This window comes from Phoca vitulina, unplaced genomic scaffold (genome assembly GCF_004348235.1).
Source record: "Phoca vitulina isolate PV1807 unplaced genomic scaffold, GSC_HSeal_1.0 scaffold61, whole genome shotgun sequence".
Lineage (NCBI taxonomy): Eukaryota > Metazoa > Chordata > Mammalia > Carnivora > Phocidae > Phoca > Phoca vitulina.
In genome coordinates, this window is record NW_022589764.1 from 5,662,376 (window position 1) to 5,806,554 (window position 144,179).

General features: G+C 42.0%; 3 protein-coding genes across 4 annotated transcripts in view; 1 reads left to right on the forward strand and 2 right to left on the reverse strand.

Moving 5' to 3' along the window:
• Positions 1-1,861, reverse strand: part of ADAMTS17 (ADAM metallopeptidase with thrombospondin type 1 motif 17) — a 348,017-nt gene extending 346,156 nt beyond the window's left edge. The window contains exons 1-2 of the mRNA XM_032391277.1: positions 1,707-1,861; positions 855-1,225 (exon numbers count right to left, since the gene is read on the reverse strand). Coding sequence (XP_032247168.1) covers positions 855-1,225; positions 1,707-1,785 — 450 coding nt within the window. The 5' untranslated portion in view covers positions 1,786-1,861. The remainder of the gene's footprint in view (positions 1-854; positions 1,226-1,706) is intronic.
• A 41,019-nt stretch (positions 1,862-42,880) lies between these two features.
• Positions 42,881-119,429, reverse strand: CERS3 (ceramide synthase 3). Its single transcript, XM_032391321.1, has 10 exons — positions 119,257-119,429; positions 107,644-107,761; positions 102,529-102,647; positions 95,581-95,638; positions 94,561-94,611; positions 90,495-90,587; positions 87,285-87,413; positions 83,747-83,853; positions 72,004-72,157; positions 42,881-43,506 (listed from the first exon to the last, which is right to left on the reverse strand). The coding sequence occupies exons 1-10, from the start codon at positions 119,427-119,429 to the stop codon at positions 43,351-43,353; spliced, it is 1,158 nt and encodes a 385-aa protein (XP_032247212.1). The 3' UTR covers positions 42,881-43,350.
• Positions 52,717-53,441, forward strand: LOC116623836 (protein C1orf194-like). 2 transcript variants are annotated; one of them, XM_032391323.1, is made up of 3 exons: positions 52,717-52,795; positions 52,913-53,003; positions 53,204-53,441. In XM_032391323.1, the coding sequence occupies exons 1-3, from the start codon at positions 52,717-52,719 to the stop codon at positions 53,439-53,441; spliced, it is 408 nt and encodes a 135-aa protein (XP_032247214.1). The 2 variants fall into 2 exon arrangements, with proteins under 2 accessions (XP_032247214.1, XP_032247213.1); XM_032391322.1 differs by having other exon boundaries at positions 52,717-53,003.
• Positions 119,430-144,179: the final 24,750 nt, after the last annotated feature.

Here is a 144,179-nt window from a genome sequence, read left to right on the forward strand (position 1 = left end):
CTGGGCACCAGCGTACAGGGATCAAGTGTGAGCACAAGCAGGGCAGACGTGCACCAGAACAGCCCCCTGCCCCTATGAGCGCTGTTACAGGTGCTTCTAATGCAGCCGGGCAGGGTCCCCGGGGTGGGGTAGCTACTGCCCCAGCAAGGGAGCTTCTGGGGACAGGAACAGGGTCTTATCACCAACGTAAGCACCCCCCAGGCCTGGCTGAGCATGGCTGCCAGACACACACCTGCTCGTGGTATAAGGGAAGAAGGGTATGAACACCCCCTCTCTTGGTTCTCACGGTTCAACTGAGGTTAGCGGCCTGTCAGGGGACCCCATCAAACTGTCCTTTTCCGGGTACAGAAAGACTCGAGAGGACAGAAGGGAAGTGAATGCTCACTACGCTACCCCCACATCCAAGAACAGATGATACACACACCTATAGGTGTTCCCCGTGACACGCACACATACACACCTGTGCAGGTGCAAATAAATATGGGTGAAGCGCGCCTCTCGGTCTAGGGGCCCGACAGGTTTCGCCCCCGCCGGACCTGGGCTCCCCTGGGCGGCTGCTGCGTATCCCCCTATGCAACCCCGGAACGGCACAGTCCCCGTGTACTGCAGAGGTTCGGTACAGCAGGGGGAAGGCACTGGACAATCAGATGCTTCCACTCTCACCCTCTTTGCTCAGAGACCCTCTGGAAGGTCGGGGCGGGAAGAGGGGAGGTTCCCTGCGGACGGCGGGAGAGCACCCCTGGAAGCTGAACTTCCCGCCCAGGCGCCGCCACCCCCAGCCCAACCTGCCCCGGGGACCACCCCCGGCGCCGCGACAGATCGACGGGCAGACCCGGAGGGGGCGCGCGCAGTACCAGGCCGCCGCCGGCGCCGCAGGCGCTGATTGAGACGAGGGAACCCGGGTGGCCGAGCACGCGGCCCGAGTAGAAGCACAGCTCGGCGGGCCGTCCGCGGCGCCCGGCCGCGCCCGCCTCCTCCACCTCGAAGCCGCGGGACAGGAAGCGCAGGTCGTGGCGAAGCTGCAGGTACAGGTCGCGCCCGAAGGCCGGCAGGTGCAGCAGCAGGGCGCGCTCGCCCGGCCGCACGCGCGGGGCGGCGGGGGGCGCGCGGGGGCGCCGGCGCTTTCGGGGCCCGGGGGCGCCGGGCAGCGGCGGCAGGTGCACGTCGTCGGGACGCACCCGCCGCGGCAGCACCACCTCCACGTCGGCCGCCGCGTCGCCGACAGCTGCGGGGAGAGAGGAGACGCGTCAGCGCGGCGGGGCCCGCCCGGCCGCCCTCCCTCCGGCCGCCCGCCGCGCACGGGGTCCAGCGCTGGGCACGCCGCGCCAGCGCGGGGACAGCGCGGCCCCGAGCGGGCGCTCCCCTCCTTTCCCTCGCCGCGGCACCTCCGTGCCGGCCAGCGCCTCCGCCCGGGCCCCGCGCCACCCGGGGAAGGGCTCCAGCGCGGCCGCCCGAGCACCTCCGGGGACGGCGGCGCGGCATCGGCGCCCGGAGACCCGGCGGCGGCGCGGCCGCCCGGGAGCCGCCTGGAGCCCGGTCGTCCGGCCGCGGCCCGCACCCCCTCGGCCCCGAGCGCTGTCAGCGGTCCGCCGCCGGACCCGGGCCGCGCAGGCAGGCGGGAGCCGCCAGGACGCCTCGGGAGGGCAGGAGGAAGGTGGCCGCGAGAGGCACGGGCGAGGAAGGGGCGGTGGGCGAGGGAGCGCTACCTGTGCCCGGGTCCAGTCCCCAAACCAGCAGCAGCAGCAAGGGCAGGACGAGAGGAGGCAGCAGGGCGCCGTCACACATGGTACTGGGGAGGAGCAGCCCCCCGGACGGTCGCGGCGGAGCAGGAGCGCGCGAGGCGGCGGCGCCAGCCGGAGTGAAGCCCTCCAGCCTTTGGAAAAAGTAATTAGCGCTGCGGACAAACCCAACGTGGTAAATCCCAAGCCCCGCCTTCTCCTCGGAAAACAGGAGGCGATTGGGCTCTCGCTTTCCCCTGCCCCGCCTCCCCCTCCCCCATTGGCTAGGACGGGTCTAAACCAGGGTGCGTAGTTAGGTTGTAAGCACTTTCTTACACGTGGTTTCTGGGCAGTGGCGGGGATGGGACACCAGGTGGCGCCAGAGAGCCCCTGGAGCTGCGCTCTCCAGGAGGACCTGGGAGGACACCTGACAGGTCTTCAGAGTTTGTCGTCCTTGTCACAATCCTCTCTGACCCTGCTGCCCAGCATCCCCAAAAGATAGGCCAGAAATCGTCCTGGACAACCGGTTTCATCCATAAAAGCATATTCTCTCTGCATCTAGAGTAAAACTAGTTTGGGTTGTTTGTGGCTGGACACTTTCTGGCACACCTGAGATTGCACCTGATGGCTACGTACAATGCGGGAGTGTTTAGCCAAAGCCTTCGCACCTCCTGTCGTCTTTATCCTCACAGAAGCCAGGAGTACAGGCATGATCACACCCTCTTACAGATTGAGAAACTGAGGGAGAGAGAGCTGAAGGAGCTTGCTAATTACCCGGTGAGTTTCTGTCAAAACAGGAGCTAGAATTCCTGGTCCTGACTTCTAGCCTGGTGCTGCTTACCACGAACAGCAAGCAAGAGGCTTCAAGAGCAGGCAGGTGTTTTTTGGGGGGGCGGGGTGCTAGGAAACTTGCACAAAGTGGCAAAGTCTGGACTTCCAGTTGAGTTCATGCTTTTCCCACCAGAATATAACTGAAATTTGCAAGAAAGGTGATCCCTTCAGCTTGTGAGGAGCATCTTGTAGAAAACAAAACAAAACAGAATTAACTGAAGCATAACCATTCTCAGGTCTCTCCCCCTCCCTTCCTTGTCCTGTTTTCTGTTTCTATTTTATCAAAGCAGAGAGGTTGCCATACTCCTACTGGACTCTGCTTGGGGCTTTCAGAATCTAAAATGTATCACGGGATTCCGTGTCATCAGAAGGAATCCAGAGGTGAAAACTGTCCAGCTTCCATGACATTTCATTAACCCTGGGAGTGGACTGCATCACTGGTTCTCAATAAAGCCCACCACTTTTACTACAGCAAACTTGCTGCTTGATGGATCCTCCAGGGAGTGGCTGATGGAATCCTTTTCTGCTCTGTCTATCCCTGCCCTCCACAGGGGCTGGCCACTGCCGGGCACTCAGCAGTCCATCCCCTACTCCAGGGGAAGCCACTTGCTGCTAGGTACCACGCACATCCACACGCGTCCAAAAAAGGCTTGGCGCTTTTTCCCTCCCCCTTGACAGCAGCGTCAGCCAACTGCTGATGGCACAAGAAATCATGGGGAGTTTTTGGTGCAGCTTTGTAGCAAAAGAGCCACCTCACAGACCTGTCCCCTGAAAGCCAGGGAGCAGCCACCACTCTGCTTCGCAAGAACAATTACTTCTGCCACTGGAAGTAGTCCTTGTCAACCTATCAGATGATGCTCCAATGCATGAGTCCATAGGAGCATGCAAACTAAAGCACCAGCAAGATACTGTCTCATCCGCCAGGCTGTCCAAAACTAAAGAGCTGGGAAATATCAAGAATTGGAGAGGACATTCTCCTGCCCCTGGGTGGAAGTGTAAATTGGCATGGCCGCTTTGAAGAACAATCGAGCAAACTGTAGTCAAATCTAAAATGTACACAACTCTGGGATTCCATGTCTCGTTAACTACCACCAAGAAACACTGGCGCACGTTTAAGAATGTTCACCACAGCGCCTTCTTAAGAGCAGACCTATTGAAAACCTGAATGTCCATCATTAGATAAATGGCTGCTAGAACACAAGGCATCGGTTTAAGCTCATATTTATAACACCGTGGAGAGAACTCCAAGACTGGTTATCATATATTTAAAAAAAAAATCAAGTTGTGGAAGAATGCACATGAATGATAATACTTCCGTAAATACACACAGTATTAAATCATTTGTATGGTAAAATCCCAGGGAAAAGTCTGGAAGGATACACACTGAACTTTTTTAAGGTTTGGTGTTCTTTTTATATTAAATTGCATGAAAAGATGCCATTCAGGGTCCAGGCAGGATAATTGCTATCATTCAAGGTATTTCAAGCAGGGGAATTTAACACGGAGAATTGAGTACAAAAGTGAGGAAGAGTTAAAAAGGGGAAATTCAGTGATTATATGCTGCACCCGCCCCTGCCCCTGTGGTGCATTCCAGCCCCAGGGGCCTCTGCTTCCTGCTGCACCACTGACCACACCGTCACGGTTGGTTCTGGATCTACCAGATGCATGAACTAGACCGGGGCTCCGTGCCCATTGCCACACCAGCAACTTCCAGCACCTGTTGCACTGGATACTTATCTCTGTTCCTTGCCATCTGATCTCCTGCCAGGGCCTCTTTTTGGCAGAATCTAACAGGAAGCCAAAGAAATGTAGGGGAGACATGTCAGGGAGTCACAGCATGTAGGTTGCAGACTTTCAGTCTCAATGATGAAAAGCAGCCCTTAGAAGTGAGCATGTGGAGCTGAGAGACAGACCCCCTAAAGGTCTCAATCTGGCCTAGATGAGTCTGAATTCCCTCTGCCCTTCACCATTGAGTTCATCAGTCACCATTAAAGGTTTCAGCCTCCCTTCCAAAATGATCTAGTGTTTCAATACAATCCCTTTCAAAATTCCATTGGCATTTTGCACAGAAATAGCAAAAACCCAAAATTCATATGGAAACACAAAAGACCCCAAAGAACCAAAGCAATGTTGAGAAAGAAGAACAAAGATGGAGGTATCCCACTGCCTGGTTTCAAGCTATATTACAAAGCTATAGCGATCAGAACAGTAGGGTACTGGCATTAAAACAGACACATAGACCAATGGAACAGAATCAAAAGCCCAGAAATAAACCCAGGTGTATATGGTCAACTAATATTTGACAAGGCAACCCAGAATACTCAAGGAGAAAGGACAGTCTCTCTGATAAATGGTGATAGGAAAACTGGATATTCGCATGCAAAAGAATGAAATGAGACCCCTATCTTACACCACTCACAGAAATCAACTTGAGTTGGATTAAAGACTTAAATGTAAAACTTGAAACCATAAAACTCATAGAAGAAAGCACAGGAAACAGCTCCTTGGCATTGTTCTCGGCATTGATGTTTTTGGATGACACCAAAAACACAAGGAACAAAAACCAAGAATCAACAAGTGGGACTACATCAAATCTAAAAGCTGCTTCCGCACAGCAAAAGCAACCTTCAACAAAATGGAAAGGCAACTCCAGAATGGGAGAAAATATCTGCAAACCATATATCTAAGAAGGGGGTGATATCCAAAATATATAGGGAAATCCTACAACTTAATAAAAAATAGGGGCACCTGGGTGGCTCAGTTGATTAAGCAACTGCCTTCGGCTCAGGTCATGATCCTGGAGTCCCGGGATCGAGTCCCGCATCGGGCTCCCTGCTCAGCGGGGAGTCTGCTTCTCCCTCTGACCCTCCCCCCTCTCATGCTTTCTCTATCTCATTCTCTCTCTCTCAAATAAATAAATAAAATCTTAAAAAAAAAACAACTTAATAAAAAATAATAATCTGGGGCGCCTGGGTGGCTCAGTAGGTTAAGTGTCTGACTCTTGATTTTGGCTCAGGTCATGATCTCCGGGTCATGAGATTGAACCCCGCATCAAGTTCCACGCTCAGCACGGAGTCAGCTTGGGATTCTCTCCCTCTCTCTCTACACCACCCCCCACTGCTTGTGCATGTGTCCTATCTCTCTCTCGGTCTCTCTCAAATAAATAAATAAAATCTTTAAAAATAATAATAATAATCCAACTTAAAAATGGGCAAAGGGGGGCACCTGGGTGGCTCAGTCATTAAGCGTCTGCCTTCGGCTCAGGTCGCGGTCCCAGGGTCCTGGGATCGAGCCCCGCATCAGGCTCCCTGCTCAGCGGGAAGCCTGCTTCTCCCTCTCCCACTCCCCCTGCTTGTGTGCCCTCTCTCGCTGTGCCTCTCTCTCTGTAAAAATAAATAAAATCTTGAAAAAAAAAATGGGCAAAGGGCCCAAATAGATATTGTTCCAAAGAAGACATACAAATGGCCAACAGGTGCATGAAAAGATGCTCAACATCACTCATCATCAGGGAAAAGCAAAGCAGAACCGAAGATACCACCTCACACCCGTTAGGATAGCTATTATCAAAAGGACAAGAGATCACAAACGTTGGCAAGGATGTGGAGAAAGGGGAGCCCCCATGCACTGTTGGAGGGAGTGTAAACTGGGTCAGCCACTAAGGAGAACAGTGTGTGGGTTCTTCAAAAACTTTAAAATAGAACTACCCTACGATCCAGCAATTCCATTTCCACGGAGACATCTGAAAGAAGACATGACACCAGGTGAAATAAGTCAGTCACAAAAAGACAAATACTATACAATTCCACATATATGAGGTACCTAGAATAGTCAAATTCATAGACACACAAGGTAGAATGGTGATTCCCATGGGCCAGGGAAGGGGAAATGAGAGGTGGTTTAACGTGTATCAAGTTTCCATTTGGAAAGATGAAAAAGTTCTGGAGATGGAGAGTGGTGATGGTTGCACAACAGTGTGAATGTACTTAATGCCGCTGAACTATACACTGAAAATGGCTAAAATGGTAAGTTTTATGTTATGTGTATTTTCCCACAATAAAGGAATGCCTAAAAAAAAAAAAGAAATTGGCTATGGTCTCAATTCATCTTAACACACACAAATAGCCTTGTCTTAATTTTGTGGAAGGGCGGGGCTTAATCCCATTTCATGGATGGAGCAGAGGGCTCAGGGTGAGGTTAAAACAAGACCAGTGAGCAGACAAAAACCCTACAGTTGGCAGTGATGATCTGAATGGGACGTAAGGGAAGCCATGCTCCGGGTCTGGGGGTCGAAACAATTTGTTGTGCTCATAGTTGACAAAACTCAACTTTTCAGCCTATCCACTTGTTTTTTGTGAACAGCTCTATTCTGGTGGGCAGTGGTCTTTTCTGATCATTTTGTCCAGCAATGGACCCCCAGCAGGTCGGGTATATTGCGTCTCTTGGCCTCTCTCTTCCAACGCTTCACAGCGGACGCTTGGGTTTGGATGTTGGTGGCCATCAGAGACCATCACTGTTATTGTGAGTGAAAGCAAGACAGACTCCTCCAGGACCCACCATTTCAAAGCCCATACTTAGAAATAGAGGGCCCGAGACCCAGACTGTGCAGAGCATAAAGAGACCTGTAGGCATTGAAGGCAAACATGATCCTCTTGAATTTTCCACTCAGGGCTTTCTTGAGCTGGTAATTGGTGAATCCAGAGGCCAAGACTCATGTGCAAATTTGATCTGTTTGTAGGTGGAAGGATGCCCCTGTACCCTAAAGATCAGTAGGCATTGGTGGGCTGTTGAGAGAGGGTGAGTGAGGGGATTCCACACCACAAGCCTCCTCGTTGAGACTCAATTCACTTGGCTCTCCAGGTGAGGAGCCCTCCTTCTTGGCCACCCATGAGATGCCACATCCTCTCCAGCAGGGGGCGTCCAGCATCAGTCTTGTCTTCCTAAGCCAGAATTGGTGTGAAATGCAGCCATCCCTGCTCCAAAGGCAAGGTTTTTCTGATTTATATTTCACCCTTTCCCTGGTGAGCCTGGATTCTGGCCTGAAATGCAGCTGCTTGGCCAGCATCCTAGTCCTCTGAGTGAACCTTGCTCACCTCTCCCTGTGGGGTCTGCACGCTCCTCCCTGTACCTCCCTGGACCACAGGGTGCTGGCCACATTTGCTTCACCAGGAATGGGTGCTCTTGCCACAAGAGACCATACCTACCTGACTCCGGGAATGGCCCCTGTCTGGAAATTCCTGCTGTGCCCCATTCCTGCTCACCCAAACAGGCCTTCGGGGCGATAATGCAGAACAAGACCAAGTTCCTACTAATTTGAAAAGTGATTTTTTTTTTTTTTAAGTCTAGCTATTATTGTTCAATCAAGGTTGCTACTGGCCATCCCCATCCCCAATATCTTGGCTCCACCCACACCCCAGGTTGTGCCCATGTGGTCTCAGCCTGCCCAGAGCTGAGTGTCCACCAAAGCTTTCATTGTTGAAAAGACAACTCTATCTTCATGTCCTTCTGAAGGTCACCAGAGGCCCCCTCTGAGTAGGAGGCAGCACTTGCAGCCCCCATGTGTCTGAATTAGCAGGATGAGGGCCTTTACTCTCTGACATGAGCACAGGGCTTCATCACAACTAATTCCTCTCCCCAGCGAACGAGAGAGAAAAGCAGCATATTTTCTGTTGTTCTGTAATACACCTTTCTCAGCATTTGCCCCTTGAGGGACCAGAGAGGTTCTCTCCCAGTTCTTCCTCCGCTCAAGGAAAGCAGCTTGTCCGAAATGCGAGGCTAAAATGTGATGCCAGTACAGGATGGGAAACAGAAGTGACCCAAATTTATATGTGATTTTGGTAAATACAAATGATGATGGTTCGGATTGGTGTGGTGATGATAGAGTACTCAACAGGTGACAGCGCTCCGCAAACTCAGACAAAACCTAAGTTGGATTCTGTGATGGTTTTAAAATACCCCTGACCCTTGAACAACACGGGTTTGAACTGTGCAGATCCACTCATGTGCAGATTTTTTTATATATATAAATACACTACAATACTCTATATGTATTTTTTCCTCCTTATGACTTTCTTATTAACTATTTCTTTTCTCGGGCTTACTTTATAGTAAGAATACATACAACATGCAAAATATGTGTTGATTGACTGCTTATGTTATCGATCAGGCTTCTGGTCAACAGTAGGCTATTAGTAGTTAGGTTTTGGGGGAGTCAAAAGTTACATGCAGATGTTCAACTTACACAGGGGTCAGCACCTCTAACCCTCATGTTGTTCACGGGTCAACTGTATACCTGTTAATTACGACCCTCTTCCCTCCCACGGGTGGAACCTAACTCCCCCCCTCGAAAGTGTGCTACACTCACTGACTTGCTTCTAACAAACAGAATGTATGGCGAGTGATGGAGTGAGGCTTTGTGATTACTGGGGCTAGGTCATAAAAAGAATACACTCTCTGCCTGTTGTTCTCTCTCTCTCTCTCTCTCGTTCTTTCTCTCTCTCACTCTCTTTCATCACTTACTTTGGTGGAAACCAGCGACTAGGTCATGAGGTTACTCAAGCAGCCTTGTGGAAAACCCAACGAAAAGGAAACCAACTTGCTAGAATCAACTAACTAGCCATGTGAGTGAATCGCTTTGAAAGCAGATTTTCAGGGCGCCTGGGTGGCTTAGTTGGTTAAGTGTCTGACTCTTGATCTCAGCTCAGGTCTTGATCTCGGGGTCCTCAGTTCAAGCCCTGTGTTTAAAAAAAAAAAAAAAAGGCAGATTCTCCATCCTTAGTCAAGCCTTCAGAAGACTTCAGGCTCCAGCCTTAGAACCAGCCCCAAACATTATGAGCAGAGACAAGCCATCCCCCCGTACCCTGGCTGAATCCATGACCCACAAAAACCAAGAGAAAATAAATTATAATTAGTTTTTTAAGCAACCAAGGTTTTTTTTGGGGGGGGGGCAGGGGAGGAGTGGATAATTCGTTACACAGCAATAGTTAACTGATACAGACTCATAACGCATACTAAAATTAACTCCAAGATAAATTAAAGATTTGTATGGAAACATTCCTTCAATGGTGGCATGCAGGAGGTGGCTATTAGTTCAGTCTACTCAGAAGCCACCTGCAGGCTGAGCAAGGTGACTACATTCACCTGAGCAGCCAGAGAGCTGGTTTGTCCCCATCCATGGCTCCTTCACTAAGCCTTGGCCCAGGTCCAGGGATGAGACTGACTGGCTTGCCTGGCAAGCAGTGAGTGTGGGTGCTTGAATCCATGCCTACATGTGTTTGGCACCATCAAAAATAAACGGGGAGTCTCAGTTCCCAGAAGGTAAGCAGAAACACTAAAAAAAAAAAAAAAAAAAAGTCACACAAGAAGGACATAGAATCATAACACATGCTTGGCTCTGCACAGAACAACTTGTACATAGTCATCATAATGTAAACACTGTGAGATGATTTTCAACTGTTCAAATCAACCAGTGAGAAATGCCAGGATAAATCATTCTGGCTAAGAACCAACTGTAAAAATTATCACCCTGGAAAATGTACAAAGAATAAACACCAAAGGAAGAGAGGTGGGAGGTTAAAAAAAAAATGACGAAAAGTATAAAGGGTAAGTATCCTCCCCTTCCAAAGTGGAGAAATCAAATAGCCTATGGCTAATAAAATAAGTAGAGGGATATATATGTTTTTTTGAATTACCCAGGCAACCAATAAAAGAAGTAAAAATCTCTTCTGTTGGGATAGGAATGTGATAAAAGTGAGGTGAATCCTTATCCACTGTAGCAATAAATCAACTGATATATCTAATCTTGAGATCTAAAAAGCACTGGTATAAGAATAGTTTTTTAATGAAATGAAGGAAGCCGTCAGAAAAACTAATAGAAATAGTTAAAAGGGAATGAGTCTGCAGTTAGAGTTGGAGCAGGCGTCATTGTTTCACACTTCAAGAACTTTCTTATCATTTGCTTTCTTTGCTGAGTGTAGTATTTTGGATTTTTTAAAAAATTATTTATGTATTTATTTGAGAGAGAGAGAGCAAGCGAGCAAGGGGAGGTGCAGAGGGAGAGATAATCTCCATCGGACTTCATGCTGAGGGCAGAGCCCCATGCAGGGCTTGATCTCACAACCCTGAGACCATGACCTGAGCCAAAACCAAGAGTCAGATGCTTAACCCACTGAGCCACCCAAGGACCCCTGTGAAATGTAGTATTTTGAAAAAATGCAATCTTTAAAAAAATTCCAATGTGTTTCCACCTTTAATATACTTAACATATTGCTTTTGTGTTTTCAAGTAGGGTGCATTTGTATAACGTAATATACACAAACAAACTACTTAACTTTAAATTAACCCCGTGAGGGGAAAAATAACATTATCTCCCATTATCAGATAGGCAAAGTGAATTGAGAAATGCTAATGACTTGCCCAACATGACTTAGTAAATTATTTCCTTAAGGGTTATAACTTCTTAAAACATTGACCATTTCTGGGTCAGTCAGTTAAACATCAGACTCTTGGTTTCAGCTCAGGTCATGATCTTGGGTCGTGGAATGAGCCCCACATCAGGCTCCACACAGCTGGGAGTCTGCTTGGGATTCTCTCTCTCTCCTCTCCCTCTGCCCCTCCACCCACCCATGCATGCACTCTCTCTCTCTCAAATTAATTAATTAATTAAAAAAAAAAAAACCACTGACCATTTCTTACAAGTGTCCATGAGATAAAGAGTCCCACTTTATGGATGAAAATGTAATAGCAACAAAGATACATAATTCTTTTACCCTGGATCCCAAGGAGCTAGTCGACGGCCATGGCTCCTAATTCTTCCCTGCATTGTTGCTTGCTCTGGGGGAACTGGTGACCATCAACACAGCATCTGGAAGCTGGAAACAAGAAGAAGCAAGTGAGGTGCAAAGGCCTCATCATAACCCTTTCTGTGAATATTATTAACCACATTCTATAGGTGGGGCCACTAGGGAGAAATAAGCATTGTGCTCATTAAGGGCACACAGCGGGTCAATGGTAGCTTGGGGATTAGAATCAGTATTGGGGCACTGGAGTCAAGCCTCTGTCATTAAGGGGAGAAACTGGAAGAAAAAAAGGAAGTTCACTTGCCTGTGAATGGATCATATGGCTGTACTAAATCTGCCTCTAACTGAATGGTTTAAGGCAATGTTTTTGTCTCCTCAGATCCTCCATGTTCTCATCTGTAAAAGGAGACGGTGAGCTAGATTATCTCCCTTTGGAACTTGAACTTGATTTTAGCCTAGCTGATGAAATCAGGTAAAGAATAAATTAAAATATTCCACTGGGAAAGAAGAAATAAAATTGCCTTTATTCACAGAGAATATGATCATCTTTGTAGGAAATCTTAAGAAATCTATTTTTTGAAGTTATTGGGACTAATAAGTTCAGCAAGGATACAAGATACAAGATCAATATAAAAATTTCAATTGTATTTCTATACATTAGCAATGAACAGTCAGAAATTAAAATTTAAAAATACCACTTATAACCACACAAAAAATATGAAATACTTAGGGATAGGTCTGAAAAAAAGATGCCGAAGATATGTATGCTCAAACTACAAAACATCACAGAGCAAAATTTTAAAAGACCTAAATAACTGGGAGATGTACAATATTCATAAGACTCAATATTGCTAAAATATCACTTCTCTCCAAATTGGTATACACATTTGATGCATCCTCAAACAAATTCCCAGCAGACTTTTGGAGGAACTGATAAGCTGAGTTTAAAATTCCTATGGAAAGGCAAAAGTCCTAGAAAACAACTCTGAAAAAGAACAATTTGGTGGACTATCTGATTTCAAGATTTATTGTAAATTTATACCAATCAGGACGGCATGGTATTTGCATCAAGTCAGACAAAAGAAATCAATGGGACAGAAAATAGAACCCAGATATAGAACTGCACATATGCAGACAACTGACTTTTGGAAAAGGTGCAAAGGTGAAGAAAGCATAGTCTTTTTTTAAAATGCGGCTAGAAAATTTGTTTATCCATAGGAAAAAAATTAACACGTATACCTTGCATCATGTAGAAAATTAATTCAAAATGGAATAGAAACCTAAATGTAAAACTTAAAACTTCCAGAAGAAAATGTAGGAGAAAACCTTTGTGACTTTAAGGTAGGCAAAGATTTCTCAAGATATGACACCAAAAGAATGATCCATTGAAGGGCATAATGATAGACTGGACTTCACTGTAACTGAACACATTTGCTCTATACAAAACACTGTTATCAAATGAAAAGACAAGGCACAGGTCAGGAGAACATATTTGCAAAGTATATATCTGATAGGATACTTATACCCAAAATATACATAGAACTCTCAAAACTCAATAATAACGCTATTCAAAAATGGTAAAAAGATTTGAATAGACATTTCTCCAAAGAAGTTTCACAAATGGCCAGTAAGCACATAAAAAGATGCTCAACATCATTAATCACTAGGGAAATGCAAATCAAAATCACAATGAAATACCACCTCACACCCATTAGGATGGCTACTTTCAAAAACAATGGAAAATATGAAGTGTTGATGTGGAGAAACTGAAACCCTCATACATTGCTGGTGGAAATGGAAAATGTTACAGCCTCTGTATAAAAATACGGCAGTTCCTCAAAATGTCAATCACAGAATTACCATATAGGTCAGCATATGAGGTTGGAGAGTTGTGTAATGGGTATAGAGTTTCTGTGTAGAACAGATGATAAAAAAAAAGTTTTGAAAATAGTGGTAATGGTTGATCAACACTGTGAATGTACTTACTGCTACTGAACTATACACTTAAAAGTGGCTAAAATGGGGCTCCTGGGTGGCTCAGTCGTTAAGCGTCTGCCTTCGGCTTGGGTCATGATCCCAGGGTCCTGGGATCAAGCCCTGGATCAGGCTCCCTGCTCGGCGGGAAGCCTGCTTCTCCCTCTCCCACTCCCCCTGCTTGTGTTCCCTCTCTTGCTGTGTCTCTCTGTCAAATAAATAAAATCTTTAAAAAAAAAATAGTGGCTAAAATGATTTTATGTTACATATATTTTACCATAATAAGAAACTCAATAATAAGATGACACACACCCAATTAAAAAAAAAAAAAAAAAAAAAGGGCAGGGGCTCCTGGGTGGCTCTGTCGGTTAGGCAGCTGACTCTTGGTTTTGGCTCAGGTCATGATCTCAGGGTCCTGGGACCGAGCCCTGCATCGGGCTCTGCACTCAATGGGGAGTCTGCTTGTGGGTTCTCTCTCTCCCTCTCCCTCTGCTCCTCCCCTTGCTCTTTCTCTCTCTCTCTCTCTCTCAAATAAATAAATAAATCTTTGAAAAAAGAAAAAAACGGCAAACTTTTATTCAACATAGTATTGGAAGTCCTTGCCACAGCAATCAAACAAGAAAAAGAAATAAGAGGCATCCATATTGGTAAAGAAGTTTTTAAACTGTCACTATTTGCAGATGACTTGACACTATACGGAGAAAGCCTACAGACTCCACCAACAAACTACTAGTAGTAATAAATGAATTCAGTAAAGTTGCAGGATACAAAACTGATACCGCAAAATTGGTAGCATTTCTATATTCTAATAATGAAGTAGCAGAAAGAGAAATTAAGAAAACAATTCCATTTACAATTGAACCAAAAGAATAATTTAGCTCGGAATAAACTTAACCAAGGAGGTGAAAGACCTGTACTCTCAAAAACCGTAAAATATTAATGAAAGAAATTGAAGATGACACAAACAAATGGAAATATATTTCATGCTCATGAATTGGAAGAATTAACATTGTGAAAATGCCCATACTACCTGGAGCAATCTACAGATTCAATGCAATCCCTAACAAAATACCAACAGCATTTTTCACAGAACTAGAACAAACAATACTGAATCCTTATGGGAGATCCCAAATAGCCAAAGCAATTCTGAGTAAGAAGAACAAAGCTGGAGACATCACAATTCCAGATTGCAAGATACACAGTAGGGCACTGACACAAAAATGGACACATAGATCAATAAAGCAGAACAGAGAGCCCAGAAATAAACTTATCTTATATGGTCAATTAATCTATGACAAAGGAGACAAGAATATACAATGGGGAAAAAACAGTCTCTTCAATAAATGGTGCTGGGAAAACTGGACAGCTACATGCAAAAGAATCAAACTAAACCACTTTCTTACACCATACAAAAATATAAACACAAAGCAGACTAAAGACCTAAATGTGAGACCTAAAACCATAAGCATCCTAGAAGAGAACACAGGCAGTAATTTCTCTGACATTGGCCATAACAACATTTGTCTAAGATCTGTCTCCTAAGACAAGGGAAACAAAAGCAAAAATAAACTACTGGGACCACATCAAAATAAAAAGCTTTTGCCCAGCAAAGAAAACCATCAACAGAACAACAACAACAAAAAACCTACAACCTACTGAAGATATTTGAAAATGCTATCTCTAATAAGGGGTTAATACCAAAAATATGTAAGGAACTTATACAACTCAACACCAAAACAAACAGACAAATAATCCTATTAAAAAAAATGGGCAGAGGAGGGGCGCCTGCGTGGTTCAGTCAAATATCCGACTCTTGATTTCAGCTCAGGTCATCATCTAGTGCTTGAGATTCTCTCTCTCTCTCCCTCTCTCTCTCCCTTTGCCTTTCTCCTCGCTTTCTAAAAAAAAAAAAACAAAATTAAATTTAAATAAATAAATAAATAATGAGGAGAGGACCTGTATAGACATTTTTCCAAAGAAGACATACAGATGGCAGGGGCGCCTGGGTGGCTCAGTTGGTTAAGCGACTGCCTTCAGCTCAGGTCATGATCCTGGAGTCCCTGGATCGAGTCCTGCATCGGGCTCCCTGCTCGGCGAGGAGCCTGCTTCTCCCTCTAACCCTATCCCCTCTCGTGTACTCTCTCTCTCTCTCATTCTCGCTCTCTCAAATAAATAAATAAATCTTTAAAAAAAAAAAGACATACAGATGGCAAACAGACATCTGAAAAGATGCTTAACAGCACTAATCATCAGGGCAATGCAAATCAAAACGACAATTAGGTATCACCTCACACCTGTCAGAATGGCTAAAATCAAAAAGGTAAGAAATAACAAATATTGGTGAAGATATGGAGAATAAGGAACCCTCATGCACTTTGGTAGGAATGTAAATGGTACAGCCACTGTGGAAAGCAGGATGGAGGTTCCCCAAAAAATTAAAAATAGAAATACCATATGATCTACCCGTTATTTACCCCCCAAAATGAAAACACTAATTTGAAAAGATATATACATCCCTATGTTCACTGCAGCCCTATTAACAATAGCCAAGATATGGAAGCAACCCAAGTGTTCACTGATAGATGAATGGATAAAGAACAATGGAATATTACAACACAGTCATAGTAAAGGCATGAGATTGTGCATTTCCGACAACATGGATGGACCTAGGAGGTATTATGCTAAGTGAAGTAAGTCAGACTGAGAAAGACAATTACCACATTTATTCACTTATATGTGGAATCTAAAAAAAGAAAATGAATATATAAACAAAAAGCAGAATCAGGCCTACAAATACAGAGAACAAACTGATGGTGGCTGGAAGGAAAGAGGGTGGTAGAGTGTACAAAATGAATGAAGGGGAGTGGGAGATACAGACTTCCAGTTAAAGAATGATTAAATCACATAAATAAAAGGCACAGTATAGGAAATATAGTCAATGATATTTTAATAACGTATAGTGACAGAGGGTAGTTACACTCGTGAGCAGAGCATAACTTGCAGAGAAGTTGAATCACTATGTTGTATATATACCTGAAACTATTATACTCAATTAAAAAAATTTTTTTAAATGAACAAAAGATTTGAGTGGACATACTGCCAGAGAAGAGATACAGATGAATAATAAAATCTGAAATATGTTCAATTTCATTAGTCTTAGGGAAATGAAAATTAAAAACCACAACAAAATAACAAGGATGTATCTATGAGAATGGGTTAAAAAAAAATGATACCAAGCATTGGTGAGGATGTGGAGGAACTGGAATTTTCATGCCCTACTATGAGAACATAAAATGGTACAACCACTTTGGAAAACATTTTGGCAATTCCTTTAAAAGTTAAACATATGCCTACCCAGGCATTCTACTCTTAGGAATGAAAGCATATCTGTAAATGAATGATCATGACAGTTTTACTGTAATAGGCAAAAACTAGAAAGAACCCAAATGCCCATCAACAGGCGAACAGATAAGTAAATTGTAGGATACACAACATACAGTGGTAGGTACACACAATATACAATGAAATACTACGTGGCAATAAAGAAGAATGAACTATTGATACATGCGACAATATCCATGAATCTCAGAATAACTGAGTAACAAAACCAGAGGGTAGCATCCAGGATCCCGTTTATTAAAATTCTAGAAAATGCAAACTAATCTATGGTGACAGATCAATTGTTGTCTGGGGAAGAGACAGGTGCAGGGAGCCACACAGAGAAGAAAATATAAAGGGATAGGAGGAATCTTTGGGGAGTGATGACTATATTAAGTATACTGATTGCGTTGGTGGTTCCAGCGAGGCACGCCTACGTCAAAGCTTACGGAAGGTATGGGTGAGGGGCGCCTGGGAGGCTCAGTCCGTTAAGTGTTGGACTCTTGATTTTGCCCAGGTCATAATCTCAGGGTCTTGAGATCCAGCCCCTCTGGCCTCCCCTGTTCAGCAGAGAGACAGCTTGGGATTCTCTCTCTCCCTCTGCCCCTCCCCCACTAAAATCTATCAATCTTTTTTATTTTTTTAAAGATTTTATTTATTTATTTGACAGAGACAGACACAGTGAGAGAGGGAACACAAGCAATGGGAGTGAGAGAGGGAGAAGCAGGCTTCCTGCGGAGCATGGAGCCCGATGTGGGGCTCGATCCCAGGACCCCGGGATCATGACCTGAGCCGAAGGCAGACGCTTAACGACTGAGCCACCCAGGCGCCCCAATCAATCTTTTTTAAAAAGGTACACGTGAAATACGGGCAGACTGTGGTATGTCAACAATATCTCACTAAAGTTTCAAAAGCAATGTTGAATTTAAAATGCAAATAATGGATGGGGCGCCTCGGTGGCTCAGTCGTTAAGCGTCTGCCTTCGGCTCAAGTCATGATCCCAGGGTCCTGAGATCGAGCCCCACATCGGGCTCCCTGCTCAGCGGGAAGCCTGCTTCTCCCTCTCCCACTCCCCCTGCTTGTGTTCCCTTTCTCACTATCTCTCTCTCTCTGTCAAATAAATAAATAAAATCTTAAAAATAAATAAATAAATAAAATGCAAATAATGGGATAAAAGTTTGACGATACTTTTAGGTCATTAAAGCTCAAAACCACACTGTATGAAGACAGAAAGTGGACTGGAAAGACATACAGATTGGACTCCTAATGGGGAGCGGGAGATGAAGGATTAAGAAGTAAATAATAGAAGAGAAGAAGAAAAGGGGCTTTCGGTGGCCCTATGACGATCGCGTGCAGAGTATGATTAAGTCGAATCTGCGCAAAGAAAGTCCTGGGGGCGGGGGGGTGGGAGGAGGGAAGGGGCGGGGGGTAGGGTGCAAGGGAAAACTGGAGGGAGGAAGGGAGAGAAAGAATTGAAGGCAGGGAGGAAGAAAAATAAAGGGGGAAGCAGGGGGGCGGGAGGGGGGGACAGTTAGTCACCCCGAGCTGAAAAAGAAATGGAGTTTGTAGAAATGCCTCTCTGCAAGCTGGGCTCGGCAAACACGCCCTTGGCCAAGGGCCAGACAAGGCCTGGGCTATATCTAAGGGTGAACTTACATGGTTATCAAATTCCCCTTCCCTGGATCCTCTGGAAGTTGTTGCCAAGAACGGGGGGGGGAGGGGGGAATCCATCCCTTTGTCTCTCTTTTTTCCCCTTGGACCTGATTTCGTGGTTTCCTCCGTCTCATTTCTCCCCCGGGACCCTCCGGCCCCAGCTGCGGAGGGGGTGTGAGACGCGGGAGTGGGGCGCAGGGCGGGACCAGGGCAGGCGCGCTGCGCCGGGGTCCCCAAGGCCGCAGAAGAGCCCCGAAGGCGGGGATGCAACCCCAGCCTCGGCCCAAAGCCGCTTCCGGAGGGGCCGCGGCGGGTGCGCCGCCGCTGCCCGGCGCGGGGAGCAGAGGCAGGGGCGCGGGTCCCCGGCGCGGCGGCGACGTCCCCAGCGGCGGGAGCTGGTCCCCACCCGCGTCCGCCGGCCGCCCCGCCCTCTCAGCCTCGCCCGGGGCCGCGGAGCAGGAAGTTCACAGGCGCGACGAGCAGCCTCCGCAGAAGCGTTTGCCCGGCTTTCCACCGCCCGGCCCGGGGCGCGGCCGTTGGGGTCGCCGGGCAGGGGTGTGTGTGAGCGCGCGCGGGGGCGGAGGGAGGCCTTGAATTTGGCGGGCGCGGCGGCTTGCTCCCGAGGAGGCCTGGGCATCTCCCATCCTTTGCAGTCTGGAAATATTTTTATTGTGATAATACACAGTTCCCAAAGCGAAAGTCAAACGGGCGGCCAAAGGCACCCCGGGGATCTTCCGGGTGGACAGACGGACAGGGCCACCGTGCCGCGGACAGAATGCCGCGCAGGGGAGAAGGGCTGGTAGGGGGCGGGGTTTAGAAGAGAGGAGAGGTGGAGGGGGAAGCGGGGAGGGTAGGCTGGGAAAGAGCGGGACGTCCGGGAGGCGGGGTGGAGCGGACGGAGGAGAGGGCCGGGCTGAGGGGGAGTTGGGAGGAGCCAGGAGAGGGGGAAGGGGAAAGGGGATCTCCTCCCCCCTCCATCGGAGACCTGCTCGCCCTCCTGGCTCTCCCCTTCTTCTCCCCACCGCCTTACCCCATCTCTTTCTCTTTCTGGCCCTCTGGCTCTTTCTCCTTCGCTCTCTCTTCCCCCGCCGCCCCCTGCCCCCGCCTCCCACCCCAATCCCTCTCTCTTGCCCACCCCTCCCCTCTGTCTCTCATTCATTCTTGGTTTGCTCTGTTCTCTCCCCGCCCCCAGGTCTCTTACTGCACCACCACCACCATCACCCTCCCCCCCACCAAGGCTTTCTTTGACTCCCAGTGAGAGCCCCACACGCTAGGTGCCAATCATGGGGGCCTGAGGAGGCTGAGCTGGCCTCTGAGGAGACAACAGACTCTTCCTCCCACCCACCTCCCCCCCTCCCCCCGCCCTGAACCCCAGCCAGACATTTTCCCCTAAGGGTTCTAATCAGAGTGACCACATTGACCACTGTGTTCTTGGATGTCCATCCCGGATTCGAAGCCCATAATTTGACTTGGTTTATTAAATTGCTACAGATTTTTTTTTTCCTTTTAGAGATAGGTGTAATAAGGTCATTGTCATGGCCCATTTAATAGAATAGGGGATCAAAAATACCCATCATTTACCTGTGTATCTATTTTGTCACGCTAAGCTAGGTTCCATTGCTGGGAGGGGGAAGAGCCAATCTTCCCTGTCATTATTTACCTTGCCCAAATCCCAACCTCTGTTTAGACTTGACAACTCTGCTGCATTTACAATTCTCCCAATTTATTATTTTTAAAAAGCTGAGCTCCAACGGATTAAGAGGAATTCACCAAAGCCCAAGATAGTAGGGAGTGGAGCTTGGAGTGTTCTGACTCCAAATCTCAACTCACTCATTCTTGCCTACTTTATTTTTAAACTGTAGAATATATCCCATATATAGAAGTATCCAGAAAAGGTATATGTACGTTTAACAAATAATAAAATGAATACCCATGAACCTATCACAGGCTAAGGAATAGAACGCTACCGATTCCTTAGAAGCCACAGCCCCCATGCTCCTAGATTCCTGCACCTCCTTCCCCACCAATAGGCAACCGCTCTCTGGACTTCACCATTCCTTTTGTACTCCTTCTACCTAAGTACGTATCCCCACCTAATATGCTGTTGAATTTTAGAAAACCAAATAGCAGAATAGCCCCTGTTAGGGACAGGCTCTCTGGAGAGAAGGAGCTGAACAGAGTCCCCAGGTCATAGCTTGGTTCTGCCTTCCCTGAGAGTTTCCCAAGGGCCTGTTCTCAGAAAGTATCATGGCAAGATCATGAGCAGGTCCTGGAAACACAGGTTATAAGGAATGACTGGGTACTGTTCTTTCCTCAGTAGTTCGTAAAGGAGGGCTTGAGATGCTTAATAATTTTGGCTTCTAGACTGGCCATGGCTGCTGGAAGACAATACTCACAGGTCTTCTGCATTTCTGCAAATCTTAAAACATGGATCACTTTTGTTCCAGACTGTCTTTTCAAGGACATTTGTAACAACAACAGCAAAAAAAAACACACCTATTTTGGAAGATGGAGATAGGGTCTCTGTATCAAATAGATTTGTTGGCTGTCCTGGATAATACAGATAATATCTCCCTCTGGGGCCAAGATCAAGCAGGTTTGCTGGCAGCCCCTTTGCAATGGTTGATTTAATGTGTCACCTTGACTGGCCATGGGGTCACCAGATTAAACACTATTTCTGGGTGTGTCTGTGAGGATGTTTCTGGATGGATTCACGTGTAAGTCGATTGCTGTCCCTCATGTGAATGGGCATCATCCAATCCACTGAAGGCCTGGCTAGAACAAAAGGTGGAGGAAGGGGAAATCTGCCTGGCCTTTTTCCTGCCTCACAACTTGAACTAGAGATGGAACTGCTCTCAACAATATTCATCCAAGTTATCCTGATTCTAGAGTAAGACCCTAAAATAAGACCCTCCTCACTTTCATTTCCAGAAGTATCTGAGAGTGCCACGTCTTGTGCTAATTGATTCAAATACTGTACCCGATGACCAAGCCAATCCCATAGTGGTATGTGGTTTATTTCTAGAAGAAAAGATAAGCGGTAGAGGGGAAGGGAGATCAGAAGAACAAAGGTGTGCCTAGGTTGATGCATTGGATCATTTCTAGCAATTTTGCATATAAATTGAATTCTTGCTAATTAAATTGTGCTTTAAGTGCAGGGGAACTATGGCTATTTCACGGAAAGCTGCAAAGAAAGTTTTCATAGGAAGTTTGGAGGTTGTCCAGATTTTCCCCTTCAGCCTGGTTTCCGAAAGCAGGATCTTCAAATAGAACTCACCTATTACTGAGAATAAATAAACTTGAAAATTCATTTTCAAGTAAAAACGTATAGGAATGCAGGTTATTTTGATGTTACAAGTTTTACAGGATAAAACGGGAACGTCCTGCTTGGTTTTCAAGCCCAGCCCTGCCGTACCGAACTGGGTCACTTTTGACCATGGACTCTTATCTCCAAGGTTTGGCTTTTCTTTCTTCTTAAAAGCAAGAGAGTTCTGTCGTCAATGGCAGCTGTATAAATTCAAATCTCCCAACACATCTTCAAAAAAGTAATCCAGAACAACATGAAGAACAACCTTAACTTCACAAAACCCACATCCTCGAAAAATCTAGAAGACAGAAAAGGTCCAAGTTCAAGTGTCAGGTAAGTAGAAGAATTAACACTAAATCCCAGTGAGCAATCATGCTCTCACCAGAAGCCTCTGAGGACAGCAAGTATCACAACAGGCCTAAGATTGATCTCAAATTATTTCCAGAAAGAGAATGATCCTGAGACAAGTCTGGCAGACCAGAGCACTTACTACAACATGACTGTCTTGGAAGGACATCACTTCTAGAGACACTTGGCACACATTTTCATGAGAATCTCCTAGGTGCCAGGCCCTAGGGAGTCCCCGGAGTAGCTCATGTCAGTGGGTCCCCTGGTGTTGCTGGGTTCTGACTACACCATATCCCTGGGAGCAAAATGGAAGAAGCAACCCTCCCGAGAACAGGCTGACCCTGGGATCCATAATATCTTGAGTTTCTCAATGAAATTCCTTCTCAAGTTAAAATGAGAGGCGGTTTTGGCAAAATGTAAGTGGAACCTAACCAGGTTCCTCTGGTCTAAAATAGAATTTGGGGCGTTTGCCAACTCGAAAACATCTGGGCTTATCACAGCCTTTTCTTTCTCAAAAATCCCTCAAGGCTGCCCATGGGTGAAAACTTACTTTGTCCAGCTCTGCCTGGGTCTCGGTAGCAGAGAGAACTTTCTGTTGTAGCCCATCCTAGGACAGGCAGGAGGGTTGGAGACTTTGTCACCAAGGTAACCAGTTAGCTGTGTCCTACAGACGGCTGTCAAGTTAAGGGCTGTCTATCCAGAGACAGGAAGGCTGCTTGGAAGATGTGACTTTGGAATCAGGCCACATTGGTTGGTCTGTCAGGAAACCTGGAGGCTCTCAAAGCAAGCAGCTTGGGAAGAAGGTGCTCTTCCTTGATGTGGCTGTTCATGTTCTTATCATGTTCCTGAGAATGTGACATAGTGACAGAATCTACTGGACAACTGGTCATTTTCTCAAGAACACTTGCTTATCACGTTCTTTTAAAAATCTTCACTAAAGTGTAACCCACATATGAAAAAATGGGCAAAACATAAATGGAAGACTCAATGAACCATTATAAAGTGAAAACCCACATAATCAACCTACAGAAAAACAAGAAGAACATTGTCATCAGAAGCCCCATTGGCACCTGCCATCACTGCTATCTTAACTTTTAATGCTATGGTTTAATTTTGCTGATTCTTGAATTTTGTGTAGATGGATTGCACACCATTTGTATCTAATTTCTTTGACTTAAATCACATGTTCGCTAAATTCGTCCATGCACACATCAGATTATGTACAGCAGTAGTTCATTTTCATTGCTATTGATTCTTTCATTGTCTAAAATTACCCCAATTTGTTTCTAACAGCTTTATTGAGATATCATTCATGTACCGCAAAATGGACTCTCTCAATGTGTACATTTCAATTTCTTAGGTCATTCACAGGGCTGTGTAGTCATCACCACAATCTAAGATTAGAACAATTCATCTTTATCCTGTCACCATTAGCTGTCACTTTCTATTCCCCCACCCTGAGGATCTACATTTATTTATGTATGTATGTATGTATTTAACAGAGAGAGCACAAGCAGAGGGAGCGGCAGGTTCCCTGCTAAACTGAGAGCCCAATGCAGGGCTCGATCCCAGAACCCTGGGATCATGATCTGAGCTCAATCCCAGGACCCTGGGATCATGATCTGAGCCGAAGGCAGACACTTAACTGACTGAGCCACCCAGGCGCCCCCCTGAGGATCTACTTTTTTTTTTTTTGGTCTCAGTGGGTTCATCTGTTATGGGCATTTCATGTAAATAGAATGAGCCTTTTGTTGTGACAAGCTTCTTTAACATAGCATAACATTTTCAAAGTTCTCCCATGTTGTAGAATGCATCAATACTTTATTTCTTTTTATTGCCAAATAATACGCTGTTCTGTGGCTGCACCCGTTTTATTTCACGTTTTGGCTATCATGAGTAATGCTGCTATCAACATTTGTATACAAGTTTTTGTGTGTCCATGGACTGGAAAACAATATATTTAACATGTCAATTGCTGTATAAAAGAGCTGATCTACAGATTCAGTATAATATCTATCAAAATCTTAGCTGACTTTTTACAGAAATCAACAAGGTGATCCTAAAAGTCACATGGAAATATAAAGGATCCAAATAGCAAAACAATTTTGAAAAGGAACAAGGTTGGAGGAATCACACTCCTGATTTCAAAACTTAGTACATATCTATAGTAATCAAGACTCTAAGGATTGACACATAGATCAATGGAGTAGAATTGAGAGGCCAGAAATAAATTCAGAAATAACTCTAATTTTTGCCAGTATAGGTGCATGCATAATTGTACATCAATAGTGGTTTTAATGTCCACTTCCCTAGTGACTAAAACTGTACAAGATTTTAGATTTTCTTGGTCTTTAAGATATTTTCTTTTGTAAAGTGCCAATTCAAGTCTTTTGCCCATTTTCTGTTAACTTACTTTCTCTGATTGAGTTTTAGACCCTCATCACATAATCTGGATATGAATTTTTGGCCAGATATATTATTACAAATATGTTCTCCCTCTCTTTCAGTGTGCTTTTCACTTGTTCAATGGTGTTTGTTTTTTTTTTAAGATTTTATTTATTTATTTGAGAGAGAGAGAGAGAGCGAGAGAGAGAGAGAGCGCAAGAGGGGGTAGGGTTAGAGGGAGACGCAGACTCCCCGCCGAGCAGGGAGCCCAATGTGGGACTTGATCCCGGGACTCCGGGATCATGACCTGAGCCGAAGGCAGTCGCTTAACCAACTGAGCCACCCAGGCGCCCTCAATGGTGTTTTTTGAAGAACAGATATTTTAAGACTTAGTACAGTCCAATTTACCAATTTTTGCCTTTATTGTTAGTGTTTTCATGTCCCACTTAAGAAACATTTGTTTATTGCCAAATATTGGAGGGGCACCTGGGTGGCTCAGTTGGTTGAGCATCTGCCTTCAGCTCATGATCCCAGGGTCCTGCTTCTCCCTCTGCCTCTCCTCCTGCTTGTGTGTGTTCTCTCTCAAATAAATAAATAAAATCTTAAAAAAAAATATTGAAGATATTGGCCTATGTTTCCTTCCAAAAATCTAGATTACATCCTAAAAAGCTAGCAACCATTCTAAAATCTAGAAATCTTTCCAAAATCTATGTTTTCTTCTGAAATTATTTTATCGTTAACATTTAGATTCATTATCTGTAGGACTAATTTTGCACATAGTGCAGAAATGGGAAAAAGATACATTTTCTATATGTGTTTCCAATTGCACCAGTATTATTTATTGAAAATAATTGTGCCAGGTATTAATTTATTTATTACCTCTAAGCTCCAATTTCACCTTTCAGTGCCTTCTCTGACAGAGTTCCTTCAACAGTTCTCCACTACCTGAGCACCATGTTACCCTTTCTTGGTAGAGAGCGCTGGAGGGACACTGCGAGGGGAGGGGCTGCTGTTTCCAATGGCTGCACACTCAGTGAGCAGCGTGAGTGTCAGGACACCCGGTGGTGTTTGCCTAAGCCACATGTCCAGTATGTGCGCTCCCAGCCCGGCCTGGTGCTCGCCTTACCGTGGCATCCTTGGACACAGACACCACGCACTCTCGACCTCTCACTTCGGCCAGTATCCCCACTCCCTCTGCACACTTACAGGCTTGGCCTCCAGCTGCAGCTCCCCTGTAACCCAAGGGTTGCTTCCTGCTTACCCAACAAGTGGTCCACCTCTGGTTGGGGCAAACCAGAGAATTCTGGCATCCAGGGAGCTCCAACCATGCCTTCTCTGAAGAAGTCTGAACCCCTGCCCAAGAATGGAATCCCTCTTCCAAGTTCGTTCCTCCTTGAGTGCTCTTGCTCAGCCCTCGGGTCCCCTTATATCTTATATTTTCTCTTGTATCATAGCTTCATCATTTATAAAGAATTAAACTTCCCTCTTGAAGTCCCTGTGTGGTTTCTGTGTCCTGATTGGACACAAACTGATAAAATAAGCATCATTTCCTGTTGCAGTTTGGGGCAGCTTCCTAGACGCATGTGGGCGTGGCCCGACTCTATTCTGTCTCGTGTGTCTTTGTCTGACCTTGAGCCAGTAACCACAATAATGTTATGAGGGTTTCGGTACTGAGGTCTCAGAATTTTTTTGTTATATTTATTCTCAGGTGTTTGAGTTTTCATGCCATAATAAATGGTTTACAGTTTTAAATTTTGATTTTCTATCTTTTTGTTCCTGATGTATAAAATACAGACAGTCCTTGGGGCGCCTGGGTGGCTCAGTCGGTTGGGCATCTGCCTTCGGCTCAGGTCATGATCCTGGAATCCCAGGATCGAGCCCCGCGTCGGGCTCCCTGCTCAGCTAGGAGTCTGCTTCTGCCTCCCCTCCCCCCTTCCTGCTGTCTCACTTGCTCTCTCTCTCCCTCAGGTAAATAAATAAGATCTTTAAAAAAAATACAGACAGTCCTCGACTTACAATGGTTCAACTTAACATTTTTTATATGCTCAGGAGAAACAGTATTTCACATTTTGAATTTTAATCTCCTCCTGAGCTAGTAATATGCGGCACAATACTCTTGTGATGCTGGGCATGGGCGGTGAGCCCCAGCTCCCAGCCAGGCACGCCATCACGAGGGTAAACAATCCATATACTCACCACCAGTCTGTCCCCAGAGAGCCATTCAATTTTCACTTTCAGTACGATATTCAATAAATTACATGAGATATCTGACACTTGATTATGAAGTAGGCTTGTGCTTTTGATTTTTAAAAATTTTTTATTTAAATTCAATTTAATTAACATATAGGGTATTATTAGTTTCAGAGGTAGAATTTAGTGATTCATCAGTTGCATGCAACACCCAGTGCTCATTACTTCAAGCGTCCTCCTTAATGCCCATCACTCAGTTACCCCATCCCCCCGCCCTCTCCCCTCCAGCAACCTTCAGTTTGTTTCCTTGAGTTAAGAGTCTCTTATGGTTTGTCTCCCTCTCTGTTTTTGTCTTATTTTATTTTTCCTTCCTTTTCCCTGTGTTCATCTGTTTTGTTTCTTAAACTCCACACATGAGTGAAATCATATAGTACTTGTCTTTCTCTGACTGACTTATTTCGCTTAGCATAATACCCTCTAGTTCCATCCAGGTCATTGCAAATGGCAAGATTTCATTCTTTTTGATGGCTGAGTAATATTCCATTATGTATATACCCTACATCTTCTTTATCCATTCATCCTTCGATGGACATCTGGGCTCTTTCCATATTTTGGCTATTGTGGACGTTACTGCCATAAACATCTGGGTGCATGTGCCCCTTCAAATCACTATGTTTGTATCCTTTAGATAAATACCTAGTATTGCAATTGCTGGGTCACAGGGTAGCTCTATTTTTAACTTTTTGAGGAATTTCCATGCTGTTTTCCAGAGTGGCTGCACTAGTTTGCCTTCCCACCAACAGTGTAAGAGGGTTCCCCTTTCTCCCCATCCTTGCCAACATCTGTTGTTTCCTGATTTGTTAATTTTTTTGTGCTGGATGATTTTCCTCAACTGTAGGCTACTGTAAGTGTTCTGAGCACATTTAAGGGGAGCCAGGCTAAGCTATGATCTAAACTAATGCATTTTCAACTTATGATGCATTTACGCATTATGTTCCATCATTAAGTCAAGGAAGATCTGCACAACTGACTTTTGTAGGTTAACTTTATGTTTAGAAACCTTAGTAAATTCACTTACTAATTCTAATAGCTTATAAGTAGACCCTTTGAACTTTCTATGTATATAATAATATCATTTGAGAATAATGATTATTTTCTTTCTTCCCATTTCTTCTGCCTTTTTCTTTTTCTTTTTCTTTTTTTTAAAGATGTTATTTATTTATTTGACAGAGAGATAGAGAGAGAGCACAAGTAGGCAGAGAGGCAGGCAGAGGGAGAGGGAGAAGCAGACTCTCCACCGAGCAGGGAGCCCGACGTGGGGCTCGATCCCAGGACCCTGGGATCATGACCTGAGCCGAAGGCAGCCGCTTAACCGACTGAGCCACCCAGGTGCCCCTGCCTTTTTATTTTTCATCATAACTTATTCACTAGTGAGGACCTCCAGGATGATGCTGAATAGGAGTAGCTGGTAGAGGGCATTCTTGGCTTACCCTGGGTCCCAGCGAGAACATTTTCAGCACTTCACCAATAAGCATGCTGTTTGGTAAAGCTTTTTTTATGGATGTACCTTATCCAGGTTAAGGAAACTTAATTCCCAATTTTCGAAGAGCTTTTTAAAACATTCATCAACAGGTATTAAATTTTGTCAAGTGCTTTTTCTATATCTAATAAGATAGTATTTCCCCATCTGTTTTTTGTTTGTTTGTTTTTTCTTTTCATAATCTACCCCACCTCCTGGAGCCTTTTAAACTTCTTTTTTTTTCCCTCATTGCTGTCCCTCCATGAAATTTAAATACTACAGATCCATTGTATATCTGCTTGTGTACTGTATGCATCTCAGCTTCATATTTAAAAAAAGAAAACCTTTTCACTCGACACAAACCAATTTTCATCCCTTTGAGAGCAATATCATCTCTATTGAGAACGCATATGGTAAGAATATCGTATTATTTGTTTCTCATTTTTTTCTGTTGATGTGAAAAACTGCATTAATTCAATTTGGAGTGTTAAACCATGATTGCATTCCTGGAATAAGCCCGCTTAGTCATGATGTTTTATTTTCTTTATATATCATTGGATTAGATTTGCTAATATTTTGGTAAGGATTTTTCATCTATGTTCCTCAAAGAGATGGTCTGTAGTTTTCCTTTCTTACAACATCCATATCAGGCTTTCAGATAAAGATCATGCTGGTCTCATAAGAGTGCTACAATATTTTCTCTTTTTCTATTATCTGGAAGAGTTTATGTGTGATTAGTGTTATTCCTTAAATAATTAGGAAAAGTCATCAAGAAAGCCATCTGGGCTTGGGATTTTCACTGTAAGAAGGTTTACAAGGACAAATTAGGTTTGTAAAGAGGATTTTAATCTTATTATTCTTTGCAAAGGACCAACTTGTAGCTTTGTTGATTTTTCTTTTTTTTTTTTAAGATTTTATTTATTTGTTTGACAGAGAGAGTGAGAGAGAGAGAGAGTGAGCAGGGAGAGCGCCAGAGGAAGGAGGGAGAAGCAGCTGAGCTGGGAGCCCGCTGCGGGACTTGATCCCAGGACCCTGGGATCATGACCTGAGCTGAAGGCAGAGGCTTAACCGACTGAGCCACCCAGCCGTCCCTGCTCTGTTGATTTTTCTAATGCACATTTATTTGCTGCTTCATTAATACTTGGCTTGTCTTTATTATTTCTTTCTTTTTTCTTACTGAAGTTTGATTTCTTTGTTTATAGCTCTTCGTTTATAGCTCTTTTGATGACATCTAATATCACTGATTTTTTTTTTTCCTTTTGACCTTTCATGTATATGCATGTAAAGCCAAAATTTCCTCCTGGCTCTGATGTGGCCACTGCCCACATGTTTTGATCCGTTATCTCTTCTTTATCATTCATTCTAAAACAGTTTCACATTTTTGTTTCTAACTTTTGACACATGGATTATTTATGAGCAGGGTCTTTAATTCCCAGCCAGTTGAGAATTTTCTAACTATCTGGTTTCTGGCTTACTATACTGTAGATGGGAACACATTCTGTCCTGTTGAAAAGAAATGTATTGAGGCTTTCTTTCTGTTGTCATTTTAAACTCTGTCAATATCTGCCTTATTACTTTTGGATAGTTTTATGGAACATTTGGCCCTTAAACCACACAGGTTTGAATTGTATGGGTCCACTTATATGTGGATTTTTTTTTTTTAAATAACTACAGTACAGGACTGCAAATGTCTTCTCTCCTCTTTATGATGTTCTTAATAGCATTTTCTTTTCTCTAGCTCACTTTATTGTAAGAATACAGGACATAATGCATATAACGTGCAAAATACATGGTAATTGACTTTATGTTATCTGTAAGGCCTCCTGTCAATAGGAGGCTAGGAGCAGTTAAGTTTTGGGGAGTCAAAAATTATATGCAGACTTTTGACTTCACAGGGGTCAGCGCTCCTAACCCCTGCATTGTTCAAGAGTCAACTATAAATTATGTCCCATGCTTTAAGTTCCATCTTTCTACGTCTTTGCATTTCTTTTTTCTTTTTCCTTTTTTTCTCATTTATTTTTTAATTTAAATTCAATTAATTAACATATAGTGTATTATCAGTTTCAGAGGTAGGGTTCAGTGATTCATCAGTTGCATGTAACACCCAGTGCTCATTCCATCACATGCCTTCCTTAATGCCCATCACCCTGTTACCCCAGCCCCATCTACGTTTTGGTGTGTAAGGTGTATCCCCGTAAACAGCTCATAGCAGGCAAATCGTCTGCACCTAGAAACCCCTGCTGAGCTTTCCTTTGAGAACTTGGGGGATTTTTTTTTTCTCCTCCACACTTGGTGCCACAGGAACGTCCTCAGCATTTTCTCTTGCTGTGCAGCTTCAGAAGCTGACAAATGTCTCAACGGGCCAACTGGGTGTCTGCACCTTCCCAGTCCCCAATATTATTACTCCGGCCCCAACCAACCAAAAAGTCGTGCTGAGTTCTTCGTCCCGCAGAAGCAGCCCTCTTCTGGGCTTTCTCAGACTCTCACTCAGCCCAAATTGCGAAGTTGTCTCCTGGGAAAGACTCATCTCAGCAAGCCAGGGTCAACTCTCTTCCTTGCAGGACGTTCGGTTCTGTCTCCCGTGGCATCTGTCCCTACTGGATCTTTTCTGTCTCCCAAGCACTGGGGGATTCCTCTGCTTTTCTAAAGTTTTGGCTTCACTCTTCAGCTTCTTGCCCACATGCCTTCAGAATTCAGCAGATGTCTCCAGGAAACACCAGCCATGTGTGTGAGGCCCTCAGTTTTATATTTCATGGCTCCCTGGTGCTGCCAAAAGCCCTGTTGGCTTCTCTGGGGACCCCACCCACCCACCCATCCCCACCTCCCCCCACTCCCACTAACCCCCACCCCAACAGCAGCCCAAGTGCTTGCCCCCAGGTGAGGCAGGGGATTCCCAGCTGCCTTCTGAAAGGTTCTGTCTTCCCTGAACTTCCAACTCTCTCCAATCCTCCTTGTTTCCAAAGCTCCCCAGTGCTTTTATACACGGGATTTAAAAATGTGTTCACCTTTTCTAGTTGGTTCTCAGCAGGAACGTTAGTCAGCTGAGGCCTACTCCATCCTCCCTAGAGGTGGAGGGAGAACTATACTGATTTTTTTTTTAACCTGCAATGTTCATAAAGTTTTAAAAACTTAATGAGGTAAAATTGACACATGATAAACTTCACATATTAAGGTTGTGTGTGTGTCTATATATTTCAGATATAGATACACCTGAAAACAAGACCATAATCAAGATAATAAATGCATTCATCACCCATAAAACTTTCCTCAGACCCCTGTGTGACCCCTGTGTGACCTTACTCGCCTACCCCTCTCCACCTCTCCCCTTGCCTCAGGCAACCATTAATCGGCTTTCTGTCACTATGGATTAGTTTGCATTTTCTAGAGTTTTCTATAAATGGAATATCGAAGAGTTTGTGCTCTTTCTTGTCTGGCTCTTGTCACTCAGGATTCATTCTTCCACGTTGTTGTGTGTATCAACAGTTCATTGCTTTTTCTTGCTAAGTAGTAGTTCATTAGGTGTGGCTAATCCAAGCTTATTTATCCATTCACCTGCTCATTGGCATTTGGGTTGTGTCCAGTTTTTGACCATTATAAATAAAGTCTCTATGAACATTCTTATAAAAATATTTATATGGGGGAGCCTGGGTGGCTCAGTCGGTTGGGCGTCTGCCTTCGGCCTCAGGTCATGATCCCAGATCCTGGGATCGAGCCCCTCGTCGGGGTCCCTGCTTATGGGGAAGCTTGCTTTTCCCTCTCCCTCTGCCCACACCCCCTACCTCCTGTGCTCTCTCTCACTCTGCTGTCTCTCTCTCTCAAATAAATATATAAATAAATATTTATATGGACATATGTTTTTATTTCTTTGGGGTAAGTACCTAGGAGTAGAATTGACTAGCTCATAAGGTAGATGAGTGTTTAACTTTTTAAGAAATGCCAACTAATTTTCCAAAGCTGCTGTGCCATTTTACAATCCGGCTGGCGGCAGATGAGATTTTCACTTACATCCTTGCCAACACTTACAATCATCAGTCTTTTCAGTTTGAGAAATTCTAATACATGTGGTGGTGGTGTGGTTTTAGTTTGCATTTCCTTAATGACTGATAATGTTGAGTATTTTTTTAAACATGCTTATTTACCATTCACCTATCTTATTTGGTTGAGGATCTTTCGCCCATTTAAAAAATTTGGTTGTTTGTTTTCTTAATATTTAGGCTTGAGAGTTCTTTATGTATTCTGGATACAAGCCCTTTATTAGATATGGGATTTGAAAATATTTTTTTCCCACTTTGTAGCTTGTCTTTTCATTTTCTTAGCAATGTCTTTTGCAAAGTAAACATTCTTAATTGTGATGAAATCCAGCTTATCATTTTTTTCTTTCGTGGATCCTGCTTTTGGCATTGTATCAAAAAAATGTTCGTCTAATCCAAAGGTCACAAAGATTTTCTCTTATGTTTTCTTCTAGAAATTTTTGTTTCGTTTCAGATTTTATGTTTAGATTTGTGATCATTTTGAGTTGATTTTTGTATATGGTATGAGATATGGATCCAAGTTCTTTTTCTGTTTGTTTTTTTTGCATGTGGCTAGTCAATTATTTCATGACCATGTGCTGAACATTAATTTTTTTAAGTTTAACCAGTCTTGCTTCTCTAGAATAAACTTGGTTGTATTTTAAAATTCTGTTTGCTTGTAATTTGTTTAGGATTTTCAAATTCACGTTCATGAATCAGATTGGTGTGTAATTATCCTTTCTCATGATGTTTTTTGTGAGATAATCAAGGTTATTATAGTCCCCTAAGGGAAATTGGGAAGTGGCTCCTTTTTTCCTATTCTCTGTAAAAGTATATATTGACTAGTATTATTTATTGTTCAAATATTTGGTAGAACTCACCAATGAAACCATTGGATCCACAGTGTTCCTTATGGTATGGTTTAATTTAATGTTTACATAGTTATGGGATTATTTCATGGAGACCCCAATCCTGACCCTGACTAATAGAGTGTAATCTCTGATCACAGTGCAATTCAGCTAGAAATTGACAATAAAAATATTACTATAAAATGTATAGGTGTTTAGAAATTAAGAGATACATTTTTTTTAAGAGATACACTTCTGAATAACCTATGGGTCAAATTGAAGTCATAATGGAAATTTTAAAAATTTTTAAAAATTTCTTCTTGGACATTTTTAAAATATTTTGAATTAAATGACAATGAAACTACTATGTAGTAAAATTTCTCTGATTTAACTAAGGCCATACCTAAAGGGAGAATTTGTAATAAAACAGAAGAAGGGCTGAAAAATGTATAAATACTCATATCAAAAAGTTAGAAAAAGAATAAAAGACTAGAACCCAAAAAATAACAAGAGGGTATTATAAAGATAGTAATAGAAATTAATGAAATGGAAGCAAAGATATAATATAGATGATCAAGAAAGCCATCTGTGAAAAGACTAACAGCATCAATAAACCCTTGGAAGACTGTTTTAAAAAAGACACAAATAACTAATATCAAGTTATTTATCAAGTTATTAAAAGAAATATCACTACAGTCCTACAGATTTCAAAAGAATCCTAAAATGATAGTATGAACTTGCTTATGCCAATACATTTGAAATTTTAATAGATGAAATGGACAAATTAAAAGTAAATAATAACTAGTAATTAATTATACCTAAAAATTTGGTGAGTTTTATAATCATGAAAGAAATAGAACCCATTATTTAAAACTTTCTAAAACAATAGGCCAAGCCAAGGTAGCTTTACCAAAGGATTCTAACAAACATCTAAGAGAGGTCCAATGCCAATCTTCTTCACATTCTTCTGGAATAAAGAGAGATAATATCCTAATTGGTTAAGGAAATTATAAATTATGAATAATGGTCCCATGACCATTGTAGTGAGGATTCTAGCTCTGTGTATATGTCTTCCTTGCTTGCTCTGTGTGTGTGCGTGTGTGTGTGTGTGTGTGTGTTTGTACTAATTTGTATCTCTTTTTTTCTACTTGCATCTTGTTACATAGAAGCATGACATTGTTATTGTATGGAATTCTAAATACCTATACGAGGGCCTGTGTGGGTGCTGAACTGTCCGATGGATAGACTGTGCTCATTATTTACCGATTACCTCTCAGCTCCAAGTCCCCCTTCTAAACTCTGCTCCGTGGTGCTGACTCTGGTTCCCTAGGAACTACTTGTCCCAGACCCCCTTGCCAATTGGCTTCTTGTTAGGTTTGCTGGTAGGAACAGTTAAGAAGGCGCTGCTTGGAACTAGTTAACTAGTTAACCGGAATGCAGTTAGAAGGGAGAAGGGCGCTCCTCCTATTGTCCAGTTTTTATTGGCTGCAGCTGACAGCCTGGCCCTACGGCTCAGAACCAGCTTCAGCCGAGCCCCTCCGAAATGCCAGCAAGAACCAAGTGGTGCCCCTCGGAGAAACAGAGCACCAGCCCTCTGCCTCTTTCACCTCTCTAACCCCTTGCGCTGACACATAGGGCCTCAATAAATATGTTTTGATCACATCAACGCAAAGGGCATCATTCTTGGAGATCAGTCAAAACTGCAGATTAAATCGAAGCTCTGCCATTTACAAGATGGGTGACTTTGACCTATATTTTGGAAACAGAGCTAGGACTCTTTCTGTGTCGAGTGCTTCAAAATGGACCTCATTTAATTCTTACAGTATACCTCAGAGGAAGGCATTCTTACAGCTCAGACAGTGGCGGCTCAGAGAGCTGAAGAAGTTCCCCCCGGCTGCATAGCTCATGAGTGGTGAGCTGTGACTCCAGCATGCCCTCCCCCCCACCCCGGGGCTCCAGAAACCACGCTCTGTGCATTTCACCTAGCTCCCCACGAGCCTCTCTGTCTCCTTGTCTGCACACTGATGAAATGGAATTCATGGCTTGTATGAAATGATGTGAAATATCACAGACGAAATTATGTAATTTTGAATCCATTCTTTTTTCTTTTTTAAATCAATAACTTGCAGGTCCGTACTTTAACCTTAGTAGTAAATCCCAAGCAATGCCCTGCCTGTGGGCTTGGCCTTCCTGTGCCCTTCCTTGTTGGCCACCTGCATGGTCCACTGAGTTGCCCTGTGCCATCTGACCCACAGCCCTCTCATCTACCTGACCTCAGGGTGGCTGTCTTTTGATGCCTAAGGGCTCAGATTCTTCTGCCTCTGAAAAGGGTGACTCCATTGGGTCCAGGTTAAGGGCTCCTACTCCAGAGTGTGTTGGATACAAAGCTCAACAGAATCCAGACCCTTAAGTGGTATTTACAGCCTGCAGCGAGAAGCATTGACTTCTGTCTTCTTTTTTTAATTTAATTTTATTTATTTGAGAGAGAGAGGAGGGCAAGAGGCGGGAGGGTCAGAGGGAGAAGCAGACTCCCCACTGAGCCAGGATCATGACCTGAGCTGAAGGCAGCCGCTTAACCCACTGAGCCATCCAGGTGCCCTTGATTTCTGTCTTCTAAGATCAAGTTCATATCCTAGGATCTCAGTGTAAATGTTACAAAGCCCTTCCTTCCCTTTCCCCTTCCCCTCAAAGCAGCATCAAAAGGCCTGGGGCAAAGAGACTTTGAGCCCCAATCCAGCCGCCTCTGTGAGGGGCAGGGGGTGCATGGAGTCCACTCTGCGTCCGCCCCACGAGGTCTCCACCGCGTCTGCTTCAGCCGTGGGGTTGGTGAGGAAGAAGCCCAGGGATGCAGCCCAGGGGGTCCTGTCTATCGCTAGGTTTGTTCTCGGATGGATGTCATTGCTATAAAAACAAAGGGTGCCCGTGGAGGACCAGTGATTTCACATGGCAAAGCACATCTGGTAGCAGCGAGTTCCAGGGAACCTGTCCACCACCCACCGACACCAAGGAGAACAGAACGTGTGAGATGTTGCCCAGCGCGGAAGAATGGCCGGCCAAGGGTCCCAAGTGCTTTTGTCCCAAATCCCAGATGAATGGCTTGGGCATCCACGGCATCTGTCCAGGGACAGACATCTTCCCAGAGCAGCTCTGGTTGAGACTTTCATTTATCTCTTTCTCTCTGTGGCCTATTCTCTCTCTTGAAAAGCCTATGGATTTTGTCATCCCTCCCCCACGCCCCCCCACGCCCCCGCCCCGGGGCCTTGCCCTTCTCCTGAACAGGAGCTTGAGGGCCACCTGGTGGAAGGTTTTATTTGCAAGGACAAAGGAGAGTGACAGCCTGGCAAGGGCCTTTTTTAAAGCAACAGGTTGGGGGGTGCGGGAGCACCCAGAGAGCAGCCGGGAGGTGGGGGGGGGGGCAGGGGCAGGTCTCTGCCTCACTGGGACCCGGGACAGATTTTCCTCAGCAACTGCCTGACTTTCTCGGCCCCAGGAGGCTTTGCTCACCCTGAGAAAGGCTGAGTTACTTCTTTGCTCACAGCAACCAGGGCTGGATGGGGGCTGTTCCCAGGGACCCAGGGACGCCAGCAGGAAAGTCTCTGGGGATATATGGCTATCCCTGGGGGAAGCGGGGGAACGAGCCAAGAAAACTGCCAGAGTCAGCGGGATTTCAGAGCCAAGCCTTGAAGGGAAGGTGTGGGGTTTCCGGTTCAGATTTCAAGTGGGAAAGCTTCAGCCCACTTTGTATGGATCCTGTGTTCTGCCAGGGCCTCTGCGGCTGTGGCAAGGAGCCTGAGTCCTTTACCCAAAGATGGAGGAAGGTGCCCGGATGGGACTGAGTATCACCTGGTCACACTGGGCAAGTCCCTTCTTCTAGATGGACTTAGGTTTTCTCATTTAAAAATGGACCCCTCCAGTAATCCTCACTAATGGCCTGTTTGTTTTTCTAACACCAGGGACAGAAAGTAAAGCTCCACAAAAATCATCTTATTGAAGGGGTTAGTGGAAGATGGAAGATAAGGCATCGCCTTCCCCAGAGTCAGCAGACAGTGGGTGGAAACAGCCCCCCCATAGAGTTGGTAAGAACCCCCAGACCTCCTCACGGCTTTCTTTGGTTTCCCCCTTCTGCAATTCCAGAATGTATGGGGGTTTCCAATAGAAGATCAAACCTAGTGGCACAAAATATTCCTAAGTGGTTGCGGATTGAGTAAAATGTAAGAAAAATGCCCAGCTTATACTATTTAAAATATATATTGGTGGGCCCCAATTATCCTCTCTTTTTCCAAAGGAGCACATCCACAATCAGGTAGATGCAAAGGGTTCCATATGAGAAACTTGAACCAGATTCCCCTTCCCTTTCAAGACATTCCACATGAAAAAAGGAGGGACTAACCTTCTTCAGGGCCCTGCTAGAGCCAAACGTTATCCCATGGCCCCTGGTCTGTGTCACCCTGAACAGGAAGGCTCCCCCACCCCGCCGCCCCAGTTTCTTGGGATGAGCCAGAACCTAATAAGACTGGAAGTTCTGAGGCTGTAGTTAATATCTGAAATTATAACCTCCCACTAACATGTATAAAGATAATCTTTCAGAAATCTAACTTGACTGTAAAGCTTCCAGATCAGCAGAAGGGAAACACATCTGCACAGGTATTGCAAAATATCCCTACAGAAAAGATAGAAGCGAGGGGAGAATTAAAATCTGAAAATAAGAGAGAACTTAGAACGAATATAAGTGTTATGTCAATAAAGAGGAATGGAATAAACTTACTTATTACGAGAGAAGACTTCCAGACAAGATGGAGTCAGCATACTTCTCCCTATTCTGTCCACTAAGTACAGTTAAAAACCCTGGATATTATACCTCAAGCAAGCATGAGAAGACCTCGAAAGGTGGAGGAAAAGAAGGCACACTAGCTAGGGGCCGCAGGACCCAAGGAACAACCCAGTGGCGACTTCGTTGGGTTTTCCTTCTGCCCCATAAATCCAGGACTGAGTGCTGGAGAAGCTAGCAAACCATCAATGTCCATGGGCACAGACAGCCCTCTAAGAACCCTGTTCTCTCGGCCAAGAGACTAGGAAAGGGAGCTTAGCAAAACAGAGAACATTTACAACTCTTCTATCCTGACACTGTGGGGAAAACTATGGCTTCACCTTTACTTCTGTCAGCAAAGATCAGGGAGAAGTCTAGACTTTCAGCAGCTGTAACAAGGCATCCTGGCCCCCTCCCTATGCTGGGCTGGTGTCACTGAAGGCCGAGTGAGGAGCTGGGACATTCACTACCAGATGATAATGAGAACGCGTACCCCGCTCTGCAGGGTCAGTGGAAACCACATGGGGAAGCCATGAGGTGTCCGATGAGCCAGGGCTCCGTCAGTGTATCAGCTTCTGTCTGGTGGGAAGCCTGAGAAAATAGAGTGAAATACCTAACAAGCAAAAACCCAAAAAAGGATGAACGTAGCCTCAGGGACCTGTGGAAGTATAATAAATGAGTTAACATCTGTGTCGTTGGACTCCGGGATGAAAAGGAAAAAAAGGAGAGGGGCTGGAAAAGTATTCAAATAAATAATGACTGAAAATCTTTTTGAACTGATAAAAAACGGAGACGTAAATTATGTATTCATTTTCCACCAGATTCTTTTGCAAAACAGTAAGATAGTAAGAGGAAGCTACATTGTTGCAAATACCACTTCACTTTCACTGCTTTATAGTATCCCGTAATATAAATATACTACAATTGGCTTATCCATTCTACTCTTGGAGGGTATTTGGGGACTGCCCTGTTTAGGTTATTACGATCATTGCTGATGGGAACATTCACGTGCATTCTTCTGGTGTTCATGCACATGCCTTTTAGATACGCACCTAGGAGTAACACTGCTGGATTATAATATGTGCGTGCATCCAATTTTAGGAAATGATGACAAATGTTTTCAAAGCGACTCTAACTACAGCCGTTCAGCAGCGCATGATTCCTGATGGTTCTATGTGGTTCTATGTATGAAACTGAGCACCTTCTCCTATGTTTATTGGACCATACAGTATTGTGTAAAGCATCTGGTTAAGTGCTTTGCTGATTTTTTTTTTAATTGGGGTGTCAGGGTTTTTTTGTAGGAGCTCTTTATATGTTTTGGATTTGAGCCCTTTGTCAGTTTTAATTGTTGCAGATATTTCTGTGGCTTGTCTTTTCACTCTCTTAATGGAGTCTGTTGAGAAATAGAACTTCTTTATTATCATTTAATCTGATTTGTTACTATTTTCCTTGAAGCATAATACTTTATGTTTTCAGAGCTTTCTGCCTATCTTAAGGTCATGAAGATGGATGTCCTCTTATGTTTCCCTCTGGAAGCTTTATTTATTTTACCTTTCACATTTAGATCTACAAAAAAACCTGAAATTTATTTTGTGTGTGATGTTAAGTAGAGATCAAGTTTCATTTTTATCCCTAAAGACAGCCAACTGCCCCTATATGCATGAGTTTGTTCCTGGACTTTATATAATTTTATTGTTCTATTTGTCTATCTTTGTACCAATTTCACACTGCTTTACTATCTTTTTGTAATAAGTCCTGTATTTAGTAAAATGAGTTCTTCTGCTTTGTTCTTTTAAAGATTGTCTTGGCCAGTCTCGTTCCTTGGTATTTCTGTATAAATTCACACGCACACACACAATGTGTGGGGATTTTTGCATTTACATTTGTGATAAGAGTTTTTATTTCTTGAAATATTACATTGGGCAGGATGAAAAATACAATGTTGAATATATTCAGGATGACGTGTATCATTAAAAATAACGGACATCCCTGTCTCCGTGATAATCCCTGTGGGGAAAGCTTTTGGTATTTGGCCATTACTGCATTATCTGATACCGGCTTTATGCTTTCTGAAGATGCTATTTATCAGATTAAGGCAGTCTCTTCCTACTTTTCTGTGGGGTTGTTTGTTTTGTTTTTTGTTTGTTTGTTTTTGATGAACAGATGTTGAACTTTATCTAAAGCTTTTGAAGACATGGCTTTTTCCTTTATTCTTTTAAAATGGTGAATAACTATGATTTTCAAACAGTAAATCAACTGCAAGTTCCTGAAATAAACCTAACTTGTTTGTCATACACTCTCTTCTTTACGTATTGCTGAATTCAGTTTGCTCGTGTCGAGGAATTTTGCCCCTATGTTCACAAATGACTTAGCCAATAACTGTTGGGTTTTTGCCTCTTAATATTCTTGTCAGATTTTAATATCGAGATTATGCAGGCCTTCAAAAACAAGTGTGGAAAGTGTTCCTTTTGCTTCTACAAAAGTTTGTGTCATACTTGGGTTAATTCTTCCTTAAATATTGGAAGAATTCACTGGATGGGCCATCTGGGCCTAGAGATTTGTTTTTTTGTGGGATGGAGGAGTGCATTTTGAAATTTCAGATTTTATGTAGTCTTTTATACAGAAGACTATTTAAATATCTACTTCTTTTTGTGCCCATTTTGACAAGTGTTATTTTTCTAGGAACTTATATATTTTATTCAAACCTTCAGATTTATTGACATAAAGTTGCTCATAATAGTCTCTTACCTGTTGAATGTCTACTTGATCTACAGTCACAGTGAAAGTGTGGTCAAGACAGTACCTTTAGGATCAGTCCCTTTTCTTGGCATTTCAACACTGCTTTGTGCCACGGGGCCCAGATGCCATGACCCAGGTTAGACTCCAGCCCACAGCGGTCTGTCTACACTGCGCCCAGCCAAGAGGCTCACCCCAGTCAGGTCGGAATAACAACCCTAATGTCCTAACTTGGCTCTGTCCTTCTCACTCTTCCTGCTGATTCCCAGCAGGGCATTTCTAGAGGCCTGGCAAATCTTTTCTTCCACTTCCTGGTGAGACCAGTAATGATCTCTAAGAAGCCAAGCAGTGTGGGTGCTGAATCTGTTTCGCCACCACGTGTTTCGGATTCTGTCTTTGTTTTATGGTAAGTCATTACCATCATACTAACATGGGTGGCACAGTGGACTGTATTCTTATAAAGTCATCTGGCATAATATGAGCCCTTGTTTCTGGTAGGAAGAGAGGTTACCTTTGAAATTGACCACAGGAGCCCTAAAGGATGCTACAAAAATGCGTATCTACCTCTCCAGAGGTAGTTCAGTGCTTCCAACCGTATCACAGATCGCTGAAGTTGGCATATCAATGTTCCCTTCCACATTTAAATAAGAAAAAGAGAACTGGAGGATAGAGCAGCCAATACACAGGTTTGTTTTGTTTTGTTTTGTTTTTTTACCTTAAGCGAGAAGATATTTGGTACAGAGACAAAACGAAAATAAATCAAGGGAAAAACAGTCTGTTAACTGGAAACCTAAAAAATAATGTCTCAATTGGCTTTTCTTCCACCAAAAATAATTATAATAATATAATATTAATAATAACTCAAGAGCTATGTCCTAAAGTGAGTGGAGGCCTTTTCGATTTATAACATAACATTATACATATAATGCATATGTTATTCTACTCATAACAGCAAATAACATGCAGAGAAAACTTGATATATGTTTTTCTGTTGTTCTAGCGATTCCTCAAAAAGAGATTTTTGACGAGGAAAGAATTCTGAAGGGTTTTTGCTTTGGTCTGGGTTTACTCTGAAGGTTCTAAAAACATCTTTTTCTTAAAAAAACAAAAACAAAAACAAAGCCAAAAAACGCAGACACCTTCGTTGTGCAGCCCTTCCTGCTCTGGCAGCTGCAGCCCACATCTGGTGGGGCCCATGTGGGTGCCTTTACTAGGCACGCCCACAGCGCTGGCTCCCCTTGGGCTTTATAATATGGGCCCCAGAGCAAAACAGGATAAAGGTGCAGAATGTGGCTCAAGAATCTGAGAGATCGGGGGTGGTGTTTGCATATTCTGCTCAGGCTCCACCCCGACGAGGCTCTGCGGCTCCTGAAGGCTCTGAGGTCTGCCCTGCACTCTGGGCTCAGACGTGCCCCCTTTGGGGGCCGCCAGCCAGCGGGCTACTGACCCGCCAGCCCCCTATCCGAATCTGTCTTCCCAGAGAGGTCGGAAGCCCCAGGAACCATCATTGACTAACGCTTGTCCTTGGACATTTCTCAGGGGTGTTAGTCTTCTGTTTTGTTCTGTTTTACTCTTATGAGGTCTGATTGCGTTGGATAGCAGAGGTGAAGTAAGGTAGCATCCTCTTTCTGTTTCCAAGATTTCCCTTTGGTCAGGAGCTCGCATGCACGTCTTGCCCCAAAGGTTCAGGTTTTCTGGGAAATAATAGCTCGGTGAGCAGCCTGCCCTGGGTCTGACTCCCCCAGATGGATCTCGGTGCTGGCTGGGCAGCTCTGCTGGCCCGAAGGAGGGGCTCAGGGCAGCGGCAGGAAAGTTCCCTCTTAGAGAAGAAGCAAGGGAGAGGCCAGCAAAAGACAAGAAGGAATGGGGCCCAGTCTTGCTTCCCTTGGCTGGAGGGGGGGGAGAGGGGGCCGGGGGGGGGGCCGTAGGGGGCTGGGGGCAGAGAATTTGGGGGAATTTGAGAATCACCCTTGGGGAGCTAACAAACAGTTACCAAATAAAATGGAAACAGCCTTCTGGATATTTGCATTTCCAGATATCTCCAGACACACTTAAAAGGAATTTTTTAAGATTGCGCTTTTTGTTCAGGCCCATTCAGTGCCAGGTTTAACCAGGTTTCTCTCTCCCAAACAGAACCGGAATCATAGTAAGAAGAGGGCCAGGTCCCTGTCACCCCACAGTGGACAGTATATACTTTCACTTCTATTATCTCATTTGATCCTTACTCCAACTCTGGGAGGTAGGCAAGGCAAATATGATTCCCATCGGAGAGATGAAGCACCAAGGCTTGGAAGGTTTAAAGAAGTGCCCACGGCAGGGAGTGGCCAGTGAGCCCTGGAAGCCTGGTCCCCTGGCTTGCTCCTTCCGCCACTGCTGCATTGCCTCCTCAAACTCATGGTTTTTGGGAGGGACTCAGCTGCTCTCTGTGGCTGAACACACCTGAAAAAGTGGGTTACCTAGCACTTCTCAAGCCATCCCGAGGGTGAGCAAGGTGGCAAGGTGAAACGGCCTACAACCAAGTGAGCTCTTGGAAAAAGCACATGTCTCACATGCATAAATGAACATAACTGAACTAAAATGGTTCTCTGGAGAAATCTTTGAAATCTTTGACCAGTCGGAGTCCTAACTGCAGTAAAATCCATAGGGGTGCTATATTTAACGTTTTAACACAAGTTAACAACATTTTGTTAAATACATCTTAGGAGGGGGGAAGGTGGTGGTTAAAAAGAGCGAAGGGCAGAATCGGGGGTCCCTGTGGCTCCTGTAGGCCACAGGCATGGAGTGGGAAGCAGCTCTGGCTTCCGGCAGGCCTCATAGCACACTGTGCACCTGGAGCTGTGTGGGCTTCAAGCTAATGGCCATGTTGACCGTTGGGAATAAGGTCCCTGTTGGCCCCGAGGCCATTCTTCAAACAGTCTCTCTCTTTGCCTTTGGTGATTTCTTCATTCTCCTCCTCCTCTTCTTCTTCATACTCATCTTCATCCTCACTCCTCACATCCTGGATATTCTAGAGAAAGGAAAGAATGGGCTGTGAGTGACAACCTTCCAGAAAGAGTCTTGAGTGAATAAGAAAACCCAAATCCCAAACTCAGAAAGAAAACCCAATTTTCAAAACCCAAATGTTCACCAGGGTAGAACATATCATGGGTCACAAAATAAATCCTAACAAACTTAAAAAATTGAAATTATGCAAAGTATGTTTCAGATCATAATGGAATTAATCTAGAAATCAATATAAAAAACAGGAAAATCTCCAAACAGTTGGAACTTAAACAACACACGTTTGACAATGGATCAAAGAGTAAGTCACAAGGGTTATTAGAAAATATTTTGTACTAAAATGAAAATACAGTATATCGAAATTTGTCAAATGTAGCTAAAATAGTGCTTATAAGGAAATTTATAGCATTAAATGTTTATATTAGAAAAGAAGAAAAGTCTCAAATAATCTGAGCTTCCACCTTAAGAAACTAGACAAAAGAAAAGCAAAATAAACCCAAAGCGAGCAAAAGGAAAGAAAAAATAAAGAAATCAATGAAATTGAAACAGAAAAAACAATAGAGAAAAGCAATAAAACCAAAAGCTGGTTCTTTGAAAAGATCCATAAAATTGATAAGTCACTAGCAAAATTGACAAAGAAAAAGAAAGAGAAGGCACAACTTGCCAGAAAATAAAAAGGAGAAATAGACTATGGATAGTACAGATATTATAAAAACAACAGAATACAATGAACAATATTATGCATATATATTTGACAACTTAGATGAAATGGACCAATTCCTCAAAAACTACAGACTGCCAAAACTCACCCAAGATGGCACAGGTAACCTAAATAGTCATAGAACTGTGAAAAAAATTAAATTAGCTAAAAATCTGAGAAAGAATATCATCAGGCCCAGAAGTTTTCACTGACAAATTCTATGAAACATATAAAGAAGAAATAACACCAAACTTCCACAATCTGTTCCATTGGATGGAAGAGGGAATACTTCCCAGTTTATTCCAGAATTACCCTGATACCAAGGTCAGAAAAAGACAATATAAGAAAAAAACAACTATAGACCAATATCTCTAATTAGTATATACATAAAAAAACCTCAACAAAATAGCTCAAATCAAAACCAGCAACGTATAAAAATAATAATACATCACAATGAAGTGGGATTAATCTCAGAAATGAAAGGCTGGTTCAATATTTAGAAATCAATGAATGTAATCCATCCTACCAATAATCTAAAGAAAGAAAAACATATAATTATATCAGTTAATGCCAAAAAATCATATGACAAAATTTTATATCCACTCATGATTAAAAAAAATGCAGCATCTTAAGAAGAAATAGAAGCTAACATCATACTTACTGATGAATGACTGAATGTTTTCCCCCTAAGATTAGGAACAAAGCAAGAATATCTACTTTCACCACTCCTATACAACATTGTATTGGAAGTCCTAGTCAATGTAATAAGGCAAGAAAAAGAAATAGAAGTCATACGGATTGGAAAGAAAGAAATAAAAGTATCCCTATTTGAAGATGACATGATTATCTATGTAGAAAATCCCAAAGAATCTACTGAAAGCTCCTAGAATTCATAAGTGAGGTTAGCACAAAGTTGCATGATACAAGGTCAACATACAAAATCACACACACACACACACACACACACAATCTTGATTTCTAAACACTAATATAGTAAGCTGAATAAGTGGCCTCAAAGATAGTAGGTTCTAATCCCTAAAACTTGTGAAAGTTACTTTATATGGTAAAGTTTTTACAGATATGATTAAGTTAAGGATCTTGAGAAGATTATCCTGCATAATCCAGGTATGCCCTAAGGCCATCCCAAGTGTCTTTTTTAAGATATGCAATAGGAGATTCCACACAGGAGAGAGGCAATGTGAAGATGGAGGTAGAGACTGGAGTAATATGGTTACGAGTAAGGAATGCCCGCAGGCACCAGAAGTTGGAAGAGGCAAAAAACAGACTCCCCCTACAGCCTCTGGAGGGAACACAGCCCTGCCACATCTTGATTTCAGCTCAGGTCTGATTGTAGACTTCTGGCCTCCAGAACTGTGAGAGAATAAATTTGTTGTTTTAAGCCACCAAGTTTGTGGTATTTTGTTACAGCAGCCACAGGAAACTAACATGACTAGCAATGTCTGATTAAAAACTGAAATTTAAATTTAATTTAATTGTAACATTTACAATAGTTTCAAAAAATAAAATACTTAGGTATAAATCTAAGAAATCACGTATAGGATCTGCATGTAAAACCTACAAAACTCTGATGAAAGATTTAAATAATTGGGGACACATACTATGTTCATGGATCCGAAGGTTAAACATAATAAAAATGTTAATTATTGCCAGACTGATCTACAGATTCCACACAATATCAATGAAAATCTCAGCAAGATTTCTTGTACAGAGAGACAAGCAGATTCTAAAATTTGTATGTATAGGCAAAGAAACTAGAATAGCTAAATCAATTCTGAAAAAGAAGAATAAAATCGGAGGACTCCAACTACCCAATTTTAAACTTACTATAAAGTTACAGTAATCAAAAGTGGGTGGTATTAGCAAAGGGACAGGCACATAGATCAACAGAACAGAATAGGGAATCTAGAAATAAACCCACACCAATATGGCCAATTGAGTTTTGACAAAGGTGCAAAAGCAATTCAATGGAGAAAAAATAGTGTTTTCAACAAATGGTGTTGAAACAGCTAGAAATCCATAGGCAAAAAAGTAACTTTGACCTAAGTGTCATACCTTATACAAAGCCAACTCAAAATGGATCATAGATCTAAATGCAAAATACAAGACTAAAGCTTTTCTTCGAAGAAAACCCATAACCTTGGGTTGGGTGAGGAGTTCCGAGATGTGGCACAAAAAACAAACTCTGTTAAAAAAAAAAAAACTAATAAACTGGATTTCATCAAAATGTAACTTTTGTACTATAAAAGACACTATTCAGAGAATAAAAAGACAAGCTGCAAACTAGGGGATAATACTCGCCAACCCCACGGCTGACACGTATGCATAAAAAAGAATTGTCAAAACTCAACAATAAGAAAAAAACAAACCAATTGAAATATGGGCAAAATATATTAAAATAAGCATTCCCTCAAAGAGGATATAGGATGTCAAATAAGCATATGAAAAGATGTTCAACATCAACAGCCATTAGGAAAATGCAAAAAGCCACAATGAGATACAACTATAATCCCATTAGGATAACTAAAATTAAAAATACGGACACTATCAAGTGCTGACAAGGATGCAGAGTGACTGGAAGGAACTCGTACACGTTGCTGATGGAAATGCAAAGTGGTACAGACGGTTGGAAAATAGTTTGACAGTTGCTTATAAAGTAAAACATACATTTACTGTATATGTCAGCAATCCCACTTCTGAGAACCTGCCCTAGAGAAATGAACATTATGTTCACACAAAACAAATGTTTATAACATCTCTATTCATAATTGTCAAAACTGGAAGCAACCCAAATGTTTTTCAATCAGTAAACGGATAAACAGCAGTACATCTGTACAATGAGATACTACCTACCAGTAAAAATGAACAAAGTGTTGACATTTATAAGAAGCTGGATGAATCTCAAAGGCATTATGCTGAGTGGAAAAAAAATTAGTTTTCAAAGGATACCTACCATATGACATACTAATGTCATTTACATGCTTTTCTTGAAAAGACAACCCAGGAACGAGGGTGAAGGAAGGGGTGGTTTGGGGTGATGGACTCATCCCATATCCTGATTATGGTGATGGCTCCATAAATCTATACCTGTGTTAAACTTCGTAGAACTTTACACCAGTGGGAAAAAAGTCAATTTTACTGATGATGTTTAAAAATCAAACTTGAAAGTATTCCTTTTCAGAAAGCAAGTAGTATGGTTTTCCCAATGAGCGCTTGCTAAGTAAAGTCTTACTCGTGTAGGACTTTTGGTTGTCAAGATATTTTTACTGTTGGTGATTAGGACGTTTTCTATTTTCTTTATGCAGGGACTCCTTCAAGGACAGTTCTTAATGAAGAGGTCTAGGTTCCTCCTCTTCTCTAATGGTGTTCTCAAAGGAATTCTGGGAGGAAAACTCCCAGAAGAATGATATCGCCCCTAAGGAAGGGAGACGAAATGGCTACGGGTCAGGCTTCATTGCAAAAGATAAAAGGTGGTATGGATTACTAGAACAATACTGAGTACTCAGGCTCTGGGCAAGGCCACTGTGGAACAGGACCCCACACCCTTGAAACCAGTTCACAAACATCTCTATTAAGCCCAGACTAGAAAAGAAAAAAAAAAAAAACGGAAGATGGAGACCGGTTCCTGACACAGCATCTTTCAGGCTGCCAGCCAGAGCCACCTGAGGTACTCTTTCCTTCTGTGCCTTACAGATAAACCTGACAACCTCCAGGTGTATGTAACCAAATACGTCCTCTGTGTACAATCTAAAGGCAAACACGGCTTTTGAAAAAACCCAATGTACACACGTGCTGCTGCATTAATCACAGAAATGTATCATCATGGGCTCTTCTCTGTACAATCTGGTCTTTTCCACAACAACACTGCAAGGGTCTCAAAATAAACAAGGCCCATGGTAAACGCTGAGGAATAAACTTGGTGTCTCATCAGTTAAAGATGCAATGGAGAAAGGCAGATGGGGTCTTTCAGGGAGCAGCCTTGTTTGGCTGACGATTGCTTTCATGGGCCGTGCCCCCTGGGTCTCCTTTTTCTTCTTCCAAAGATTTTTGTAGGGAACAAGGAGGAAATCTGAGTCAGAACAAAGAAATGAATTTCCCTCCAGAAAAACAGACCAGCATCTACTGGCCCATTTCTCCAGGACTCAAGGAGCAGCTTCAACTGAGACATAAAGTGGTCCTCGAGGATGCTCCCCATCACCCCAAGCCACATCTCCAGCACCCTCACCTCTAGAAAAGGGTCCTGGACCATATGGAGCCTTCTGGTAATTAATGGCATCTAATGGTCACAAGGGTTGGGGAGCATTACTGACTTTCAGTAAGCCGTGGCTAGGGACGCCCGCCATCCTACAACGTGCATGACATCCAAGTGTCCTGCCAGACCTTGGTGTAAGTGAAACCCCGTTTATGATCATCCAAGCCCAGCGCCTAATGCCATTTTACATTCAAGCACAGTAATTCTTGCCTGGTTTTAATAGAGTCTCAATTTTCCAGGAATGCAGCTATGTATACAATTCAAAGGAAGGCTATACTTTGTTTTGTTCAGAGCTTCGCTATTTCAGAAAGCCATGTCACCGATGACAGACAACACCAGCGGTGACAGTTGAGTCCCCAGTACAACATGCCATGCGTCAGTCTGTGCTTACAGCTGCCGCAGTCACATCGAGTCTTCGCGTGAACAAGCACAGCACCTGTTGACCTCGGTACGCTCTTGAGTGATGTCTAGCACACATATTACATGTGAAATGCAGATTTTATCTGAAATGCCTTTCATTATATTTCTTCTCTACTACAGTTGCAGCATTCTATTGCTTTTTTTTTTTAAGATTTTTTATTTATTTATTTGAGAGAGAGAGAGAGCATGAGCAGGGAAGAGGGGCAGAGGGAGAGGGAGAAGCAGACTCCCTGCTGAGCGGGGAGCCCGATGCAGGGCTCGATCCCAGGATCCTGGGATCATGACCTGAGCTGAAGGCAGACGCGTAACTGACTGAGCCACTCAGGCGCCCCCATTCTATTGCTTTTTGAAATTATGATTATAGGTGAGTTATATTACCTGGGAATTTAATTTCAGGCTAGTGAAGGGGGTATGGGTCCAATAGGATTGAGAACCACGGCCCTAGATGATGAATCCAACTCAGAAAGGACTTTTGGATAGTAAGAGTTTGTTAGATGGATGTATAGGTGGTTACACATTATGTAAGCTTAAATAATATAAACTGGAAATTGCATGGTATTCAAATATTGATAAAACCTCATATTCAATTTTATCTTGTATATGCCATCTATAATAAAACCATAACAGCAATGAAAACCTTAAAGGGAGTTTTTTTTCTCACTGCTCTAAAAATCCTCTATGCTCCACCTATTCACCCCTCCCTCTCTCCCAACTCCTGGTGACCACTGATATTTTTACTGTCTCATAGCTTTGTCTTCTCCAGAATGTCATATAGTTGGAATCACAGAGTTATGTAGTCTTTTAAGATGGGCTTCTCTCACTTAGTTATACACATTAAGTTTCCTCCATGTCTTTTCATGGCTTACGAGCTCATTTCTTTTTATTGCCAAAGAATATTCCGTTGTCTGGAGGTACCACAGTTTATCGGTACATTCGCCTACTTGGAGGACATCTTGGCTGCTTCCAAGTTTTGGCAACTGTGGATAAAGCTGCTGTAGACACTCATGCTATAAATGTCCACATGCTGGGTGCTAGACTAAGCAGTTAGGATGAACGATAACATTCCCTCCTCACGGTAACCTGAGGACATTGGAACCACTCTCTTTACTGTACAATAGAGAAAACAAGTCTCAGAGCTCAGCGTCACAAGGCCACACAGCTAAGAAAGGCAGACAGGATGAGAACCCCACTCTAAGCTTAGAAGCTGAACCACAGTGCTCTACAGACCCCTGCTGGAGTCATTTGCACAAACCCTTGAGACAGGGACACCCAGGAGGCAGACCCTGGGCTCTGTTTGAGGTCAGTTGTCCGTATAAGAAAGCTGCCTTTCCCCTCCTATTGAGCAGAGCACCAGCTCTCTCGTCACACCTCCTTACTCTGTTCTGACTCTGCCCTTGGTACCAGCAGGACTGACTTTGAAGCATAAAATTTGAATAATGAAAAGCATCCCTAATTAGTTATTTTTACTATGTGAGACAAACACTGACATGTTTTATTCTGTTCCATGTCAATTACAACAATGATGGTCGAGGCCTTGGAAACTGATGGCGGATGTGTTACTGGTCTGCCATGCACAGTTTGAAACCTGCTGGCTTTGGGTACGCCAGAAAAATGAGGCTTTCCCACATAGCCGAAATCAGGCAAGGTTAAGATAGGAGCTATAATCCATGTTCCGCAGGGCACCTTTTCACAGCTGCAAGTCTTTCCCCGTAACGACAACACTTCACAGAAATGAGAAACAAGTCAAGTTTGCTCTAGTGGAACAAGGAACTAAACACTTGCTAAAGGTCAAGCCAACGTATTTTCTGGAACACTACCTGTCTGCTTTGATGGAGTGCCAAGACTTTGCTTATACAGCAGTAGCGAGTCCCTCTCTTGGAATCAGCCACTTTCTTTCCCTGCACTGCCCTTCCCTTTCGCTGTCCTCTGCACACCAGACCCGCTCCTTCCCCCACTTTTAGTTGTCACTGGGCTAGTAGAACTTGTCTCATGCAAATGTTGACCCAGAACCCTCCTACAAATCATTAAAGGCCCAAGAAAATGCAAGCATAAAGAAGGATCCAGAACCTTCTTTGAAGAATGAATTGGATCTGGGCTTCAGCAGCCAAAGGGCTGTAGCTACTGGGTTCGGTCCTCACACTTGTCCAAGCATACGGCAGCTCACCTGCTCACCATGATCTGTCCCACTGGGCGTCCCCTCGGTGAGGGTTTCAGCAGTTGCCATTACAGAGGGTACATTAATATTTGATAACTTTAGATAACATTCTTCTAGAATTAGCAAAGATATCTAGTATGCAACTGAACTTTTTCCAGAGATGACCGGGGCCCTCTAGAACACGTTATTAACAATATTATTCATTCCATGATTGAAGTGGATGGATATAATTTTTGCAAAGCCCCTTCTCATCCGGCAACAACCTTTGCTTACACAAAATCATGGTGAAAAGAATGAAGAACAAGTTATCCATGTAGGAGAGACCTTGTCGCTAGTTGTAACAGGGCTTTGGAGCCCCCACGTCACTAAAAGGGATCAATATTGGCAAAGGTCATCTGCCTGGCACTCCAAGATGGCAGAGAACATGTGTGGTCAGAGGAGGGGTTGAAATCATAGTCACTGTGAAGGGAGATTGGCAGTCAGTCTAAAGTCGTCCCATACACTAGGAGAAATTGGGACATTGGGACCAAACCAACCTTCTTCAATTAAAGTCATGCTGATGTCAAAATACCCCTTTGAAGGACAGATTCTTGGAGTGAGGTCACAGAGCTGAACTGACTCACGTTCAGAGACTCAAGCATCCGAGTACTGGAATACCCCCAAAGCAATGGACACCCTTCTAGCCTCTGCTATTTCTCCTTTCCTTTCGGGGAGCTCATGAAAAAAAAATGCTTGAACCTGTAATATCACATGGTAATTCGCTTTGGGTGGGGTCATATCTCTTGGACACAGAATACCAGGACCAAGACCACAACCCCAGCACCCTATCATCCTGAGTGCAAGTCAAAGTAGTACCTAGTCTCTTACGTTTGGTGGGGTTTGGATGCAAGTTGCTGAAAACATGCCTTAAGATTGGCTTATTCATGATTCCCAATTTTTGTGACTGGTCTGCATACACAGGTTTCCTCTTGAATTTCAGACCCAGACTCAAAAGTTGCTTTTGAAACTACTCCAACTCACCAGTGTAAACTAGAATACTGATGACCTTTGAACAAATGGGGGCTGGGGGCACTGACCCCCTGCACAGTCAAAACTCCATGTATAACTTCGGATCGGCCAAAAACTTAACTACTAACAGTCTACTGTTGACTAGAAACATTATCAAGAACATAAACAGTTGACTAACACGTATTTTATTTGTTCTATGTATCATATACTGTATTCTTACAATAAAGTAAGGTAGAGAAAAGGAAGTATTACTAAGAAAATCATAAGGAAGAGAAAATACAATTACAAAACTGTGCCGTTCAAACCTGTATTGTACAAGGGTCAACCATATGCTCTATTTTCCATGGATGGCTTTTTTTCATTTTACTTGCTGCCATCAATCTATCTAATTTCCTTAATTCAAAATGAATTCATTTTGCTAGGGCTTACAGGCTTTTAAAAATGAGCTTCTAAGAGAAGAAGCCAGTGTCAGGGCTAGGTGGATGCTAGAGAGTGTCTTGTCAAAAATGTTCATTTTCCAGGTGAAATAAAAGCTACAGGAATTCATCCCACCCCAGCTGAGTGACACAGCTTAGTGGCCGCAGAGCTTAGATCACCCTGCATGGCTCTTGATAAAAATGCATGGTTTTCGCCCTCACACCAGCAGCTCACTCCACATTTTACTATGCCTTTCACCAGAGACCCTTTCCAGCACCCTCCATTGGATAACGATAATACCTTCCTGGGAAAACTCCAGGCTCCCAAGAAACTGCCATATAAAAACCCAGCTCACCTTGCTCAGCAACAGGAACCCTGGAGTTGGATCAGCTCAACTCCCACAATCACCTCCATGAGGCAGGATGCTTATTTTTTTGATCTTGAGATACCAAAGAATGATCTGGATTTTCACTTAGCAGTCTTGTACAACCACCACACAGGGACATTCAAGAACAAAAGTGAGGAGGCGCCTGGGTGGCTCAGTCGTTAAGCGTCTGCCTTCGGCTCAGGTCATGATCCCAGGGTCCTGGGATCGAGCCCCGCATCAGGCTCCCTGCTCTGCGGGAAGCCTGCTTCTCCCTCTCCCTCTCCCCCTGCTTGTGTTCCCTCTCTTGCTGTCTCTCTGTCAAATAAATAAATAAAATCTTTAAAAAAAAAAAAAAAAAGAACAAAAGTGAGATACTCTTACACCAGGAGACCACCCAGGATACTCAGGGAATCATCAAGATCCAATTCCCTGGAGAATTTTTACCCCCTCCTCTGCCACTTTCCATCACTTCCCAAGCTAACATCAGACACTGGATCAACCCTAAAGAGTCTATCCCCAGCATCCAGGGATCCATAGTGTCCCCTCACACTGCAGCCACCAATGGATGCAACTCCCAAAATAATGGTGGCCTCTTCTCTACCTAATGTTGACAGGCCCCTGGACTAATTAATCATGGTGGAACATCCTGCTGCCCACCTCCATTAAATAGAATTGTGCTGGGAAAAAAAATGCATGGTTTTCTTTCATATTCTCTGTATTACCCAAAAATTAATTAAAAATGTACCAGACTCTGTGGTAATCATCAAATTGTGATGGATGCAGAAAATGATTTGATTTCATACATGTAATTTGCTTTCGGGGTTAAATCCATTAAAATTAGTGCATCCTCAAAATTGCTACATATTGCGTTCTTTGGAAATGGCCTTAGATGCTATGGCTGGAAATTTAACAACTCTAACAAGGCAAAGATGCAAAATTATTTTGAAAGAAAAAACCAAAACACCCACTAGGATTTAGGTAAGCAACACTTAAGAAATAACCATGGTAAAGCAGAGGATTAAGTATACAGCCCAGGGGCCCCTAAGTGGCTCAGTCGGTTAAGCATGTGACTCTTGATTTCAGCTCAGCTCATGATCTCAGAGTTGTGAGATCAAGTCCCATCAGGTTCCTTGCTGGGCATGGAGCCTGCTTAAGATTCTCTCTCCCTCTGCCCTTCTCACCGCCCACTCCATTCTCGTTCTCTCTTAAAAAAAAAAAAAGTATATAGCCCAGAAAATGTGTATTAAAATTGAGATGTTAAAGTTTGTTTCAAATATTAGCATCCAACAAAGAACTTATACAGTCCATTAAGGGAAAAAAATCCAGCGTTACAAAAAAGCAGGCAAAGGATCTGAAGGGGTAACTCACAGGAGAGGCAACATTACTGATTAATAAACTATACAAAATGCTCAATCTTAGTAATCAGGAAAGTGCAAACTAAAATGAGATACAATCTCACATTCATCAAACTGGTAAATATTGAAAAGTCTGATAAAACCAAAAGTTGGTGAGGATGTGGGGAAAGAGCGACTCTCATATGCTTGGTTTGAAGAATTGTTTGGCAGCATCCCATAAACTTGACTTGGGAATCCTACCAAGAAACTCACATATGTTCCTGAGGAGACAGATTTAAGGTTTATGGTAGAATTGGCTGTAAACAGGAGGATGAACAGTGTGGAATATCTGATTCATGGAATACTATATAGGAGTTAAATGAATTGATCTACAGAGTTATATATATCGATGTGAATGTGATGAATGAAGAAAGCAAGTTGCACAATTATATATACTAGATCATAGCATTCATGTGAAGTTTAAAAATACGGATGCAATATTCTAATGTTTGTGACTATACCCAAACATAATAGGTATATAAAAGCATGGGTGGAAGGACGCAGCTTTAGTGGTTCTCTTGGCAGAGAGAGAGAGGGAGAGAGGGGAATGGGTTGGCTTCGGGTGTACCAGAATATACCATCTTTCTTCCTTGTTTCTCTTAGGTGATTTCATCCAGCACACAGTAGACACTTGTATCTATTTGATGAGAGAGTGAATGAATGAATCTAACTCCACAGCATTAAATCCCACCTAAATGCAATTGACTTCCAATTTTTTTTTTTAGATTTATTTATTTATTTGAGAGAGAGATAGAGCATGAGAGAGAGAGAGGGAGCAGGGGGAAGGGCAGAGGGAGAGGGAGAGAGAGAATCCTAAGCAGACTCCATGCTGAGCATGGAGCCCAATGCAGGGCTTGATCCCACGATCCTGAGATCATGATCTGAGCCAAAACCAAGGGTTGGACGCTCAACTGACCGAGCCACACAGGCACCCCATGACTCTCAAGTTTATACCTCAGTGTGGACCTCTCTCCCTGGCTTCAAATGATCATAGCTAGACAATCTCCTCTCAGTGGCCTAACTGTCCCATCAAATGGTCTCCTCGTTCACCACTTTTCTCCAGTCTTCAATATTTCAGCAAGTGGCACTTCCATTCACTCAGTTGCTCCAGGCGAAAACGTCCAGATCATCCTCAGTCCTGCCCTGCCGGGAGACCTTGCTTCCCAGCCCATCACACTCAGTGGCGGTGGCGGGGTGGGGGCGCTCTTTGATACAGACCTCTGCTCTTGTCTTCAGCCACTTCCAAACTGCATCAAATCTCCATGGCCAGGATCTAGCTTCTGCGCTGGCTTGGCCCATGGGGTAGCCACCACCTGTGACCTCAGAATGCTGGAGCACAGCAGTCAGCCAGGCCGTGCCACACAGGCTGGCCTCCTGAGACGCAGTGCACAGGTTTGGGTCCCCAGAGCCCCCTGACGACTTAGAGCCCTCTGCAGCAGGACTCTTGACAGCCACTTAACATAGTTCTTGTGGGACAGTGGTGTTTCCTCTGCTCAGAGGAGCCACATTGCCATTGTTGGCGAGATTTCTGAATAAGGAAAATTCACAAAGTATCTCACCTGCCCTTCTCTAGTGGTAGACAAAATATGACTTGTTCTTAGACAACCCCAATCCACCAGCCCACATCCAAAAGGGAATACATGACCTTATCATGGCCCATAGCTGGGCAGCTGGGATATAGTGGGGGCCACTCTACAGCAGAATTTTCCAACTGGCGTGCCACGGAAAGGTTAAAATAATGCAGAGCCATTGATTCCTTCAGCTCTTGAAGCAGCTACCAGAGCCCTAGTCTCCTCCTTCTGTGGACGGTTGCACCATCAGTTTTCCCAAGCGCACCATCCAAGCATTAGTGTCTCTGTGCCCTGAGGAGGGAGGGTGTGGTAGCGCTGAATGGAGCTGAAAGAAACTTTTCCAATGTGTTGCAACCTGGGAAGACTTCCTCCTAAGTGCAGTGCTTTGAGATAGAGATGGGAAGTCGTGTGGCTCAAACTTGGATTCTCTGATTCCAGGGGAGGGGAAGGTGTGTGCGAAGGGCAGGAGTTGGCTGCCTCCAGGACATGAATGGTCTGTTGCTTAGACCCAACACTCAATGAGGGTTAGAGGTGAAGAAATGACCAGAGAGAAAGGGTCACTAAGTGAATGAGAATGAACCAAGAATGACTGTTGGCACGGTCAACCCTACCTCACCTGCTATGCCCTTCTCAACCCAAACTGTACATGACCACGAAGGAATGGAAAGTCATAGTGTTCTAAACGTTAATTGTCTTCTCCCAGTTCCAACTGAACAATAAGCTACAATCTCATTCTCTCAATTCATCAGAACTTTCCAAACGCAGTTGCCTGAATTCAAAAGGAAATGGCTGGCAACCATTATCACTTGAGTAATTTTTAACTGCCAATATTTACATCTGAAGAAATGCTACCCAGCTAATTATGTAGAGCTTGGCTTCTCAAGAAATAGTGCCTTAGGCTGTTCCTGCATAACCTAACTTCCTCTGTTAGAGTGAGAGGTGAGAGAGCAAGGAATCATTTGGGAACACCACCCGCCACAAAGTGCACTCAACCAAAAGAGAAAGAAGTTCATCTATTCATTCCAGGAATCTCAGCCTGGGCACTCTTGACATGGTGGGCCAGGCAATTCTTTGTGTGGGGCCTGTCCTACCCATTAGGAGGGTTAACAGTACGTATCCTTAGTCTCTGTCCACTAGATACAATTGTGACCATCAGAAATATCTCCAGAGATTGCCAAATGTCCCTGGAGGGTAAAATCACCCCAACTGAGAACCACTGGCTCAAAAAAATATTTCTTAAGCCCCCGTGCATTGTGCAAAGCATCAGAGACCAGTCTCTGTCTTCAAATAGCTTACAGTCTACTGAGAGAACCAAACCCTAAGAGCTCAAACACATAATAGTAAATATATAACTACACACTTATAAGTGTTATGAAGTAGAGAATACCACGATGTGTAAATTGGGGAGCTCACTTAGATGGGGTGACATCAGGAAGCCGTGTTAAGGAAATGGAACTCAAAGGTTGTAACCTGAAGGTTAAGTAGGGGTGGCCAGGGAAGAGTGGGGTAAAGAACATTTCAAGAAGAAGAAACAGTATGTGCAAAGGGCCTGGGGTGGGGAAAAGTCTTGACATGCTTAGGGATCAGAAAGGCCAATGCAGCTGAAGAATAGTAAGAAAGATGGAGCACGTCCTAAGATGAAGTCGGGGAGGAAGCATGGACCAGATTACCAATTTCACAGGTCACAGTTAGAAGTTCTATTTTACTTGTAAGTCCAAAAAGAGGCCATTATGCAGCACTGTTTGAGATACGGGAGCATACCAGTGACCCGAACAGATAAGGTATCTATACTCAGAAAACTTCTGCTCTAATGAAGAGCTGGTTGATATATAATAGCATTCCCTATTGCTGTGTGTAAGTGGTGGGAGGGAATTCAGAGTGACCAGAGCTGGAGCCTCTGGAGGCTGTGGCCGTGGTGTAGGGGAGAAATGTCAGGGGCACAGGTTGGAGGGAGAGCAATGGAGATGCAGAGGGGGTAGTGCATGAGAAAGAACAGTGCCCAAAGCCCTCTGGGTTTGGAAGGGACTTTTAAGCTCATTGAATCTAGTTTCTATTGATGTTGATACGCCCTTTTGGATAACCCGAGCAAAAGACATACACACTCCTACATGTACATCTCCAGTAATGAGTAATTGTCCAAGAGAAGTCCGTGTACTTTCTTCAAACATTGGTCAGTTTTTCAAACATTTAAAGATATTTAAATCCTCTTCAAGCGAAATATTTCCATTTCCTTCCACTGATCCTCATATGACAGAACATCAGAACACTTCACTGTGCTGTGGATCTCAGAGAACATTCTCCCATCCATAGCCATCAGCCTGCATTGTGCTATCTGCGTAACCCAACCAGCACCACTCAATTCATACACGACTTACTACTTTCATCTCCACCAAAAAAGGCGGGGGGGGGGGGGGGTGTACAGTAAATTTAGTCAAACCCTGATATCTACACTCTTGGCTTTATTTTTTGTGTAATTTTTTCTTCTATTTTAAGATTCCAGAATCTATAGATCTTTATCAACTAATCATGACTTGCTTGTTAGTGAAGGTAAATACATCTGGCCCCGGTCTCTATTCCTAAGAACTGATTGCAAGGATTACTGAACAAAACAAATGTTGACAACGAGGAAAAAATAATAGTAATGCTAATGAGAGAAAATGCTCATTTTGAGTAAAGGAATCATCTCTGCCATAGCACTCCCATACACCTCTGGGAAAGACATCTGCAGCTATGGTTTCAATAAAATTGCAGAGCTGTGTTTCTGAAATGCCTTAAGGAAACGCGGGGCTTGGGAATCTGTGTTTCTACGGTAATGTCAAAAGCCCAGGAGGTCATGAATGACTCATAATGTCCCACTGCTTTTTGAATGGCTCCACATCTAAATCCACAGTTGGCAATGAAACAAAGGACAATATAATAAGCATTTTATGCTGTTTTGAAAGCAAACTTTTAGCTCTCCCTGTCTGAAAAGAAAAAGAAGTGCCTTCAATCAAAGAAAGCAATTTTCTGAACTACTACCAAATACATTCCTTTTTTGTTATATTAGTTCTTATTATCCAAGATGACAAGGTCACAGAAAAAAAAAATTGAGTTTTTCCTTTTTTTTTTTCCTCAAAGAAGTTGCATTACATTTAAATTGGATTCTACCAAACCTAGCTACACACGGACATTTCCTGTTAGTTACCTGGACCTGAATTTTCTAGAACAGTGCTTCTTAAACTTTAATATGCATATAAATCACCTAGAGTTGGTGAAAATACAGACTCTCATTCAGAAGGTCTCTGGTGGGACCAGAGGGGCTGCATTTCTAACCAGCTCTAGCTGATGCCTGGACTGACATTGTGGTTAGTAGGCTGTTTCTTAGGCCACAACCCCTCCCTAGATTGCTGCTCTCTGTAAAAAGAAGCTGAAGCAGAGGGTCACCTAAGGGTCTTTTCAGTTTTAAAATTCCATGATTCCAACTAATTTTTATTTCATTAATATCTATATGTCATGAGTCCTGTTAGTCCAGAGAGGCAAGAGAAAATTACCAGTATGTCTCACTTCCTATAACAGATGGTTGTTTAAAAATAATTAGTAAATCGTCTTATAAAATGAGTCATGCCTTTACTTCTCCAGGGAAATGTACTATTTAAAGAATTCTGGTTTTCTACAAAGGAAACAGTCTCCAAGTGTTTGTTTCAACAGTCTGAATTTTCTTTTGTAAGGATTTTTTAGCATTAACACCTATGTAACATGAAAACCTACAGCTCTGGTTAAAATTTGCAAGATGGGAGTACTCGTGGAGGTCACATCCACAAACTCCGCACATGTGGGAAAGAAGGCAGCTCTCTCTGCTTTTTAGAAAGCAGACCCAAGAAATGGAGAGCCATCCACGGACGCTTGTCCAGTAGTGAAGAAGACACACGCGCACGCACACACACACACACACGGTCTTCTCTACGTTCTAGTGGCTCTCAACCTGAGAGGCAGATCAGAATCACTTACTCAGGGGAAACAGTCTGTCAAAAAGTCCAGTGTCTGGGTCCTATCTCCATAAATTCTGATTTAACTGATCTGAGTTCGGACCTGGCCATGAGGTTCTTTCTTTAAAGGCTCCACAGACCATTCTAGTCAGGTGTAGTCGACACAGCTAATGTGTAACAAGTTGATCTGAAATAAAAAGTGGGAATCCTGGGAGAGCTTCTTGTCAGTGTGAGCAGTATACCTCATTCTGTATTTGCCTTAAATGTGATCACAATCCTCACCTGATGAAAATACGTATCAGGTAGAATCATAACGACTTTTTTCATGAGCTGACTTATATAGAATATTCCTGAATTCCTTATACCGGCCTTTTAGACGAAAGGTCCTCAAGAACGTTTAAGTACCTGTCACCAAATGTCATGCTTTCCCGTTCTTAAGCAAAAGGTTCAAATGATAAGCTAATTAAGTGAAGTGAAGTTTAACAAGAAAGAATGTAACTTCCAACACAAATCACCACTATCGCCCGGACAATCCTTGAACGGAGGGAATGTGGCTTGTGAAAAAGACCTAGGGGTTTTAATCAATTTCAAACTCAGTATGAATTAGCAGCATAATGTGACTACCAGCAACTCAAAACAAAACTTGGCTGCATCAATGGAAGGAGAATTTTCACAAAAAGAGACATCAGACTTGCTTTTGTGTTAGTCAGACCACGTCTAGAAACTGCTGCTCATTTAAAGGAGAATCTGGGTAAAATGAAAGGAGAGGTAGGTGAAAAGACTCAACAGTGTATCTTAGGACGAGGTACGCTTGAAAGAGTTGGAGATGTTTAACCCCCAGAAGCAGAGCCATGGGGTGGGGGTGGCGATGGGGCATACGGTTGGTATGTAAGGGTTGCTGCTGTATGCACCTTCCATATGGAGACATCATCAAGATTACTTGTGAGAATGTCGGAAGAAGTCTATTATTAAGAACATTTTTAACACCCACGTTTGCAAACGATTTGCTTGAGGACTTCTGGGTTTGAAGAACAATGGTAGCCTGAGTCCACATTTCTCCCTCACTCTCTGAAAACAAATACAGAATAAAATGCCTTCAACGTTCCTGGGGAACAGAGAACACTGTTCAGATTATCTATAAGAAGAAGAAAATATATATACAAATTCTAATGAGCCACCACAGCCCTCTAGCCAGTGGCTGGGCAAATGGAGAGGACAAGGTTGGAAAAATGAGCAGGGTGGGTGTATTGACTTAGAAGAAGCACAGATAAAATCACCTCCAGAAAGAGTGAGCGAAAGCATGAATGCACAGGCTGGGACCTGGTAGTTCTTACCTCTTGCTAAAGAGAAGGAGCCCCAATGTGTGTCAGACAGGAAGCCGAGTTTGTTGGGAAGAATCAGGTATATAAAGAAGATGTGGTACTTGGAGACAAGCAGTGAAGGGAAAGAAGAAAACAGAAGAGAAGTCAGGATCTTGCAGAGGAGAAAGAGAAATAAAAGAATAGGTTGGCTATCATCTTCCCTTTCTCACAAGCTGAAAACCTTTCTTGAGTGGAAAAGGAAAGGTAGTGGGTACAGCCAGTCTGTTATAATTGAGTATGACATCAGGGACCCCATGAGGACAGATCACACAGGAGAACATATCCCACCACCTGTCCCATATGCAGGGGAAGAGAAGTACATTTGCTATTCTAGAGCCAGGAGCTACAACATCCAGTGTGGTAGCCACTCACCCCATGTGGCTTCTGAGCATTTGAAATGTAGTCAGTCCAAATTGAGATGTGCTGTAAGTGTAAAATCCACACTGGATTTCAAAGACTTAATGTGAAAAAAAAGAATGAAAGGATCTCATTAATAATTTTTGGTATTGATTGCTGAATCATGATATTAACCTTAAATATGATTATAATCTTCCCCTGTTTAAATACCTACTGGGCAAAATAGGCAGCAGGCAAAACTGAAATGATAATATTTTGCTTCTGTTGTGTTCAATATATTACTAAACTTAATTTCACCTGTTTCTTATGAGTTTTTAAATGACACTACTAGATAACTTAAAATTATATGTGTGGCTCACATTGTATTTTTATTGGGCAGCATTGGCCTAGAGGGAAAGATCAGGAAAAAAGAAGGAACTACCTAACAGTTATACTTGCTCAAAAATGAAACAGGCTGTCTCAGGAAGCGTATAAACTACTGTTATTTGGAAAATGAAATACTGTGACAACTGCCTCTGGCCAGGATGGAAAAACAAGGATTAGATTACCCTAGCATGTTAAACAACTAGAAAGCTGGATTTAAAAAAAACCAATAACAATAGTTTTTAGACACTGTTCAATAAGCAGCTCAGGATCGTGGTTCCTGAGAAAAAGAAAGTGAGGGAGGCGAGCCCTGCAACGGTCCCAGCACACCATCTTATTACTTCTAAGCTGAAGCACAGCGAAGAACCCAAACAGAGCCCAGCGTGCCACTGAGTTGAGGAAACAGAAGTTGGAGTTCCCCAAAGTGAAGCTGGTATTTGTGGGACAGAATGCTGGAGAGGAAGAAGACACACAGAAAGAGAGCTCCAGAGATCTTCCATGGAATCCCCTTCGGTCTTTGACCGAGTACTGACCTGTGCAGGTGAGTCAGGAAACTACCAAAGGCCAGGCAAAGAATCACCAGAAGAAGTTGGCAAAACAACCCTGGGAGCTCAGACCGTGGTGGCAGCTTGTTGTCTTCTCGCCAGCCAGAGTGACATCAAGGAGAGTGGACATCAAGGAGAATGCTAAGAAGGACTTCACTTAATAGCCATTGACCAAAAGCTATTCTGGGCTCACCGTAGCAAAGCTTAAAAACAAGCCTTTGAAAGTATCAAACTTATCACTAGCACCTTGAAGGTGTACAAAAACAAAATACACTCATTGTACTATGTACAAAAACACTATTTAAAACAACAAACAAATAAACAAAAACCACTATTTAAAAGGAATACAACAAAACCCAGCATCCAACAATGTAAAATTCAAAATGTCTGGTATCTAATAAGAAATTAGCAGGTTTGCAAAGAAGTTGGAAAATATGGCACATAACCAGGACAAAATTCAATGAATAGAAAAAGACCCAAGATTATCGGAGATGATGGAATTAGCACACAAAGATGTTAAAATAGCTGTTATAAATATGCTCCATATATTCAGGGAGGTAGAGAAAAAACACAGATTAAGAAAAATGGAAGATATAAAAAGAGACCAAAATATAATTTACAGAGATGGAAAACACAATATCTGAAATTAAAAAATATACTAGATGGGATTGACTGCTGATTAGACACCACAAAATAAAAAAATCAAAGATTGTGAAGACATAGTAATTAATCAAAGTGAAGCATAGAAAGGGGGCACCTGGATGTTTCAGTCAGTTAAGCATCTGACTCTTGATTTTGGCTCAGGTCATGATCTCAGAGTCATGAGGGTGAGCCCCATGTCAGGTTCCACGCTCAGTGAGGAGTCTGCTTGTGATTCTCTCCCTCTCCTCGTGCGGATGAGTGTTAGGTCCAGGATGGGGCAGGCAGAGAGGGCAGGCCCTTCAGAATGGCGGCTCCAATCCCCTAGCCCTGGGAAGCTCGCAGGCATGTCCTTCTCTGGGTATTATCCTTGGCTGAAGGGAGCTGCCTCGCCCAGAGCTACGCCCCCTCCCCAGAGGGCAGCCCACACCCAGTGACACGTTCAGGTCAGGGTACAGAGGTCCCATCCCTTTGCCACAACTGGACATCCCTGAAGGGCCACCCAGCTCTAGGGCTCCCTGTAGGGTTGGCTGAGGACTTTGTTATAAATGCACCACAGTTTAACTTCTCCCTCTGCCCCATCCAGCTCCCTTCACCCCCTCACAGGTGTGGACCCCTAGGGCACCCCTGAAATCCTCTTGTGTGTGCACAGGCACACACACACACACACACACACACACACACACTTACAACTGATAAGAGGGAGCAAGAAAGGCACAGAACGTAGGCAGCTTGCTTTCCATCCCTTCTACTCCCTCCCTGAGCTTTACCCTCACCTGTTACTCTCTTCTTCTGGACAGCTGGGATCCCAGGGGCCCTCCCAGAGCCTGGACTCTTGCACATTTATCTTCCACCCAGATAAATGGGTGAAGGGAGATTTCTGGGGGTGCAGGTAGATTCATGATATAAATAGTCACCCATCGTAGCTGCTACAGCATCAGCTCCGACCTTAGCCTGGGAGCCCACTGTGGCTGGGCCTCAGTGGAGCACTCTAGAGATGGGGTCAGCGGTCTCAATCTGGCCACATGAGTGAGAACAGCCAATCCCATTCGCTTGAAAGACATGACCAAGTTTTCCAGAAATTCTAGAAATATTACAGAGGTGTACATACAGGCCCAAGTTGCTTGGAGCAACACTGAGGCTGAGGTCTGACTGGCCTGCGAAATGGGCCTCCGAGCCTTGCGAAGAGTGCACGTGCCCAGTGCTGCTCTCTTTAGCCTTTCCAGAGCCCATTATATGTGGCAAGGAGACAGTTTGCAGAAAATAGCCCCCAGTGAGAGTCCAGGCTTCCACGGATGGCACTCTTGCTACTCCCCGAACAGAACATGGATAACGCCATCTACATGGTAAGTCATTCAGACGCTAAAGCCCACATCCTAAATCAAAATGCAAGTGTTGTAACGTTCATTTATTTTACCCATTATCTACAAACCAAATGGGTTTTCAGGAATAAGGTTTCTTTTATGCTACATAAAGCGCTCTGCTGAGACTTATGTAGAGGGGAAGGGGAAGGAACCACCGGAAGGGTGGGGCCACAGAAATTCATGGGGTATTAACAGAGACAGGGGACCTCTCCCCTACACATGCTTTTACCAATCTCTCTGGCCCAAGCACCCACTAATAACACTTTTACCACCTGGTGTGAATGTGTAGATTTATTAATAAGCCATGAACTGTGCTCATCGCCTTGTCTAGGCTGATACAGAAACAGAAACTCAAGTTCCATATAAGATATCTGTAGGTGTACGTGTGTTAATGTGCTTGCGTGTGTGTCTGTTTCACTACTAATAAAATGGAAAGTATCTGTTCCTTTCAGGAATATATAAAAATCAATTCCATTTTTGTGAAATGATTATTTATTATTTATTTATTTAGAGAGTGAGTGAATGAGTGGGGGGGGGGGGCAGCAGGAGAGGGAGAGAGAGAGAATCTTAAGCAGACTCCACGCCCAGCATGGAGCCCAACACAGGGCTCAATCTCATGACCCTGAGATCATGACCTGAGCCAAAATCAAGAGTCTGACACTTAACCGACGGAGCCATCCAGGCGCCCCAAGGATTTTGTGAAATGTTTTTTAAAGCCAAGTATGAGAGATGTCAGAGCTTCTTTTATCTCTTTTTCCTTGGATCTTCCTCCATCCCTCACCTCCTTTTCAACTTCAGTGAGATATGACCAGTGGTTCAAGGAAACATCAGAGTCAACATTTGGGACAGAGGAAAGAAAGGGCAGGCTTTGAGTGCCCACTGCTACCCTCAAAGATGCTTTTGCAGGACAACTCTCATTTGAAAAGTCCCTTCCTTTTACAACGGCTTCCGCTGACTTCCTGCCCACCCAGTGACCTGACTAGTCAGGTACCTCCAAAGAACTAGTATCTTCAAAACCATTGTTAAGAAACACACAAGACAAGAAATTCAGGAGTATGCACAAAGGGAACTAATACGTCATTAAGTAAGTATGGAAAATCATCTGCATAATTAAAAATTCACAGGCGATTGCGGAGAAGTGAGATTCACCACTTTTGAACAGTCACCCAGCAGCTGAAAGCTAGAAATAACAGTCCTCACTCGGCTGCTGGCCTCCAGCTGCTGCCCGCGCCTATTTCCAAAGGAAGGGAGGATGGATTGAAGAAAACTGAAATGCAATCTTGTTTGACTGATTTAAGAACACTAATATAATCTTTTTCCATCAGAGGCCCGTGTGCCTGGAAGGAAGAGCAGAGAAGTCAGGCTATTTTCATCAGCAGGAAGAGGTGGCACAGTACCTGGACATGGGCACCCACTGTGACTGTCCTAACAGCAAGAAGAAACAGTTTGGAAGAAGATGCTAGAAGAATATCCAAATAGCTTGGGAAAGGCTATCGAACAACCCAGTATCTAAAGCAATGCCTGGATAATGTTATCCTGCTGTAGGAAAACAGACATTCACCAGAAAGGTCACTGCGTGGGTTCTGGTCGTGACTGGAGCAGCCCGAGGAAGCCCCTCTGTCCCGCGGAGCCTCCACTCCCCATCGGGCAGGTGAACCCCTCTTTCCAGTTCTGAGTTGCTTCCATCTCAAGATGTGAGTGTGAGGTCGGGTCTCCTCCCGCACATTCATCTAGGTGCCCTGGTTGGGCCTGGGGGTCTCTTAATGAGGCCTCTGGGTCCAGGGCAAAGCAACAGGAATTCTGTTGGAGGCAGGGAGCTGGGAAGAGGCCAGTTTGCTCAGTTTGCTATGTTTTCCTTCTGTTATTATCTTAGAGCCATGCAGACAGCTGCCGCTTCTACTTTGACTTCTTTAAACAACTCCACACCTTCGAGTTTATAAAAACTTATGATTGTTTTAAGCCACAAAATCCCCTAATGGGGAGAGCCCTTGGGAGATTTTCTAGAGAGTGCCCTCTCCGAAGAGCTGGAATTCATGGATTACTGACAAGGTAACGATGACAAGGGAACAGAGCAGAGGCATGATAAGATTATGAAGTTTGTAGTGAAAGAATATAGAAAAGCACACGCTGTGTGATTCTAATTATATAAGGTTTAAGAAAGTCGAGGGGTGGGAGCCTGGGTGGCTCAGTTGTTAAGCATCTGCCTTCGGCTGAGGTTGTGATCCCAGGGTCCTGGGATCGAGTCCCGCTTCGGGCTCCCTGCTCAGCAGGAAGCCTGCTTCTCCCTCTCCTACTCCCCCCTGCTTGTGTTCCCTCTCTTGCTGTCTCTCTCTGTCAAATAAATAAATAAATAAATCTTTAAAAAAAAAAAAAGGAAAAGAAAGTCGAGGGGTGCCTGGGAGATGCAGTCCATGAAACGTTCGGCTCAGGTCATGCTCTCAGGGTCATGAGATCGAGCCCCATGTTGGGCTCCATGCTCAGCATGGAATCTGCTTAAGACTCTCTCCCTCTCCCTTGTGTCCCTCCAACTGCCCCCTGTCCCCTGCTCTCTCTCTCTCTCTCACAAAATCAATCAATCTTTTTTTTTTTAAAGAAAGTTGAAACTAATCTGTGGGAATGGAAGTAAGAACAGTGGTTGCCAATGTGGGAATGGGTGATGACCAGACGTAGGCACTAAGATCTTTATAGGGTCATGGAAATGTTCTACATTTTAACAGAGTAATGATTGCATGCTCTATACATTTATTAAAACTCACTGAACAGGAAACAAAAAGATGATGAAGTGTGTGAGAGCTGAGCCTACGTCACACTAAACTCACACATGGAGAAACACAGATAAACACACACACATTAGATACATATCACTCATGTTTGGAGGACACAGAGCTACTGGGGAGGAAGAAGAGCACAGCGTTAGCAACATAGCCTGTGAAGTCTCGGGCTTTGCAGGCATGCAACCCACTCCTGTGTGACCTTGGGTAAGTCATGTAACTTCTTCACTCACCCCCCTCTCTTCCTCTAGGAAATAGCAGTTTTATGTACAAGTGAGCAGTACACTGTGGTGCGGTAGGAAGGCCTTGAGGAGGGGGGCCATGCTGTCCTGGTGGATAGTCAGGGCTCTCTCCCAGTTCCGAAAGCCTATTTTGTGGCTCGGCTGAATGCACAGTGTGGAAGAATATTCAAATCTGGAATTCTTTAAACTGAGCAACTTTGCACAGTTACTTGTTACAAGTTTATAAACTCCACTGTTGTTTCTTCAATAGATTGTTAAAGCAGTTAACCTGTATAAATATTTGGAAATATAGAAATATAAACCGATGGCATTTTTTAAAAGATTTTACTTATTTATTTGTTTGAGAGAGAGCGAGAGTGTGTGTGTGAGCATGCGAGAGCGAGTTGGGGGGAGTCAGGAGGTAGGGAGAGAGACAAGCAGACTCCCTGCTGAGCGCAAGCCCTGCACAAAGCTCGATCTCATGACCCTGAGATCATGGCCTGAGCTGAAACCAAGAGTCATACACTTAACCGACTGAGCCACCCAGGTGCCCCAAACTGATAGCATTTTTATAATACTCTATTTTAACTGCCAGCCCTTGTGATATTTTTATCTCTTGTTCAGCAAAGGGCAGTTTTTAGATCCACTATTAACTACTAACAAAAGAGACCTGGAGGTTTGCTGGATGTTACAGATTTTGTATTGCTTCACTAACACACTGATATCTGAGAGAGCGTGTCAAAAAGGATCATCAGAATGTGAGTCACGCAAATTAACTGACCGAAGACAGCTTAGCAAACGGTCATGGGCGCCCGTGGACGGACACCTGACTCAGCTGCAGCATTATCTAAGCGGAAGGGAGGGAGGGCATGACTGACGCCCAACTGCCAGGCGACCTGGAAGTCACAGCCTCTCTGTGACTTGCCACAAAGAACCTGAGTGAATAGGAATAATGGTAATGGTACTGGCAGCCAACCTTCCCACGTGCTTGCCATGTGGCAGGTGCTGTTCTGACGGCTTTCTCCTACAAGGCGGGTGTTAATATCATCAGCCCCAATTTACAGGTGGAGAAACTGAGGCAGTAAATGGAAGTAATATGCCTCAGATCACACAGCCAGCAAACGGGAAAGCCTGTACTCTTAGCTATTCCGGACTTGCTTTACTAGAAAGTGCTCTGAATCTGAAAAAAGAATTCCGAAACGTTTTCTTATATTTTTAGAAAGTTCAGAAACAAGCTAAAGAATTTGTGCTGTGTTTTATTCCACTACCTTGATTACTCAAGTTGTTTATGGATTCTTTCTTACTCCGTGCCAGTTTTTTTCAATCAATTTTCTGGCTATTTCAGATCAACAGTTAATTAGAAAAGGCAAAGTATTGCAAGCGAAGAGACTCACGTTCGAGCTTTGCCACAAACTTACTGTGCGAATTTGGTTGAGGCCTCAGATTTCTCCGATTTATGAGAAGGGTCCTCCTTTCTTTAGCTAAAAGAGTTGAGCGTGTGTCAAGTGTCATCTGTGAACTTCAGAGACACCGCCTGTCCAGAGCAGATGGCTGGGGCAGGCTGCCAGGGGCTAGTCGTTCCATCCCAGCTCTGGGCTGTAATGGCTGCACGCTCGGCCCTGCCCTCCGTGTCTTGGCTGCACACCAGCCTAAGATGTCAAAGAGACATGCTTGAGTTGGCCAGCTCCCAGTGTGATATTTAGGAAGAAGAAAATAAAAGCGTAGGGATGATCACATTCTCTTAAGTAATATTAAACGAGAGCATGCCACCCTCCTAATTTCCTCTGAAAGCACTTCTCGTGTTTGCAAAGAGAATGACAAGACAACTATCTCAGCCCATCGTACTTCCCGATGGGAGGTGTGAGCTGGGAGTCCCGCACAAAAGCCCCCATTTTATAGGAACCAGCTCAGTTTCATCAGTGCCTGCTCACCACTATGTCAGAATCCTGAAATTATAGGGATATTGTTAGTTTAAGGTATTAACAGAAGCAAATGGTAGAAGGTCCTCATTCGCCATAGGCACACAGTGACCCCACTGTTGAAGGAAAATAAGGTGTGGATATTTCAACAAGCGCTATTTTTAAGATGTATAGTCACTTTTGTCTTTCCAGTCTACCCTGCAAATCTATGGAGACCAGAAAAAAGATTAATAAATAATCTTGTAACTTTCCACCCTGGTGTGATATGTATTCATTTGCATCTTCGAAACTACTTCTTAAGGGCCTACCAGGCATAAGGAACTTAAAAAGACAAATTCCCAATCTCTGTTACAAGATTTGAAAGACATTTCAAGAGGCCTAAGAACTTTGGCAGTCCCATTTTCTAAATATCCAAGAACGCGTCACCTTAGTAACAATTGAGGCGTGTATATTAAATGCTAACGAGTTATTAAATAGAGTTGAAAACTGTCTTGTTCGTTGTTCCTCTAAGAGTGTCAACTCCCGCCTTTATCTGTCTCCTCCCCTTTGCAATGCAACGGTGCCTTCAAATAGCATTCTTTAAAAGGCAGCTTTACGGCTTGGAGGAATAAGCTGATTTCACAGCCAGTTTTGCCACTGCTATGGAAAACAGAGTGCACATGCAAGCCAGCTGAAGTCATACGAACTGCAGGGATTAGGGCTGCGGGGGCCTCTACTACTGCTATCAAATGGCAATTGGAAACAGCTTTTCCAAAGTACGGCATGAGAAATCGGGAATTCCTGTCCACGGCTCCCCAACCCACTGGATTTTTAATCAGGCCTGGTACAACCCAGTAGAGATCAGAAATATGAACATGATGCTGCTAAAACCAAACAAGAGTATCCTCTGGTCTCCAAGTTTTGTTCAGCCTGGCTCCCTTCCAGCCTGTAATTATTGTCACTCACCAGTGATTAAGGGAACAGTTTCTGGCTAGGGAGATGGGCGCTCCAGGAAGGCTCGACCCAGGGGTGGGACAGGCTCAGTTCAGCACCCTTCCTTCCCTCCAAGCCCTCGATGTGCAAAGGGTCTAACTGCTCGACTTTTTAACCTTATCGCACTCACTTCAACTTTATCAGTCACTCAGAGGTAAAATAACTTTTGCAGAGGTCATGAGAAAACTATTTAGAATATTAATAAGCTAGAACCATTCGATGAAAGCGTTTTTTCTTGGCACGCTGACTTTTTAAGGGAGGAGAGTCCGCTCCCAAGAAAGCAAGCTCAAGTCAGTCATTTAGTAAAACCAGCAAACAAAAACTACTTTCCGAATTTGGTTTGCGATCAATCCAGATGTAGCCCAACTCCCTATACCTCTGTCTAGATCTAGAAGCTAGGAGATGGTAGAAAACCCAGAGGTCAGTTATCACAATGTCCATTTCATTTGTCAATTCTTGAACAGTCATTTATCAAAGTAGGAAAATGAATTAATCGGACAGTTGATCAGAACATGAGCTTATCAGGTAAATTACCGCCATACCTGTTACATACGAGCCACTCCCTCTGATGATACAGTGTTGTGTATACATGGATGGTAGCACTTGAAAATGGGCCCGCTGTAACTTCCACCTCGAAAGATCCTTAATTAAAACTCCCTTAGAAGTATGATTTACTGACAAAGAAGGAGCTGTGATTTTTTTTTTTTTTTTACTTGCCTTCAAGGCTCAAGTCAAATTCCATCCATTCGATAACGTTCCCTGGCCGGACCTTGAGTCAACTGGTTTCTGTCTTCCACAGCAAATTTATGGGATGTCTCTTTAGCACAATATAGGTAGTTGCTAGTAGGTGAATATTCCCCCCCAGATGTTGGGTTGTTTCCCCAAAGGCAGTGATTTGTGTCTTACTCATTTCTGAAGCCCTCCTACCCTTGTTCTGGAATTAAAACCCAGAACAGAATTCAAAACAAACAAACAAAAAACTTCTATTGTCTAAAATGTATTATTAATATGTTACTATTTAGAGAAGAAGCTGTTTTCAGGAAAAAAGCATAGCCAAATGACAGACAATATTTCAGATGGTAGGAGAAGGCTCAGGGAGAGAGCATCACGTGCAAACTGGGTGCTCAGTGAAGGTAAACCTAAGGCTCTGAAATATTACTCCACTATCACAATAAAGCTTGTCTCAAACTAGAGCAAATTTAAACTCATTAGGACATTCTTTAAAAAGCAACAATCAGGGGGCGCCTGGGTGGCTCAGTCGGTTAAGCGTCTGCCTTCAGCTCAGGTCATGATCCCAGGGTCCTGGGATCGAGTCCCACATCGGGCTCCCTGCTCAGCAGGAGCCTGCTTCTCTCTCTCCTCCCCGCTCATGCTCTCTTCTCACTATCTCTGTCTGTCTCTCTCTCAAATAAATAAAATCTTAAAAAATAAAAATAAATAAAAAGCAACAATCAATTTTTGGATAAAAGTTTTATAAAAATGACTTGTCCTCTAACAAAAACAATTTCCTAAAAGCACTTTAGAGAACTTACCCTAAAGAAAAACATTTTAGGTTTTTACATTTTACATTTTAGATACATTTTTATCAGTCATGATCAAATCAAGGGAAAAAAAGGAATTCTAGTTAACTCCAAATTAACTAGAGCGTTCCATCATCTGGGCATCACCTTCAATCTGTCAATGAAATTCATCTGCTAAGAGCAGCAAGACTCAGGCAGCCCTTACCTTCATGAATAAACATCTTCTGAGCATTTTCAGGATGAAGTAACACCAGTAAAGGTGAAGGACTTGCAGGACCATGAGCTGGAGGTTGAGGAAGATGTATGAAAAGAAAGGCTCAAGATAATGCAGAGGCAGAATCAGGGTGCAATATAAAATCCTAAAAAAAAAAAAAAAAAAACAGAGGAGAGCATTTTATTACACAGTACTAGTGAATTTTCAGTGGAAAAACAAATACTTTTTCTCTCAAGGCATACGACATTTATTTCATTTCTAACCATGCCCAGGAAATTCTCAAGGGAAGACAGTATGATAATATTACCTTTTATATCATTATTGGCGAGCTACAAAAAAAATATACAGTCTGCCTCTGGGGAGAAAAGTTAAAGCAAATGGAATTTTTATTGTCATGCTGACTACCCGGCAGTTTCTGTACCTGGGTTTCCTCTTTGCAAACAGAAGAGCGTACACAACCCTACTCGGCTTCCCCGGGGTTTGTAGAACAAATAGGATAATGCATGTTTACATGGGGTTATAATTGCCCTTATGACGCAACCTCATATATTTGGCAGCAAAGGTGAGTGGGGAATTTTACAAAAGTAAATTTTCCAATAAAGGAGGCTTTTAAAGAAACAAAAACTCTATTATTACTTCCACTTTCTAAAGCAAACTGCATAACTATGGATTTCACGAACAGACTCATGGCCATCATTTTGAGCTGCCCCCGATGACCCAGAACGCACAGTGCCGTCAGATAACGACTGCTGAATGAAGGGCTCCCCTGTTCCCTTCCCAAACTTCATACACTACCATGATCTTAGAGTTCCTGGATTGGTTTGCTTGTTAGTATATTATTCTAATTATAAAAGTAATCTATTCATGCAAAATAGGAAAAATAAGAAAAAAATAGAGTTGCCCATAATACCACCAGGCTAAACAAATTATATTGGGGTTTTTGTGTATTATCTTCCGGTTTTTCCTATACATATTTAATTTTATTTTTTACATGGACATATAGTAAAACTGACTCTTTTTTTGGTGTTGTATGAATTATAATACATACAGACATCTATGTAACCACCACCACGATCACTATCCAAAACCGTTCCATCATCTCAAAAAAAACCAAACAAACAAAAAAACCCTGTGCTCTCTCTTTCGAGTCCCACTCTCTCCCCGAGGCCTAGAACTTGGCAAACCCTCATCTGCTCTCTCTTTAATTTTGTGTTTTCAAGAAGGCCATATAAATGGGGTCACACGGTGTGTCAGCTTCGGAGACCGCCTTCTTTCATTCAACATGGTGCCTTTAAGAGTCTTCCAAGTTGTTGTGGGCACCAAGAGCATGTTGCTTTGGATTACGCAGTGGTAGCCCACTCTACGGACGCCTCACACTTCGTGTTCCTACCCTTCCTTCGGAGAGCTTTCGTGTTGTCTGCAGTGTTTGGCCATTATGAATAGGTGTGTTATAAATAGTCACATGCAGGTTTTGTGTGACCATAATGGTTGGGTCTCACATACAAGGATACATTGAACTTCAAGAAACTGACAACCTGCTCTCCAGAGTGGTTGCTGTGCGGTCCAACCAGCCACGTATGAGGATGTCAACTGTTCCCCAGCCTCAGGGGCACTTGCTGTTGACCTTCAGAGATGTCTGCCACACGTGGGGTTTTATGTTCGACTCCACTTAGCGTGGAATCAAAAAACAGTTTACACTGCTTGAACAACTCGGTGTATGTGGTTTTTCCCAAATGGAAGGCTATTTCTTTAGAAGTGCAGATTCCGAAATGTGAAATGACCGTTTCAAGGTGCACGTTAGTATGTACATTCAAGGTGTGTATTAAAAACTGTTAAGACTTTGCCAAACTATGTCCAAAATTATAACAATTTATAACACCTCTATATAACAAAGATAATGGCCGCTTATCCATTCCACTTATACAAATCCCTTCTAGACACTTAGGAATTATAGAAAAATATAAAGAGGTTAAGGAAAAATCACCTAACATCTCACAACTCGCACGTAACCCACTACGTTTTGGTAAACATAATTGAAGTCATCCCTCCTAAAAATACATTCTTTAAGTTTTACGGTCCTTTTCCTTTTTTTGCCCCTTCCCCATGACCACATGATTTTTTATAACAGAAACACACTATGCATGTGATTTTTGTACTCTGCTTTTATGACTCAATAATATGGTACAGAGAGCTTTCCATGTCAATGAATATATCTATGTATCAGGGATCAGCAAACAGTTTCGTAAAGGGACGGATAATAAATATTTTAGGCCTCTGGGCCATTTGGTTTCTGTTGCAAATACTCAACTCTGCCACCATAGTGTAAGAGCAGCCGTAGAAATATGCCAGTTAGTGGGTGTTGCTGTGTGCCAGTAAAACTTTATTAACAAAAACAGTCAGTGGGCTGGATTTGGCCTGCGAGCCAGAGTTTGCCAACCCCTACTATATGCCAGGCTATGTAATACCTGCCCAGAAATCTATGTATAGATATCATAATTTATTTAACTAATCCCTTTTTGATAGATATTGATTTCCAAATTTTCATTATGTTATAGAGAATACTGTAAGAATTACTTGTAAAGACATTTTGATAGAACCGTTTGATTATTTTCTTAGAATAGCTAAAGTCCTTAATAAAAAAGTATACTCATTTGACATTTTAGAATACATTGCTAGACTGCTTTCCAGCAAGACCATACCAATTTATTTTCTTATAATATGAAAAGTGTATGAGAGTACCTGCTTCCTTAGACCAACATTGTACTTTGTCAGCATCTATCTAAAAGAACATCATGCTGTTTATATTTACATTTTTATTTCTTGTGAAGTGAATATATATGTATATACACTTATATTTTATTTGGTTATTTTGATTTATACTTTTGTGAACTGCTTCTTCATGGTATCTGTCCATTTTTCTATTGGGATGTGTACTTTTTCTATTGATTCATGAGTGCTTTTTACATATCAAGCATAACAACATTATTTTTTGTCATATTAAATATCACTACATCGTCTAATTCTTGTTCAACCTTGTTAATGATTTTTTTTTTGGCAGACTAACTTCTAAAACATTTTTGTAACCAAATATGTTGATTTTTGCCTTTCTACGTAGCCTCCATGGTATGCTTTAAAGGGCCTTCCTCACTCCCATCATTATAAAATATATTTTCCCATATTTTCTTAATATATTGTCTCTCCCACTTAAAGTCCTGGTTCTGTGTAGCCTTGATCCACTTCTCTGTGCATTTTCTCAATTGTAAAATGGAAGCAATGATTATCTACCCAATTCATTCAGTAAGTGTTCATTGAGCACCTACCAAAGTGCTACCTGGAACTTTATAGGAGCCAGGAATATAGCAATGAATAAAACTGGCCCAAATCCCTAAAGCTGTAAGGCTCACATTCTGGTGCCTGCATTCACAGGGGTTTCAGGAAATAATAAGCCTCTTTGCCATTCTGATTTGCTGGATCTGTAAGCAATTGTGTGCCTTATTCTGTACTTTCTCAGCCTACAATGCCCTTCCCCTTTTCAGCTGAAATTCTCTTCACTCATCAAAGCATGGGCGCCTCTACAACGAAAGCCTCCTTGCTATTCTTTTTTTTTTTTTTAAAGATTTATTTATTTATTTATTTGACAGAGAGAGACACAGCGAGAGAGGGAACGCAAGCAGGAGGAGTGGGAGAGGGAGAAGCAGGCTTTCCGCTGAGCGGAGAGCCCGATGCGGGGCTCGATCCCAGGACTCTGGGATCATGACCTGAGCCGAAGGCAGACGCTTAACGGCTGAGCCACCCAGGCGCCCCAGCCTCCTTGCTATTCTGATCGCCTCTGAATGTATGGCAATTCCTCTAGGCTCCCCCACTACCAACTCCTTGAGAGCATTTGGCCTGATTCATCCTGCGTTGCGGTCATACTTGCTCGTACAAGTTTACTCTTCACTAGCGGCAAGCTTTCTGAAGGCAACAGCCATGATGTCTTCCTCTCTGTATCCTCCCTTCCCCTGTTCAGGGGCCTTGCTCCTTACTAGGTCCCCTATTAGGAATTTGTCAATGTCAAAAGTAACAAAGGAAACAATTCGAAAGCATCTCCTTTATAGATTCTACCAGAGAATGTGAATAATGACCTAAACATGTAATTACTCATTGTGATCCATACAAAGGAAACAAAACAAAACAAAACAGGGGGGTGGGTATTGCTGAACTGAGATTTCTCTATTCTTGCAGTTCAAGGGAAGACACAGAAAAGAGGATTCTGGTTGGAAGGGACCACAGGTGGGAGGCATTGTAGAGAAGTTAAGGGCTAAGATGAGACAGATGTAGCTGAAGGGAGAGGAGTGGCAGGGAGAGGGGGTATAAGATGCAGGTGCAGAGGTGAAAGGAGGCATCTGCTGTCGGCTTTGCAAGTCCCAGCATCGGGGAAGCTTTGCTGGTTTTAGAAAGGGGAGTGGTACACCCGGCCTAGCCTCGTCAGAGCAGAGTTCCGGGGCTGAGGCCACTTTTCTTGCCTTGTAACCTGTACACAAGTCACTGAACCTCCTGGTCCTTGGACAGGGTGGAAGTCACCCCGCCCCATGCCTGGGAGGCTCCAGGGGGACACACAGGCAGCTTTGCCAACCGTAGCATCCTAGAAATGGAAGAGACCACCATTAAAATGCAGATGCCTCCAGAGAGAGCCGAGCTACTGCCACGAGGGCAGAGGAAAGGCATGGGCTCTGGGGCCGGCTAGATGAGGATCACGGCTCGCCTGCTGTCTGCAGCACGTGACATAAGCTCTCTGGGCATCCGTTTCTCCTGTAAAATGAAAACGCCACCACTCCCTTCATCAAGTTGTTGGGAGGGCTAAATGAGTTGACAAACGGGAAGAGCTTCGCATACAGGAAGCACTGGAAAAATGGTAGTTCTGACTATTGCCGTGACTCCCACTATGACGACGCCCTCTTCCACCCACCCCTTCCTCCTGCAGAGGGCTTACGTTCACACTACAGCGAGAGCAACACCCAGGGGAGCGTGCAGCTGAACTGCCTGGAGCTTCTGCTTTGGGAAAGGAGGGGGAAGCCCCTCGGGAGAGGGAGAGGAGCTCCAGAGGAGTGGGGACCCTGTGCTGCCCGGAATGTTCTGCGCAGGAGGACAGAGGGGACCAAAGTGGAGAGGAGCTGTGAAGTGGGTGGCCGGTGTGGCCCCAGGGACAGCAGGTCTGGGGGCTGCAGTTACTCGGCCAGGACCTCTTTCTATCTGTGTCCTTTCTAAAGGATGGTCCAGCTTCTCAATCCCAATTCTTCTCTTCCTTTGCTAAAAGGAGAGTGGGAAGAAGGGAAAAATAAACATCTCTGTCCTTCTCAATTTTGTCCCGAACATGCGTGTGTCTCATGTGCAGGCAGACACATGAACACACAAACCCATGTTTCCCTTCCGGGCTACATGGAATTTCTCTTTTCGCAGAGGATGCTCAGAGACTGCCATGCTCCTGGATTCCTGAAGCCACTCTGCTCCGTCCACTGGCCTTTAATCTGTTCCAACAGATGCACTACGACCGTGACCCTGGATTGTGAACCTCGGCCTTTTCCCTCTTTGGTTTGCTTTCCCACCTTCCCTCTAGCAATCACTAGAATTTCAGTGGTTTGAAAAAATCACATTGTTGGTTTAAACAGTACCTGGATTTGCTGGGCTAGATAAGGCAGCCAACAAAAGTTGCATTTTCCTAATGAAAACTGGAAGGTGAAGGTCCTTTTCTCTCGCTAATTGCAGGTGTGAGCATTAAGCCTTTTCAGGATAACAAAGACTGGTTCTACTGGTGAGTAATTGCTTACCTTTTATTTCAGGGATGTCTTATATTTCAAAGTGACTGTGTAGTTGAAGGAAATTTAATAAATACTTAGGGAAGGCAAATTATGCCTGCTTTCAGTCGTCCGATTTAGTAATTTAATTTGAAACATATCTGTTCTGTGTTTCAGATGCCCCGTTTCTAGTCTTGGTTCTTTCATAACTAGCTGTGTGATCCTGGAAATATCTTAACTCCTCACCTGGAATACAAATAGGGGGTCTAAATGCTACAACAATGCTGATGACCTGAGACACAGAAGGGGTAAGGAACTGTTCCAGGTGAATGACAACTGAAGGCCAAATATGATCCTGGGCCAGATCCAGTAGGAGGGAAAAAAACCATAAAAGGCATTATTGGATCAATGGACAAAATTGAAACATGGATGGTAGATTGCTACATTTCTGGAAATGGAGAACTATACTGTGATTCTATAAAAGGATCTCCTTGTTCTTGGGAAGGACATAGTGAAGAACTTAAGACTAAAAGGATGTGATGTTTGCAACTTTCAAATGATTCAGAAAAAGTATGTAGATTCATATATGCATATATGTGTGTGTGTGTGTGTATGTGCACGTGTGTGTTGAGAGAGTGAGAGGGATGAGAGAGAAGAACAGGAATGAGAAAGCAAACAGGGCACAATACCAACTAGTAAATCGGGGTGAAGGTAATACATTAAAGTTCTTTGTAATATACTTGAAATTATCCTATACGCTTGAAATTATTCCCAAATAAGTAAATGAATAAAGGGCTAAATTCTGTGTAAGGTCCGTTATCCTAAAGTATTATGATTTGAAGAAGGGTGATTGTTGGAGCTGTCCTTTACTCATTTATGAACAGCAGAAGTAATGAGCATGAGGGGTGCAAGGGAAGGAGCTCCTGTGAGGGCACACTGTCGAACGAGACATTGAACAAACACAGGCGGTGAAATTCATTGTCTCTTACACAAGGCATGAAACTGGAAAGTCTAGTTCTGAGATACACACCTGCAGTGGTGGCTCAAGGGAGTGGCCCCAGTTCCAAGAGAGCCACTCTCAAATTGCACGAGCCCTTCCTTTCCTCTGGTGGCTGTGTGTAAGGCACTGTGCCATCCCATGAGGGCATGGAAGCCCATCATGGCGCCATGACACCCAGGCTCCGCGCCTTATGAGGGTGGGTCCATTGTGTCCTTACTCTTGTTTCCCCTCTGATGAATGTCAGCTAAGAGCACTGCTGTATGCTTCTAGCTTTGTCTTGTCTTTTCTTAGAACTGCCCTCTCTCTGATAGCCATTCCAGGTACTCATATGGTTACATCACCCACAGAATTCCTTTTCACCTGAGGCTTCCCACGGTACTGCTTCTCTATGCCAGTGAGAGCCAGATCCTCAAAAGCTAAAGCCTGGAATCCAGTGACCCAGTGGTGGGCATATAAAGCTACCACAAGCATATGTACCCTTGCAGGTAAGGAAGTTCCTTATTTGAATATTATTCACCATTGGAAAATTTTTTTGAACATCCAAAACACAGGTCAGTATTAATCATCTTCAAATATATGGACAAGGTAGTTGATACAAAGATCTCTTCTACTGCCCTTACGAACTCCTCCCGCAGGGTAGAACTGTGTCTCATTCATCCGGTGTATTCCTCACAACATGTAGGTGCAATGAGTTCAAGAAACGAAGCAGTGAGCCAGCACCACCCCCTGTAAACTTCAGTTGAGACAGAATGCTCCTTTCCTTCAGTGCATCAGCCTGGACTAAATTGTTATCTGTCCTTGCGGTTTATGAAGGAAACTGTCAAGAGTCAGCGGAGTTGTTTACCTGAACTTAGGAAGGTCTTTCTAGCCTCGTGATTCCTTGGCAGTATTTGTATAATATTCAAATAAATGGATACATCCAATAATTCAAAAGCAGAGAAGCCATTATTTTAAAACAACAGCTGCGGGCGCCTGGGTGGCTCAGTTGGTTAAGCATCTGCCTTCGGCTCAGGTCATGATCCCAGGGTCCTGGGATTGAGTCCCACATCAGGCTCCCTGCTCAGTGGAGAGTCCACTTCTCAATCTGCCCCTCCCCCCGCTCATGCGCTCTCCTCTCTCTCCCTCTCTCCCCCTCTCGCAAAAATAAACAAATAAATCTTAAAAAAAAAAATAAAATAAAACACTTGGGAATACCATGTAAAAAATATAAGCCTGAGATTTGAATGCTTTTGAATAAAAATACAAACAAATGAGGTAACCAGGCAATTAGATTAAAGTAATTTAGCCCAGGCCAATTGGAATTCTTGCCTGATGTTGAGAGGAACAATATTATAAAAAAACATGTAATTACCACTTGCTGACACTGATTGAGTGAGAATTGGTGAAACAAGATTTCTGAGAAAAGCAGAAGGAGAGAAGAGGGGACAGTTGTACCCACACAAAAGAAACTCACCAGAGAAAAGCAAATATGCTCGAGGCTAGGAAAAACGAAGGGAAAGTAAAAGAGAGGGAAAGGCAAGTGTAATGTACAAGTTCTGATTCTTTCTCTCACAGTTTCCAGATAAATTTCAGATGGGTCAAGCCTTCTCCCCACTCGGCCCTTCATCGTACCACAAAATGTGCAACAAACGCAGTTGCAAGGAACAGAGTGATTGGATAGCCAGCTGCCTCCCACGGCCCCTCAAAAATGTCTGAACCTTGAAAGAGGTCTATCATCTGCACATCGTTTGGTCCAAGTAAATTCCCCCCAAAACTGAACTAATAAAATATCCTTGAAAAATGAATCGACACTTATACATTTTAGACAGATGGTTGGAGCCAGGCTAACAACAAGGAACTGACTTTTCCTCTTTGGCACCACGAGATGATTGTGTAACACGTTCAAGCTGATGGGAACACTATTTAAGCCAGGGTAACACACCGCAACGGAGTCTTTCAAAAACCATCGAGAATCAATCTCTCAAACTTCCAATAGCTTGGTGAGGCTTTCCTCAGCCTTCCAAACAATGAGGACTAGTCAACGTCAGTGCAGAAAAATTTTTACCAGCAAAAAAATTTTTACAATCCAGTCTGTTAATACTGGTTTATTTGCAATCCAACTTCCTGAAGACAGCAAACAGTGGTATTGGCTGCCCTCTGCAGTGGGCTGGTGAATTCAGCAAAGTATCAAGATCAAGAAAATGCCAAATGCATGCAACTGATTCTTCTTGAAATCCAGAAATGCTGACAAGAGAGTGACTTCTTAAATCTAGGATTTTTAAAGTCAAGGGTGTGTGGGAAAGTAACACACCACCTCCACAATCACTCAACCCCAATACGATGTTTGGTTGTTTTCTGGGCAAGAGTAAGCTTGCTTGTTGATTTAAGACATCATGGGAATGTCTGAGGTTAACGTCCTTCATTGCTAAATCAAAAACCCACCATAGCAGCAACACTGTGAAGCTTCTCAGAGAGTTCCCTGGACCGAGAGCTTCCATGGTGTATGTTTTTAGATATGCCCACAAGGGGAGGGGGGTGGGAGGATGGGTTAGCCTGGTGATGGGTATTGAGTAGGGCACGTTCTGCATGGAGCACTGGGTGTTATGCACAAACAATGAATCATGGAACACTATATCTAAAACTAATGATGTAATGTATGGGGATTAACATAACAATAAAAAATTTAAAAAAAAAATTAAAAAAAAAAAATAAATAAATATGCCCACGAATTCTTTGAAACCAGTCCTGTGGAGAAATGGAGTCTAAATTTTCCTTTCCTCAAATATGACCTGGCCTTGGTCACCTGGATCCAATGAAGAAAATGAGGTTGGAAGTGGCATAATGTGACTTCTGCAGGTGGGTTATAAAATGAGACACAGCATCTGCCTAGCTCTCTTATGAGCTGCTCACCCTTGAAGTCCAGCTGCCATGCTATGGGGAGGTCAGGCCCTGTGTAGGTATTCCAGCTGACAGGCCCAGCTGAGGTCTCAACCAACAATCAACATCAACCAGTTGATTTTATATGTGTTACTTCAACCGTGTGGGGTGAGGAAGTCTTCAAGAAAATTCCCAACTCTGGCCACATCTGTCTGTAACCACAATAGAGACCCTAGGTGAAAACCACCACCTCGCTGAGGCCAGTCAACTCCCAAAACCATAAGCCATAATAATAATCAATAAACATTGTTGTTTTAAGAGAGAGGTCTGCAGACTAAGGCCTGGTGATAAAATCTGGCCTGCAACCTGTTTTTCTACAGCCTGTGAGCTCAGCTGGGCTTGGTACATTTTTAAAGGGTTGTAAAAGAAAAAAACAAAGCAAAGAATAATATGTGACAGAGACCATATGTAGCCCTTAAAGCTGAAAATAGCTATTCTGTGGCCTTTTACAAAAAAACCTTGTCCAACGCTGTCACAAGCCATTAAGTTTTCAGATGGTTTATTATGTAGCAACAGATAACCGGAACACATGGTACTTTTGGAACATAAGAAGAGGCCATTGATAGGCAAATGCTGGATTTATAGCATCATAAAAGTCACACTGAAAAGCCACAACTCAAATATTACCTGAAAGTCAATACTATTCTATCAATAACTGCTATCATACAATATTATCTTTTCACAAACACGTTGGCTCAACCAAAGCAAAAGTGGGGGTAATGTGATTCATCAACCAAGGAGAGTATTTTAAACGTGTGTCTCAGATTTGATTCTAAATTAAATTTCAAATTCTTGGAGGCTTATTAAAAACTTTAATAAATGTAGCTGGCATTTGCCAAGTCCTTACTATTTTCCAGACACTATTCTGCACTATTTCATACGTATTACTTCATTTAAGCCTTGTGACAGCAATTACTTCCATTTCACAGACGAGGAAACTGAGACCAGGGAAATGATCTAACGTGTCCAAGATTACACAGGTAGTAAGTGTGGAGCCGGGATTTGAATCTAGGTCTGACTTGCATCCACGAACTTAATCACTACACTCTGCTGCTCCTCTCCAGAAAATGTCTAAGTAACACATCGGTCTTGGTTTAAGGATGTAGCTGGCTTCATAGGGAGGGCAGCGCCCACTGACCTCTCTGACCAGACTTCCCTGCAGGCTAGTCAAGGGTGCTGTCCACCCACTAGGAATCATGTCTGGAACCTGGGTCCCCTTGTCTTTCCCCTGGGACCCAGGATCTTCGGCAACACCAACGCTACTTTCCTGTTGAGAGGATCTGAAACTCTTAGACCAGCCCCAAATAATGGTTCATTATAAGTTCTTTCTCCCAAACTATCAAAGACTTCCTCACACTTTTCCTCCAGTTCCTATCAATCAACCCATGGAAAATTATGCTTGCCAAAGGGATGGCTGTCAGAGGAGACACAATATGGGTTCTTCATTGCCAGCCCTTGGCTAAACAAAATCAACAGGCTGATCAAGAGTCAATCAATATTAAAAGGATATCCAGACCATTGTTAAGACCAGTGATCACGGAAAATGAAATCAGTATCAGTTTTCTCATCTGTGAAATAAGAGTGATAATACCTATCTTTATGATTTATTGTATAGACTGGAGCCAAAATATACAAAGGGCCTAATCCAGTGTCTGGCATTCAATTAATGGTGGCTATAATTACTATATTTTTAACATAGAACATGCCTCTCTTTCAGAGAGCTGGTGATTGGCCAATGACATTTCAATGAATAACTGGAAAAGCTGTTAAACACAAAGATCCACATTCATGAAACGAGACCTAGAGTAAGAGTTGCTGCTTACCCATTGGGTTACACATTTTCCACCTCCCTTTATCATAAGCCTTTTCCACATTGGAAGGTGTTGTTTTAATTAGTTATACAAATGGCCCCCCCCCCACTATTTTCTCTGACTGAACTTGGCACAAACAACTGGAGATCAATGTAAGAAAGAGACTTCAACAACGTGCCAAGGCCACCTCAGCACGGTGCCCAAAGGCATGGCCCAGTCCCTCGTCTACTCACCAGAAGGGAAAGATAATGAGGCGGCTGATGAAAAATATGGTGGAGAAGATGAGAAACAGGGCGTTACAGGTTTGCTTCCATCCGGCATAAGAAAACATCTTAGCAGACTGAAAACAAAGAAAGCAATTGCATTCAGATAAAGTGATATTAGAATAAAACTCTGAAATTAAATATTTATAAATGAAATGATATGATGTCTGGGATTTGGTTCAAAGCGGTCTGTGTAGGGGGGGTGGGAGAGAGGGATGGATGGGGAAATTGACGAAATGAGGTTGGCCATACTGATAACTGGTAACGCTGGAGGATGGGCCACTGGGTCCATTATGCTCTTCTCTTTGTCATACGTTTGAAATTTGCCATAATAGAATGTTTAAAAAAAGATATGTTCAAATGACTTTATTTATTTATTTATTTATTTATTTGTTCAAATGACTTTAATACTACTCCTGTCCTTCACAAGCACTACAAGTTAGCACAATGTATGCTAGCATGCATTTTATTGGGGCACCTGTTTATTTTCTCCATTTAACTGATTGGAGAGCTGGACTGGAGAAAGGTTGAGCTGTGAGCCAAGTCCTGGGCTGGGCTGGGCTGCGCACGTTGCAATCAAGGCAGCTAACAGAGGGGGCCGAGTGAGGAGGCTGCTCTGGGGGCCCTGTCCTGGTTGAAACAAAGTTGCAAGCACTCGATTTTTCTCCATTTACTTTATGCTAGTCTACACTGCCCGTATGATCTATATTGAAAAAAAGGGGTTACATAGTCTTTAATGTGGTAGTAGAAGGTTAATTGATGAGAATTGTCTCTTGCATTATCTAGTGGAGCCCAAGGCTGCATGGAAAGTGTCTGGACTTGGGGGTGGTGTGAGGTGGGTAGGAGTTGATGAGTGTAGGTCATCCCTCCAGAAGCGTGGCTCAGGTCAGGGTGGTTTCGGGACTGAAATTGGCCCAGAAGCTCAAAGCCACTCTAAAACAAGAGAGGCAGCCTATCTACACTTCAGGAAGGGTTTACATTGCATTTTCCATACTTCGCCATATTAACTGTGGGATAAGGATAGGATCAGAGTGTGGAGTGGCAGGGGGCCCAGAAGGGAACAGCCTCAAATGCTGAGGTGGAAAGCTAGTCTGCCAAGGGGGTGGGAGGTAGGTATGGGGAGATAGGCCAGAAATTTAGCGTGCCTGGAATGGAGTGAGAGTTGTTTGAAGAGTCAGAGGCCAGGCTAGGGGAGCTAGCTAGAGATGTGCATAGGCAGGAAGAGAGTGCACTTGTGAGGGCAAAGTAGCATTCCCTGGGGTAAATACACGCACAGCATATTCTGGGCTGTGCAAGGATGGAGATCCGACAGTCCCCTTGCTCCTTTGCTAAGCATGAGTCAGGATACTATTCAAGTGTTGGGTCCTGCATCCAAACTTGAACATGTGGAAAACCAGAGGATCAGGAAGATGCATGAAGAAGACAGAGGTTCCTTCTAAGTCAGAGTTGTGGATGTCAAGGCTGTTTTTCCTTGCAGAGAAAGAGCTAAAAAATGACCCACCAATTGTCTTGAGGAATATGAAAGATTAACAGTCACCATATTTAGGAGGGTCTAAACAGGGGCGAAAGTTGTACCATATCTGGCTTCCTGCCGGAGAAGGCAATGCTAAAGCCAACTATTCGAGGAATCTGTGGATTAGGCATCTTTGGAGGAGATCAGAAATCAGCCCTATGCCACCACTTAATGTTGCTCTTCCCAGCTGGTGGAAGGTACTGGTCTTGCTCATTGAACCTCAGGTTAGATCATGGCTTGTGAATCAGGAATGATTCATGATCGTTAACAACATGAGGCTGTTCTCATAGTTTATCCATGAAGGGACCTCTGAGTCTGACATTTCATTTTCCTTCTGTTTTTTGTTTTTTTTTTTTCCACCTAAGAACCTCAGAACATTTTCCAACAGTAATGAGCTAAACCTCACAATATACCCTAAGGGGTAGATATGACTTCTCATATTACCGCTGAGGACAGAAAACAAAGCATTAAGTGATTTGCCCAAGTCACCTAGGGAGTTATAGCATGTCAGTGATGGGGTGGGGGAGGGTGGGCAGGGACAACCCAGAGCTTATCCCCAGTCTCCACATCTAACTGCCTTTTAACAACACAATGAAGCTGTTTTTACAGGGGACACACACCAAAGGCTAGAGGGTTAGAAGCAACAGAGTAGCATATAATTCTTAAGTCATGACCAATGTGGTCTTAATTTACAGGCAGGGTTACTCAGATATGATCAGAGGAGGAGGTAATTATAACAGATATGGCTACATTCAGACAGCAACACATGGGAAAACTGGCACAATTCTTCTGCTAAGCCATTTGCTGCCCCGAATAATCTTGACCTTTGGAAGGGGATTTACATGTCTAATGGCATTTACACAGAAGAAACAAAATTCTGTACACATCTAGTATTTTAACAGTAACCAGTTGCTTTGAAATGGTTTCAAATGACTTCTGGTTACATCTAGAACAGGGTTTAGCAAACTACCGTCCAGCCTATGGGCTAAAGCTGGTCACCCTTTAAGGATGGGTTTTACATTTCTAGAGGGGTACAAGAAAAGAAAGAGCAAACAATCAGAAAAGAAGAATATAGGGCAAGAGATCCTATGTTGCCCACAGAGCTAGATTTACTATCTGGCCCTTCACCAAAAAGTTTGGTGAACCTTGATCTAGAAGAACAAGATCCTATCAAATTGAATTTCTCCCATACCAACTTATATTCAGCTATCAGCCGTTCAAGAGGCAATCCTGAACATGAGATGGGTTAGCATCCTTTTCCTCAGCTCCATTATAAATGAAAGTATTTAGAGGACAAACTCCTGGCTCTGGGAAATGTGGCCCTAAGTACAGCAGGAGAGCTGGCAGGCAAGAGGGCTGTTGGGTCACTGCCTCAGGGCAAACAGGGACCCATAGGAACAGAGACAAGTAGAGAAAACAATCCTAATTTGCTTTGTTTCTCATGTTTTGTGTTGTTTGGGACTAGGAAGTCTCTTGTTTTAATGTCCTCTGCTCCAAAACATTCCTTCCTTAGAAAATAAATGTCATTTGAATAAACATCAGCTCTCATTCTTTAAAGCTGGAGGAGGATCAGTGTGGGGCCAGTGCAAGCATCCAATGGGTTTTTGGCTTTGGCTTAAGTAAATATATGGTACCATCCAACATTAAGAATCCATAATGCCACAAATCCACATTTTCCTTTTAAAAGATTAGAGTTCATTCCTTCCTCAAATATCTCAACTTACTTCCTGAGCTAGTATCTGCATGCAACTTTTACAAGTGGAATCCCATGGGTTAACATCTCTCGAGTACCATGGAGAAGACTGGAAACTAAACAGTACAAGGTTTCGTTTCTCTAAACTTGAAGGATCTGAGGACCCAGAGACATGCTCGGACTTTGGGTGTTTTCAGGACGGAGAGCCCTGCTAAATCACTCACAGACCATTCTTCCTGCGAGGAGTCCCAGAAACTCAGGACATGGTATTGTTATTACTTTTTTTAATGGCAAACGTTTACCTCCAGCCAAATGTCAGCCACATCATGCACAATCATCACGAGGGTCCCACTGCGAATATAATTAGCACACCAAGAGAAGCTCATCAAGCTAATAGCAGCCAGGTGGTGGATGACATGAGCTAGAAAATCCTACACAACGAGAAGAAAATGGAAGCTATTAAGCAAATGCAATTATTTCCTAATCACTGGAAGAGCTAACAACAACAACAATAATAATATTGTTTAAAAACCAACAACTTACATCTGAATGTTTTGAAATTTGTAAAATGCTTTCACTTTGATTCTTAAACACAATCCTTGTGAGGGAACTAACACATATTACCCTCACTGATGAAGTCACTTAACTTTGGGACAGCTTTGAATAGTTGTCATCTAAATCCTAACATCTGCTCTTCTTTCCACTGCCCCACACTGGATATATGTACACACGCCCGCACACACACACACACACACAACCATATACATACACACACATTCCTGTGTATATTTACATTTATCCTTTACTCCCTAATTCCAAAAAGGAAAAAAGACAGATATACAATATAATAAAATTACACAACCATTAAAATAAGAGTTACCGCATATGAAACAAGTAACAAATGTAAGTGCAATATTACCAACCCTGAGCTAAAGAAAGCTACCACAATCGAGCATAAAAACTTAAACGTTTTCTGCAAACAAAATATACAAATGGCCAACAACTACACAAAAAGACACTCGACCCTCATTAGTTGTCAGGAAAATGTAAATCAAAACCACCATGAGATACCACTTCATCCCCACTAGGATAGCTATAACAAAAATGATGGACTATCACAAGTGTTGGCAAGGACGTGGAGAAACTGGAATGCTTATATGTTGCTGGTAGGAATGTAAAATGGTGCAGCATCTTTGGCAATTGCCCAAAAGGTTAAATATAGGATTATCGTATAGCCCAGCAATTCTACTGAAATAAAAATATGTCCATGCAAAAACTTGTAGATGAATGTTCATAACACCATTATTCCTAAGAGACAAAAAAGAAAACATCCCAAATAGCTATCAAGTAATAAACAGATAAATAGAATACAGTATATCTAAACCATGGACAATTATTTAGCACTAAAAAGGAATGAAGGATTGATACATGCTTCCACATGAATGAACCTTGAAAACATTATGTGAAGTGAAAGTGCCAGACGCACAAAAAACCATATATTATGATTCAACTTATATGAAATATACAGAAGAGGCAAATCCATAGAGACAGAAAGTAGGTCAGCGGGTTGCCTAGGGCTGGGGAAGTTAGGAGAAATGCGGAGTGACTGCAAAAAGGTACAGGATATCTTTTGGGGGGGTGACAAAAATATTCTAAAAATGACCGTGGTGATGAGTGCACAACTCTGTGGACATACTCAACACCACTGAATTACACACTTTCGATGACTGCATTGTACAGTGTGCGGATACCTCGATAAAGATGTTTTAAAAAACACTTAAAGATTTCAGTTTCCTCGTAGCCAAAGTAAAAGTGTAAACATGATACTAGTAATAATAGCCCAACTTACTGAGCACTTATGGTATACCAGCTTAATCCTCACAACAACCAGAGAAGACAGAAACTATTTTTAGCTCCATTTTACAGATGAGGAAATCAAGTTTAGGGAGTCTAGCCAGCTGGCTTGAGAGGTTAGTGAGTGGTGAAGCCGGGGATTCAAACCTGGGCCTTCCGACTCCAGAGCCTGTGCTTTACCCACCTTCCAAAAGTCTTATGTCTCTGAAAATATGTATTTACAAAATATAAGACATATATTTACATTTAATTTTTGAAAAGGTACCCTATGCACCTATATATAATAAAGAGAAACCAACTACTGAAAAATCAGATGTGGGAGAAAGACAGGATCATTATAGCCTTGACTCACCTTAGTATATCTATGAAGACCTTCTAAAAAGCGATTATCTTCAATTCTCTCCCTTGAGAAAATGACTCAATTACATTTTGATGTATTCTTAGCCCAGACTAAAGTTAATGACAGTTCATCTACAGCTATTGCTGAGTTTTATGGAAAAGGAGATTATTTCTATCAGATTTTTTCATAATATGTTCTTTTACTTACATTTTATAAGTTTTCTTTTAAGATCTCCTGTTGACTGCAGTTGATTGAGCCCCTTAGTGATGGATAGGGTGCACCATCACGCACCCGAACATCACTTAATCAAGTCGGCGTGGTCTTATCTCCTTAATACTGAGTTCAACTTAGCTTTATTTATCACACAAATTTTGCCACAGACTGACTTTTTAAACAGAGTGTAGCATATGAGGTATATGCCAAGAGTATTTATCATTTGATCTGTGTTGCTAACATATATGATAAAATCTTGTGATTGCATTGAGAATCTAATATGGTTTTCTGCATCAGCAAACGGTTCCTAAAACGCCTCACTTTGTTAACTCAGAGGATACATTTTTTTTTTAGCATGCCTGTGGCTCAATTTCCCTACATCTAAAGCAAAGCCAAGCATGCCCAAAGCAAAGTTTCCACATAAAGATCTTGGATGAATTAAGGACAACGTGTATTCAAAGTCTTTGAATACATCAAAGAATTACTATAAGGTGGTTTGTAATCAACTAAAAGATGTGGCTGCAGAATTAAAACTACTAGCACCTGTAATGAAGAACATCAAATGCCCAAACCCAAAGGGAAAAATAGACCACATAAAGGGGAGTTCTCTTCCTACTGAGCAAGAGTGGAACTTCCAAGTGAAAGTGTCTATAGTCTATAATGTTTCACTGCAAATACTTATTGAGGCACCAAAACATGAGCAAGTTTTGCACCATCCTATGTGCTATAAAATGCAAAAAGGCTATGAATTGAAACTAACATACATAAGAATACAATTTAAAGATTAGGATTGGGGGCGGGGGGTGACAATTTTTGAAAAAGTAGATAAAGTAGCTTTGTAAATAAGACACTTACCTAAGGGTGCCTGGGTGGTGCAGTTGGTTAAGCGTTCGAGTCTTGGTTTCAGACTCTTGGTTTCGGCTGAGGTCATGATCTCAGGGTCCTGCGATCGAGCCCCACATCTGGCTCTACGCTCAGTGCAGAGTCTGCTTAGGATTCTCTCTCCCTCTCCCTCTGCACACCCCTCACCCTGCTTGCTCTCTCATGAGCTCTCTCTCTCTCAAATAAATAAAATCTTAAAAAAAAAAAAAAAAAAGGTACTTACCTTCCTCTTGACATCAGAGCCAAGACTAAATATCAGAGACCAATAAAAACTCATCTCCAAAATATAGTACCAGTACTGGGATGGCAGCAAGGGCTAAGGAAAATGAGAGTATTCGCTACTTTAGTATCACCGTATAAACAACTCATTTTAAGGCATGAAACTATTGTTTATACCTATTTATGTTCCACAGAATTCCCCCAAATGATGATGCTTTAAGATTTCCATTTCTGAGGGGCACCTGGATGGCACAGTTGGTTAACAGTCCAATTCTTAGTTTCAGCTCAGGTGGTGATTTCAGGGTCGTGAGATTGAGCCCCACCTTGGGCTCCGTGCTCAGCATGGAGTCTGTTTAAGTTTCCCTCTCCCTCTGCCTCTGCCCCTCCTCTCTTTCTCTCTCTTTCTCCCTCTCTAAAATAAATAAATCTTAAAAAAAGATTTCCACTTCTGAGAAGGAATCAAAGATAATATTTCAAGGCGTTTTATTTCTGAAAGGGTAGACAAGAATTCCAAAATCAAGTTAAAGTGTTTTGTTTAAAAGTTAATAAAATGACAACAGGTGTAATTGCCTTGTTTTAGTTGACTGAAAGTTAAATTAGGGAAAACAAATTCAAAAGCTTTTACTTAAGAATATTGGTAAGTCTGTTCTGCTATTCCCACAGTTCACCTTGTTTTATGTTTCTTGAATACTACTCAAAATCTGATGTCCTAACTTCTCTACTGGTGACAGCTAGTAATCAGAAGTGGCCTATCCTCAAATGGGGCAGTAATAAAATATATAAAATTATTTAAGTACTCTAAAAATGTCTTCTGAAAAAAATAAAATTTCTATATCTAGAATTTTCCTTAATAATTTTATAGTGTCCGGTGGGGGGGGGTGCTTATTTTAGTTAAGTTGAGACATTATATTACTTGGTGTGATGTATTGTTACATCAATGCCTCCAATGAATTTCACCTTCTGATATTGATGTATGGGCATAGTCTTCTCCATCATGACCATGAACTTGATCTTGGGCTTTGGTGAATGGAGCATAAGCAAATACGATGCAAGCAGAGACTTCATAAGCACCAGGTAAGAAACCTGAGCTATCTTGCTGATAAGAGCAAAATAGAGAATCAAGGTACCCACTGCCAAAAATATGAATGAGGACACCAGGGACGTGAGCCATTCCCTAGCCAGCCTACCAACAGACTGAAATACAAGCATGAGCTCATTTAACACTACATGGAGCAAAAAGAACTGTTCAGCTGGGCCCAGCCCAAATTGTTAACCCAAATCATGAGCAAATAAATGGTTGTTGTTTTAAGGCACTGCATTGGGGATGGTTTGTTATGTACTAGTAGATAACTGATATACCTCAGAAGTTCAGAGTAAGTTGGAGGTAGAAGAATAAGATTGGAGTTTGACCTACATATTGCCTAAGTATTTTATGGTCTAACCTTCTTTGATTCTCTAATGCTGAAGCTAACACATTAAAAGGAATAATTTTCTGGTCAACTGATCATCCTCTATAAGGTCATAATAGAATGAGACAGAGTTTTTGCTTTCTTCTATGTCAAACAAGCATGTATGAGACTAACTCTCCTAGTGAAAACTAACAAAGGATCTGGGTAAAATGCATAAAAATATCTCTGCAAAGACATCAAAGAGCAACCAAAGCACCCAGAACCTGTGAAGCTTTCAAAGAGAAAATGCATTAAAAATGAATCTTTCTTTTCTAGTGAATCCTTAATCCAAGAAGTTCCATAGACCCTAAGTGGGATAAATTCAAAGAAAACCACACCAGTGTATAGCATTAGTCAGCATTTGCCAATTTATAAGCTGTATGGAGTCCAGAGACTAAGAAGTAGAAGAAGTTATATAGGACTTTTGGAAATCTCATGGTCCTAGGATGCAAATTGGTACCCAGGTCCAGCCAAAGAAAGAGTCCTGGTAAACACTGTAATCTTTTATCAAACCACTAGGAAAACACCCTAGGAATATGGATAAGTTGTAAATACATCTGCCCTCAAAAAGACTGGAATCCACATTGAATCAGCTCAATCACATACAAAATGAAGGTGATCTGTCTCTACTCTAATGAATAGAAGTGAATGTAAATCTTCTCAAGAGGAAGATAATATCCTGAGCATCTATACTTTTTCATAAACAATATCTATTATTCAATCAAAAGTTACCAAGCATAAGGAGACAAGAATAAAAAAAGAGAACAGACCCATAGGCGATCAAGACATTGGATTCCTCAGACTTGGACTTCCAAATAACTTTAAAAACTTGGTTAAAATGTGGAAAATTTCAGTAGAGAACTGGAATCCACTAAAAAAAAAAGGGTTAAATGAAAATTTGAGAAGTGAAAAACATAGTAACTAAAATTTAGAACTCAAAAGATGTGTTTCACAGCAGTTTAGACACTGCTGATAAAGGCAGCAACAAACTAGAGAACATGAAATAGAATATATCCAGATCTGTGAAGGGTCTGAGATTTTACCCTACTGGCAAGATAGCTTGCCACAGTTTTATAGGGGCTAATTGAAGATCCAAGACTCCTGGGTCAGAGGTAAAGGATAGCGTATTATTCACAGTAATAGTAGTTGTCAGAGTATCAATATTTGGGACAGATCTCCCATCTTAACTCATAGAGGGCTAAGCAAAAAGCATCAGATGACATCTGCACATACCATGGGTTGTAGTACAAGAGAGGAACCCTGAGCTAGGAAACCTGAATCTTTATAATTGATAGTAATGTGTCTACCCTTTGCTCCAGAAGGAGATATTTCTATCTTCCAACGTTGTCTGCTATACAGAAGTCCTTGAAAGATAGTACAGAACAAAAGGCAGGCAGTGCTTCACTTCATAAGACATGCAAAAATGCAAGAAATCCATGGAGAACTGTCTCCCAACAAACTAAAGCTCAGAGAAGCAAGAGGATGGAAAATATTAGAAAAAGCATAAGAGACATGTGGGACCTAGTGTAAACATCTAGCATATTAGCACATCTGTAATTGAATTTCCAGAAAGAGAAGAGAGAGAGAGAGAAAAAGGAACAAAAGCAATGGCTGAGAATTTTCTAAAACTGACTGAAGATATCAGGCCACAGATTCAAGAAGTTCTATGGACATTAGGCAGGATTAAGTCAAAGAAAACCACATTTATGCCTATCATAATAAAACTTGAAAGACAAAGACAAGATACTGAAATCAGAGAAAAAAGACATTCTGTTCAAAGAAGCAAAAATAAAACGGACAACTAAATTCTTAAAGAAAATGATGGGATCCAGAAGGCAATGGAATGCCATTTTCAAATGCTAAAGGAAAATCATTGCTAACCTAGAATTCTATACCCTCAAAATATATCCTTTAAAAAATGAAGGCGAAGTGATAACATTTCAGAAAAGCAAACCAAAGGGACTTCTTCAGCCAGAAGGATAATCGTCCCAGATGGAAACATGGAAAAGCAGGACACAAGGTGGAGCACAGAGAGGATGATTTGACTGTTTCCAAAACACTAATAGCAATGACTTGCAGCATTTTAAATATTTGAAGGAGGAAATGGGAGGAGGGTATATGAAGAATTCTATGAAGAATTCTAACGACTTTTCAGTGACTGTAAAGAGGTTAGAGCATTAATTTTTATTAGACTCCAATAATTAACAAATGCATATAGTAATGTCTAGGATAATTACTATAAGCACAAAAGGATGCCTAACTAAAAAGCTAATGTAAAGGAAGAAATGGAGTAATAATTTTTTAAAAAACTTGATTGTCCCATAAAAAAGAAAGGAGAGAGTACAATAAAAGGAAATGCACCATGTATTACAAATAGAAAATAAATCATAAGATAGGAGATTTAAACTCAAATATGTAATTGCATTAACCATAAACAGACTAAAGGAACAACACAGGTGATAGGTAAGTAAGGAATAAGGATGAGTAAGCTCCGGTAGAGAAAGAGCCGAAGGATTGCACAGACGTGGACAGAGAGTAGGAAGGGGACTCGGACCTAACTCAGGGGACAATTTGAGGGCCTCAAAGCTGAAGGAAGGGAGGACTGTATCAGAAGGGACTTACCTGCCTGGGATAGCCATTCCACACTTCCCAAAGGTCATATACCCAAGGTTTCTGAAAAAACAAGGAACCAAGAGAGAAAAAATAAGTTTGTCAGAGTCAAAGGCTGATTTCAGCAGAAAACATAAGCTCTTCCTGATGTCATTGACAGGGCCACACATAACAGTAAGACTGCTGTTCCTGCTGCGTCTCTTTCTCTCTTTAGGTATTGATACATGTCCCCATACAATGTGCCTGGGATGCTCACGACTTCTGGTGAATCTGGGACCAGACACGGTGCTGCCTCGCACAGGAAATTATTCAAACAGGGGCGCCTGGGTGGCTCAGTCAGTTAAGCATCTGCCTTCGGCTCAGATCATGATCCCAGGGTCCTGGGATCGAGCCCAGCATCGGGCTCCCTGCTCAGCGGGGAGTCTGCTTCTCCCTCTCCTTCTGCTCCTCCCCCTGCTCCTTCTCTCTTGCTCGCTCACTCTCTTTCTCTCAAATAAATAAAATCTTAAAAAAAATCTTTTTAATCTTTTTAAAAAAAGGAAATTCTTCAAACAAGTGAAACCTCTAATGATATGATTTCTGAACCAATCAGACTACTCTTCCTGTAGCAATAAAAATATCTTAAATCTTGAGCAAAATCTCTAAAAGCTGGTTATCTTTGTTTTTTCTGTCAACAATTTATTATGAAGTTTATATATCACTTAATGAGGTAATCATTTAGTGACTATTTAAACAGACAATGCAAAGGTCTGTTCAGGGGATTGTCAGTAGTCCAGGGTGGTTGGCACATGGGTCGTGTGAGTGGAAATAGGGAGAGATTAGGTTTCAAACTTATGTTTGCCAATCCAATGCTTAACAAAGGCTTTGAAAGACAAACTGAGGAGTTATGACTTCTCTAGGCATCTGTGTGGTTTTTAAAAGCATGAAAGCTGGTTAGCTTATTGAGAACCTTATTTCACGAGGAATTCATAGGCAACAGTTTTTAAAATCAAAGACAAATCCCCATCAAAGAATATCAAAGAGACAACTTACATCATAAAGAAATACAATGCCAGCAACAGTAATCATTAAGTAAAATGCAAATCGCCAGCTGCCAAAAGAAAGAAACATCTGGTAAAGGTGATTGACATGTGAGGAGAAATACATTTGGTAGGACAGTATTCTGGAAAGAATGCACAGGCACATCTAATTTGATATCCTGACTGCCACTTGTTTGATGGCTATAACTGTAGGGAAGTCACTTAACCTCAGGAAGCCTTCATGTCTTCATCTATAGAATGGGAATGACAAAACTTACCTCAAAATGTAAAAAGAATTGAAGCTAATTTGTGAAAAGTATGGATCAGGGTGCCCAGTATGAAGCAAGCAATAACAAGTGGGGGATACTGTTACGACTGTTCGCAGTGCACCTGATACACAGTAGACCCAGCTCCTGACACACTGTAGACAACGGGTTGACATTAGTATTAATGGAATCATTTATTTTATCCCCACTTAAGTCCCAGTGAAAAGGTTTCCATGCGGCCAGACTTCAGTCTTGTTTCTGAAAAGCAGATTTTTGAAAAAAAAAAAATCTTTTTCTCATGTATGGAGAAAGACCTATAGATTAAGAGACTTAAAAGACATACCAGTCAACTGTACTGCATGGCTTTTATTAAGATCCTGATTCAAACAAACAAACGGTAAAGAAAATTATGAGTTAATCAAGGTAATCTGAACATTGAATGTTTACCATTATTAAAGTTTTTTTAAAATTTTATTTATTTATTTTAGAGAAAGAGAGAGAGAGAGGGCGCAAGGAGGGGGAGGGGCAGAAGGGGAGAGAGAGAGGGACAAGCAGACTCCCCGCTGAGTGCAGAGCCCAACACCAGGCTCGATCTTACGACCCTGAGACCACGACCTGAGCCAAAATCAAGAGTTCGCCCACTTAACCGACTGAGCCACCCAGGCACCCGTTATTAAAGTTTTTTTAAGGTATGATACTGGTATTGCAATTTTGTTTAAAATAGAGTCCTTATCTCTTAGAGATACATACTAAAATATTTACAATGAAATCATACAAAGTCTGATATTTGTGTCAAAAGTAATCGTCAATAATACTTGGATGAAGGTGGTCAAAAGGAGCACACTCTCGGTTACAGGATACATAAGTACGGGGAATGTGAAGTACAGCATGATGACTATAGTTGACGCTTCTGTATGGCATATTTAAAAGATGCTAAGTGAGTAGATCCTCAAGTTCTCATCACAAAGAGGAAAAAACATTTTTTTCCTTTTTGTACCTCTATGAGATTATGGATGCTAACTAAACTTACTGTGGCAATCATTCCACAATATATGTAAGTCGAACCGTCACGCTGTACACCTTAAACTTACACAGTGACGCATGTCAACTATATCTCAGTAAAACTGACAGAAAAAAATTTATCCACAAAAACAGTCTGTGGGGGGAGGTGGTTAGGGGGGACACAGATGACACAGGATTGCCATCAGTTGGTAATAATTAAAGTTGGTGAGGGGCGCCTGGGTGGCTCAGTTGGTTAAGCGACTGCCTTCGGCTCAGGTCATGATCCTGGAGTCCCTGGATCGAGTCCCGCATCGGGCTCCCTGCTCGGCAGGGAGTCTGTTTCTCCCTCTGACCCTCCCCCCCCCGATTCTCTCTCTCTCAAATAAATAAATAAAATCTTTAAAAAAAAAAAATTAAAGTTGGTGATGGGAACATAGAACACATAGTTCATTATACCAGTCTTTCTATTTTTGTGTATGTTTATAACTTTGCAAAGTAAAGTTTCCAAAAAAGTACTGCTATTTTATTTCATGATTGCTGAAGCAACAATAATATTAAAAATAATATTTGTTGGGGCGCCTGGGTGGCTCAGTTGGTTAAGTGGCTGCCTTTGGCTCAGGTCATGACCCCAGCGTCCTGGGAGTGAGCCCCGAGTCTGGCTCCCTGCTCAGCGGGGAGCCTGCTTCTCCCTCTCCATCTGCCCCTCCCCCCTGCTCATGAGCTCTCTCTCTCTCTCTCTCTGTCAAATAAATAAATAAAATCTTAAAATAATAATAATAATAATGCTTGTTCCTTATTCTTGCATAATGCCTTAGAGCGCTTTCTTCAACATGCCTGAAAGCTAAGTAAGAAAGAGGAAGGCAGACATACACCCATTTTGTAGATGAACAATCAGGCTCCTTAAAGACAAGACCAGTTCCCCCAGTTCCCCAGCTCCCACAGCTAAGCAGTAACACAGCTGAGGCTGAGTGCCGGTCTCTGGACTCTGAAGCCAGTGATGCTTCCTGAACATTGTCATTGACTATAGGCTAGATGATAGTCTTTCTTCCTGGCTTGCTTTGATAGAGAAAGAAGTAGGGTTCCAGTCTTCAGAAATCTGAACCATAAAAATACCCAAAGAGCATTTTATAAAATGAGCTGGTTGAGACCTGTCCATCCTTGTTATATTTACGGCTGGTCCAGTGAAGGCCCACACTTAGATGCAGGCAGCATGTCTTTGGCTCCCTGGATTCTCGTGGCCAAACGGAAAGAGAAAAAGTAGGATCAGACCTGCTGGCCACAAAGGAAGCCATAAGTCTAGGTGGCACATCTCGAATTGTTCGTTTCTCCAGCATTTACTGACCTCTTGACTTTGCACCAGGCACTGTGCTAAGCCTGTGTGTGTTATCATATGTTTATCTTCACAACAAGTTTATGGACTAGGAACTGTAATTAGGCCCTCTCTATGGATAAAAGGTAGACAAGGTGGCTACCGCAGAGGGACACAGAGGTTGGGAGAGATCACATAACTCCCCCGGGGCTGTGCAGTGGCCATCAGATGCAAGTGCCAAAACCAAGTGTTGCATTTTCCTGGACTGATCTGTTAGGCTTCATTACACTATCCCAGCAGTTCTCAAAATGTGTGCCAGGTATTCCTGGTGTCCAAATATTTTCATAATATGACTACCGTGTTATTGTGATTTTCACTCATGCCCTCACAAGCGAACAGTGATTTCCAGAGGCCCCATGACAGGAGACGCCATCCTTGCTCAGAGAGCTTGTGTACTCTTATGTTTTATAAATGTCTCAGCCTTCGTTTCTAGTACCGGTAGCCATAACACACACAAGCAAATGCTTTTTGGGGTCCTTCTTAATTTTTCAGAGGACAAAAAGCTTCTAAAACCAAAAAGTTCGAGAACCGCTACACTTCACTAATTATGAGATGAATGACAAAGTACTTGTTGATGCTGTTTTACTAGTTTCAGATGGAAAAGGTAGTAAAGATTCTCCCTTTTTTTTCCAGGAGAGGCTGAGATAAACATAATTGTAAGGGGAAAAAAATTCTTGGAAAAAAGAAAAATCCAGAAATTGATTGGTCAGGCCCAGATGGCAAGTGCAATCAGGGGGCAATGGAGAGAGAAGCTGCCAAGGCCAGCAACGGGGCTCAGGAAAGGGCAAGGCCCAATGGAGCAGGCAGGGACATGTCCCAGGGGTCAGCTAAGGCAGGGTGGCAGCCCAGCCAGCTAGAGGAGAGCTCTCCCTCCGGGGCTGGGGATGCTGCCTACCTATCTACACCCGCTACTTGAAAATTACCTGGGATTTTTATAATAAACTTCTTGCTGCTAGATGGAAATGCTTATTGAAAAAGAAAAGTGGTCAGCTAATATGAAGTTTACTTTAAAAATAAAGGATGCACTGTGGATTAAAATCCTGAATTCTGTGGAACAGGGTTCAGGGGGTCATCATTTAAAAAAGTAACCAAGTACAATAGCCAAGATATGGAAGCAACCTAGTGCCCATCGACAGATGAATGGATAAAGAAGATGTGATACGCACACACACACACACACACACACACACACACACAATGGAATACTAGTTGGCTATACAAAAATGAAATTCTTCTTTCTCTCTGACAAATAAATGAATAAAATCTTTAAAAAAAAGTGAAATCTTACCATTTGTGACAACATGGATGGAGATAGAGAGTATTATGCTAAGTGAAATAAATCAGACAGAGAAAGACAAATACCATATGATTTCACTTACATGTAGGCTCTAAAAAAGAAAGCAAATGAACAGATAAAACAAAATAGAAACAGACTCACAGATACAGAGAACAATCTGGTGGTTGCCAGAGGGAGAGGGTAGAGGAATGGGCGAAACAAAGGAAGGAGATTCAAAGGTGCAAACTACCAGTCATTAAGTATTTAAAACTTGGGGATGCAATGTACAGCACAGGGGATATAATTAATAACATTGTTTATATGGTGGCAGATGGTTGCTAGATTTCTTGTTGTGATCACTTGGGAATGTATATAAATGTCAAATCACCATGTTGTACAGCTGAAACTAATCTAATATTGTATGTCAACCATACTTCAATTCAAAAAAAGGAAGTAATCAAGGAAACAATACAGTAAACTTAAGGTGTTCCTCTTAATATTATAGAGGAGTTTCTGCCTGTTGGCAAGTAATTTGTTAAAGTTTGGTGTTGGGAAGTAAGTTTTCTGAGATTTCCCAAATGCCTGAGGCTAGGTAGCTCTTACTATGATTCCCACAGCACATCACATCGCTGGAGGAATAAAGCGCATTTTGCTTTAGTCTATTTATTTAGTCTATAATAGCGGTGTTCTGACTTTCAGGAAATTTGTGATATCTCTAAAGAAGAAGGTAAAGCTTACATTTTATTTGTTGGCCCACTTCTATATCCTGAATACACTGTATAATTTCCTGCCTTGTGTCTTTGCCTTACTTCAAACAAGCTACCCTCAAATCCTGATTTCTTTTCTCGTGGAAATCCCAACCCATTCCTCAAGGTCATGTTCCCACTACCTCCTCTAGGTCTGGCCTCCTCTAAAAAGCCTTTTTCGAACGTGTCCAGATCTACTAACACCATCTCCTCTGACTGCCCACAATGCATCGAAACATGACCATGGACTACACGTGTCTAGGCTCATGTGCCATTGGGTGGAATAACTGGATGGCTATTGTGGTTTCATAAGCAACAGTCTTGTCTCCTTGAGTAGCTGTTTAAGGCTAGTGACCAGGCCTTCCACTTTAACTTCCCTCTTAAAATCTAGAACTCCACCCAATGTAGGAGAGTGCCCCGTACAGAGAAGACAGTCGACATAACCCTCTGCATTGCCTGACTGACTGATAGCTGACAACTTGAAATTCCCTTCCCTAGCCTGAATTCTGAAGCGGACTTTCAGTAGACTCACTGACAGCCAGATTCCCAAATGTTAGGCCTTGTTGACCCAAAGGTTTAATTGACATAGGGGGTTTTCTGCTTGCTAAGAGGTAAGCATTACGTTTCAAGGGGCAGTAGCATGGAGGAGAAAGAGTCCCAGAAAAGGAGTCAGAAGACAGGAGTGCAACAGCTCTGCCCACAGCCAGGTGACCTTAAGCAAGTTCTTTTAAGAAGCCGGACCTGTAGCTCCCCATTTCTTTCTTTTCCCTCCCATTTTATTGAGATTTAATTGACATACGGCACTGTGTATGTTGAATAGTTTTCATTTCTTACACAGGGCTAGCTCTACCTACCTTCCTCGACTACCTCACGGCATTGGCGGGAGGATCAAACATTATTTATAAACTGTAAGGCTCTATCATGTACAAGAAATCACTAGAGATTTTCATGGGAGCATGATTCAGCTCAAAAGTAGAGAATTAGTCCCTCCCTGGGGACTTTATTTAAGATAAGAATCATTTGCTAGAAAAATAAATGAATGATAGTAGGAGAACAGGAAAATATAATATGAGACCAGTGCTACTTTATAGTATTTTGTGGTGATAGTTTAAAGAGATTCACTCATGCCAAGCTGACATCAGTGATGACGATATTAGCCAATCTCTCAAGAGCTAAAAATCAGAGAGCAGCTATTTGGAAGACAAACCAGGCCATTCACGTTGAGCTTCCAATGGAAGCCTGTGATGAGAAATGATTGCTTGTTTCAAGACACCTTGAACACTTGGGTCTGTGCCCCTAAACATCTCCAGCATCATAGTGGGATCATAATACTCAGGTGCATACAGGTAAACTGAAGGAAGCCATTAAAGCTTAGCCCCAGCCCCATTTATGTGAGAGTCTGACATCAGCTCTCTATTCACTTCATGATCAAAACAAAAAATATCTGGTGAAAGTCACCAGGCAATGTGAGGACCATAAGAAACGGACAGAAAGAAGGGATGCTATTGTTGTGTAGAATGTGGCATCAAACACAACCCAACGAACAGACATTTGTCTGGATATAAGGAAGAAGAAAAAAATAAGAGCAATGACCTGTCTGCATTTTTCACACAAGTGTCCGTTTATGCCACCAAGGGAGTGACCCAAAGTACAACAAAATTCTACGGGAGGGAAAAAAAAAAACCCACAGAACTCAAATGAAACCAAAAATAAGTGTTATGCAGCCTCATTCCTCCCAGAGCATATTCAAAGTAGCCAGCTCTGGCAAAAATCCTACTTGGACCCCAACAGGTGCTGACCACCCCCCCTCCACTAAAACCAACTGGGAAACCCAGGGGAATTGGCCATCCAGTCCACAGGCAAGGGGTGGGGGGCTGGAGGGGGGAATGAGTCAAGTGGGATGGAAGAACAGACACCTTCCCATTCTCTGCTCTTATAATGTGATTTAATAATTGGAATGTGATTAGAAACAGTTGACAAAGTCTTGAGACGTAGGGCCAACCTCTACCCTAAAAAAAAGAAACAGCAGTTAAGACGTTTGTATTTTTTTTCTGGACTTTAAGATAAGTACATCATACCTCCTATTCATCTTAGAGAGTTCATAGCTTCACCCCATTTCATCGAGAAGGAAACGGAATCAGAGACGGTAGATGGGTGACTAGCCTAAAACACCCAATTGGTAAGTGACAGGGCTGGGTCCAAACCCCTCTTCTGCTCCAACATTAGTGTTCTTTCTGAGATGACCATTCTGTTCCATATTATAAAACTGCAGCATTGCAAAAGCTTTGACTGTCCTTCTTACCAAGCTTCCTGGAATTTCTTCATCCTGCAAGGCCTCTCTTGATTCCGCCGACTCCTAAACCATCTTTCCACCTGGCGCTCTGTCAAGTTACACTTCTTTGCCAGTCCGTAAATATCAGTCTGAAAAGGGACAACATGAATGAACAGGTGATAAAGAGTAGTCAGATGGGCAGGCAGTCAAGAGATGGTATGATTCGGTTACCAGAGCTTGTGCCCTGGAGAGAAGAGGCATTCTGCGTTAGCTCTGGAGCCAATGAATTTACCTCTTTTGCTTATGGGATCACACACACAGACACGCACACACACAGACCCACCAAAAAAAAAAAAAAAAAAAATCCCAGCACTCTGAGTTACTAAGAAATATCAATACTCCATAATTTGTCAGCAACCCATACATTCGACCTGCAGATGTGAGCTCACTCGTTCAGCAAAGTTTTATCTAGGCTTCCTAGGTACCAGGTAGAGAAGTACAGTTTAAGGTGTTAATCAGATCCAACCTCCTCATTTTTCCTATGAGAAATGGGAACACCAAGAGGTTTAGTAAGTTGTCCAAGACCTAAAATTAATAGTAAAGTGAGGATAAGAAGGTAGGCTAGTGGGGCACCTGGGTGGCTCAGTTGGTTAAACGACTACCTTCAGCTCGGGTCATGATCCCAGGGTCCTGGGATCGAGCCCCGCATCGGGCTCCCTGCTCCACGGGAAGCCTGCTTCTCCCTCTCCCACTCCCCCTGCTTGTGTTCCCTCTCTCACTGTCTCTCTCTGTCAGATAAATAAAAAAAAAGATTAAAAGAAAAAAAAGAATGTAGGCTAGTGCACTTTCTGTTCTTTCACACGACGTTTGTGCTGGCTCCAAAAGATACGACAGGAAAAACTCAAAAGGTGTTGGCCATCACTTTCACGTTTAATCAGATGTAGAGCCCATTTCAAACTAATCCAAAATAATTCCAATCATAAAAAAACTAAGATCGTAGAATATACTAATGATGATCGCTTCTCTTCTGGGAAGCAGAATTTATTTTTAAATTTGGAAATAATATGGATGATGGATTAGCTCAAAGGTCATACACTTTGAAGCTCTCCGAGGGCCAGACCAAAAACACGTATGATTGAGTGGATCAGGTCTGTTTCATGGTGGGATTTTAAGTTGTATTCTTTCGCACAGGCAGGTTTTATATGCTAAACCTATGGTGTCTTCAACTGACACAAAGAAATAAGCTCTGTAAGTTTTTGTAATACCTGCCCTCTTGATCTTTCATTTTCCAACATAAGTACACGAAGTATTTCCATTTCCTCTTTACTAGAAAAAATAAAATGGCATCAAACTGACCCTCAGCTTCAGCGTTGAGGAGATAAGCAGGAGTGACTGACAAAGCAAACAGGAAAGCACCCGCTTTGCTCCAAAAGCACAGCTGTGAACCAGCCCTCGCTGATGGCTCCAGAGGGAAAGCGCACACCCAGGATTTTGTTGTGACATGACTAGCACGTTCCAAATGTTGACCGCTGCCTCAAAGTAAATTTAAGTAAATTTAGGACCAACATTGCGAGGGCTGAACAAAGCCTGCCTGATGGCTGGACACCCTCCAGTCTGGGACCAGTCATACAGTTTCTACTGTGTTATTGTGCGGAGTTCACCTAATTGTTCACGTGCGCAGGGTTAACAGTGGATAAAATTCATAGAGCAGCTCTCACACTGAAGACTGGCAAAGGCCTAATTGCAACTTCTATGTACCTCCTAAATTGCTACCTGTTATTTAATCTGCAAGAAGGAATGCAAAACAAAACAAAAACAGGATACAGCCCATATGATACTCTGTTTCTCTGTAACCTAACTGCCCTCTCTAACACCTTTTATAGGCCAAGGGTTCACCACCGTTGTGTTGTTGTTGTTGTGTTTTGTTTTGTTTTTGAGCTCTTGAGGACACTGAGTTGGCAACCATTTATTGTTGCCTCCTTCTTGCAAGCATTGTGCTAATCATTGGGGATCTAAATGAATAATAACATGGACGTGGGGCCCGAAAGTAAGAAAATAAAACAAAGAATTCTAATGAAATACCATGAGTGCTAAGATAGGGGAAGATCAGGATACCATGGGACCTAACTCTGTGTAGGCACTTCCAGAAAGTTACACATAGGCTGGATCCTGAAAAAAGCCTCAGAGAAGGAGAGGGTAAAGAAAGGAAGGTCGTGTGGAGATGAGAGCAAGAGTGAGCAGGGAACCCCTGGGGAACAGAAAGAAGTCTGGCAGGGTAGAGCCGTATGAAGAGGAGGGGAGGAAAGATGTGGCTATGCTCACATCAAGGGGGGCTTTGTCTGGGATTTATCCTGGTGGGGGGACAGGGCATTGGCACTGATAAAGTCCCCCTCCAGCGGCATGTATGGAATGGAGGAGCAGGCGTATGTCCGGAGTCGGACACTGTGTTCACTTTGCCCTTGCGTCCAAGGTCTTTGCTCTCACAACTCTGGAGGTCTGGATTCACTAACCCACACAGCTCATCATACTCCCTCGCGGGAAGCAATTCATTTTTATTATCCCATCATTTCTATAGATATCTGCTTAATAAATGCATCTAGAAATAGCACTCGAACATGATTTGAAGCAATTTATTTTCTCTCTTGGAGCACAGATGAATCGGGTGTAACATCAGTCTTGACGATACTGACTCCATTCACTACAATATTATTGGGATGGAAATCCTCTTGCAAACAAAAGTCTCTGGAAGTAATTTCTTATCAATACATAAAACAAGCACTTATTGAACACCTACAATGCACAGAAAATTGTGCCAGATGTTATGTTGGTATTTCTTTAACTGTCACATGGCTCTTTTCTCTCCATAGCAGGGAAACTTGATAAAGACCAAATTTCCTCATTTTAAATTTCCTAGAATGCTGACCTGAAGGTTTTGCTATAGCAAACATATCAAGTAATTGAGAGCATAGCACCGTTCTTCATGTTTTATACAAGGTATTACCCGAGTGCTTTATTCTCAAACAGAAAGAGAGAAAAATAATGAGGATTCTGAAAGAGCCCGAAGTTTTCATAACCACAGCTAAGTAATTTCCCTTTTGAAAAATGTGAAATGATGCTTGGGCATTTATTATCGCCACTGTTAACAGCAGTATTGAAATGAACAAGAGCAGTCCTTTGGAGCACATGGAAATGAAGAACATGTGGAAAAGGCTTGTCAGACTGTCCTCATTTTAGAAAAAAAACAAACAAGGAAGTCCAGTACAGAACCTGAGGGCAGAAGAAGTTACGGACAGTGCTGGCTAGCTGTGAACAATCCTGGACGCGATGCCACATGCTATGGTCAGACCTCCATACGAGCCCAACCAGACTCATGATAGAAACAGTCATCGTAGATGCAACTGAACTTTGCAAATAAAGTTCGGCACCCTTAAAATCTATCAATCCTAAACTGTGCGAGCACATGCTCTTGACTTTTAAAATGACCGGTGATCCAATAGCCAAACTATGGAAAGAGCCAAGATGTCCATCGACAGATGAATGGATAAAGAATAGGTGGTATATATATACAATGGAATATTATGCAGCCATCAAAAGGAATGAGATCTTGCCATTTGCAACGACGTGGATGGAACTGGAGGGTGTTATGCTGAGCAAAATAAATCAATCAGAGAAAGACATGTATCATATGACCTCACTGATATGAGGAATTCTTAATCTCAGGAAACAAACTGAGGATTGCTGGAGTGGTGGGGGGTGGGAGGGATGGGGTGCTGGGTGATAGACACTGGGGAGGGTATGTGCTATGGTGAGTGCTGTGAATTGTGTGAGACTGTTGAATCACAGACCTGTACCTCTGAAACAAATAATACATTATATGTTAAAAAAAGGAAGAAGATAATAGGAAGGGAAAAACGAAGGGGGGGAAATCGGAGGGGGAGACGAACCATGAGAGACTATGGACACTGAGAAACAAACTGAGGGTTCTAGAGGGGAGGGGGGTGGGGGGATGGGTTAGCCTGGTGATGGGTATTAAAGAGGGCACGTATTGAACAGAGCACTGGGTGTTATACACAAACAATGAATCAGGGAACACTACATCAAAAACTAATGATGTACTGTATGGTGACTAACATAACATAATAAAAAAAAAGAAAGAAAAATAAGTCACATGTAAATTTCATTAAAAAATTAACATATGCAGAAAAAAAATGACTAGTGATCACCATCTGTATTCATCAGAGAGTTTTTATTTCATCTCTCATTTTAACTATGGTGAAAATGAAACTAGACCTGCCGAGCCGCCATCTTTTTTTACAACTATTGGATTAAAACCTTTTTTTGTGGGGGCGCCTGGGTGGCTCAGTCGGTTAAGCATCTGCCTTTGGCTCAGGTCATGATCCCAGAGTCCCGCATTGGGCTCCCTGCTCAGTGGCAAGCCTGCTTCTCCCTATACCTGCCGCTCTCCCTGCTTGTGCTCTCTTTCTTTCTCTCTGACAAATAAATAAAATCTTAAAAAAAAAAAAAAAAACAACCTTTTAAGACAACCTTTTTTGGGTTATGTAAACATTCCTTGCACTACACCATTTCATGAAGTGCATCTTGTACTTAGAGAGAACTCTGACTTTCCTGGGGAGTGGGCAGGAGCACAGTGCATTTTTAAACATGTGGAGGACTTGGAAAAAATGAAATGGCCTACTCACAACAGCCACCCCCGTGAACAATTTCCTAAAGTGTGTAATGTATATCGATGATGCCACAGCCATCAGAAGTGTTAGATATGGGCTACTCTGCTGTAACTGTCAGTGGTCTTTAGTGATTAGGGTACTTTGTACATATCCTACCCTCCAAAATTTAATTTTGATCTTTCTACCCAAATTACGGCATTGATTATTAGTGTTAAACACTATAGTTGAACACAATAGTTCAACTATGAATATTGGTTATTTTATAATATTTCTGTATCATTTTATACTATGCTTGGAATGCTGTATAACCTGTCAATAGAGGAAAAAAATCCAAATGAGTCAAATCATTTGATGGCCAACTGGAACGGATATCTTGAACAGATGAGGTAAGCCACAGGTGACTGAAACATTAAGAAAGAAGATTTTTTTTTTAATCCCCAAACAAAGAACTTGTACTTACTTGAGATGGTTGCCTTGTGGAATGTTTGAAAAAATTCTCTAAGACAGTATTTGGTATAATCTTCTTTCGAACTTCCTCTTTAATGCCAAATGATTTTGCTAGAGGCATAGCAATAAACCTATAAAATATGAAAGAAAGTCCAAAATCTGAGAATGAACCCAAAATGACACCAGAAGACTCAAGCCTTACTTTAGATTACAAATGAAGGATCAGCCATTGGGTCATGTTGTCCTTGGGCTACCTACAGCTAACCTCTGCCTTGCAAAGAAATTCAAGGAGAGCAAATTTTGAGACCCTTTATACAAGCAATACTAAAAAAATAAAATACTTGTACCATTAAAAATTTACTTATGTAAATCCAAATATATTTATATATGAGATCCCAGAATTGGGATAAGCCATTCCACTTAGAGTTTCATTTTAAGACTCCAAGGGATTCAAATGAATAATAATTTTGTTATTGAAAGTTTTACTTGGTGGGGCACCTGGGTGGCTCAGTCGTTAAGCGTCTGCCTTCGGCTCAGATCATGATCTCAGGGTCCTGGGATCGAGCCCCTCATCGGGCTCCCTGCTTGGCGGGAAACCTGCTTCTCCCTCTTCCACTCCCCCTGCTTGTTTTCCCTCTCTCACTGTGTCTCTCTCTGTCAAATAAATAAAATCTTTAAAAAATTAAAAAATTAAAAAAAGAAATAAAAAGAAATTTTTACTTGGTGATCATTGTCTTATAGAATTACTATGTTCCTATTTGAAGTTCTAACTAATGAGAAAAATGGCCTGACTCTTGGGTAAATATCGAGGAGTGGGATTGGTAGGTGGTATAACAAGTATACATTTAACTTTATAAGAAACTGGCAAACTGTTTTCCAGGTGGTGGCACCACTTTGCATTCCTGCAAGTAATGGGCCAGAGTTCCACTTACTCCATATCCCTGCCAACACTTGGTATTACCAGTCCTTTTAATCTCAGGATTTTACTGGGTGTGTCCTGGTTTTCATTGAATTTCCACTCTAATCTTTATTATTTCCTAACTTCGGCTTGGTAGAAGTTTAGTTTGCTCTTTTTTCTTCTTTTTTCTGAAGGTAGAAGTTTATTGATTTGAGATCTTTCTTCTTTTTTAATATAGGTGTTTGAAGCTATGAAGTTTCCTTCTGAGCACTATGTGGCTGTATCTCATAAGTTTTGATATTGTGTTTTCTTTGTCATTCATCTCAAAGTATTTTCTAATTTACTGTGATTCCTCCTCTGACCCATTGGTTATTTAGAAGTATGCTGTTCAATTGCCACGTATTTGCTCATTTCCCAATTTCTGTGTGTTACTGAATTTTAATTTCATTTCATTGTGATTGGAAAACACACTTGGTATGATTTCCATTTCTTTATGCTTATTGAGACTTGTCTTATGGCCTAACATATGGTCTGTCCTGGAGAATGTTCCTTGTGCATAGGAGAAGAATGTGTCTTCTGTTGTCATTGGGTGCTATGTTCTAAAGATGACTGTTAGGTCTACTTGGTTTATAGTGCTGATCGAGTCTTCTATTTCCTTATTAATCCCCCCTAAGTATCCATTACTAAAAGTGAGATATTCACATCTACAACTATTTGTTGAGTTGTCTATTTCTCCCTTCAATTCTGTCAGTTTTTGCTTCATGCATTTTGGAGCTTTGTTGTTAGGTACATATATGTTTATAATTATTATATCATCTTGATAGATTTACCCTTTTATATTATAAAATGTTCTCATTTCCAGTAACAATTTAAAAGTCTATGAAAGTCTAAATTGCCTGGCATTAGTATATAGCCACTCCGGTTCTTTTTTGGTTACTGTTTGCTTGGTATATCTTTTCCCATACTTTTACTGTCAACCTATTTATGTCTTTGAACCTCAAGTGTGTTTCTTATAGAAAGCATATAGTTGGATCATGTATTTTTTTAAATATTTTATTTATTTATTTGAGAGAGAGTGGGGGAAGGAAGGAGCAGAGGGAGAAGGACAAGCAGACTCTGTGCTGAGCACGGAGCCTGATGCAGGGCTTGATCTCACAGCCCTGGACCTGAACCAAAATGAAAAGTCAGACACTTAACCAACTGAGCCACCCAGGCACCCCAGATCATGTATTTGTATCCATCTCTCCTATCTGTGCCTTTCAGTTGGAATATTTAATCTATTTACATTAATGCAAGTTACATTTAATCACTGATAAAATAGGATTTATGTCTGCTATTTTGTTATTTGTTTTCTATATATCTTATGTCTTTGTTATTTCTCTATTCTTCAATAAGTTACCTTCTTTTGTGTTAAAGAGATATTGTCTAGTGTAGCTTTTTAATTCTCTCTCTTCCTTAAAATATTCTTCTTTTACCTTTTTTTTTTAAAGATTTATTTATTTATTTTAGAGAGACAGAGAGAGCACCAGCAGGGGGAGGGGCAGGGGGAGAGGGAGAAAGTGAGAGAATCTCAATCAGACTCCCCACACTAAGCATGGAGCCTAGGGGCTTGATCTCATGAGATCATGACCTGAGCCAAAATCAAGAGTTAGATGCTCAACTGACTGAGGTACCCAGGTGCCCCAAAATATTCTTCTTTTAAAATAATTTTCTTAGTGGTTAACTAAGTATTATAATTAACATCTTCATTCATAACATCCTAGTTCAGATTAATACCAAAATAATATCAGCAGTATACAAAAACTTCATTACCTCCCCTTCCTGTGCTATTAATCATACAAATCATATATTTATAAATTATGTTTTCATCAACATAGATTTATGATTACTGTTTGATGTAGTTGGCTTTTAAATCAGATAGGAGAAAAAATGTGTTACAAACAAAAACTGTGTGTATACTTTCTTTTTATTTCTTATGTAGGTGACTTTACTGGTGGTGCTTTTTATTTCTTCATATGGATTCAAGTTATTGTCTTGTGTCCTCTAATTTCAGTCTGAAGGATTTCCTTTAATATTATTGTGGGATGGCTCTGGAAGCAACAAATTCTTTCAGTTTTTGTTCATCAGGAAATGTCTTAATTTCTCTTTCATTTTATTTTATTTTTTTTTAAAGATTTTATTTATTTATTTGAGAGAGAGAGAATGAGAGAGAGCACATGAGAGGGGGGAGGGTCAGAGGGAGAAGCAGACTCCCTGCCGAGCAGGTAGCCCGATGCGGGACTCGATCCAGGGACTCCAGGATCATGACCTGAGCCAAAGGCAGTCGCTTAACCAACTGAGCCACCCAGGCACCCTCTCTTTCATTTTAAAAGATAGTTTTTCTCAGTTGACAGGTTTTTTTTTTTTTAGCACTTTTTATATGTCTTCCCACTACCTTTGGCCTCTATGATTGCTGATAAGAAATCAACTCTTAATCTTATTGAAGGTCTCTTATATGTGATAGATGCTTCTCTCTAGCTTTCAAGATTTGTTGTTTTTGTCTTTGAACACTTTGTGATGCATCTAGGTGTGGATCTCTAAATTTATCCTACTTGGAATTTGTTTAGCTTCTTGGATGTGTAGATTAATGTTTGTCATCAAATTTGAGTACATTTCTGGCCATGTATTTCTTCAAGTACTTTCTATCCTACTCATTTTCTCCTCTTCTTCTGGAACTCCCATTATGCGTATGTTGTTAGGTTTCATGCTATACCACAGGTCTCTCAGGCTCTTTGTTTTCTTTCATTCTTTTTTTACTTTTTTTTTTCTCTTCCTCAGACTGCTAACTCTTCTACTTGCTCAAATATGCTGTTGGGCACCTTTAGTGAGTTTGTCATGAGTCACTGTACTTTACAACTCCAAAATTTCTCTTTGATTTCTTTTATAATTTCTTTCTTTTTTTTAAGTTCCGAATTTTTATTAAGATAATATTTTCTATAATTTCAAAATTTTAAAAATCATCCCTATATATGCCTATATGTCTAATTACAATCTTTTTATAGTCTTGATTTGGTGAGACATTGTTCTCATTCTTTCCTTTAGGTCTTAAACATGCTTTTCTCTAGTTCTTTGAACATATTTAAAATAGCTGATTTAAAGTCATTATCTAGGGGCGCCTGGGTGGCTCAGTCGGTTAAGCGGCTGCCTTTGGCTCAGGTCATGATCCCAGGGTCCTGGGATTGAGCCCCACAAAATCTTAAAAGTCATTATCTAGGGACACCTAGGTGGCTCAGTCATTTAAGTGTCCAATTCTTTATTTCAGCTTGGGTCATGATCTCAGGGTTGTGAGATTGAGCCCAGCATAGGGCCATGCTGTGCATGGAGTCTGCTTGGGATTCTCTCTTTCTCCCTCTCCCTTTGCACCTTTCCTGCTCACACACTCTCTCTCTAAATGATAACAATAGTGATAATAATAATAAATGAATGAATTAATTAAAAATAATAAAGTCTTTATCTTATAAGGCTAACATCTAGGTTTTGTAAGGGACATTTTACTTACAAAAAGGGGATTACTTTTTCCTTGTATTTTCTTGTTTCTTTCCATGCCTTATAATTGTGTTGAAAATTGGACATGTTTAATAATATAATGTGGCAACTCTGGAAATCGGATTATCCCTCTCAGAGTTTGTTGGTTTTGTGGTTTGTTATCATTGTCCATTTGTTTGTTTCATTCCTTGTTTGAAATGATCTATGAAGTCTGTATTCTCTGTCATATTTGGGCACTGGAGTCTCTACTGGATTAGCTTAACTGTCACCTAATGACTAGACAGAGATTTCCTTAAATGCCTGGAACCAATAAGTCTCCCAGTCTTTGCCAAGGAGCTCTGCATACATTTTGGGGCACACCTTCAACACTCAGCTAGGCAGTTGCCAACTTTGCCTTAGCTTTCACTTCTTTGCTCCGAGCCTCAAGATCATCTAGAGGTGAGAGCTAAGGGCCTTCTCATATCTTTTCTGGGCATGTGGAGAGCCCTGGGCATACCCAAAGCTCTACAAATTCAAGTGTCCTTCTGGTTTCCAAGAATATGTCTGAGCTTTTCAAAGTCTGCTGTAGACATCTTATTTTCCAGTTTGTCTTTTTAAGTGTTTTGGTTAGTCTATTGTTTGCCCCAATTGTTATTAACAACCTCAGGTAGTTCCAAAGTTAGTCAATTGCCTCTACTTGTTTTAGACAAGCACCTTCAGGGAAAAGGCTTTTCTGACTCAGGTCAAATAAAGACAGACTTATAATGACTGGCTTCTAGGGAACCACAAGAAAGGTCAGATAACGTTATTTCCCTAGTAGTGATGCTCTGTTCTGCTCCCTTCAATGGCTGCCAGGATACTGGTTTCCACTGAAATTACGGGCTATTGGATTTTCAAGGCTATCACAGAGGTGGACAGGGCAGGATAGGAATAGGGCAAGTTAAAATGTCACAAAGCTTGTTCTTCTTTCCAAGAGTCAGCTGTTTTTCTTAAATAACAATCCCTGAATTGCTGCTAACCTTTGGTTAATTCTGAATTCTGAAAAGTTGATTTTGACAATTTTTGCTAGTTTTCTGATTGCTTTTAGGGAAGAGAGAATTTTTGGAGGTCCTTATTCTGACATTTTTGTTCATTTCCAGGGTGTAGTGGTTTTAATTTGCATTTTGCTAATGACTAATGATATTGGACACCTTTTCATGTGTTTACTTGCCATTTGTAAATTTTTGGTGAATTATCTATTCAAGTCTTTTGCCCATTTTAAAAATCAAGTTATTTCTTTGTTTATTATTGAGTTAAAGAATTCTTTATATATTCTGAATTTAAGTCCCTCATCAGATATATGTTTTGCATATAATATATTTTCTCCCAGTCTGTGGTTTGTATTTTTATTTTATTTATATTTTTAAAAATAACCACATAGGCATTTTTGCATATCATATAATTCACCTTTTCCAAGCATACTATTCAGTGATTTTTTTTTTAAGTAAAATTACCAAGTTGTAGAATCATCACCACAAATCAACTTTAGAAGATTTTCATCATTCCAATATAATCCCTCATGCATATTTACTGTTAATTCCGTTCCCTCTCACCCCTGCCCCAGGCAATCACTAACCTATTTTCTGTCTTTATAGCTTTGTCTTTTTAGGATATTTAATATAATGGAATCATACAATAATAGGTGGTTGCTTGTGTCTGGCTCCTTTCACTAGCTTAATGTTTTTGAGGTCCATTCATGTTTTTGGATGTATTTGGAGTGCATTCCTTTTTATTACTGAATAATAATTCATTGTATGGGTATGCATACATTAACAATGTCTTTTGAAGAGCAAACACTTCAGCAATTTACCAAGGGAAATAAAAGCATGTGTCCGTACAAATTCTTGTACTCAAATATTCATAGCAGCTTTATTCATAATAGCTAAAAACTGTAAACAATCCAAATTTCCAACAACTAAACATAAATAAATTGTGGTATGTCAATATGTTGAAAGACTACCCAGCAATGACAAGGAATCACGGATACATACAACTACATGAAAACAATCTCCAATGTATTATGTTAAGTGAAAGAAGCCAGACACAAAAGACTGTGATCTAATGATTCCATTTGTAGAAATCAAAAAGGCGAATTAGGCTGACAGAAAGCATATCAGTGATTTCAAAGAGCTAGTAGGTAGGGAGAGGATGAACCATACAGGGTACAGGAGAGTTTCTCAGCTGATGGAAATCTTCTACATCATAATTGTGGTGATGGTTACACCACTGTATAGTTGTCAAAATGCATTAAATTTTGGATGAACTTTACTGTATGTAAATCATACCTCAATAAAGCTGATTTTTTAGAAGATTTGCTTATTTATTTTAGAGGGAAAGAGAGAGAGGGCACAAGGTGGAGGCAGGGGGGCAGGCAAAGAGAGAGGGAGAGAGAAACCTAAGCAGAGTCCATGCTGAGCTTGGAGCCCAATGCAGGGCTTGAGCTCATGACCTTGAGATCATAAGATCTCAAGACCCTGAGATTCGAAGAGTTGGAAGCTTAACCTACTGCATTACCAGGCACCCCTAAAGCTGATTAAAAAAAATAATGATATGACTCTATTCTTTCTCCAGTTCTAACAAAAGCTCTATCTTCTGCCAGGTCAGTCTATTTTAGTACTTACTTAGAGGTTTCTGTGTTTAATTAAATGCCAGAAATTTCAGTTATGAATGATCATTTAGCCCTTCATTTTTTTATAACCATGGGAGTTGAATAAAATTTTTTCTAAAATAATTTGATAACATATATAAGTCAATCCAACTTCCAGATGGACTAAGTTTCCCTGGAAATGGCCCATACATTTCAGAGACATATAAAAACAAACTCAGTATGCACCAGATGTACATAGAGCAATGTGGATAGATCATAAAACATAGGGTTGCATTTAAAAAAAGAAGAAACAGAATAAGGTTTTATTGCCACACTATTTATGTCAACTAACAATACATGCATTTTATGTTTATGCACATGTTTTACTGGGTCATACAAATAAAAAGCCATCAGATACATTAGAACCCAGCAGGCAGGAATGTGACGAGGAAATGGGGATAAAAGGTAATTAATGAAAAAGTTAATTCAAATCAATCAAAAGGAGGTCTTATGCAGACCGAAGAGAGCATGCTATGATTTGAGGATTATGATTAATTAATTCCCCTCTGCATAAAATGTCCAAACCAAACAAAAATTAATATGTCCTTAAAACTAACAAAATCTCAAAAAACATATTTGGCAAGTTTTTGGATAAATAATGAAATTGCTTCATTTATCCAACTTACTAGTTGAAAATTTTCATTGGGGAAACACTCATTGTTCTTACTAATAGAATAACACAAATACAAAATGCTTTAACATGGTGATGTTCTCAGTCATATTCACTCAATGCTCTCTCAAATATCAGAAATCAAAAAATTAGGAAAATTTTAAAAAGCAAAGAGGAATTGAGCCAAAAAGACTTTTGAAGTAAGGGAATACAACCAACCTCAAAGCCAGGGAAAGTATAATATTCCCCTCTAGAGGATCATGTGGTAGACTAGTATATGGATCAGTATACACAATGGGTAAATATACATATCCATAGCATACTTGCTGAAATGAGGAAACACATCTATATTAAAATCATTAATTTAAACAAGAAAGAGAAATGTGGTCTTGTTTGTTAAGATGCCCAGGCTTCAAAGACAGAAATAACATTTTTGATGAAACACGGGAAGTACATAAATATAGTTTTCTAGTTCAGCATTATCCTTCCTTTTCAAATAAATCAGGAAAATCAATCACTTCATCTAATGTAAGTGTAAATAATTATGAATACGTACTTAATTTAAAAATCTGTTTTGAAAAAGGAGAAAAGAAAGGAGTATAATAAATATTTGATAAACTGAACTGAAAAGAGAAGGGAAATGACAGGTCTTAACTCTAGAAGGACCTTAGAGATTAACTTGCCTGAACTTTCATTTTATGGATATGGATTATAAAAAAAAAAATGTCCAAGAGGAAGAAAAAAGAATGTGAACTTCTGCTCCCATGTAAATGGTTCAAAGTTAGGTTAATTACCAAGGAATGAGTCTCTTAGGTTTGCTACTATTGCAGAACTGAGCCTTCAGATGGCCCCGTTCAGACACCCAGACAACCCCCTCTTCATCTAGCATTCATCAGTTACTTGTGAGCCAAAAGCCTAACAATCCCAGACCCCCCTCCCTTTTTTCCAATATTCTTTTATAGAACAAAAAGAAGGCAGCCCTAGGCAGATATTAAGCATGTGAAGTTTAGATACTTCTAAACAGAAACAATAACCCACTGACATAAGATCGATTCTCAGTTCCTAAGGATTCAAAGGCTCTTTGACCAGAGTTTAAGCAGGGAGTGTTATATGAAAGAACAAAGTATTTGGAGCAATGTAAGTCTCAGATAACATTTAAGTCTAATATGCATATTTTGAGACTATTTCAATTTAGGACAGTTAGTAACAACCCTTTCCAACTCTTGTAAATTGCTACAGATGGGTCATTCCACCTTCCCTTCTTTGCAGAATGAGGACATATCATTCCATCATGCGCTTATGTTGCTCAGTGGAAATGGTAGAAATGGTCGAATGTATTCATTGCACAACTAAATAAAAGAAAAAAGATCACCTTTTGATTTTACCACCTCCACCCTTGCCTTGAGCCATTCTGGGACCATAATTTACTCTGAGATAATGTGTTTATTCCACAAGTATCTAAATCTGAGTGGCTTAGATCCCATTCAATCATACTTCAGACATATAAAAGAATGCATAGAAGAGTCCAGATAAACTAGTTAGAAAGTGCTATTCTAGACACCCCTACCCACTCCAGCCAACAACAACATAAATATATATACACATATATGTCGCAAAATTTATAAGGAAAAGTAGTCCTAAATACAAAGCAAATGTCAGTCACTTTCAAATGATCTACTTTGTTCTTTATCAATTCTGTCTCTCTGCAATTGCTTTTCTAGGAAGAGACATCACTTCCTGATCTTAAATGGCTCATGGCTAATACTAAAGGATAAAAATGAGCCAGCCAAATCACAACTACTGGTCACGTCATAGAATGAGAAATTGTAGTATAAACAGAGTCTAGGACAAAAGAAGAAAGCTTTCTTGTGATAAATATATCATAGGATATGCTGAAACACAGTGTCAAATTTACATGAATTTTTAAAAGAGTTCAGAAAATTACACATTCGCTAGACTTCTTTAAGCTATGTTTTCTATATTCCCAAGAGACATTAGTTAACTCTTGTCTGCTATCAGGAGTATTTCACTATGAAAGTCCAAGAAGTACTGATATAACGAGAGAATAAAAAACCAACACCCCAGAGCCTGGTATCATGGCATGTCGGTTCAAGCCCCAAATCTATCCCTTGAATACTAACTGTGTGATGTAGGCCAGATCACTTACCTCTTATTTTCTTGACTGAGATCATATCACTTGTGATTTTATATACTTCTTAAACTGTAAGTCCCTACTCAAATGCAAGGTGTAACTAATATTTTATTTATGACATATGTGGCTTAGTCTAATGCAAATGATATAGAAACCTTGAAAAAGATATAAATGTATGCTTCAAAAGGCATAATCTCCTTCCCCAGTTAAATGTTCCTTACTTCTATTGCATTCAAAGAGATATGAGGCTAGTGGACCAACACATGGTTTTCTGTAGTGTCACAGAATGGAAAAAGCTAAGGCTGAGTTGTTGGGAGTTAAAGCTACATAAGAAGATTGGAAAAATGACAGAGTATGCTCAATCCCTTGGGAAGAAGCAAGAATGGTCCTAGGAATTACAAGAGGATTGGATTCCTTCCTGATTGTTGTTGGAGCGGCCTCAGCCAAGACAGAACAAGTTGGTCTTCCACAGCTGTGCTGCTTTGGCAACCAAAAGAGTTTTCTAGTTCACTGTCCTGATTACAACATAAAAAATGGAGCTGTCCACCGAGAAGTAGGCAATCTGCAGTGTAAACAAGTAGAGGACCTGGGAGCCAAATTCAAGGATCACCACACACCATGCAAGAGAGGCAAGTGTTTCAGGATAGTAGAAAGTAATTTGCTAACTTGGAAGTGCAGCGACAAAATTCTACTTAATTTATGCAATCTTTGACAAATCCAAACATGTGACTAAAAAGTAGAATTAATGGTCAAAAAGGAAGAGCATTGTCAAATGTTCCCAGCTAGAGTTTAAGTGGTATCCAGGGGCTTCCTCTTCCTCTCAACAGCAATAACATATTGTTGGCTCAAGAGAAGTTGTTATTTGTACAAAAACCTTTTGGAGAGTCCATGAAACAAAGTTGGTCAAGCGAACTCTTGAGATAAGGACCCTGCAAATGGTTATAAACATATGATCTGCATTACAGTTAGTCTTGGACAAAATGATCTTTATCAAATTTTGTCTTAAGTTTTTCCAACTCTGACATTCAAATATTCTTTTTGCTCCAAAAAGTTAATGTGCTAATAAGAGTTTTTTGAAATAGAGACAACTACAGAGATTATAGATGAACATTTATCTCCTGTTATCATAACACAGGTACAGTTTTAATAGAAAGGTTGAAGTAATATCTATTTTAATTAAGTTAAAAAAAAGAAAAGAAGTTCACTTTTTCTGAGAAAGCAAACTGGTATTTTTTTCTTTGATTTCCTTATACTTTGGAATGAAGGGCTGCTATTAAAACTTTCAATAAACCTTTAAAATAAACTATGCTATAAAGCAAATATTAAGTTAGGTCTTTAATGTCTTTAATGAGGCATTGTTTGCTATTTTATAGGCATTCTAAAATGATAATGGATCCCCTAGACACAGACTCTACTAGCATTGCCTTTCTGGGAACGTATATACTTTGTCAGACAGCATGGTATGTGGAAGATGAAGTGGGTCCCCACACTGTCAATGACACTAACAAGCTCTGTGCTCCTTAACTTCTCTTGATCTCAGTTTTCTTCACTGTGAAACTAACACACTTGAGGAGACTGTGTTCCTAATATTTATTTGTTCAGCTTCTAGATCATGTTTGGTGTACGTACGACTTGATGAACTCCCCCAGGAATCTGTAGCCCATTAGTGGCCCCCTCTGAACAACAGATTATTAAAAGTTCATACCAAGATTCCAGTATTCCAGGGTTGGTGCAAAGAAGAGGCATGGGAAGTAAAGACACACAGATCCTACTTACTTTTCAAAGAAATGTCTGATAATCAGCAAGCCAAAAGCATATGGGATTGTCATGTACAAATGAGAGGGTTTCACGAAGACGAGTCCATCGTGATCTTCAAGATCTGACCACTTAATTGTTGGAGGAAGCCAGAATCTTTCCAACCAAAACCATTCTTTAAATGTCTGAAACATTCTAGAGAGATGGAAAAATAATCTGTTAGACTTGTGAAACAAATACTTAAAGTTGAAATAACATTGAGTATTATCTCTTAATCTACCTAAGCCAGAGAGTTTTGAAAACAAGGCAAAAAGGGATCCTATTATTCAGTGGGTTTCATGACACTTCATTGCATTAAACAAGAATCACTCTGCCAATACTCTCAGGACAATTCTGGCTGTGGCATGGCCAACTTAAGTTTAACATACCACTGTTCACACTTTTGGCACAATGTACGTTAACATTATGGGTACGTATCTTCCTCTTCTATGACTCTATGGTATGAAAAATCATTTAATAATAATCTCTGTTACTTCAACATGCCCAAGGTCAACCTCAGGAAAGCTCCAAGTATGTATAAGTCTACATTAGTATCCTAAGAACTTCTCTAGGAAATAAAAACAATCATATTTAATTTCATATTACAGTAAGTTCAAATTCGTCCATGTCAACAAATACTTACTGAGATTCTATTATTTGTCAACCACTGTGCTAGGCACTGAAAATACAAAGATTAAGAAAATGGCATTCTTGCCTTAAGGACCTTATAGTCTTGTGGACAAGGCCAGCCTGAATACCTAGATGATTTTGACATAACCTTTTTTAGGTACAATAAAAAAGGTACAGGATGCTGTGGGAACAAGATGATGGACACTGAGCCCAGCCAGGAAGTGTCAGAGAAAGATCATTGGAACAGATGATTCTTGAGATGTCCTGAACAAAAAGGAGAGATAAACCAGGGAAAGGCAGGAAAATGGGAGAGGAGGGAATAGAAGTTTTAAGGAGGGAAAATGCTATGATCAAGTAACCAGAAACATGGAAGAAAACAGAATTAGATCTTCTAGTCTCATTGTTTAAGCATGAACAACTTTTAGTCTTGACATTTTGACCCTGAGGATGTTTTGATTTCATCTTTTAATAGCCAATCTGAGAAAGGAATCAAAATGTCCTCAGATTCACAATACGGAGGCTAAGAAACAGGAGTGGCGGGAGTGGGCTGAGGACAGAGAGAGCAGGAGGGCTCCATCAGAGGTGAGGATCAGAGGGTGAGGTCCTGACGTTAGAGATTTCCAAATTCAGATGAGGAATTCCAGAGTGTGGACCCTGATTCCCTTCAGAAATATCTATTCCACAAGCAACAGCTGAAGCCTGGTAAGATAATTCCTTGCTTCATTACGTCCCCCATCCACTGCTAAGAGATGAGCTCAGCCTGAAGTAGCACTAACTCAGTCACACCCACACCTGCAAGGCTTGTGGGCAGAAAGAGAAAGGCTGCCTTCTTTTTCATGTGTTCATCATTTCACTATAATTTCTACTCTGGGGGAGGGTGAGTCCCATTAAGACAGTTGCAAAATTGTGCAAATATGGTGGAATGAAGATCATCAAGAAAGACTTGTTGAATACTTCCTCTCTATCAGGCTTCGAGGCCACAGAAAGGAAAGAGGGTGATCCTGGACTCAGGGAACTTATGAGTGAGCCAGGGCTCATGTGGATCTGGACTCGGGAGGAGGCAGGGGGAGCAAGTGAAAGAATTGTCAGGAAGGGAGAATCACACACTTTGGTAAGGGAACTGGGGATTCAAGCTCAGTTGCCTGGGCCATCTGACATAACTGACTGAAAGAAGAGATGAAGAGAGGAAATCTGTTTTGAATGCACAGCCAGATACAGGCCTACACCTTGAGTCAAACTCCAGCTGAAATTCAAACTTCCTACAGATCTCAGAAACCAACTCTGGCCATGGGAGTCTCCCTGTAATGGGCAAATCTTGGCCTTGACCCGCATCACATCAGAATGAGCTACACCTGCAAGGGCAAAGATATATATATATATATATATTTTTTCACCTAAAAGTTTGCCTCAGCACATTCATTACTTGATTGGCTCCAGATTTAATAGTCTAGGGCTCAGGGAACAAACAGCAAGGGTGATGAGTTGGTTTTTCTCTTGATATTGGTTTAACAGTTGTTACACAAAAATAGCTTGCTAACTCCTAAAATGCGACTCCAGGCAGCACAGATTATTTTGTCCAGAATGTAATATAACTAAATAAATAGTTTACAGTGGTTATGTAAGGGTTGCCACTCTAAATAATGCCCTCGTGCATCATATGCAAGCAATGAATCGAGATCCATTAAAAGCCATAATAATGTTAATACCCCACAGCCTAAAACATTTAAAGGGAAATAGAATACAGAAGTTGAGGGTGGCCCCCTGGAAATGTAGTTCCGACTGAGAAAAAAATAAATCTAATTATTTATTTTCTTTAGGTGCTGCTACCAAACATCAATTATTGCTGTTAATCAAAACAATTAAGAATCCCTTCTTCACACCATATACAAAATTTAACTCTAAGCAAAGCACAAACCTAAACATAAGGGCTAAAACTTTAACACTCTTAAAAGACTAGATAAGAGTAAATAGTCATGACCTTGGTTTAGGCAAAGCCCCCTTACATATGACACCAAAAACACAAATGACAAAATTAAGAGAAATAGATAAATAGGACTTCATCAAAATGAAAGCCTTTTGTGTGCCAAGGAACACCATCAAGAAAGTGAAAAGACAACCCACAAGATGGGAGAAATACCTGAAAATCACACATCTGATAAGGGATTTGCACTTAGGATAGAGTAAGAACTCTTGCAATCCAATAAGAAAAGGACAAATAATCCAATTCAAAAATGGGCAAAGAATCTGAATTTGAATTATTTCACAAAAGAAGACAGACAATGGCCACTAAGCTCATGAAAAAAATGCTCAACCTCATTTCCATTGAGGGAAATGCAAATCAAAAGCACACTCGGAGGACTGTTCACACCCACTAGGATGGCCATCATCATGAAGATAAGTGCTGGCAAGGATGTTGAGAACATGGCTGGTGGGAAAGTGAAATGGTACAGCTGCCATGGAAGACAGTCTGGCAGTTCCTTGAGATGTTAAACGTGGAGTTACCATATGACATGTAAGCATTTGAGAGAGTATTCAAGGGGATTGAAAGGATTCATGCTATGACATGGATGGCTTTTGAACACATGCTAAGTAAAAGAAGCCAGACACAGAAGGTCACATAAGCATGTGATTCCATTTATATGAAATGTCCAGAAGAGGTAAATCCATCGAGACAAAAAGTAGATTACTAGTTCCTCAGGGTGTATGAAGGGAGTGTGGGGAGAAATGGGGAGTGGCTGATGATGGGTACAGGTTTTCTTTTGGGGGTTATGAAATGTTCAAAGATTAAAATGTGGTGTTGGTTGCACAACCATGAATATACTAAAAAACGTTGAATCGCACACTTTAGATGGGTGAATTGGATAGTCTGGGAATTACATCACAAAAAAGAAAAAAGAAAAACTGTTAAAAAGCCTCCTCAGTTTCAACCCTTTTAACCCAGAACTCATCCTGAACTTCATGCTAGAGCTTCCCATTATTTCATTTATGGGGCTTAAGTTTTACCCCTCAAATTCACCTGTGTCCACGAACCCAGAAAAGTAATTAAGTGAAGGAAAGACTATATCCAGTTTCAGATTTCAGCATGATTGAAAGTTCATGACTTTCTGCGGGAAAGAAATAGCATACTTTACAAAGCAAGAACAGATTAACTCTCCTGAAGGAGAAGTGACTCTCCTAGCTGATAGCCTCCCTGGGTGTAAGGGTATTTGGTAGACATCCACAAGCTGACATTTTAGCTCTAGCAGTGGGCTTTAAAAATCCAGGCTACGCCTCTAGCCAGCTTCTCTACCATCCTGTTATTTCTCTCAGGATGAGGTCAGAGGCTAAACAGAGAAAATGAGCTGAAGAGAACTGGGGCCAGCAGTCTCCAATCCTCTGGGCCACTTCGGTTTACTAGCAGGAAACAAATCACAGTCTCTCAGTCTCCCGCTAGCTGCTCCTAAGGCCACACGCCTGTGCCAGCACGTCTAGCCTCCTTCATAGCCTCCTTTTCCTGACCCTAATATACTGGACGTGCCATTTTGGAGGTAGCCCAGCATCCGGCTCTCAGAGCAGCAGGGGAAATCACCACTGTGGGGGGAGTTGGTGCACCTTTCCCACTGTGAGAGCCAAGGTGGACCATCCTCCATCTGCTGACAGTTGGCTGGGATGGCCTAGGCTTGGCCAGTTGGATGCTTTCCTCAGGACAGTGAGTCTGGAGCAGACAGCGATATCTGATATCCAGCAACAGCAGATGGCATCCTGCTTAGGCTGCTGCTGCTGCTGCTGAAGACAGTTGTCATCTCTCAGCTTTTTGGCCTTCCTGACTGCCCTGGTTTCATGGTTTCCACGGTCATTCAAGTCTGGTCCACCAGCCTTCCTTCAGGGCTGTGAGTCCCTTCCGATGAAGTCCTTTGCTTAAGATAGTAAGAGGTGGATTCTGTTGCCTCTAACGAAGAGGTCTTAAATGGAGAATAAGGAACTGGGGGCATTTGTCAGTTCCTCCTTCTGATCTCATCTTGCTGACAATGGGCACTCATGTATCCCCTTTCCTCTGCCCCCCCCCCCGGTATTTTTGCTCCTATTCTGCCTAAGTTTCAAATCTCACAGTGACATTATTAATAGTCACCACTTAAGATATTTTCCAATGTAAAAGAGGGTGCTGGCTTCTTTGACACAGCCTTAAACAGGTGCTTGGTAGATGACAAGACATTTGCCTACCCAGCGAGTAGAGCAATACCTTTATGCCGTGTTAACTAAGTATCACAATATTTCAATAATAACGGGGGGGGAGGGGAAGGACATTAGAAAATACTGACACAGGGAAGTACCTGCATTTTTTCAGAGCCCACAGGTGACTGCTCTAAGAACAGTCCTGAGCATTTGCAACAATGAATCTGTCATTCAAGGCCCCTTTCCCCGCGGCTCCTTCACTTCTTGGACAGTCGGAGAAGCCCACTGATTCTCACAGTCAGTTCGTAGCCCACCTCTCATTTTGATTCTAGGCCTTTCTGGCAAATGAAATATTGTCAGCTCTGTTGACGACTCTTCCATCTCTGCTTGGTATGCTTTTTAAGCAAAGGTATTTATTTACTCCTTGACTACTCCCAGCGCTTTTTTTTGTTTCCTCATCAGCTACTCAAAAGTCCCCTTTTCCCATCCTGTGTCCATTCTCTAAGTACCACAACTCTTATTTATATAAAAATATCTGAAGGAACTGTACTATTTACATTAAAAATATCTGATGCTCTTTTTAAAAGTAAGAAATATGTGCAAGGGGGCACCTGGGTGGCTCAGTCGTTAAGCGTCTGCCACCAGCTCAGGTCATGATCTCGGGGTCCTGGAATCGAGCCCCGCATCAGGCTCCCTGCTCCTTGGGAAGCCTGCTTCTCCCTCTCCCACTCCCCCTGCTTGTGTTCCCTCTCGCTGTGTCTCTCTCTGTCAAATAAATAAATAAAATCTTAAAAAAAAAAAAAAGAAATATGTGCAAGAAAAATACCTTCGGTTATTTCTTTATACTTTGCGGAAGAATCGGTATTAGAGGTGGCATTACAGCCCAGCTGTGTTTTCCCACCTGCCAATACTGTGGAAGTTTTAAACCCTATTTTCAACTCCAGCTGCCAGTAGTTTGCAGGAAGACAATCTCCCTAATGTAGGTTTGTATGACTCATTATTTTCTGACCTCATGGATACGGAACCCAACAGGGTGAAGGAAGCCTGTTGAGCCACTTTCTCAGATGAACACCATTAAATTTGACCTTAGGACTGAAGAAATAAAACCATCTGGGCCACAAGTTTATCACTATTCGAAGCAACATTTTTGCAAAGTACAAAAAAAATGTGGCACTCGAACCCTTGCTGAGGTAAGAACTCTGAGTCAGGCTGAAGTTTTGGGCCAATTATGAAATTCTGGTAATTATCCATGCAATACCTACTGTAAATAACCACATCACCTTAGAAGATAACTCTACAGAACATATCTCTATTTAGTCAGAGGAGGGTGACAAGAGAGTGTCTCTACAGAACAGAACACAGCTCTCCGAGAAAGGCCAGTGACAGGAAGTGGGAAATTAGGCAGACAACTCTAATTGAATTAAAGGTGTATTTCGGAGTGATAAAGCAAAAGAAGGACACGTTGGAATCAATGCTCATGATCTGAGAGTATCATTATGGTTGGAGGAGGTGAGTTGGCAAGAGCTTTGGAGACTGGGTGACCAGCTTGATTATGGTGGGAGCAGGGTTCCCTAGTGACAGAAAGGCAGCTCCAGAAGAGCAAGGACCTTGCCTGGCTTGTTCACTGTTGTATACGCAAGGCTTGCCACACAGTAAACACTAAACAAGTATTTGTTGCATTCAACAGAAGGGTAACCGAGGCTGGAATGGACTTTTGAACACTCCAGGAGTGATGCTCTAGCCAAAAATGGTATCTAGTTTAATTATCTACAAACAATCTCATTTTTATCAGTTGCAAAACAATTTTTAAAAATTTGGTTTAAGGGTATCAGGTAAACATGTTTATCTACATTTCATCTGTTTGTGTTCTCTTTGGAATGAACTCTACCAACTCAGCCAAAAAAACTGGTTATGCCTTCAAGATAAAACACAAAGGAAAACATTAGCAGCTACTTGCTTCCTGTCAATAGTGTAAGGACTGAGCCGAACTGTAAATTCCAATTCTAAAAGCATTTTAAATTATGCCATTTCAAATGGGTAAGACAATGCAAATGATAGGGCAACTTACCTTTGAGGGATATTTACTATGATTGAGTTAGTGCATTAAAAACCTATAAATGCCTGGGCTTATCGTAAGAAAAACAAACCAACAAACCCTATACTTTGTGTAGAGAAGTAGTTAACTTGCAACAAGATAATAAGTAATTCTCTCATTTTAAATTTTACCATTATAACAGTTTAAAGCCTTGAAGGAATTCAAAACAGACCCACAGATTAAAAAAAAAAAAAAAAAAGAACAATTCAGTGTATTTGCAAACAAAACCAGGTGTCACCTCAAAGATATCATTGAGGGGTATCAGGATGTCCTGAGTTTCCAATCATTCTGCCTTTTAGTTATAGTCCCCCCTATGCCCCTGCCCCCAGGTTTTACCTGGGCATGTTACTGCCCTGCCATGTGAGACAACATTTCCCAACGTTCCCTGTGCCTAGATGTGGCCGTGCGTGACTACATCTGGGTCAAAGGCACAGCAGTGACATTGATTTGAGTAATCTCCTTAAATACCAAGCTGTGTGTCCTGGCTTCTTTCTTTCTTCCTTCCTAATAACTGAAAATAGGATGACACAGTATAGGAGCAATCTTTGAGGCCAATTAGCCCATTTTCACATATCTAGACAGTTACATACAAGAGAAATAAACTCTTACCTGCTGTAAGTCATTGAATTTTGAGTCCTTTTTGTTTTAAAAGCTTAGATCATAATTCTAACATATAGGGGAAAATATGAAGGAGAAGTAAATAAGTACTATATTGCTGTATTGTATTACATTGTTTCCAGGCAGGTTATAAAATCTGGAGACATCTGCTCATCAAAATACTGTTTAGAGAATAAAAAGGAGACCTACAGACTGGGAGAAAATATATGCAATATTTGCAATAGGAAGCAACTGTATCTACAATATATAAAGAGCTCCTGAAATTCAATAATAAAAAAAAAATCAGGGGACTTCTTCCATAAGTCATTTGGGGGCCTGTATCTCCATTAATATTCTGCCTACTGGGGAGCATTCTAAGTATTTGCTCTGCCTTCAGGGCTTCTTGTGCCAATTATCAATTTATTGCCTCTCAAATCCCAAATTCACTCTTTTTACCTGCTGTGTGAAATGGTCTGACCCATTTCCTATTTTCCCTTTGCCAGCTAACCCTGGAGCTCTGTCAGTAGAGGACGGTGGAGAGACATTGCAGGATGAAAGGGTTTTACTTCCTGACTCTGATACGTTCCCAGGATGGTTCCAGGAGCCCCCAGCAGCCAGCAGATTCTACTGGCACCCCCCTTAGGAGTTTTGTAGCAGAGTTCCTCCAGTGAGACACTTTACAGTGAATAGCCCTCCCCAGCACCCCAGAGGGCAGATATCTGGCAAGTTCCAGGGGGCTGCTTTCCAGACTATTCCGCTGATATTAGGGGTAACTCCTCTGTACCTTCCCCAACTGGTCTGCCCCTCAAGGGGGTCCGTGCAGGGTGGTGTTTCCTTGCACGCTCTAGCTCAGCCCCAAGGGTTATAAGTTTCCTATAGCAGTGATCCCTATATTCTATAGAGTTCTTCCTATTGGCCAATGCTTCATTTCTCCAATCTTGATTGATGGAAAAGTCCAACCTTCTGTGCTTAATCTAATACTAATTCATGAAAGCTCAAGTTATTCTGAAAAAGTTAAAAAAAAAATCCTCTGAAGTTCAAACGAGAAGGGTGAGTCTTCTCATTTTTCCCTTCTAGTACTGTGTGCAGAGTTTGCTTGTAGATTAAATGATGACTTGAGATGCCAGGAAGATGTGTTTCTGTCCCTTTATTCCTATCTCCATTCTAAAACTTAGGTTAATGTCCCCAGGAGCCACCTATCACTTTCTACCAGGGCAATAATTCTTCCCTGTTAGTAAACATAATTGGGATATTTTCCCAGCAAAACTAATAAATAAACCCCTAAAATGCCAGCTAGGCACTTGGCATCTGTATGGGGTCAAGTTCTCTTTGAAGCCAGGGCTATCCCCTAGTGCTATTCTCTTCAGGCCATGTTTCTCTTGGCTCTGTAATAAAATTTCACAATATGCCTTGATCTAGGGTCCTAACTTAAATCACCCCTTCCTAACTTAAATATTGAGCCAACGAAGTTTAATTCCTAGAAAACCACAAGTTACTGTTTGCTGTTGTGTGCAGAAGAAACCCCACTTGGGAATGGCTCTGCCAGAGGCTTGCTGTCCTAAGCAGCCCCAGCCTCCTTTGGAGGCAGGTCCTCAGGGCCCTACCCCATCTCTGCACACTCCTCTAAAGGAGAAGCTTGTAACCAGCCCCCAGGCCATTGGGCCCCCCTGTCTACTTTTCCAGGCTTGTGCCTCCCTTCCCCTTCACTTTGAGATCCCACAAGCCAGGTCTGCTTTCTGACTCTTGAGCACAAGACAAAGTTCTTTCCTGACTTCAGGCATGTGCATTAACTATTCTTTCTACCAGACACCTTTTACCCATTTTTACCCAAATCTCTCCTCCTTATCCTTCAAGCTTCAACTTAAGCCTCCCTAAGATCTCCTTCCAGACTTTCCATGACCCCTTCTCCCCCACTGCTCCAAATCTAAACAAAGTACTGCCATCATTCTGTGTTCTTTTCCTTCATAACCTGTAGCAAATGTGTAATTATATGTTTGTATGTTGATCCGATTGAAGTCTGGCCCCCTCCTCAGACTTCAAGATGCAGGAGAGTGGGCATGATACCCGTTCTGCTCACAACAGCATCCCTAAGTTGGCGTACCATAAGTGTGCAAACAGTAAGCGCTCAACAGATATTAAGGGAGTCAGTATACAGCACGGTGGTCAAGCGCATGGGTTTTGGAGCCGGATTGCCTGAGTTTAAGGCCTCGTTTTGACACTTCAAGAACCATGTGCCCTCGGACAACTAACTTAACGTCAGTTTCTCCATCTACAAAACAGAGGTGATAACTGATAACTTCCCTGATAGGGTTGTTAAGATGATTAAGTGAGTAAATATTTGTAAATCACTTTATCACGTGCCTGTTAAATGATCAATTGGAGTCAAGCGTTAAAGACCATTTGCCCTTCTAAAGAGAGGAGCTAAATGAACTTTCAGGTCCTAAAATTCTATAACTGACACCTGTTAAATTAAAAGAAGTTATTTAAAAATAATATACAGTGCTGTGATATAGTTAAAACTTTTACATTTTAAAAACAGCATAAATGATACCACCCCTTAAGGTAACCAAATTTTAGGAGTCACTAAAATGTTCAAGCCTACCTCGGGATATATGTGAAACTGGGCAAAAAATATGTGTAAGCTATAGTTAATAAATAATACTTCAGTGTTCATAATAATGATTTTTTAAAAATCTGGAATGTTTAAGTACATTTTGAAATGTTAACTCTATGCAATAACATTCAGCTAATACTAAAAATTATGGTGAATTTTTTTACCAACATGGGAAGAGTTTAGAAAAAACAAAATTCAAAATTATATCTATATTTAATTATATGATGGCATATGATTTCATTATTATACTACTTTATACATATACATCTAAACGTGTGTGTGTGTGTGTGTGTGTGTAAAAGCAAACTGAAGAACACATGAAAAAAGGGCAAAATTCTTAGTGTTGAAAATTTTTAAATTATTGTTACTGTTGATAATTTGTTACTATTGATCCAATATTAGGAAAATTTATAATTGATTTCTTATTAATGATTCGAGTCAACAAAGGTACATTTTGTTCTAAAAATCATACAATCATCCAGTCGAGCCCTATTGATATGAAGAAACAGTCCCAGGAAAAATACAGGTGCCTTGTCCAAGCAAATCCAGGAAAGCCAGTGTTTTCCCAATACACACACAGGTGCCCCTTACTAAAAAGTGTTATTAAGGTGATTTATTTTGCATTAATATTTTGAGACAGTAATTTTTTCATGTAAATGTTTCATATAGAAAAGCTAATACCTGATTTGAAGTAAGGCAAGTTTGTTACCTACATAAAATTTCTCCCAGCCTTCTTCTTATACAAGCAAAAGCTAACTACCAGAATCTTTTGTATTCTAGCAATTTCAGAGAAGATAGAGTGTGTTTCCATAGTCAGTCGAAAGACAGGATCTTGAGGTCTATCTATAAACTGACTTCAAGGGCACCTGGGTGGCTGAGTTGAGTGTCTGACTCTTGGTTTCGGCTCAGGTCATGATCTCAGTGTCATGAGATCGAGCCCCGCGTCAGGCTCTGCACTCAGCGGAGCAGGGGACCCTGCTTGAGATTCTCTCTCTCCCTCTCTCTGCCCCTCCCCCCTCTAAAAAAGTAAATAAAAAATAAATAGATTTAAAGTGACTTTAGATTCTGAAGGTAATAAACGTAGGACAGAAAATGCAGTTTAAGGAGGCAGTATTCACCAAAATGTCATTCTTCCAGACACCTCTTCACCTTTATCACATCTCTGCTATATCTCTGCCCCAGTTGCTAATTGAAAGAGATTGCCAAAGACCAGCTCAAGGCCAAGAAAGAGGTAAGTGACCAAGGGAGTTTACTTAGACTGGTAACATGGATAGGAACTTGCAGAAAAACAGGTGTGACTGAAATCAGTAGGATGTGAAGCAAAGTTACAGAATAGATAAGTCTTAGAAGGATATAAATCCTAGGGTTCAAAGAGAACAGATCTAAGCTGGTTGGGAGGGACTCTATGAGAAAGTTACACAGGATCGACTGTTCATAATTCTGCCTTCAAAGGCAGAATTCCCTTCCCTCTTTTTTTTTTTTTTAGTTAAATTTAGAAATCTACAATGTAAATTAAGAGTTGGGTAACTAAGCAATGCTGTTGCAATGTAAAGAAATGTTAACCCAATTAGCATCACGTCAGCATCTCCTTTCCAATTGCTATTAAATATTTTGCTCCTCTCCATCAAGTCCTTCCTCACAAGCTCTCCTCCCTGGTCTGGTGAGTCACACATCTTGCTCCACAAATTACCCTGTTATTAGTCTCAGGCACAAGTGAGTGATGTAGGCGAGAGCAAGGGGGCTGGGAACCTTGCTGACAGTGACTCACTCACAGAGGAGCCTAAGGAGAGGCCCTGATTCTGCCTCAGTTCTCCCATCTGAGAGATGAGAGGATTGACCTAGAGTCTGCAAAGCACCCCTGGGGATAGCGGAAGGGTGCTGTAGGAGCTTTCCCACCAGGTAGTCCCAGGTAAGAAGAGTCAGCAAGACTGCCATACACACTGCAAGCCTGTAATTGATGAATAAAATCAAAAATGAAAAAAAAAAAAGAATGTAGTGCTTCACATACCACCTCAAACAGCCGAAAAACTTGAAAAAGAACTATGGCTTTAGAGTAAGAAAGCCCAGGTTTGAGCTCCAGCCCTGCCTCTTAAAACTAAGTGACCTTGGGAGGCGGGGTGCCTGGCTGGCTCAGCAGTTGGGTGCCAGACTCTTGATTTTGGCTCAGGTCATGGTCTCAGGGTCATGAGATGGAGCCCCACTTCAGGCTCCGTGCTCAGTGGGGAGTCTGCTTGGGATTCCCTCTCTCCCTCTTCCTCCGCCCCTCCCCCTGCTCTCTCCCTCCGGCCTCCCTCTCTCTAAAATAAATAAATCAATCTTTAAAAAAAAAAAAAAACAACTAAGTGAACTTGGGCAACTCAGTCTCTCTGAATTCTTTGCTGTCTCACTTGCTCAATGGTGCTAATTCTACCTTTCACAAAGACCTATCGCAGATTAAGAGTGATTCGGTATGTAGAAACTCCTGAACACAGTAAAGTCCTGGAGCTATGTTATGGAGTCACATTATCTTATTATCTTCACCTTATTGGGTCTGGGCAAGAATCCGATGTCAGGCGGGTTTAAACAGTAAGATTAAAGGCTAAGTTTAAAAAGATTCCCCAAGGGAGAGTAACGGGTCACGCCTGTCCCTTCACAGGTGCATTCTCCCCACGATCTCCACATCTCTCACTGCGGGGGAAAGAACTGGTTTCATATCCTAAACAGAAAACCTAGGGACAGTTCTGGAGAGTCTGTACCACACAGTGTCATCTAGTTCAGACCTTGCGGATGATCAGACTCACCTGGGGTGATACCCAGACTAACCCCCCACAACACCCTGGGGTAGAATTTCTAGGACAGGACATGCGGGAACCCAAGGACTACTGGCTTATCGAGGAAGAGGGGTTTGGGACTCTTAATGCCCAACCTCACCCCTTTCCAGCTACCTGAGCTAGGACAGCACATGACTTTCTTCCAAGCCTGGAATTCCTCATCCATAAAATAGGAATAGTATTTTCTATTTCTGTACAGTCTAGGTCGGGATTAAATAAGGTCATGTGTCTAAATCACTCCGTGCAACGTGGGGCAGATAGTGAGTGCTGTAGGTGTTAGGACTGTCACTATTTACATTTCCTCATCAATGGCACCACGGACTTGCAGGTGGCCCAACACTCAGCCCTCATTCACTGATTTCCGACAATCCCCTAGTCAGTGTGAAGGTCCCCCAGACCGAGTGTCAGAAAGGCACTTCTGAGGGATGAATGTAACCACCTGACAGGGTAACTCATTTCCTCAGTGACAGCAGGATTTCCTTCATCACTGGAACCCGACCAGGGCAGTATCAACAAAGGAATCATTTTGCAAAAGATAGTAAAACCTACAGAAGGGCGTGGGGCCACCTCTTGATCAAGAAGGAATTTCGAACATCCCTCTCACAGAGGAGGAGGAAGCCGAGTTACTTTTAGGGAAGGACTTGGGGTTACTAAGGCACACTGATGAAGCAAGCCCCAAAGTTTAATGTTTTAAAAATATATGCTTATGTAATAGTTAAAGGCAGGGTTTCCGGTCACAGCCTGCTGCCCCTGCAGAATGAAGCAGTCTTTGGAAAAATGAGATGACAAAGATTCTAGTAATCTTCAGATGAGGGTGAGGTGCGGTAGGCGGGGGCAGGAAGAGTAGAGGGCAGGAAAAAAAATCTCAATTGCTCATTCTCAACAGCTTTCTTCACTGACCCTGAAATCACAAAAAAAGTTAGAAGGAGAAAAGGCAAGATTTCCTTACGGCAAGAACTGCTGGTGTGGGGCTAGGAGATTAGCACCTGCTGGAACAGTCACTGTTTGCTCCCTTGAGTAAATAGGGATGGGTCATCTCTCTTCCTTGGCAGGGAGAGCCGCTTCCTCTGTCCATGGCCACTAGTCCTTGCTATTGATTCACCATAGGAAAATAATTCATAAGATCTCAAAACTGAACAGAATGAGTCATTCCTGTCCAGTCCCGGTCTACTGCAAGAAGCCCCTTAAAGAAAAAAAACATATGTATAACGCCCAGATTTTAAGTAGCTAGGGGGAGAGACAGAGACAGAGAGACAGACAGAGATCAAGAGAGACAGAGACAGAGACTTATGCAGGGCATCTGCAAAAGGGAAATATTTCACTTATTCATTTTACTGTTTTTGATGAATGATTAAACCCATGGCTTCAAACTTAGAGCTATTTTGCCTGCAAAAGTGTCTGGAAGGAAAACATCCTGGGTATATTGTATGAAAATGTAACACATTATTTAAAAATAAAAATTTTGGGGCACCTGGGTGGCTCAGTTGGTTAAGTGTCTGACTTCGGCTCAGGTCATGGTCTCAGAGTCCGGGGATCAAACCTCCGTCAGGCTCTGTGCTCAACAGGGTGTCTGCTTGTCCTTCTCCCTCTTCCTTTGTCCCTCCCCCCCACTTGCCCTCTCTCTCTGATAAATAAAATCTTAAAAAAATAAATAAATAAAAATTTCCCTAAGTTTCCAGACATTTCAAACAAACATTCTTTCCAAGAGAGTATCCTTAACTTTCTCTCCAATACATTTTTATGTAATTTTCATTTTGGTCTCTCTGATTTCTGTCTATCAATGCAAATCAATGCTATGAATGAGAGAAAACACTGTGCTAACATATATAGAGTTTCCTACGTCAGGGCCACATCTTGCGCATGGCCAATTCTTTTTTCCCTGGGGGACATAGGTCGAACATGTGTCGATGTGATTTTCTGGCTACTCCTCTATTGATCCTGATTTGGGGAATCCGGGTTCCTCAGTCTTCTTTTTTAAAGTCCTTTCTCTTTAAGCTAAGATTTATCGGGTATTTCCCCAAATTTTTTCTGCCACGAAATATAGTTGGCAGAAGTGCTAGTGGGAATGACTAGTCTGAATCAGGTGAAGCAGGACCACGTGTGATCCTAGAGAAGAGCAGAGGTGGGACTGGAACAGAGATGACCCACAGGGCAGGTTGCCGGCTCCACGTGCTGTATGAGGGGATTCAGAGTTCCTCCTCTGTGTCGGTCCTGTTAGTGACATTTCAATATGGATATCTCAAGGTCATTGTGAAAGAGAGGCATGCTCTGAAAGAAAGTGAAGGCGAATGGAAGGATCACATGATATTCAACAGCAAGTATCTCAGGTGCAAGCATTGTCTGAAACATACATAAAATCAACTCCTCTAAACTTGTGTCCAGTCTCTTAAAATATACCAAGAGATCCCTAGCGGAGCCGCAGTGAAGTCCTTTTGTTCAAGGTGGGGAGGGAGAGCCCTGGATGCTTCTCTTCCCTGCCACGCAAAGCTGTTTCTCAGTAAATTTGTCTTCCTGTTAGTTTACAGGGTCGGGAATGTTACTCAGCTGCCACCTTACGAAATCTGAGCAATTTCAACCTTGCCACGCTGTTAGGTGGAAGTTTCCAGGGCGTGGTGGTAAAGAGGAGTCACATTTACATATTCCATAGCAATTCTGAGACTGCTCAGCCTCTGTCGCTCTCTCATGCATCTCTCAGTGATCTCATTAAGCACCGACTGTGTGCAGAGGGCGCTGAGCTTCAGGCCCAGGAGCAGCCCCACCCTTACACGTTGGCCTTGTTTGAAAAGACCCCAATCTGGCCTTCCTCTGGCCATACCTCTCTCCCACTGGCTGAGGAGTCCATAGACCCAAGGCTGCCTGCCCACCCACACACCATACCCCCTTTCTAGACTTGCTAGGGGTACCCAGGACCCTAGAATTCCCTGCCTAAACTCCTCCAAGACCAATTCCAAGGCCTGCATGGACCCTCCACCAGGTCTGTCCTCTGAAAAGTGACAGCACAATATACCCCTAGGCCTAGGGATGGCCAACAGGAGACTGTTGGGGAGGAGACAAAGAGACTCACACTTGGACACACAGACACACCGAGGGGTCTGCACGCACGTGCACTGGGCTTCTAGCCAAGCAGGACAATTCTGGGGCTGGGAAGGGGGACAAGGCCAGGCTGAGGGCCAGACAACTCCACATGTCCTCTTGCCCTGGGCCCCTCCAGTGTGAGGGGCGGGCCTGTCCACAGGGCCTCGGGGTAGGTGTGCAACTCCAGAAGCCCCAGGAATTCTGGAAGCCAAAGACGGATTCAGGCTGAGCAGCCACCAGCCGCTGGCAGCATGACCAACACAGAAATCCTCAGGTAACTTCCGAAGGTCCAGCTCAACCACTCCTCCCCAGAGAAAGCGCCTTCTTTGTTAGCAAAAAGTAGTTTATTTACTCCAGCTTCCCCGTGCTTCCCCGTCCGTACCCCGCCCGCCCCAGCAGGTTACTGCTTCCCTATTTACTCTCACCTCACAGAAAGTAAGTGGGGGAAATACATTTGTGATCAATGGGGTTTGTGTTTAGCGTAACTTTTGGTAAGAAGGTATAGAAAAGTATAGGCTAAAAGGCAGGGGTGGGGTGGGCCTTGGTCATGAACCCCTTCTACATTCTCTACTGATCCATTGGGATTTGGTTAGGCGGGAGGTGGGGCGAGGGCCCGTGCCAGCGAGCACTGTTGGTGCAGGGCCAAGTGTCAGGGACGTGATCCAGAGGCCCAGCGGCTGTATTACCTGCTTTCGCGGCTGTAAACTGGGAATCACAGCGCCGTCTCTTCACACACCGTGACAGAAGTTCAAGGCAACGCTTACAATTATAACTAACAACCGGCACGCATCTCACAATGAACACGATTTCTTTCACCAGCATTCGCTCATTGTATCCTCACCACAATAATAATTATTCACACCCCCAATTTACACATGCGAAGAGAAGTTTAGAGGGATCAAGTGACCTGCTCCAGGTGACCCACAGCCAGACCCAAAGTTAGGCGCTGAGGGTAAAAAGGCTCTTACAGTACTTGATTTTGCCTTTCATCCATATTTGTGAGCATGCGCTGTAACTCTTCCCCATGCAAATAATCATTTCCCGATTGTCACTTTTGATGACTTGGAAGACGTGTGCTTTTCAAAGCCCGTCTCTCACAGGGGAGAGGCTGGAAGCTGGAAACCTGCAGGACAGACAGAGCCACTCTTCCTTCCAGTTAGAAAGGAGGCTCGGGGAAAATGGGAAGGGGAGGGTGGGGGGCGAGACTGGATCACAGACACGGCAAATACCGGCTAAGCCAGGTGGAGCTCTTTGCCACCTGGTGCTGCCAGAGGACACTTTCACTCAACATGTCTCCTCTCAAAAAGAACAGAGGATGGATCTACAGTATATCATAGAGAATAACATGGACCTTGCCTTGCCCAAAACACCTCTCCTCCCCCCAGAACATAATACATATATCAATATCACATAATACATACATAATACATAAAACAATATCACATAATAATAAAGCTTTGGGGCACAGATATAGTTTTTCAAGATCACAGTGAAGACAACACAGTGGAGGTAAAATAAAATAAAATAAAATGTAAATAACAGTAATTACCTTGAGTATATAGGATAGCTTTCCGCGAGGAAATTCAAGTACTGTGTATATATGTATGTGTATATATATATATGTAAAAGTTTCGCCTTTACTTTCACAACATCCCTGCAGAAGGAGAAAAGGGAAACATAATTAATAGACTATATAGTGATACCCGTAAGTTTCCTTCTGGCTCTAAAACTTGAAGTCAGAGTTACAAATCGGCGGCAGAACTTCGTGCAGGCTGAACTGGACCTACCAATCAGTTTCGTCTGACCTGGGGAGTGCTTTAACATAATTTGAGCCGACATCGAAATTTTAGGAATTTTCACAAAAAAATCCAGATTCACAGCTTCACTTGGAAAAAACAAAAAACAAAAAACAAAAAACAGACCCAGAAGATTTGGCAGTAATCACAGGACCCGCAGGCCTTAAGTGAGGCACAAGATTCATCACCTGGGCCGCTGCTCATTTGAGTTACCTGCCCGGCCGTCTAAGGCATTAACTTTATGATTCTTTATGTCTCTAAGATTCATCAATGTGAATTATGTCCTCAAAGTCAGTGCAACTTAAGTAAAGACAATAAGAGCCTAGCACTGCCTCGAATAGGGATTATAGTTATATCAGCACATGGTTTTCAAAAGAGTCCCTTGTGACTCATCAGTGCCCTGGTTCTCAATGCTGGCTCTCTAGGGGGATTACCTAGAAAATATTTCTAAGCCATGCTCTCCCCTGATTCAGAACACCTAAATCAGTATTGTTATTGTTGCTTAACAAACATATTTATTAAAGTCTAGCGTGCAGATAGTAAAGTAACAAATAACAAAAATAAACACACCTGTGTTATAACCAGCAGCCAGGCCAAGAAACAGGATATTACCAGCGCTCCAGATCCTCCATTGTGTCTCTGCCCAGTCACTACCCCACTGTCTCCAGTTATCCTCGCCCAACCGCTAACACCGTGGATTCCTGTTGCCCGTTCTTGAACTTCATACTAACGGAATCACACTGACTGCATTCTTTTGCATCTAGATCCTCTCCCTCAACAGTTGCGACTGAGACATATCCAGGTTGATGTGTGGACAGTAACTGACTCATTTTCACTGGTGTTTAGTGTTCCATGGTGTGACTATACCACAAGCTATTTTTCCATTCTCCTGTTGAGAGAAATTTGGGTTGTTCTGAACTGGGGGCTATAACAAATAAGGCCACTCTCTGTGAACATTCTTGAGCATGTCTTTGGTAAACATATGTATGCATTTCTGTAGGGCAATGCAAATGCTAGGCCACGGGTGTACGTATACTCTCGTTTAATAGATCCTGTTGGCCAGTCTTCTAGAGTTGTTGTGCCTATTCACACGCCCACATCTGTGTATGAGAGTTCCAGCTTCTTCGCATTCTCACCAACCCTCCTGCTGTCTATCTTTTAAATTTTAGCCTCTCTGGTGGGTGTGTAGAAGTACTGTACTGTGGTTTTAAAGAGCATTCCAATAAGTTTGAGCACATTTCCTGTTTCTTGGCCATTTGGATATGTTCTTTTGTGAAGTACCTGTTTCAATTTCTCGCCCAATTTTCTATTGTGTTGGTCTATCTTTTCTAATGGACTTGTTTCTTTATTCTGGATATGACTCCTGGTTGTTTATATGTATGGCAATGTCCCCTTCCCTTCGGCAGCTTATCTTTTACTCTTTTAATGGTAATCTTTGATAGAAAGAAGTTATTAGTTTTAATATAGTCCAATGTATAGATCTTTTCCATATACTAGTACTTCCTCTGTCTTGTTTTAAAAATCACTGCCCACCCCAAGGTCACTAATCTATCCTATTTTGTCATCTAGAATGATGCTGTCCAATAGAAAAATAGTGGGAGCCAAATATGTAATTTAAAGTTTTCTTGTAGTTGCATTTTAAAAAGTAAAAAAAAAAAGAAATTCATTTTAATAATGTATTTTATTTAACCCAACACATCCATAATATTTTTTTGGAATTATCATTTCAACATATAATCAATATAAAAATTACTAATGAGACATTTTGAATTCTTTCTCTACAGTAGGGTTTTGAAATCTGGTGCGCGTTTTGCGCTTAGACTCTATCTCTAATGGACCAGCCATGTTTCAGGGACTCAGTAGCAACAAGGGGCTAGCGGCTGCCATAGTGGACAACACACAACTAGAAATTATAGTTTTACCTGCCAGTTTTATCTGCCACATCTACATTAACATTCAGATGTGTATACATTTTTTTAAAGATTTTATTTATTTATTTATTTTAGAGAGAGAATTGTGTGTGCGCACATGCGCGCACGAGCACACAGATGCGGGGAGAGGCAGAGGGGGAGGAGGAGGGAAAGGGAGAGAATCTCAAGAAGACTCCCCGCTGAGCACGGAGCCCCACGCAGGACTCGATCTCATCACCCTTGAGATCATGACCGGAGCCAAAACCAAGAGTCAGATGCTTAACCAACTAAGCCACCCAGGCACCTCAGTGTATGTAAATTTTGAGGTTAGAATCAAGATTCAGGGTTTTTTTTCCATCTGTATATTCAAATGACTGTCCCTTCTGTATAATATCAATGTTATCATAAATCAAGGGTCCAAATATGTGGAAGCTGATTTCTAGAATCTCTAATCCATTTCATCGGTCAACCATGCCTTTGGCATTTAGTATTTTTTTTTAGTTCCCTAGTTAATTCTTACACTCAGCCCATATTGAGAACCACTACCAAGAGGTCACAAAATTTATCAGTAGCTATGACCAGAAATTTTATAGAGTGGAGTGGAATGGAATAGAAGAGAAAACATCAATATGTACCAAGTAATGTTGTGTGAAAACTTTATTTCAGTTAGTGTGTGTGTGTGTGTGTGTGTGTTTCTAAATTGAGGTCTAAAAAGTATTTCTTACCATCAGTGATGGTCCAAAAAAACAGTTTGAAATCCACTACAATAGTGTCATCTGTGAAGTAATTACTTGGGAAAATCCAACTTGCATATTATTTGATAGTCATCATCTAGAAATGCTCTGAAGTTTGGTGGTGATAGACCAGACCTCCACACAAAGCAGATCTCCATTTGAAACAAGTCAGGGAAAGCCAGTTATGGCTGATGGAACAGGAGGAGCTCATTATAAAGCCTGTGACTTTGACCCAAAGTGGAATATGATAATGAGTTCTTGATGTGAACCTTGCAAACAAAAATTGCTAATCTGAACAATTTGAAATTTGTTCAGCATCAGCGGATTTTATGTTTTTCAAGTTTTAATTGGATGTCAAATAAGAAAACAAAATTTGAGGGGAAGAAATTAAAGCCAATTTAGTTATTAAATGATGTTAAGTAACCTTCGTTATTGAAGAAAATGCTCTCAGAACATTTGCTTGAATCTTGAAATGATTATTTAATTGTTCAGCCTGTGTCAAGATCAATCTAATCAACAACTATTTATTGACTCTCCACTAAAATATGTCTGGCAAAGGAATCAAAATAACAGAAATAGACTTTGTTCTTGCATACAAGAACTCTATGGAGAAAAATGGATTGTGGCATATGATTTTCCCTTCTTTTAGAACATGGATACAGTAAATAAAAATTATTTTGAGCCCCTTAATGTAACATTTTCTCTCTTCAATCAACCTAAATACATGCCTTAGCTGTGAATTTTACAGTTTTCCCATTAAGAGAGAAAGGAAAGATGTATTTGGTGGTCATTTCACAATATATACAAATACTGACTTATTATGTTGTACACCTGAAACTCATATCGTGTCCTACATCAGTTACACCTCAATTGAAAAAAAATTAAAAAGCTGGAGACCTGTTTTCATTTCTCCTTTCTCCAGTCCTAGTGACCACATGTCACATGTTTCAGAAGACACAGCTCCAAGATGGAAGAAGACAGAGCCATCTATGACAGGAGAAGAAGTAAAGTTGGTTGCACACACACCAATATATATATATGTATCTTTTGGGTTTGTTTTTATAATGTGCACCAGCACATGGAAGTGTGTATGTGTGTGTGAGAAAGAGAGAGAGAGAGACTGTGTGGGGTGTGTGTGTATCAATCCTAAACAGAGAGATTGGGATACTTTCATTAAATATCTCCATTTCTTGCTTTCCTGAAGATATAATTCGGAGATCAATAAAAAGGAAACTTTCCATTAAATTGAAACCTCGTAAACCAAACACCAACTATGTATTAGGCCTCTGATCTGCTCAGTTACTCTCCTTAAGAATGCAGCATGAACCCCCTCCACAAACTCTCTAGTGACCAGGTAGAAAGAAAGAAAGAAAGAAAGAAGAAATGGTTATTAAAATGAACCAAACCCCTTTAACTTTACATTTGAGGGGAATCTGGACGCTCACAACCTGCGAAATTTTAAATTCTCATACTTAGGACGGGTGAAATTTGTTTCAAGGTCACCCAAGCCAAATTAGTGTGCTTTCTCAGACTTAAAGTTACGATAATAATGAAATTTGGGAATAGCTGTTTTAAAAACACAGTGATTGCTCAAGTTTAATGACAATCAAACATCTGTCTACCATCAGCAGAAAGTCCTGTGGAGAATTTTGGCTGTTAAAGTGTTATACAAGGTCAAAGATTCTTAATATCCCCATTCACCTGCTATTTGAGGGTTTTATACCTAAGCCCTAATTTATTTTAATTAGGTTTTTAGCTTGGTTTATGTTTTCGTCATTTAAAAAACCCTCCACAAGATGCAATTTTAAGGCAATATATATATAGTAGGACCATAAAATGATGAGATTGATTGTTGCATAGGGCTTAGGAAAATAAGTCTTGTTACTTCAGAAAGACTTCTTTCATAGTGCCAATTGTCTGGTCTGTCTAGGGTGTCCCAATCATTCTGGGTCCACCAAATAAATCAAACAACAAACTTGGGCCATGGAGGACCAATAAGGCTGGTGCTCTGGGTGTGCAGGTGTTTCTAAGAGAAGGGAGACCTGCATTTGATTCCAAAGAGAGCTCCTCTGTGTTCCTCTAATCTCTTTGCCATTATCTGCAGATCATCGGGATTCAAAATTAGGGACAGATTGCCAAAACACCATTCTTGATGCCAACTAGCCCATTTGATGAACTTGATTATAGGCCTTTAGCCAGTAAATAAGTCAATCGCTCTTGTCCAAATCCATCTTTATAAAGGTGTATTATCTCCAGTTCAATCTTTGGACTACATGCCTAAATTCACATGGAAAGCCCCAGGCTGTTGTAGAGATGGCCTGGAGCCCAAGGTAAATGAATGGTTGCCACACCACACTCTGTGCTTTATGAGACTTTGGAGCCAGACCCTCCTCCCGTGCACAGCCTCCCGGCAGTGCCTTGGGGGCCTAAGAAAACTCAAATGAACTGTGTGTGTGTGTGTGTGTGTGTGTGTGTGTGTGAAGGCACGCATAAAAGCATATCTTTCCTATAACTGTGCAATGATGAGCACAACAAACTGACCCTTGCAAAAGAGGTATCTGATGTCCTTGTTTTTTGCCTGATTCTGCTATGCTTTGGGGGACCCCTAACATAGGATGTTTCCTGCTCGGCTTCAGAGCCTGTGTCAAAGCCAGATCAGCTCCACCACAGAGGATCTCAGTAATCACAACCTCATTTTCAAAGAAAGTCAGTGACACTGTGCTAGACCAAACCAGCACCAGTCAGCCCCGTGAGCGCAGAGTCTTGTCTCCCTTGTTCACTGCTGTCACCCCTGAACCCGGAATAGGATCTCGTACTCCGAAAGCATCAACAAATAATTGGAGAAATGAATACTATATATCGAAAGCCTACCATCTGTCAATCATGCAGAAGGCACTTTGCATACCTTGTCTTTCTATTCCTTATAACAAGTAACCCTGCGGGATGGACATTGTAATAATTAGCTTATAAATAAGGAAACTGAGGTTTGAAGAATTTCACTGTCTTGCCAAGGTCACACACGTAGTAAGCAGAAAGCAGGGATTCAAATTTAGATCTGTCTGCCTTTCTAGCCCATGTTCTGTCCACCACACCATGCCTTCACCCCAGTAGAAGCAAATTATAGACTGACCTTTGGTCTTTTGCTATAAGATACTGTGTTAGCATATTTACATATTTTCATGGGTTCAGAACCCTCTCCACATGACAAGGACTCTGAAGGGCTGGATAGAGAAGGCTCCAATCACATATTTCTGTGTACAGAGAGGCAACAGAATCTGGGCTTTCTCACTTCCCCGCTATGCTATACCTCTCACCAAGCCCAAATGTCCTCATCTGAAAACTGCATAACACAAGTTCTATCTCACTGAATTAAATAGGAAATGCATTTATGCACAGCGAGGACTCAATAAATGTAGATTATTACTAACCCAGAATAATGTAGATTATTACCAACCCAGAGTTATCTTCAAACTTATGTCAATTAATTTGATTGCTTTTAGAAAAGGCAGAAACATTTTTAAAGGGAAGACAATACAATTATTACCTATTTTCCCCTTAAAGAATTTGCCCCTTTGTCCAGCAAATTCTACTGATTAAATTTTAAGTGGAAACCCCTTAAAAAGGGGGGGGGGGCTTGTAGGGGAAGAGGCATGAAAAGTGCTGTTTAAAGTCAGAACCCTCATAACATAATAAAAAAAATAGAGTCAGAACCCTCATTCGTGGTACAGAAGGCACTTGAATAGTATGGATTAATGAATAAATGAATATGCATCCTCTGGTGAGTCCCCAAAGTTTCCTTCCCTTGCCCCATGTGTAAGGCTTTTCAGGAAATAAACTTGCCTAAAAGAACATCCTGGCTAAACATGTATACTGGTTATAAAAAAGGAAAGTTTTATTATGTTTCTCTCCCCGAGGCCGGCAGTTGTAGAACTAATCAGCTAATGTCTTCTGGACACAGCATGGAGACTGTCTCCCTCAAGACAGAGCCAGCTTAGAAAAGTCTGCCGCTGTCAGGCGAGCAAGTCCTGCCTTGTTCCACATTTAAGACATTCTGACATGGTCTGAAATGGCCTTGGCCATGCCACCCGGAGGTCTGAGGTCACCCTTTTCATTTCTCCTTCCTCCTAAACCAGCCTCCTGCGATTGCACAGGCTGAACAATCCTTCCTAGCCCTACGATGAATCCGTTTCAACTCGCCAAAGAGCAAGTGCTACAGGTCAGAGGAGAGGTTTGCCTTCAACATTTGCTCTCCACGACTGAATACTTCTGAAGTCAAACTCATCAAGCAATGGGCTTCAAATCTCTCTTTTCTGTGTCTCTCCCTGAACAGCGGGCCAAAAATGAGCATTTTGAACATCTCTCTCTCTCTCTCACACACACACACACAGAGTCGAGGCCAACGTGGTTTGAGAGTTCTCAAATGGTAGCAACATCAGCGAAATGGTGCCTACCTTCCAGAAACTTCAGTCCACAAAAGATGCCCCTTGCCTGT

Bases quoted from the DNA above. Each gene is read 5' to 3' on its own strand.
- LOC116623836 (XM_032391322.1), top strand. From the start codon at position 52,717: ATGCCTTTCACCAGAGACCCTTTCCAGCACCCTCCATTGGATAACGAT. The intron at 53,004-53,203 runs GTGGCTCAGTCG...AAAGAACAAAAG, and splicing joins AAAAGTGAGGAGGCGCCTGG to TGAGATACTCTTACACCAGG.
- CERS3 (XM_032391321.1), bottom strand. From the start codon at position 119,429: ATGTTTCAGACATTTAAAGAATGGTTTTGGTTGGAAAGATTCTGGCTT. The intron at 83,854-87,284 runs GTAAACGTTTGC...CTTTGTTTTCAG, and splicing joins TGGCTGACATTTGGCTGGAG to TCTGCTAAGATGTTTTCTTA. The intron at 72,158-83,746 runs GTGAGTAGACGA...TTTTTTTTTTAG, and splicing joins CTCATTATCTTTCCCTTCTG to GATTTTATATTGCACCCTGA.